At 31.8% G+C, this 121,896-nt stretch overlaps 10 protein-coding genes and 1 pseudogene across 21 annotated transcripts in view; 5 read left to right on the top strand and 6 right to left on the bottom strand.

The window, feature by feature from the left end:
* Positions 1-212: 212 nt before the first annotated feature.
* LOC113397998 (uncharacterized protein) lies at positions 213-20,545 on the bottom strand. Of its 2 annotated transcripts, XM_026636553.2 has the most exons (7): positions 20,373-20,545; positions 19,699-19,765; positions 9,251-9,447; positions 7,059-7,198; positions 5,622-5,684; positions 4,815-4,945; positions 213-1,163 (listed from the first exon to the last, which is right to left on the bottom strand). In XM_026636553.2, exons 2-7 carry the CDS (start codon positions 19,747-19,749, stop codon positions 1,128-1,130), a joined length of 618 nt encoding a protein of 205 aa, XP_026492338.1. In that variant the 5' UTR covers positions 19,750-19,765; positions 20,373-20,545; the 3' UTR covers positions 213-1,127. The 2 variants fall into 2 exon arrangements, with proteins under 2 accessions (XP_026492338.1, XP_064072668.1); XM_064216598.1 differs by lacking the exons at positions 19,699-19,765; positions 20,373-20,545 and adding an exon at positions 14,645-14,788.
* Positions 17,357-18,355, bottom strand: LOC113397997 (uncharacterized; annotated as a pseudogene).
* Positions 20,546-20,985: 440 nt separating the features above from the next.
* LOC113397900 (DNA repair protein RAD50) lies at positions 20,986-31,095 on the top strand. 2 transcript variants are annotated; one of them, XM_064216627.1, is made up of 22 exons: positions 20,989-21,427; positions 21,744-21,927; positions 22,016-22,201; positions 22,442-22,655; positions 22,777-22,868; positions 23,033-23,242; positions 23,987-24,153; positions 24,404-24,552; positions 24,736-24,850; positions 24,939-25,175; positions 25,562-25,720; positions 26,146-26,259; positions 26,346-26,543; positions 26,861-27,007; positions 27,987-28,202; positions 28,507-28,667; positions 28,911-29,145; positions 29,669-29,875; positions 30,030-30,226; positions 30,304-30,408; positions 30,479-30,595; positions 30,683-31,095. In XM_064216627.1, the coding sequence occupies exons 1-22, from the start codon at positions 21,173-21,175 to the stop codon at positions 30,927-30,929; spliced, it is 3,912 nt and encodes a 1,303-aa protein (XP_064072697.1). In that variant the 5' UTR covers positions 20,989-21,172; the 3' UTR covers positions 30,930-31,095. The 2 variants fall into 2 exon arrangements, with proteins under 2 accessions (XP_064072698.1, XP_064072697.1); XM_064216628.1 differs by lacking the exons at positions 30,304-30,408; positions 30,479-30,595; positions 30,683-31,095 and having other exon boundaries at positions 20,986-21,427; positions 29,669-29,855; positions 30,030-30,147.
* Positions 31,096-31,301: 206 nt separating this feature from the next.
* On the bottom strand, positions 31,302-35,049 carry Cog8 (Component of oligomeric golgi complex 8). The gene is made up of 7 exons (XM_064216631.1): positions 34,914-35,049; positions 34,454-34,760; positions 33,891-34,056; positions 33,709-33,804; positions 33,458-33,635; positions 32,969-33,132; positions 31,302-32,447 (listed from the first exon to the last, which is right to left on the bottom strand). Exons 1-7 carry the CDS (start codon positions 34,966-34,968, stop codon positions 31,758-31,760), a joined length of 1,656 nt encoding a protein of 551 aa, XP_064072701.1. The 5' UTR covers positions 34,969-35,049; the 3' UTR covers positions 31,302-31,757.
* Positions 35,050-35,755: 706 nt separating this feature from the next.
* LOC113397988 (zinc finger protein 628-like) lies at positions 35,756-47,292 on the top strand. Of its 7 annotated transcripts, none has more exons than XM_026636539.2 (18): positions 35,756-35,910; positions 36,345-36,420; positions 36,729-36,807; positions 38,030-38,101; positions 38,716-38,888; positions 39,228-39,327; positions 39,959-40,178; positions 40,306-40,385; positions 40,492-40,713; positions 40,964-41,120; positions 41,724-41,904; positions 42,522-42,656; positions 42,803-42,873; positions 42,964-43,101; positions 43,657-43,764; positions 44,647-44,762; positions 44,875-45,153; positions 45,345-47,292. In XM_026636539.2, the coding sequence occupies exons 3-18, from the start codon at positions 36,739-36,741 to the stop codon at positions 45,558-45,560; spliced, it is 2,337 nt and encodes a 778-aa protein (XP_026492324.1). In that variant the 5' UTR covers positions 35,756-35,910; positions 36,345-36,420; positions 36,729-36,738; the 3' UTR covers positions 45,561-47,292. The 7 variants fall into 7 exon arrangements, with proteins under 7 accessions (XP_026492324.1, XP_064072704.1, XP_026492328.1 ...); XM_064216634.1 differs by having other exon boundaries at positions 36,569-36,807; XM_026636537.2 differs by lacking the exon at positions 35,756-35,910 and adding an exon at positions 35,976-36,245 and having other exon boundaries at positions 36,569-36,807.
* A 2,557-nt stretch (positions 47,293-49,849) lies between these two features.
* Bet1 (Blocked early in transport 1) lies at positions 49,850-50,553 on the top strand. The gene has a single exon (XM_026636547.2). It carries the CDS (start codon positions 50,033-50,035, stop codon positions 50,369-50,371), a length of 339 nt encoding a protein of 112 aa, XP_026492332.1. The 5' UTR covers positions 49,850-50,032; the 3' UTR covers positions 50,372-50,553.
* Positions 50,554-56,270: 5,717 nt separating this feature from the next.
* On the bottom strand, positions 56,271-66,153 carry LOC113397987 (uncharacterized). 4 transcript variants are annotated; one of them, XM_026636533.2, is made up of 22 exons: positions 66,020-66,153; positions 65,535-65,637; positions 65,320-65,453; positions 64,622-64,816; positions 64,365-64,457; positions 63,989-64,099; positions 63,582-63,775; positions 63,334-63,472; positions 62,699-62,781; positions 62,249-62,388; positions 60,798-60,944; positions 60,537-60,655; positions 59,973-60,026; positions 59,697-59,852; positions 59,245-59,376; positions 58,812-59,033; positions 58,058-58,147; positions 57,825-57,965; positions 57,349-57,483; positions 57,140-57,247; positions 56,850-57,006; positions 56,271-56,606 (listed from the first exon to the last, which is right to left on the bottom strand). In XM_026636533.2, the coding sequence occupies exons 2-22, from the start codon at positions 65,623-65,625 to the stop codon at positions 56,497-56,499; spliced, it is 2,751 nt and encodes a 916-aa protein (XP_026492318.1). In that variant the 5' UTR covers positions 65,626-65,637; positions 66,020-66,153; the 3' UTR covers positions 56,271-56,496. The 4 variants fall into 4 exon arrangements, with proteins under 4 accessions (XP_026492318.1, XP_026492319.1, XP_064072700.1 ...); XM_026636534.2 differs by having other exon boundaries at positions 62,699-62,751; XM_064216630.1 differs by lacking the exon at positions 66,020-66,153 and adding an exon at positions 65,727-65,975.
* Positions 66,154-71,288: 5,135 nt separating this feature from the next.
* Positions 71,289-73,668, top strand: LOC113397991 (SUMO-conjugating enzyme UBC9-A). The gene is made up of 5 exons (XM_026636546.2): positions 71,289-71,384; positions 71,465-71,533; positions 71,606-71,689; positions 72,027-72,289; positions 73,028-73,668. Exons 2-5 carry the CDS (start codon positions 71,468-71,470, stop codon positions 73,092-73,094), a joined length of 480 nt encoding a protein of 159 aa, XP_026492331.1. The 5' UTR covers positions 71,289-71,384; positions 71,465-71,467; the 3' UTR covers positions 73,095-73,668.
* Positions 73,669-75,479: 1,811 nt separating this feature from the next.
* LOC113397989 (general transcription factor IIH subunit 2) lies at positions 75,480-80,582 on the top strand. Its single transcript, XM_026636545.2, has 9 exons — positions 75,480-75,650; positions 75,791-75,992; positions 76,165-76,304; positions 76,433-76,595; positions 76,906-77,004; positions 77,916-78,076; positions 78,918-79,055; positions 79,825-79,933; positions 80,378-80,582. The coding sequence occupies exons 1-9, from the start codon at positions 75,589-75,591 to the stop codon at positions 80,507-80,509; spliced, it is 1,206 nt and encodes a 401-aa protein (XP_026492330.1). The 5' UTR covers positions 75,480-75,588; the 3' UTR covers positions 80,510-80,582.
* A 3,531-nt stretch (positions 80,583-84,113) lies between these two features.
* LOC113397915 (facilitated trehalose transporter Tret1-like) lies at positions 84,114-107,936 on the bottom strand. The gene is made up of 7 exons (XM_026636447.2): positions 107,638-107,936; positions 92,984-93,167; positions 91,729-91,864; positions 88,158-88,366; positions 87,483-87,749; positions 85,887-86,108; positions 84,114-85,151 (listed from the first exon to the last, which is right to left on the bottom strand). Exons 1-7 carry the CDS (start codon positions 107,655-107,657, stop codon positions 84,618-84,620), a joined length of 1,572 nt encoding a protein of 523 aa, XP_026492232.1. The 5' UTR covers positions 107,658-107,936; the 3' UTR covers positions 84,114-84,617.
* A 12,649-nt stretch (positions 107,937-120,585) lies between these two features.
* Positions 120,586-121,896, bottom strand: part of LOC113397849 (mediator of RNA polymerase II transcription subunit 1) — a 10,510-nt gene continuing 9,199 nt past the window's right edge. The window contains exon 13 of the mRNA XM_026636366.2: positions 120,586-121,896. This exon is cut by the window's right edge and continues 1,653 nt beyond it. Coding sequence (XP_026492151.1) covers positions 120,954-121,896 — 943 coding nt within the window. The 3' untranslated portion in view covers positions 120,586-120,953.

Genomic DNA, 121,896 nt, shown 5'->3' with positions numbered 1-121,896 from the left:
ATAATTTATAACACTTTAATTAATATTATTTTATATGGCATAACATTTAATACTGGCATATAAAACTATTTCTTGTTTTAAAAAAGTTTGAGCTGTCACTAAAAACAATTGCATGATTGCTAGGGAAGTATAGATATTGGAGCATTATTATAAATCGTGATTTTATTTTGTCATCTTAAGTTACTGAAATTACAAGATAAATAAAACTACAATTGTACTATGTAGGTACTTTATTTAATAATCTCATTGATATGGTTTTTAACTTTGAAAAGGAAATACAATTTTTCATCTATAACAGTTGGACAATTACAAGAATTTTCCAGACATTTCGAAATACTATAAATACAAAACTAATGTCTATAGAGTAAAAGTAACAAAAAAAAATGACAAAATATACAAATTGTTACATGCCAGAAGATAATGGGCACTTAAAAACACTTCCTAACCATCTTAACTTCACTAAAATAATACGAAAGCCAAAGACGTAGCGAGGGGAAGCCTTGGTCGACACGACCATACCAAAATAATGTTAAACCTTATGGTTTATATTAAATTTATATTAATACGATTCATTAATTACTTTATTCTAAGTGCTAGTGAGATACTACGTGTCTTGGTCAAAGAAAGGTGGAATCGTTAAAAGACCAACAGCTATGAATAAAAAAAAAGAGATAATTCTTGATTCATTGAATTTGGCACAATTAAAATATAAACCCAACAATTATTACATGTTTAAATATCGCTCGGTCGACGGAAAAAAAAAATTTAAAAAGACATCTCCATTTAACTTCGTACTTTTTTGTATTACGAGTATGAATAAAACATTTTTTCTTACAATTATGAGTTCCTTTAGGCCAGCTAAATGAGGCTTCCACTCGCCAGACAAATACCGGCTACGCCAATGACAGGAAGTACTTTCAAATAATATAAAATTTACACTTATATTTACGATAATTTAATACATTATGATAAAGCTGTCCAACAAAAAATATACTAGTTGTAACATTGGCAGTGTGTATTCTATTAGAGATAACAATTATACAGTCATTAATACAAACACAATCGTGTTTATAATTTTACTTCGTATTGCATATACCAAGTAAAACGTACATACAACATAATACTTATTATTCAGGAGAAACTTTTACATAGGATCGGGAGAGCTGAAAAAAAGATACAGAATTTGAAAATTTTATGGTACTACTTATATTCTAAAAAAAAAAATTAGATCTATATCCATTTTACGACGATTTGTGTTTAAAGAGTTAGCGTTTAAGTATTTTCGTTAAAGCCAAATGACGTCTAAAAATACTTTAATACAAATGTAGTTTGAGTACTTAAATGCACATCATTGAAGACTAACGGCCTCATTTACAAACGTTGCTTGACGTATGTTTAGTAATACTGATTTCTCTCTTTCTATCACGATTGAAATTACATTCGAGGGAAGAAGACACAGCATTGTTTAAATAAACAACCGCTTTTATATTTTACGTTTATAAGTAAGACCGTTAGATAAAAATAATGATGGTGACCTGTATGAATAATAGAGACAAGGATTCTATAATGTATGTATTTAAATGGAACTGGAATGACAAGACAATCTAACAATGTTATGCGACACTTATTTGCTTAACTTACATATTCAATATTAAAAGACAAAAATACATTAACAATAGTAAAAATAATAAATATACGAAATCAGTAAATTTGTTGAATTAAAGCCATAACCAAGAATACACATACAAAGCTGAAATGGATATTACCTCCACTATCGCTTAATATACTCAGTTCTTCACTAGACGTCACTAAAAAAAAACTATTTAATGGAATTCATTTCTTAATCATTATATTATTTTATATAATAATACTATTTACTAATCATTTTCGAGTAATTACAGGTCTTCGTCTTATAAATCATTACATCAATAAGTGTTAAGAAAATATAGAGATTATCATGAAATTAATTTCAATTCCAAAACAGTCATTATCCGAATAAAAACAAACGGAACTGGTCATTATTAAAAATAATCACCGATAGATCGGTACACACGCATACCTACTCTATTAAAATACGACAAAAATATACGTCACACGGTTCAGTGCGCCGCGGTAATGGGTAACTTCTTAAGAGTACGATTAATTCCTTTAAATATCTCAGTAGTCATAGCCCGTAATAACTCATCAGCGGAGTCCATTCACACGTAACACTAATTGTGCAGTAACACTACTCGCAGGTCCAACGCCTGCCCGAGCGCCTCGCGCGCCTCGTCCGCCGCCACTACCGCCACACCACACCCACGCCGCACGCCACGCCCGCCTCACGGATAATGCATATCGACCGATCACTACTCCACTACATGTACACACTACGACGAATAACTTAAAGCGAATAAATAAAAGCGACGCTCTTTGGAACGGTTTACATTCGAGGTACGCGAGTACGGAATGACTTTGAATGCGTTCCGCCCGTCGCAGGAGCGCTCGCGAGCCAGCTCTAAACGAAACGACGACGCCCTAATTATTTTAATCTTAAAACTAAAAAGTTAACAAAATATGGCCGAGAGGCGATACTCGCCCATATACATATCGTTTACTTAAAATCGACGCCACTAAAATTGTGTTGAGATTCCGATTATTTTTGTTCAAATTCAAAACTACCCGTGATATTTTTATTTTATGGTTAGCTTAAATAAAATTAATTAATTAATTTATTTTTTTAATGTAATTAAACTGAAATTGAATTAAGCAAATTTTTGAGGCACATCATCTATATTACTTTTGTAAATTAAACTATGGCCATTATACGTTGACGTATTAAATAACACAAATCAGCTCACTAGGAGCAATAACTTCAGAAAACAAATATTCGAGTCGAACACTATCCGATTGGAATCACAGCAGACCTTGTAAATGTCCAGGTCTATCTTTGCGTTTTCAGCTTGCACCCCGACAGCCACACAGAAAGCCACACTCAATACAGTCTGGACAAGCTTATAAGCTAAAATCGACGATATAAGTTTCCATTCCACCAATATTGCACTTTCATTTCGAACCACACCGCAATTCAATTGTACTTTTTGTAAAAACAATAATAGTAAACAGTCGAGTAAATTTTAATAAAAGTTTAAATGATATGCCAAATTTCGAATAACGTCGCTTAGACGGTGAGTTTAAGTTACAGTAAAATATAAGAATAATCTTTTAAACGGGAACACGCAGCCCCGAACGAATGATTCGAAACGGAACGATTAACTTAGTAATTGATCGTCGTACAATCGTCGATGAGTGTTCAAAGTGTGTGGTTTGCGGGCGGAGTGTGGTGCGGAGTGAGGTGTGGTGCGTGTGTTCGCTAGCGCGCTCACGGCACGAGGTCGGGCAGGCGCCCGCGGCCCTAGGGGCGTCCGCCGCCCTCCCCGCTCACCACCTGCGCACGACACACCCGCTGACACATAGCTCGCAAGAACGACGAACCAATCATAAACCGTATCTCAAATATTAACAGACATGACGTCATTATCTTTGTTTTAATTATATATTTATACAATACAACTATATTAGTTACAAGGGTTAATTAAGATACGACCTATGACGTTAGTTAGCAATCGATGTACTTCTAGATTTTTCGATCAAACAGATATAAATCGTTCAACACATATAAACAATCTGATTGAAAAGCTTCATAACGACACAATTTTTTACACTTAGCGTTATGGTCAAAGAGGAATAATAGAAAGAAATTCAACAAGGTTAAGCTCCAAGTCGAGACGCATTGAGAACTATTATTTTTATTTATATAGTATATTAAAAGCAAGACTCAATATAACAGTGATAAAGTTCCAACTTTATAACGATCACATTAAAGGCAATTTGATAACTGAGGAGCATAACGCTAAGTAGTTGAATGACATTCAGTATAAGACGAGCACAGACATTGTAGGATTATATTTCTAACAACTGAGCTCAAATATTTTTGATAAAAAATATATCCATTACGCCAATTTTATGCTAATTTAATTAACTATAATTCAAAGTAAGCGAACAACTAAATATAATATCTTTACTCGTCTTGACATTTACCAACTGGCTCATACGGTCCGACTTTAGTTGACCAATGCATTAGTTGAATGTACTCGCTCTAGGGGATTAATAAAATTTGGTTTAGCACTGCCAACTAAGATGAAGGAGAGGAAAGAAACTATATAAGTATCAATCCAATTGATTGATTTTTCACTAACATTTTATGAACAAAACACATCTATTAACACGAAACCACTAACGTAAGTTTCGTTCACAAATTCGGCTGAAGTTAACAAAAAAATGGAACTTCAGAAAAGCCTTCATGAAATGAATGTGTGTTGCTCTGACGTAAGTGTCAAAATTAAATGACTTTCGAATTTGGTCAACTTTAATCGACTCGCGTGAACACATTGATAACTGAAACCATTTGAGGTGATATGTCGTTAACGTCACAAATGAAAAAGGGCCCTTTAAGCGGAAATTATTTGCTACAAATTTTGTATATTTCCACAATTAAAAACGAAACAAACCCTTAAAAACCTGTACCGCACTTGCCATGAGTTTGTTATATATAAGAAAATCGGGATGATTTTTCAAAGACTGCGACATTTTTAAATATTGTGATTTAATACTTTATGGGCTCAATAAAATCACTAGCGGAAGAAGAATAGAAGAATTACTTTATATTCATTGATGTTTAAAATTCAAATGTCAATAAACTGGTCGGTCTCAATTGAACCGGTAAAAACTAGTTTATTAACACTTGCGACGTACATATCCTTTTCTATACTCACTTTCCGTTCCTTGTAGTAGAGCTCTTCGCTCTCCTTGTCGCAAAGCAGCAACACGACGGCTCCGAACAGGAAGATGGCGGCGCCCCAGCCTACGCCATACGCCCATCCAAACTCCCACACCGACCTGTTACCTAATCACCGACAATATGTTATCGCTATCTGCATTAAAATATTGTAACAGAGAATTCGTTTAATTTTATTAAAATTAAATGTCGGAGAAACCAATCTGTGTTACAGTACCAAGTTTATAACTGAGATTTTTTTTAAAGCCTCGACGGGGATTCGACTCCCTTGAACCTCGGAATCGAGAGCCATATCTCATCATCAATCATAGATGAGTCAGTTTATAAAATTTAAACTTACATATGATATATACATATATGTACATAATTGTTAAATTTAGAGATAACTTAGTTTGCCCATTATCCCAAAAAAAACGTCCACTAATAGCACTAAATATAACGATAATAATAATAAGAGTATTTGAAAATAATACACAAGTTGTAAAAGAACTTCTGAATTATGTTCGTCCGAATTCATTGTTTGGAAGTTTGATCATTTATATATCAAGCTAATGTCACACTACAAAACGAATAAAACAAAGAAATCAAATCTTAGTGTGCGTGACCGCTACATTTGACACTCGCCAAACATCATAACTACTTTACTAGTGTGCGTGTATTAGTGGCCACTTTTTTTTTCGACGCGTTCTCATTTTCGACCGTCTATATAGACATATAAAGGTTTGGAGATTTACTTCTATAACATACATATAAGAAAAGGTTTACAATATTATCAAATACTTACCCAGATTCAATTCTGCGGCGAAGCATACTGGGTATATGACAAGCGCTATTAAGATGCACATCACTGTAAGAAAGAAAATATTTTAGCATTTTGGAAGAAACGTTTCAATAGACTCTGCGTCGCTTCTTGTGGTCCAATATGAGCTGAATGACATCAGATCGGGCGGGTAGTTCTGTCGTTCATTCAACTTTAAATCCTTGCTGTTTAGAAAATGCATATATACTCCCTAAATTTTTATCGATGTCAAGTTCGTTACAAAACAATAAGTATACTAATAATATCGGACCCAGATTTTAAATTTTATGAATGCAGAATCACTCGAAATATGCGGGATGTTAAGTTCTCATTTAGTGCAGCAAAATTAAATTTCACGCTCAAATTACTTGGTCAAAAATTAGAAATATGTTGGCTTTTAATTCAACTAGCAGTCTCCTGCATCCTAAAATGCTAGCTACTCACTGCGACTTAAATCGAAATGTATTGATAATATAGCTCATTTAGTGCTTTCTATTAATGAAAAAAAAAAAATTTTAAAAAAAAGCAGTTTTTTATTTTTAAACAACAAAACATGCTAATCTAACACTGCGCAGAGAACCTAGTCAAGGTTGATGTCTGTGTTACTTATCAGTTAATGATGATAATCATGTAGTACATAATTAGTGCTGCTCATTTATAAAGACAAATATAAAAAAGCATTAATAAGAATTATGATATATATATATATATATATATAATAATAGCCCAGTAGTTATATCACGTGAATCCTAACCAAAGATTGCAGCTTCAAACTCGCATGCAAAATGCATGTGCTTAATTTGTTTATGTTATTCATCTAATGCTCGCAGGGGAATGAAACATAATGTGTCTAACGCTATCGTGATGCGCGTATTCCAAAAGCATTATTTATGTCGCCTATCTCTTTCTAACTTTTCATACCAATTTTCGCCATCGAGTTTCGGGTTTGTTCATAGAGCTCTAGTCGTGTCATGTGACAGTACTGACATTAATATAAGTAACTAAACGCCACCGTGACGAGCACGCCGACCGATGTGCACGAGGCGGAACTAGTAACTTAACACCTTAACGAACAGCGAGACAATGATTCTTTTATACACATTTAGAACAAATAAATAAAACGCAAAACTTTTGTATTTAACATGAAATAAATTAATTATAAAGTATAAGTTGTTTACTAGTACATAGGGTTCATTCATAAGAATGTATCTTTTTAGATATCATAAATAATTTCGATTCCCAAAATGATCTACTATAAACATTAACATAAATATAGTTCAATCTATGGTTTTCAAATGTGAAACTATTGTCGAATCATCATTATTTCGCCGTCCATCCTACGAGCACTGCAAAGTTTATTATTGAAATATACAAAGATATGTGTTTCATGGTCAGTGTGAGCGAATGATGAATATAACATACGCGCAAGTGACATGGCGAGCACCGCGAACCGGTAGTAGCGGAACTTAGTGCGGTGGTCGGCCGAGCGCAGGCCGAGCCCCGTGAGCAGCGCGCCGCACACGTCCGTCGCTAGCGTCGCCACACACAGCCCCGCCGCAGCCCTGCACGAAGCGATCGCATTTGTTAGGCCAATGTTCATTACATTATTGTTATAGCACGTTCAACAATCGGTCATTAACCTAGTTATTACGATAAAGTATGTGTGTATCTATAAGTATCATGTATCTAAATTATGTAGTTATACTAGTAGATACCTATAGATACTATACACACATTATACCTACCCACACATGTTTAGTTGGGTTGTAATTTCTTGCCTTATATTATAAAGTTACATTAATGTTGTTATTTCTGGTTTTAACTGTACATTATCATAACCTTGTTGGGCGTCTTAAAAAATATTTCTTTATTAAAAAATCTATAACCCAACCTAACCATGCCACATATATAATAACAACCGTTTTTATTTATGGTATAAAATATAAAATGTCGAAATTAGAAAAAACAAGATATTTGTAACATAGAAGGTCAAGCATTCAGAATTTTGTTAAATTGCTTTTTAGCCATACAAAATCGATTTATCAACATCTTATTGTAAAAATTCCAAACAACAATAATGACCGACTTCGATTGACAATTAAATGAGAAATAATTTACCAACTGAATATGTAGAATAAAATACAAAAATATATTTCATATCTTAATCTTTAAAAAGACTGACGTTGATAAAACTTACGATAACCTGCAATTGTATGTCTTATCAACACCGGAATGCAATTCTATCAACATTTTAAACATGAACATTATAAATAATTATTAAGATACACTTGTGTATGAAACATAGGTTATTATTGAGACCAACTATTACATGGTTAAGCAATTATTAAATAATAATTATTTTACATTAAGGACTTAATAAGTATGTAGATGAAAATACTAAACTACTGTTGGTGCATTGCACACACAAGTAACTAGAGTGATGGCATTTTTTCGACGATACTATGTTCGAACGGTGCGCCATCAATTGAGGCAATAAAACGTGTTGTCCTTGCTAATATAATTTCGGCATATATCTATAAATAATCTAATTTGACGTATATAGTATGCATTTCTGCATATAATCTACTGTTAGAATAACTGTTATTGGACACATTTTTATTCTTTTGACGTATCATATTTTTCTATATCTCGCTGAGTGGAGATTAATATGAATACTCAAATAGTTATTATTATTGTTTGCTTTATAGTGTTTCTTTCTAAAAGCCCACGCTTCGGATCGCCACCGATTTTTTTTTTTATCAAATACACTTATACCACGGCCACTAGATCACGGTTGTCTCGATACTTGTAACAAAGACTTCCTGAGCTTCCTTAAAAAGCGACCTCTTAATGTGCTGACTTTTAAAATGGTTGATGGAGGTTGGAAAATAAGAGCCGATTCTTTGACTCAATGTCCTATAGAGGATGTTCATCTGTAGACGAACACAGGTTGATGAAAGCTACACATATTATTAGATTAATAATACGCAACTGTACACTTCATCGATAGTAGATCTTCATAAATTTGGACATGATTTATTATAATATTCAATTAGCACTAAAACCAATACAAGTCAAAATATACTTTCACAATCTCTTTAGATCGTCATTTTACAGAACTGTATATAAATGTAAAACTACCATCGCTTCGAACCGGTACCTAGGTTCTACTGAGAAGAACCTGGAAAGAATATCCGAAATTACTCTTATCTAATATTTTAAATTACAGTATCAATACCAAAATTGTATTAATACTTTAAGGTGAAATGGTAAAAAAGAAATAATTTTATAGCCCTTTATGCGCTTGTTAACCAATTCTAAATTAATAACTAATTATTAATAAATTATTTTTTGTCAAAATAAGGTCGTCTTAAAAGAGATCGGATACGCGTCATGTTATAAAATTTGACTGTTAGTAAATATTAATTAATATGTGAGTCATTCCACGTAAATGTGGTGAAAGTTAAATCTCAGGCGCATGACGCTGCAAAAAGAAGGATTTAGAACAAATTTTCCCTAAAAAAAACTTTAAAGTATAAGTTTCTTATAAAATTTTACGAATTGTTATTTGAATCGTATCACTTTCTTGTACAAGTATATGAATTAGAACTTACTTGATGTATGGCGCGGGTCTCGCAGCGTAGCAACCAGGTTGTGCTGTAATGTCGAAGGGAAGTGGTGTGGGAGCCTCTGGATCTATACAGTGCATGAACAGGCCTTGTCTCCAGCCAGCCGCCATTAACCAATCGGCTGACGCCAGGCCTAACACCATGAGTATCACCACAAGAAGGCCGCATATTAACGCTATCACCTGAAATAAAAAAATTAAAAAAAATTAAAACCACTTGTTTGATTGATGTCCTATTATAGTTGTCAGAGAGCATACTTATAATTTAATAAGACGTGTTTGTTTTATTAAATTCATTCATCCGAATGTTTTTTTCCTGACAGTAAATAATAATATTATTAGTTCTGCGTAACGTTTCATAAGATCGTAACATTATTTGGGACAAATGCCTATTAATGTGTAATCATCGATTGATTAGGTTACAATAGGTCAGATCGACTATAGCGTTTATTTACCGACAACTGCGTCGAGTGAATATCGGCGTACGTTTTGTAGAACACTATTCACATAAGCTGATAAATTACCAACGACACATTTACTATGATTTATAACACAGACTACGATTTGGTTTTGAAGACAACTCACAACTAATTTGTGAAGAACCTACATCGACAAGTTTCACGACATAAAGCCGACAGTCGACCAATGACAAAACTGTCGGCCTGACTTAATATAAACATATTTATTTATGGCTCTGAATTAAAGATGCAGATGTAAATAGCGGTTTTGGTAAGTTAAAAATTATAAATGGCACGTTTAATAACTAGTTCAGCGGTTAAAATAAGCAGTAAAGTAAACAAAAACGTGTAATAAAAAATAATGAAATTGATCAGTGAATATATAACAGAGCAGGAAAATAATTAAATGGGCGGTAAAAATTATTGAACGAGCGGTTACGTGTGGGCAGTAATAAATCGGAATTTGTCGGTAGGAAATCTAGAGTAAGCTAAGCAGTAAAGTAACCTAACCTAAAAGGCAAGGGCAACAGTGAGCCTGTGGATGTAGTACTATTTATAAAAAAAAAAAACCTAAACTGACCTCATCCCATCATTTTTACCGGTCATTCAGTTATTGGACTCCTAAATTATTTTTATAATTGACATTGTATGATAAAAGAACCGACTAATTGTTTTTTTATTACTGTCCGTGTTTTACTGTCACAATAATTAATCAACCGCGATGTTTTTCAACTGATCATAATAACGTCTCGAATATTTAAATAACAGCTCAAAAAATTTGTACCCTTTATTTATTTATTGAAAGAGTTACACCAGTTTGTTACTGTACACAAATGTTTATAACGTACACAATTAACTGAACAACAATTTAACTTAAACAAAGGTAAAAGGTAAACACCACTCAATGTACGAAATAAACATTTCATCAAACCACCAAACACAAAGATGGAGAAGCCAATTAAAATTACAAGTTTTTTTTATTGAATATGTCAATACCAGGAATATTTATTGTAACGTTGTTATATTACAATCATTTTCTCATTTCATATCATCATTACATGATTTCCCATATAATATATTTGCAGAACTATCGAATAATACATGAAACACAAATTGTATAGATATATTAAGTAACGAAGACTCGCCCCTCCGCTTTAAATCATCGGCGTACATTATTTGAGTGACGCTCGAGCTTACAAGATATCTTAGTGTGTGTGAAACGACTATGAGTCAAGACAGCAAAAAGAATACAAATCACATTATACTTGTTAAACTTATTTTATTCAAAAATCCACACGACTTGTATTTGCCCACATTGTGTTGTCTATTCCATATTAAAACACTCTTCAACTATCATATTGAAAAAGTTGAAAAATAATATTTGACATATTTCGCCACAGATTTCAGTTTGGTGATAAATTGACAGGATGTTTCAGAATCAACTGAATTGTGAGATTGTGATGCGACAGATGCCTCGTCGACGACTTATCATTAAAAAAAAAATTTTTTTTTTGTGTTGTTTAGCATTTTTTTCTACGATTATCACGACACCGATTGCGAAACTCATCCGTATAATAAATATACTGTTTAATTTATACATGTTTTTTACTGACTTTGAAAAAATAAATGGAATCGACTATTTCTCGAATACAATTTCTATTTAAATTCAATTCAACTTCTATATGATGTCAAAAAGAACATCAGTAGTACAGAATATAATAGAAGTAGATAAAACAAAGAATAAGAAGAATAGTAGCAAACAAAATTTGTTAATTATTATTTTTTTTAAATGTTCTTTTTACTGTAACAAAACTGACCTATTATACTTTCTGAGTGCTAAGAATCTAAGAAATGAAAATACAGCATATAAAGTAAAAACTTTTTCTAAAATGAACATGAAAGACAAAATGTTTCCCAGTCCGACGGGGCCGCATAGTTTGTCATCCATCAAGCACGCGTCTCGCTATAAGCAAAAGTTGAACTAGAAATTATAACGGATTGTACGATGAGACGATACAAAAGCGAGGGTAAGAAAAACGTGAAAGTGAGAGGCCGCATGGTGTCTCGAGGAGAAGCGGGGGCGTGCGATGTTCATCGATCGGGGGCCGGGACTGCGCGCTCGGACTTGACTGCCATCAGCTGTTTGTGGAGTCAAACGTCTCAAGCAAGTCCGACATAAACTGTTGTATTAGCGACGACTTACCGGGTGTTTTCATCTTTTGTTTATTATATATCATCTATATAAAAATAGGCAAAGACAAAACGGTTCCGTATGTATTTCTCCTCTGGTTTGTCAACTAATATTTTTTTTGGCTGCTGTTGACGAGCTAAAGCTATCCATAAAAGCCATTTTCTTAGAATAAAAAAAAATGTTTGTAACATGCAAATTCATACTAATGTTTATTTAAATTATAATGATATTGATGGACCACTGGGCAAAAACTAATTAAAATAAAAAATTTAAAACATATTTTTTTAGTTTTTGATTAAATGGAGCATTATTTTCTAGAAAAAAATGTCAAAGCCGATAACGATTCCATAGTTTTTGGAAAATAATAGATACTATTTATTTTAGGTCAAATTCCGTATGTTATAAAACAGTGACTGTACTTCTTAAACCCTTGTAATCTTTCAATCGAACAATGCACAGGATGCCAGTAAGAGGGATTTAATTCATTAAATAACAAAACGACTTTGATTTGGGGGGTTCTGGTTCGGACACGTGTAACAGGATCATGGGACACAAAACTTATACAATAAATGGGAGTGAATAATACAAATTTAACGTTTGACTTATTTCGATCACTCATACTCAATTCTATGAAATTTACACTTCATTCAACAGTTCTATGACTTTTAATACAATTGTTCCAATATCAATACGCCTTCATTCATGACGTCAAATAACTTGTGCATAACAAGGCTCAATTACCAATTAGTTGCTGCCAGTTTCTGATATTATGAATAAAATTAAAAAGTCCACATTAGTAATACATCGTTGTACTGCAAACGACCAGTGTCCATTCAGAGTAATATCGTAGTTAATAAGAATTGGATCAATGTTTCAGATCTTTTTATTTTATTTTAAGGTGGCAGGTGAGCCACTTGATGATAAGTGGTCACTACCCATAGACTTTGGCACTTATAAAAATTTTAACTATCAATCGCAAATGCACAAACACCTTGGAAGCTAATGTAATGTAAGGGTCTCTTGCGAATATAGTTACATTGGGTCACTTCTGTTCAAGTCGGAACACAACGTACGGGCTTGGACAAAGCCCTACCACATATTATCGGAACATTAAGGTTTGTGTCCGTTTCAGGATTATATATTATTATTGATCGTTCTTTTAAGAGTCCGAGACTATCTTGAATTGCTGCATGTACATTACGATGACTAATTAGCTCGTTATGCCAATCACTTATCGCAAGACTCAGCGCAGATATAAAAACAATCCTTAATATTTTCATAAGTCAAACAGTTGATCTACAAATGTCAACCGAATCCACAATTCCTCGTAATTTTATCACCGAAAAATACTAATGAGGAGATTAAGAGATTACCATGGTTCTTCAGAATTTTCTGTTCTTCAGCCTTCGTAAGCGATGATGAAAAATGTACCACTTAATAAGAGCTGTGAAGTCCAGTGGCCGAGGACAATGTACAAAAAGTTGAAAATTTTGCAGTATCCAACTGAAGTATTAAAGTATGGCAGATTTTAATTAAATTTTAATTAAATTAAAGAAAGAGAAATTAAAATTATACGACAATTGAAATATGTACAAAAATAGTACGCGCTGGGTACTGTGAAGCTCACACTGATTGACAAGCAACGACGACTCGGGAGCTGCAAGATTTTTTGAAGCTAGTCTTTATTATCTAGACTATTATTATCCCGAAATTTACGACCTTGCCACCGTAATTTGCATGGATTCTACAGAGTTTAAACAAAAGTCCGAAGAAATTCAAGGTGCAAAAGGGTCTAAGCTAAAGGTGACTATTTTTTGGGATGGCGACGGAAATTAATGAATAGTTTATCTGCCTAAGAAAATGAACATTGAACGGCCAATATTATGCTAAATTATTGACTAAGGCTCGTGAGGCTGTTGTGCAGTATCGACTTTGGAAGTTAGCACGTGGAATGCTCTCGCTGCAAGGCAACGCGCCCGTTCACGCCGCATGTGATGCGAGGCAGGCATTGCAATACATCAGAAATTAACCACACGACGCACAACTTACGGGCAGAATATTTTCGGATGACAACAAAAAGAAGTCACAGTCGTCGTCAATCAAATCATCACTTCGGAAAACGATGAATATTTTTAGTATCCTTTAACGGTATTATAAAATATAAGTTATAAAAAGTGTACTTCACTCGAAGGAAATTATATTGAAAAATTAAAAAATAATTACAGTTTTTTTTAACAAAAACTATGCATACTACATACTTCTGATACTAATACGGCAATTATATAGAAATTTTGTATTACCTAAATGTGCGTAAGTATCGTGAATTTTCTTACTAAGAAACAATTATTCAGCGTTGAATGCCTGGTATACTGTCTGTGAATACCGATTGTATGTTTTTAAATATCGTCTTCGATGTAATCGTTTTAATGAAAAAATACTTGATTTTAATATTTAATAAAAATTGGTTTGTTTTTAATGTTTTATTAATAAATATATCAAAATCTAAAGAATCTACAACCTACAAGACGATCGTCATGATGAATCTGTATAAGAAATTCTATGAATCTCGACTTCTCTTTGCAAAGCAGACTAGCACTTGGGGCACTTATTGCAGACATGATTTTATTAACAATATTATGATAATATTATGTATGCCTGCTGTACTCATATCAACTAAAAAGTATCTACTATTTTATATAGGTACATAATAATGTTGAACATTTTGTATAACCTGTGCAATTTGGTTGGCTGGCATCTCGTCTTGTTCAGAAGCAAATTGCGGCGGTGGCGGTAATACGGGCGGCAGGGCGCGCGGGTGCGAGCAAAGCCCGCCCGGGCCGGCGCCCGCGCGCCCCTGCATGCGCGCACGCTTTGACGGAACACGAAAACCACGCCAAGATGTGTACACTTAACACATTGCTTGGCACGTTACAAGTAATATAGAACTACACACACTTATGAAAATTAAGTTTTCAAGTTATAGACAGTATTTGAACGATTTTTTTTAAGTAGCTACACTTTTATAGGTAGTGTGGAGTAAAGTAAACAAAATGATTGTTATTATGCTGAAACAAAAAAGTAATTACGAGGCTGTCTTGAACTATTTAAAAATTCAAGTAATTATATATAATGAATAAATATGCCTAGAAATAACATCGAACTACGGTAGGTTATTTAATAAAAAGCAGGAAGTTAGAAACACTCGGAATCTTGAAATTAGGTCAGAGTGCGAATTAAATGTAGAGAGAGAATACCAGCGGGTTATGCGTTTCAGTAATTATGAAAAAAAAGTATTGAATGAGAGCAGCTGCATCGTACAACGCTAAATGAAAAATCTCATTCCTAGTTAATATTAATATACTAATAAGTATTTTGTGTTTTTAAAACACGATATTTAAACACATTTTCTTTAGATGAATTTAGTTAACCTAAAAATTAACTCCGATAGCCCAGTATTTAGAAAATATCATTCTTATAGTTCAAACCGGACAAGCACTACTGTATTTTCATAAGATTAATTTGTGATTATAGTTCATCTCCTGCTCGTCGGTGAAAGAAAACGTCGTGAGGAAACCTGTACGTGTCGGGTGATAATCTGCCAAAAGTATATTCACCAAAAAACCGCATTTCCAAGTCTCCAAATCTCCTGTGGCACAATTGCACATTGACAGGCTATTTCTTAACTTTTACTACTAACCCTAATAATAATTTAAATATATTCGTATATTAAATTTCAACTTGTACTGACCATCTGAAATGCTATAGATTTTATTTCCAGGTTACTTGAAAATATAACAAAAATTTAAAATAAAAAATTTAAAAAAAAAATGAATTAAAAACAGTAACAATGACTACTTAGCACGACCAAAAAAAATTAATTCATTTAAGCAATTTCAATTTTTATTATTATTTAAATATAATAATTACAAAAACAAGATTTTGTGTAATGTAAAATTAATTTCAATATTAAGAGTACTACGAAAGTATTAATGAAAATAAAAAATCATGACGGTAAACTGTGGTTTAAAACAAACAAAAGGATTCGTTCGTACTCATTTATTAAGTCTATTAACGGATGTAGAAGACTTGCAGAGCGCCAACGTTAAATCCAATAATAGAAAGCCTAACCTAACATTAACAAACAATAAACTGTAACTAGAATGTCCCGAGTGATCGAATGCATGGGAGTTTTTTTATTTCGTTGTCTTTGGCTGTCGCGAGCCTGGAGAATGTAAGGAAAATATTAAAATTAAAATTGTTCTTCATCTACATTTGATAATGTTCCTAATTTAAAAATAAGATTTTATTTAATCGATGTAAAAATTTAGTATACTAGGTTAGATATATTTGTCACTAGCACCAAAAATTTGTTTAAAATTGACTGTCTGAATGGGTTGAATTGAATGGAACTTATTTAAAATTATGTTGCAAGAGTTAAATAGAACCTTTTAACAACAGAAACACGCATTAGATGAAATTGTTTGTTGTTTTTTTTTGTCTGTTTGCACTCAATATTACCGTTTTCAAAATGTCCTGGGTTTAAAGACATTCAACTAAATTACTCGAATACGTACGACCTATATTTTTCTAAAAAAATCCAGAGAACAAGATAAGTTAAAGGATTTCCAAAAATCTAACCTATTACAATTAATTCTCAAAGTAACTTTAAAATATATAGCTTTAAGTGTGAATATGTCACAGATATTCTACGCATAAAAATTACCATCGCGGGAAACAATTATTATCTTAGAACAAAAATTTTAAACTATTTAAACTTCATTCCATTCAATCCAATTGAATTGAAACTTTAATTTGATATCAATATTTAACATAGTACATACTTTTTTATTTTTTAACGTTTGCAAATTTAATGTAAAATTATTAGCTATTTAGATATATAACCGGGGTGACGAGGATTGGAAAAAAATCTGTGTCATGAGAATTAGTACAAGAAATTAGGCCAAACTATGACGTCCTTGGTAACAAACAGTGTATTAATTCCTCAGGTATTTTCATTGTTTGTTAGGTTAGAGATGAAAATAAGCTCCACTCAAGAAATATCAAAATTTAAAAATACTTGCTATTAAATAAAAATTACATATCATATCATTTCACCAAATTTTTGGTTATGTTACGAGTTTTGCGCATTGAGACGCGCCGACTTCGTGATCCTACAAAAACCACCTTTGATTTATTTAAATAATAACTTCGTCGTATAATTGCACCACTTCAATTGTTAAGGAATGAAATAGAACACTGGAACAAAGAGAGACAAGTAGTGTTTGGGGAATAAATAGACAGCAGGGATACGTCCGAATAGCTAGTTCTCGGCATTTATTGGGCGGTGGAACCGGGCGGCGCGGCGCCTGACGCGAGACTGCCCGCCCGACGCCCTACACCTCACATCTGCCACCCTTTCGAGCGTCAACAAAACGCAGTTTACGAAGGAACGTTTATTAGCCAAAACGCTACTTAAACTTCGGTCACTCTACAAAAACCGTGAACAATGCTTAGCTTTTTACTATAACAAAGATAGCCTTTGGTGCATTATAAAGTAAACTATTAAAAATATAAACATATTAAAACAGCTTTCTTTAAATGATCCTCTTGAATTTCACACCTGAGTTATTTGTAAAGGCGGACGATGACACTGACGATGTGATGAATCCTGAGATCGTTGGCAACAAAATGTTTTAAATGTACGAAAACGACGAGAGCACTCTGATCTCGACGGTAGTCTAAACCATTTTCGAGAATTATTTGCACCAAATGTTGTAACCATTCGATCGCCTGGCTTTGAAGTATCATATACAATTTTGGGACTTGCAATGCCCTCAGAGTTCGGAGTTACGCGATATTTAGCCCCTGATATTGCTTTCTTAATGCCATTAACGGTACGATGACTTGGATTTTCTTTATTTTGTTCTATTTGTGTTTCCATTTTCATTACAGAAAGTTGTATTGACGATGGCAATGAAATCAAATCGTTATCTCTCCGGAGAAAATCTCTTATTCGACTCAAAACTGTGGGAGGAGGATCCGTGTTCGTGCCCACAGTACAAAGGCGCGGACTCGCATCGCATTCAATAGGCACGGTAGTAGGACCGTAGGGTTGAGAAGGACGAGTTAATGCGTGTCGCGGTGATATGTCTTCATTTTGCTGATAAGCCAGTTGTAGCGTGCTTATGCTTAAAATTGGTTCTGGTGGAGGCCATAATTCCCTTGTTGGTGGAACAGGAGAAGGCCTCTCTCCCAACATTCGTCTAGCGAGTTCGGACGGTTGCCATAAAGAACTAGCTGCTAAGTTTCCGTGCGTTTGCATCACGATTCAAGTGACCACTAACAGTGCAAAAGCATATGGGCTAATCCAATACTAGGTTTTTTGCACTTGAAAGTATTCACAGATAAAATGTACACCATCTACCATTTACCTTTTTATTGGATTAGAGATTAATGTTACTAAAGCTCAATGTTTGTCCCGTTCCTCTTACTTTATCAATTTTGATGTTATTCAATTTAATTCAATAATATAGTACATTTCAATTATTATTGAGCCGAGATGGCCCAGTGGTTAGAACGCGTGCATCTTAACCGATGATTTCGGGTTCAAACCCAGGCAAGCACCACTGAATTTTCATGTGCTTAATTTGTGTTTATAATTCATCTCGTGCTCGGCGGTGAAGGAAAACATCGTGAGGAAACCTGCATGTGTCTAATTTCAACGAAATTCTGCCACATGTGTATTCCACCAACCCGCATTGGAGCAGCGTGGTGGAATATGCTCCATACCTTGTCCTCAACGGGAGAGGAGGCCTTAGCCCAGCAGTGGGAAATTTACAGGCTGATTATGTTATGTTATGTTTATGTTTTTCAATTATAATATAATAGCTTATATCTAGGTATCCTTGCTGAAATATACATTCAAACAAAAACTATTGGATATAATCGAATTACTTATAACTTATATCATTAATCTATATACATATATAAGTTAAATATCACTGACTGACTCGTCACAAAAGCTTCAAAACGATATAACCGACTGCCTTCAAATTCAGCATAGTTACTCCTTTCGCGACGTAAATGTTCACTAAGAAAGATTTTTTTTAATTTCAAATTCAAAGGTAGGAAATGGAAAGTGTACATTGCATCATCATATGAAATAGGACAGAAAACTAATTAACATATATATTTACGACCAATCAGTAAATTTTGTAAGAAAAACCTATGTCCCTATTCAAAGAAACAATAAAGTACACCGACTCTATTATATTGTCATCTAGAAACATTCCCAATGCATGCATAAGTTAATTACTATACAATAGCAACTGTGTGACTAATACTCAGAGATAATGTTATATTTTTAGATATAACAAGAGAATTCAAAGGAACAAACAGATAAAAATTAAATGAATAATTACACATTTTTTTAAAAAGAAATAAACATATAAATGAATTTATAATGGAAAAATTGTTGAAAATTATTCATTTTAACAAAAAACAAAAAAAATGAAACATGTTGCATGTTAGATGAAATTTGTAGAATTTCAAAGAACTTGCTAAAATACTTAGCATGTCTTGCACATACCTAGAATATGAGATTAATCCAAGCAATAGACACATTGACACCTAAAATGTGGGTTTGGGTGGGAAATTTGCTAAATAGGATCTTAACGGCCCACATTGAATTAAACTATATTTAAAATCCTTTAAAATGAAACAACATATTATCAAAAATTCCTTGGCAACCAATAATTTTTCACATAAAAGAAGAAAGCCTCTTACCTTAAGTGGTCGAGTGATAGTCACTGTCTCTATCATCGTAGTTGATGCCATTTTGATATATTGTCACCTGTGAGTAAAGAGTGGAATGATCAAATAATTGTATAAAATTTATGTTTAATTAATATAACTGGGCTAAATATTAGATTACTTTTCTTGAAAACAGAACAATCTTAAGGATCAAATCTGAGCAAATACCATACATACAATCATACAACATATCCTAATTTGTACTTTAATTTAAATAAACAAGGAAGAACTGAATTGGTGAAGGCAATGAAAGAAATACTATGTGTTACTGATGATATTCTACAATATAACAAATTTCCACCAACACGTGAGATATACGCTAAGGCTTCATCCTTGGCAGGAGAGCAGGCCTTTGCCCAGCAGTAAAATATTGTGACGGGTTGTCACGTGATTTTTCCTTTTTTTATGTTAAATAATAAATTTGTGCACATACATAGAAAACGGTATTCGCTCTGCGACTTTATCGTGGAGGTCATATGAAAAATCCATAAAGCAAGGTTTTACCATAACCCAAATTATTGAAATATTTATAAAAAGCATCGTCTCTTTTTAACGATTCATAATTCAGCATTACTTTGAAAAATTGTTTACAAACGATTTAAGTATAAGAAAATACTACGAGCGTGTTAATAATAATGGTTACTTACATGAATTCAGATTTTACAAAAGCACCTTTCAATCTACTTTTAATACAACACGATTGACTAAAATATCCAATCAATACAATGACAAAATTACACAAAGGTACAATTTCATACAAAATTCTGACACAATAACATAACTCCCAAGTGCAAGTGTTCGAAAGACTACATTCTACAATCTATAATTGTCTATAATATCACATAACCATAGAGCCATATTAATATGGGCGCTACACGTACGAATTACGAATGCCCAGTATTTATTTATCACGTACTTAAATCTATTAGCAGTATTTTCTAAAAAATAAATATATACAATTTTAATCAAAGAATTTGACGTATAATTTATGAAGAAATTATAGTATTCGATTATCTTGTCAAATGTTTTGTCATATATATTGTCACTTTATTATATACAATTCTTAAAGTTAATTAAAGCCAAGTTCTCTTATGGTTTTGTCATTTATGTATCAGCATTATCCATTGAATCTTTCAAAAACCATGGTAACTCAGATTATTTTTAAATTCTTTATAGTCTATAGTGATATGCTGTGACCACAGAGTTTACGCTTTGGGATTGCGGTTTGTTATGTTTTCACTTTTCAGTTTTATTAAAGATCTGTTAGATCTGTGGTCTTATCGTGGATGTTCCTGTCTGTATCCAAAATTCTAAATATTAACATACCGGTGGTGCCTAAAACAGCGTTTATGCTAAATACATGATATATAGATGTATAGTTTTTAGATTCCTACATTAAAAAAGCACTAATCAGTAATCACCTTTGAACAGTGAATTGTGATTATAAATGGCGGGAATTAAATCCCTAGCGGTAAGAGGAATTCGTAGCTTTGGTCCAGAAGAATGTGATGAACAACGTATATCTTTTGAGAAGCCGCTAACTTTAATATTAGGACAGAATGGCTGTGGGAAAACTACAATAATCGAATGTTTGCGATATGCCATAACTGGGCAAATGCCGCCGGGTAGTCGAAATGAATGTTTTGTACATGATGCTAAAGTTAATAGGTCCACGGAAGTTTTAGCTCAAGTCAGGTTAAAGGTAAGGTTTATTTGAAAAAAAAAAACATATAAGAAGCGAAAAAATAATAATTTTATCTGAACACTATATAAGCTTAATTAATATTATTATTAAATACCAATAATTTATTAAAGATTTTAAAATATCGCACGTTTGGACAAATCTCTCTTCTTTTAGGGTCTGTCTCTTAAAGACAAATATATATGTGTGTAATATTATAAAGAGGATATTTTTTATACATTTAAACAATTTGTATACTTAGATTCTTTATAGACTGGTAAATGTACCGCTAACTTAGTTACTTCTCTAAATGGTGACACTGGTCTCATTTTTACAGATTATTAATGCTAAAGATAAGCAATTAGAAGTTTCAAGGTCTATGAAAGTAACCGCTTATCACAACAAGAAACCTAAGTTCCAAACATTAGATACATTTCTTTCAGTAGTGGATGACAATGGTAAAACAAAGGATTTATCATCAAGGTGTGCTGATTTGGACTTTATGATGCATGAAGAATTAGGTTTGTTACAGTAAAACCTTTAAAATGATTGATAAGATATATATATTTTTTTGTGTAGCTTATTGCCATATTAACACAATTTTAACAGGTGTGCCAAAAGCTATCTTAAACTCAGTGATATTCTGCCACCAAGAAGATGCCAGTTGGCCTTTAGATGAAGGAAAGAAAGTCAAAGAAAGATTTGATGAGATATTTGATGCTGATAAATACAGTGATTGCTTTGATCGTCTTAGAAAAATTAGAAAAGAATATGCAACTAATATTAAATTGTTGGGTATGTTAAAAAAATATAACTACTATTCAATATAATCTATAATAGTTAATATTTTGTGAAAGTATTATTCCTCTAGAACTGTAATTGTCTATAATACAAATAGTTTCATTACAAATAACAATTGTCTTTCACACAATAGCTTATTAATTAAATTGAATTATATAGAGGCATTAACTCTTGTTGCCAATAAAAAAAATCATAAAATTTTTGTTAATTAAATAACAATTTTTTTTACTTTAGAACAAGGTGTAGCTCATTTAACAGAAAAGAAACAAGATTTGGATAAGAAGAAACTAGACCTTGTGAACACTGAGACCCGCATATCCGAAGCTGAGCTTCGAATTGCAGAATATTCTCAGGAACTAAAACCTCTCACAGAAAAAATCAATGCTATTGAAACATTGCAGAAGAATTTATTGGCTTTCGAATCTAAAAGAGATAAAATTAAAACAAGGTTAAAAGTTTAGCACTTGAATAAAATAAATTCCTTTTTGATCACATTCATAACAACTTTAGGTGACTTAGTCCGGATTATAGATACAATAGAGATAATTTTATGGAGAATTTATTTGCAGATTGGAACAGAATAAAAATGCAGAACAAGATTTAAAAAAATCAATTCAAAGTACCTTTGAAGGTTCACTAGCAGAACTCCAGGAGAGTATAGGTAACCTACTCTGAACATGTTAGCTTTATTAAAAAATGTTTGTTTTAAATCAGATATCAGCCATCTATTCATAGTAATTATATTATTAAAAAATTAACCTGAAATAATTTTATTTATCTTTAAACTTTTTTTTAAAATAAAAGTTCATGTTTAATACCTTAAAGCTAACTATGGAGCAACTACAAAAACAAAACAAGCAGAGTTAGAAGACTCATACAAGAAAAACTTCTCATTTAATAAGGAAGAAGAGAGAATCGCCAATGAGAAGACATTAAATGAAGTAAAATTTAACAAATTAATCTTGTTGGAAAGCCAGAATCAAGATAAAATTGACAAGCGAAATGTTATGATTGTTGAAACCGCTACACTAGCCGGTAATTAATATTTGCAGTACTTTTAGTTGTAATTGTACCTATTCACATGACAAATTACAGAATATAAATAAGTTGTGTTTTTAAACATTTTAATAAACAGACAGTCAATCACCAGTCAATATTTTAATATAAATTTTATTAAATAATTTAATTATGTATAATAATTTTATAATAAGAATTAAAATTTGGCTTGTATGAAGAGTAAATCTTTAATTACTAAATAATTCTAAAAATAAATCACTAAAAAATGCTACTACCAGTGAGTGATACTGTGCAATTTTATTTGGAAATGAGTTTTTATTCCAAAATTGTTAAATTTGTAAAGTTGTCTCGATAATCATATAACCCAATAAGGTCACGTTGCCGTGGGCTGTAGTTCATTGTACATAAAAGTAATTTTAATGCTATGATAATATAAATAATTATATATTAATTTTATTATACATAGCCTTTCAATTGGAATGTTTATAGAAAAATATATACATATTGTACACAGGAAATATTAATTTAATATTTAGGCATACACATGTGACTTTTTGCAGCAATTCAGTCCCGATAAAGGAAAGATTCTCTCACTTGCCGCAACCTTTACATTTTTAATGTCGCGTGAGAGTAGCGTGCTTAATAAATCCGCGATGGTATTACAAAAAGTACCAGTGTGTAATTAGTCTTAAATATTTAGCAAAAGTTGTTATGATTTTTTTTAGCAAATCATCAATACTTATTTACAAATTTCCTTTCAAGAGTTACAATTAGAGAAAATAGAAACAAATGATCAAGCAGTAAATGGAATAAGTTCCATAAATGAGAAAATTGAAGAGTTGCAGAGTAAACTGAAGGAAGAGAAGGCGGCGTCTGATGTAGAGGAAAAAGAACTTCAAAAACATGTTGATAATAGTCGTGACACTCTGGTAAGTTCAGCAATTTTTATTTTAAAAAAAATCATATGCCAATAGACAATCTCTACCATTCAATCCTAAGAGTAAATGGAACAGAATAAAACAAAAAAATAAATAATAATAAACACAACACACAAACTTAAACATAATTATCATAAAATTGAACACTTTTTGACAACATGAAATAATAACACTAGCACACAAATATTTCGAATTTTCCTCTTATCAGACACTTTTTTTATATTATTATTTTTTATTTTAGTCACGTCACAAACAAAAAATATCCAATAAAGAATCAGAAATACAAACAACGAAAAAAGAAATTGCTAAAATACAGAAACAGATTAATGAAGCTACAAAGTCTAAACAGAAATTAGAAGTTTTAGAAGAAAAATTAAAAACAGCTGAAGAGTAAGTAACATTTTTTTTCTTTATTATTTAAAATTTACTTTTTGATATATTGAATTGAATTTAATGATAACTTTGTTATAATGAATTATTAATTTAAATTGAACTTAAGAAACTTAAGAAAGTTCAATTTAAATTATGCTTAAAATTGTAAGGAATATTAATTTTATACTATTTTAATTTAAGAGATTATGAGAAAGCAGTCAATGAACTAAATTCTGAAGAATGTCAAAAAGAAATAATCACAGATGAAAAACTTATGGAAGAACATGAGAATGAACTTGAAAAACTTAGTGAAAAGGTATTTTTAGTAGTTAGCTTATCTAAATGAGTTCTACTTACTAGGATTGAAATGAGCTAATTTAAACACTTTTTTTTTAATTTATTAGGTTACAGAATTACAAAAACAAAGTTCAAAATTGAAGGAAAAAGATATGATAGAAGAGTTGTTCAAACAAAAAGAAAAACAATTAAATGTGTTAAAAAATAAACATAAGTCAGCAATTACAGAATTGTTGGGAAGCATGCCTGAAAAAAACTTCGCAATAACAATCAACAAACTCGAATGTGAAATAAGGAATGAATTGGAATCAATGAAGAGTAAGATAACCGAGAAGCAAAATGAGGTAATAAACAAATTATTGACTATATTATTTTATTACACTCATCCATTATGACTCTGGTCAACTAATTAGCTTAATATTTTTTATTTTATGTTTAAAGGTCTACAAAACAAAATGACAATCAAAAAATACATATGATTACATTTCCCATGATGTAGACACGACATGCGTTTAATATTAAGTACCAATTAGTGTCGAGTCAATGACAGCAACAGAGACCAAGCAAAAAAATTTTTTTTTGTTTAATTTGTGTTATTTAATCTATTGAAATATTTATTAATATTATATATATTTTTAATATCATCTATATTAAGCTAAATTTCTCAATGAATAAAAAATCCTTTAGCGATTTGACTACAGTTCAGAATAAATAGTATAACCTTAAGTAGATAACGCGGTTGGAAGCGGATCGCAAGCACGCTCGCGAGCAGCTGGGCGAGCGCCGCGACGAGCTGACGCGCGCCGAGGACCGCGTGTACGCGGCGTGCGGCGCGCACTCCTACGACGTCGCGCTCGACAAGATCTCCGCCAGCGTCGACAAGCTGCAGGTACTTGTTGTTTTGGATTAAAAGTGTACCTTACAGACACGCAAGTTTTAATAATCGTCATCAGGAGTTCCAATTTCATTCTAAATTAAATTGTTCGTCTAGATGGTTTATTCTTTCCTTTATCTTAAGTAAGTTCGCCAGAAGAAATCGCTGTTTTAGCGATTGATAAGAGCGATGCATAAGAGGCCTTCTCTTATGCATATTTCTTGAATGTGACTTATGTACGTGTTTATTGGTTTACAATAAAGAGTAATTTGATTTGATTTTGTTTATTATGAATTACTATACAAAGACCATTTGAATAACGAAGTTATGTAATCAAGATATAAATGCAAGAGAGCGTACAAAATAGCATAAATTTTTCATATACGACGATAAGGAATTCTTAGTAGTCCTACAATTACAAATTTCATATTAAATTACAGGACGAACAAAATGTGCTGCAATCGTCCATGTTTATCATAACGAAATATAAAGGACAAATTAAAGATAACAAATGCTGTCCCTTGTGTAATCGTGGGTTCGATGCTGAAAACGAGGTATGGCCTTTCTTTCGTTTAGTGTATAAAAGAAACAATAGAATATTTAATTAATAGTCTTTTGTTATTTAATATATTTTTTTTAGGTTACAGATCTAATATCTCAGCTAACTACACAAGTTTTGAATGTGCCAGCTAAATTGGAAAAGGTCACTGAGGAGCTGCAGAGGGCTTCCGCTAAAAAAGATAACTTATTAAGCCTGAGGTCTCTAAACGACAAAATAGTTAGCCTTAAAGAGAAAGAAATACCTCAACTCGAAAAACGTTTGAGTGAAATCGAGAAGGTAGATATAGAAATATGAATCTATTAAGTTATAAATAATTATATAACATAACTTATAATTAAAAAAATATATATCAATATCAAATACGACTGAGTATACTTAATTAAAGCGGATTACATCGGAGCTCGATGGGGCCTAATTATTGTACTATCATTCAAATTATATATTATTTAAAAGTTTCAAATCGACACGAGGGATGAAAGTAAAGTAGATTTGTTTATGTCTTACATACTGACATCGTCTCGTGATACAAGTGATATATCAGCGAATTGATGAAAGTTGTATAAAACCACCGTTTTGAATGTTTTGTTCACCAGGAAATATCAAGTTTGTCGGAGGAAGTGGAGGAGTTGTCGCTGAGCGCGGCCGAGCCCGAGAGGCGCGCGGCGGGCGCGCGCGCGTTGCTGGGCGACATGCCGCTGCTCGACCGCAGCGCCGCCGAGCGCGCCGCCGCCGCGCAGCAGGCGAGTGCAGAGGCGATCGCCTCGGACTGTGTGTCCGAAGTCCAATTTATTTTCTGTCCCTTGAACATACGTATACATTGAATTCAATATTTAACTTTTAAAACATGTCCAAGGACATTTTTCGATAGAGTGGCAATTATATCTAAAGGAATAATTTTATTTCATCTTTATGTAATATTTACAATAAAAAGTATATAAATCAAATATAATGAATTATCGGTCCAAATTAATTGTAACTTAGCTACTGAACTGTTTATGTATCTAAATTTTATTTTAAATTTGTATTAAGGAAGTAAGTTAAGTAAATAAGTAAGTTTTTTTACATTGGTTATTATTTTAATCAATTTTGTGGGAATTTTAAAGAGCGACCTTTAGTACGAATTCCGTCATGTTCGAATACGAATTTCCACCAGCGTCCTTTCTGATCAGTTTATTTCGGTTGCTTTGAAATAAATTCCTAGTTTTTATACATTTTCGGCAAGCTAAGTAAACGATTATGTTTTTAAAATAATCTGCAGAACAAGTTTCATAATGTTTTTTTTTTTGTTGTTCAGACATATTTGAGGGAAAAAAATAAAAAATATATTGTAATAATATCGTTTTCTGTCTCGCATTTTTAAATTTGGACCGATAATTATTGTTTAAATATTGAAAAATATCCAGTGTTAAATCGTTTTTATAAATCAGAAAAAAAAATGATTTTAATTGATACTTTTTTTTTAATAAATTTTTGAAGTTGCAATTTTGACTTATTTTGAAAAAATCTAAAACACGTGATAACTCAAAAATGGTTTACTTTTGCATGATGCATATTGGGGTTAAAATTATCGCAAATAATCACCCCTGTCACCTCCTAACGGGAATACGTCGAATTACCAATAACCCTGTATAATTTAATAATAAGCACTTATTGATAAGATGTATTTATTATAAAATGTATATTTTAAATCTATAAATAGTGAGTAACATCCTTACGCAGCTGGAAGCCATAAAGACTACATGTGCTGACTTCGTTTCGGACATCTCCCTGGATGACGCCACAGCCAAGCAGAGCGAGCTCCGTCAGAAGATCAGTGCGCTACGGGCGAGCTCCCGAGCCGCGCAGTCGCGCCTTAACGCGTACAACAAGCGACTGCAGGCCGCCATCGACAAGAAGAATAAGTTGAAGGAGGAGTTGCTCAATATTCAGAAAAAGGTTGCTAAAAATGATTATTAGCTTACTTAGTTTTGGCTAAACCAAACCAATTTTATTTTTGAAAAATAAAAATTTTTGTAATTATCGTCGGAGTCAGATATTTGAAACACTTAAAATTACATTTTTAGGAAGTAATTTAAGTACTAAGTACATATTTTAATTAAAAGTATTTCAAATACAACTCAACCCTCTCCATACCACACTGATTGGTGAGTTAGTTACTTGCCAAAATACGCATGATTGAATAAAATAAAATAATCAATATTTACGTTATAACTAAAAAAAATAATTATATTTCAATTAGGTACAAGAACTGTGCAACTTGCAAGAAACACAAAAAGTAATGGAAACCAACATTGAAAAGTTTACGAATGAACTGAAAGAGTTCAGAGAAGGTATAGAACCTTTAGAAGCAGAACTCAAAGAAAAAGAAAAGACAAAGAATGAAGTAGTGAAAAAGAACAGGTAATTAGTTCTTACTTTGATTGTCTAATTAATTTTATACTAATTATTAAAAAAATATTTAAATAAATTATAAAAAGGGCCGTGAAATGTCTTTAATTCTTAACAAGTTTTATTAGTTCCTTTCTGGGTTGGTAAATTCCTACTCATTCAACAGTACATTCAATGCTGCACATTTAAAATATAAGCAGTATAATTAATTCGAAAAAAATAAATTCTAAGTGTCTAAATTTTTTTCCATCACAGATCTGAAATAGAAGCGAAAAACAGTTTCATAGTTAAAGTGATGAATGCATATGAAAAGTTGAGGGCAATTGATTTAGAAATAAGGCAACATAAAGAAAGAAATCTTCAGAGAGAAATGGACAAAATTAAAGAAGCCAATGAAAAGTTACTAGCCAGACAAAAGCAAATAATGATTGACAGAGACACACTTACAAAGAAGATTGACAGTTTAAAAGATGAACTAGCCAAGCAAGAGGTGTACATTTTTTTTTATAAGTAGCATTTTTTTTTGCTATCAATGCTGTTGTGATAATAATTTACTTATTAAAGTAAATTCTAAATGTCAGCAAAAGTCATCTATGATCTTTGGGGCATCACTGTGTGTACCCAATTATTATAGACACATCTCTGTACTACCAACTCTTAGCAAGATCATTGAAAAACGAATACTAAATCAAATACCAGTACATTTTGTCAGAGTATTAAAAACTTACTGTTAAACAGTATTAAATTCACTACTCCGAACGTAAGTTTGTCTAGTGAAGCCTATAATTGTTAAAATCCATCTGAGTTTTGTCGGTTATTCTTTGGTGAAGATTTTTGTAATCAATAAGAAGATTTATAACTTATATATGTCGCAGGCAACTACCTTAATTAGCTACTTTACTAAACGGCGCTGTTCAACCAGCGACCTGAATGACACCCCAGCCAATTCATCTTTCGTCATCCACTTCATAAAATAGGGAAACATGCTTTAGACTCGCCTTTTTTGTTTTTAGATTTACAAAAGAAACTTAGAAGACAATTTAAAGCTGCGTACAGCACAAAAAGAAATAGAGACTTGTGAGAAAGATTTGGCAGATATTAAAGAAAAACTCAGTGGAGTCAATGTGGATATGATTTCGGAAAAAGAACCTTTGATAATAAAACAAACTAAAATATTCAGAGAAAAAGCTCAGACAGAGGGTAAACTCGATGAACTCAAGGTTTTTTTATTTTTTTTTGTTTTCTTTATATATAAATAATAATATTTTGAATGATGGATTACAACATATGAATAAGCAAAAAGTTGCTTGATTACAAGTAAATTTTTAATTAAATTTATTTGGAAATTGAATAAAAAATGTATTATCTTTATAGGAAAGACTGAAACAAAATAAACTAGAACTAAAAAAAACACAGAACAAAGACATTGAAATTAAATATAGAGAAAAATATTATGAACTTCATGTTACTAAAGCAGTTGATAAGGATATTAGAGATTACTCTGTTGCTTTAGAAAAGTGTCTGATGGAATTTCATAGAGAAAAAATGGAAAATATTAATCTTATAATTAGGTAAATATATATAAAACTATTAATAGTATGGTGCGACTTTTGGTTTTATTGACTTACATTGACGTGTACATTTTTAGGGAGATGTGGAGAAAAATATACAGGGGTAATGATATAGATTACATTGAAATAAAGACTGAGGGTAGTATGTCAGCAGATTCCGAAAGACGTAAATATGACTACAGGTACGACAATTATTGTAAATTTAGAACATGAGAAAATATATTGTTGATTAATGTTCACATTTAATTTTAGAGTGATACAGTGTAAAAATGGTGTCGAGATTGATATGAGAGGACGTTGTAGTGCTGGCCAGAAGGTTTTAGCTTGTCTGATAATCAGACTAGCTTTAGCAGAAACATTCAGCTCCAGGTAAAATTAGCTATAAACAAGTCTATATTAAAAAAGAAACTTTTAAAAAACGAAAAATATATTACTTAAAAATATAAAAAATTTCAGATTCGGCATATTAGCTTTAGATGAACCAACTACTAATTTAGACCAAGAAAACATTAAAAGTCTGTGTTCAGCACTTGGTGAAATTGTTCAAGAAAGAATGACTCAAAAGAATTTCATGTTTGTTATCATTACACATGATAAAGAATTTATTGAATCATTAGGAAACATCGATAAAGTTACGCATTATTATGAAGTATCTAGAAATGAAGAAGGTAAATCTAGAGTAAAAAAAATAAGATTCTCCTAAATAAATCAAAAAATAGTTTTGGATATATTTAAATCAAACTATTCCTCCTGTTTTTTGTTTTTTTTTTTGTTATTATTCGTTTTTAAGTAGGCAAAGTGCCTTATATATTATGAGATATAAGAACAAGTTCGGTTATATAGAAATAAAAGCTTTTTTATATTATGCATATTTCTCTTTTATTATTTATTTAATAAAATCTGAGCAACAATACCCAATATTAAGGCTTTAAAATAATCTAATATGTAACAACGTTTTCACTGTAAAACTTAATTTAGATTTCCATTTCTAAACAAAGGTTTTTCATAGAAAGAATATTAAAAGAAAATGCATTTGAACAGCTACATGGACTGCTTACTGATTTACTTTTTGTAAGTGAGTCAATAATCGTTATTATATTTCTGTTGCAACTCCTGCATTAGTCTGACTGCATCTTTTCCTTCCTTTTCTTTTTTGTAACACAGACAATGCGCAGATTTAAATAAAAATCCTTTAATTTATATATATTTAAAATTATTGTATTATTTCTAGATCACTGTGGTTAAACATAGTTTCAAATGTGACTAATGAAATTCAGTCGCAGGTACATTGACTACCAGCAGTGGAATCCTAGCTTAAACTAAAATCACAATGGAACGGCGATGATGCCATCATTGCCAAGCCTTTTAGCATCGTCGATTTGTTATGTATTAAATAAATAAATTTTACCCTATTTATGTATATACAAATATAGTGTTAAAATATGAATACACTAGATTATGAAGGAATGGACCTTATTATGAATGGTGAAGTGTATTTGATATGGATCATATACAATAATAAATATCTTATTTACATAATAAGGCCTGTAATAGTATTTAATGGCTTACAAATTTCAGTTTGATCTAAATGTAATGCTTTGCTTTCTTGTAAAACAGTTAATGTAATTCCTAACAATTCAGCTATTTGATTTGAAGGAAATGATTGTGCCAAACACTTCGCTATATATGGTACTAAGTCTTCAGTGAAACAAACACAAAGAGATATATAATTTTGCTTCTCTATCTCAGTAAAAGCTTGTTGTTCTCTGTGGTAAAATGCCACTAAGATCTGTGCAGCTTTGTCAAAAGACTTTTTAAAACCTCTGTACACATCCTTCACGATATTTAATGGAGCTGTCAAACGAAGAGAATTTAAAACTGTTAACATGCCATTGCAATATTCTGCTAAAGGATAATAGTCTAATAAGTTCTCAGGTGGACCAGATGCCATATTTTCGTTTGGGGGTCTGGGTACATTCTTTATACTTGGTACTTTGTAAGTTTTCATTTGATATTCAAATTGAGTGTCAACTTTATCTATGCCAATATTGAATTGCATTAAAATATTATTGCGAAACAAAGGTGTTAATACACATCTTAAATCAGCACCAACTCTACCAAATGAAAGGCAAAGATACATGCATTGATTCAATAAAGATTCAAAGCTTGATTCATCTTCTCTCCAAAGATCTTGATTTAATATTTGACCCAAACTTTCCACCTATAAAGAAAACAAAAGAAATTGTTATATAATATGTAACTTTATTATAAGCTTGAGACATAGTTGAAACTCACAATCTGTCAAATCATGTATGTTGTTGCATTTTAATGTGCATTGCCCACTCACAATTTGTTTAATTACAATATTTTGTATGGTCATATTATATTACAGTTTAAAGAATGGTGTATTTGGTGGTTTTCACTTGCTAGTCTACCAGGTTCGCTGAGCAAATATAACTTCATTCCACCAATTTGCTCTAATCAACCAATTAAGATCTCATCATATACAACTATATATTATACAAAATATGAAGAATGATCATGTTTATTACGTCAGACTTAATAATAAATATCAGTGTTTTGTTTGTACTCACACATATACAAGTGGTCAGGTTAAATTTAATTTAGCATGGAGATAGATTGTGTCTTTTTATTTATAATATAAACATTGATCATTACTAAAATTTAAATGTACTCTCATCAAAGAGATATAAAAGTAATAAGTAATAGCATCATTTTTACCTTTTGTTTTAGCCAACATGATAAAGCACTGGTACCACTTAATTCATCATCTTTTACTTTAGACTCTTGAGTATCCGAAAGAAATATAGATTTGTGTTGAGTTATAACATTAAACAAATGAACTCTATGTAACTCTACTATTCTTCTCAAGACCTTCTCGGGTACTATAATAAATATTAAATAACATAAATTAATAATAATACTATTTATCAATCATTTTATCTTACATTGAAATTCTATTTTAGTTGTAACTGCACAGTGAGGTTGAAGGATTCAAATGAACAGTGTACACCTAACGATTAACGAAGTGTACAGCCATTATTAAAAAGTTTTTTCATTTTTAATCAAAATTCATTGAAAGTAATTTCAACTTTGTTACAAATACCATATCAATTTTGCAGTAAATTTTTTAATATAGTATATTTAAAATTTCTAAATTATTAAATAAAATTCTAAAAAAAGTTACATAATAATAAATAATGTACATACTTTCTGTATTTCTCGCATCTTCAAGTGCTTTATCAAACCAAGCATTTCTTGCTTTTAGGAAATGTAAATGTAATCCATCTGAATTGACATTAGTTGTTTTTCCAGTTGCTGATATTCTATTTTGGTCATCTTCAGTAGATTTAAACACAGTATTTGCTCTACGTAAGTAACCTAGAATCTATGAAAACAAAAGACAAAAATATTTGAACCTATAAATACTTTATTTAAAATTTGATAATTTCTTGACTTACCTGTAAGCACTGAGGTAGAGGTAAGTCATAATGAAGCTGATTAAATAAATGATAGAGTGTTTCAAACCATAAAGTCATGATTTCACTGGTGGTACTCTACAATCAAACACAAGAAATTTAGTAATTTTCAAAAAATATCTTCCATGTCTATTAAGTTAGTTTTTAGATTTTTAAAATTATACCTGCACTATTGGTATTTCAGAATACCTTTTTGATAGATTACGAATAAAAGCAAAAATATCCAGTGCACTTTCATAGTCTTCAGCATTGAGAGCTTCACGCATCAATGATGGTAGCTCTAACAGCTCCAATAACTTGTCACTTTGATTTCTAATGCTACTATATCTCCTGAAATTTTAAGTAATGTGTCTCAAATCAAATAATTCAGTTCCACGTAACCAATATTAACTGAAAAGATTTTGTGTCAACTTATAAGAACTATGTAACAACAATTTACTTTATAGTAGGTCTGTGTATAATGCCACACAACAATACTTGATGTTGTTACAAGTGAACCCCTGTAGCTACAGGCACAAGGGACATAACATTGCAGTTCCCATGGTTGGTGGCACATTGGTAATGAAGGAATGTCTATGGGTGATAATAGCTACTTACCTTCAGATGGCTCATTTACCCATCTGCCTATCTATTTTATAAAAGGGAAGGTAGTGGGGCAGAAGTTAGGTTGGGTTCAGGTATTTCCTGTTCCCCTGAAAATTGTGACTTATAGAAAGTTATATCTAACCTCTTTTCTTGAACAATATTTCCAGCTACTTGTGAAAAATTCTCACATTGCTGTACAAATTCTGGTGTTGAATCTAATAAATTTACGAGTGACTCCTTAGACTTCACCAAATCTTTCATAATAGTTCTGGAAATATCAGCAGTCTCCACAAAAGTTTTATAATTAGTAAATGCTAAATCCTGTGTTTGTTCAGTAAGATGTTTCATCTCTTCGCTTAATCTATCAGGCTCACTTCTTACTTGATCCCAATTTTGTGATCCCAATTTCTTTATATAGTCAGTTATATCACTAAAATATTCAGCATTTTCTGAAAAACAACAATATCATACAATATTTGTAAATATTGAGTTTTCTTTAAATATACTAATTGTACAAAAAAATAATAAGAATGTCTGTGTAATAAATATTTTGGTACGAAAAAGATTATCTAAAGATATTTTTAAAACCATCTACTATGTACCTGTAGTAGAGTCAGGAAACAACAGTTGACATAAATCCTTTAATTCTTGAGCCATCGTGAAAACTACCTAGCGACTGCCAGGTAACAATTGTTAGAAATTATTAATTAATAAAAATTTCCATTAGTAAATTACGATAGATAACCTACAGTAAAATTTAACGAGATAAACAGTCTTTTACCAATACGTATTACGTCAATGTCAATATAAGTGTCAAACGGCAACATTTTAACTCTTAAGTATGACTCCTAATAAAAACCTTGAAAAGACCAATAAATCAAGGTGTATATTACTTATAGTAATCTAAGTATCTGCAAATTATTTCTCAGCAGTAAACTACGGAGTGAATTGAGATTTATTATAAATTCATAATAATAAACAGCCATCGAAGAATTCTCGTAACTATAGCAAGATGCTTAACATGTTCAGCCCTCAATAAATTACAATATTTTTAATTTTTTAGTCTCGATTGAGCCTGCAGACATAAAACAAATTAAATACTTAAAACGTTCTCATAATAAATATTATTTCCGTAATAATACTTTATTGTACACCAAAATATAGAAAAATAATATTACGAAAATACGCAGTATCTAACAGCTGTACAAATAGGCGGTCTAAAGTCTAATTGCTAAAAAAAATATCTACCAGGTAGAGGACAAATAGCTAATTAATTTAAATAAAGATATTTATTATATGTAGTTGTAAATTTTCACTGATATTTTTTGATTAGTAAAGTGCCGCATATTATTATAAAAGTTATTATATTTAGAATGCATACATTGAGTCCACCGAATTTAATAATCTATTATAAAATTTTTAATTATCTTTTATAAAATTTAATCTGTGACAGACTGTAAAATTTTGGAAACCATTGGAAACGGAAGAAAACTGGAAAAGTTTGAGATAGCCATTTGCCATTAAATATCATAAATCTATCTTTTATAATCAATGTGGTATTTAAAGAATATTTTTTTTAGTTTTATGTATATAATCAAAGTAAGTAATATATATACTGTTAAAAATTTGGTTATGTCCTATGTTTTCATCTTTTCATCCATGTTGAACTATTGATAAGTTCTGTGATTGCGTCATGTAAATCTATAGATATATGAAGAATTACCAATTAGTGCATTGTTTAATATTTTTTTATTAAAGAATCCAGTTTTTATTTGCAATAGTTTTTGTGATAAATCAAAAATTAATAAAAGTTTAAAAAATCAGTTTAACCTTTTCGTTTGACAAATATAACCTATTCATATTTGTGTCTTGACACCATTTTTGTTCAGATTTCCGTTTATATGAATAGACTACGCTGTAGGTCTTCCCTAATGGTCGATATTTTCAATAAGATATTTTGATAAATCATAAAAATATAAATATATTATTGTTAATGTTTAGCTAGAAAGGTTATGTTGATGTTTTGATTTCAGATGATAGATGCATAGAAAATTTTGTTGACAGGAATTGTCCATTGATTCACGGCCGACGCACACTTCTATTACCAATGTAAGGAAATTACTTTAGATCTATTTTTATAAAATGAAATGTATATTATTTATTATAATTTTAAATAATTAAGTATAACTAGATTGATAACATGATTATGATATGAAATGTTTCGTCGTGATTTCAATTAATACCGATTTACTTTCAGTTATGTTTTTAAAGCCAGGAACAGCTTTTATTAAAAATATGGGATATTTACTAGCATAGAGATACATACAAATATGTAACTCACAATTGTGATATAAAAAAAACTTTTACCATCATAGTTGAATCTAATAACTCATTACAAAATGTTATGTAAAATATAGTTGGTGTTTAATGGACTTAAAAGACCAAATCAAAATGGAGGGGGAGGATTTTCATCTTCATTGGGAGGAGGATGTAAAGGTTTGTTGATTTTATTGATGTTTTAACTACATTCTCCAAACTTAATTTATAAACCAATATAATAATGTAAGTTATAAAAGATCACTACGGGATATAAATACATCTTTGCCCAGCACAACAGGTACAACATAATTATTCAGAACATGATGGTGTCAAGTCTTGTCATAATCTCGGTACTAAATTAGCATAGTATTATTAATAGAATATGTTTAATATGTTTGAGTAGCAATGAACTCCATACAATATATATTTGATAGTGTACATAAATTTGAATTATTAATTAACATTAAAAAACCAAATTGTATACTTAGGTTTGTGAAATTGATATATAGCTCAAAATATAAAGCATATCTAAAGTTATGTAACAGTCTAAATGACCATTTGAAGCTTAAAAAGTTACTGGACAGACATGTGGCAGATTTCCATTTGATAAGTACGGGTTTCCTTACTATGCTCTAACACCAATGAAATCTCTTTGGTTTTGGTTCGGGTATATATATCTTCAGCTAAAATTCGGGCATTCTAACCACTGAATTATCTCAGCTTAACATTTGTTGATAGATCAAGTAATAAATACTACCAGTTTGTTAAACTTGGGCAGATGTTTTGTGTTATATATGTATTTAATAAGTATTATCTCTTTTTCATAATATAAATCAATTATAATTATTATTATTCCATATATTTACTAAGTATTTAGCTGAAAGCCTTTATTCTGCTATACTTTGAAAAACCTAATTGCATTAACTACAGGTGCAAGCAATATAGTTAACTTTTTAATTATAAGCAACAAGTCTATTGAAAGATTCTGTGGTCAGTAGACAAATTATCCCTTTGCAAACCACAAATATTTTACTTTAGTAATGGTTATCAATTAATATCAATAAAAAAAATTTCTACCTATAAATTTGGTAATGATTGAATAAAAGGCTAAAAATAAATTTGTTTAACTAATTGGTTCATTAAATCCCTTTTTTATAAATTTATTATAAGATGTGTCTTTTTACTATTGCTTAATGATGGGTTTTTTACTTATAACATTCAATGAATGCATAAATAGTTTCATACAAGTGATAAATTGTGTAAAATGTTTTAGCTGATATTTGATTTATTATAACTCTGACAAATATTCAGTAAAATCCATATTTGGTCTACTGCTAGTTATTAATGCAATTGTGTTACTATAAGTGCATTGTGACTAAACAGTGTAATTTTATTTCAGCGTAATATAGTTGCAAGTGAAGAAGTTATATGTGGCCTTGATAATGTGCAAAATGAAACATACACTAACATGGTAAGTTTACAAACCTGATATATGTATTTAGTTCCATTTATTTATAATAATATATAAAAAATGGTACATAAAAAAAAACTCCCATATGTATCAAAAATTAATGTAAAAACCAAAAATTAAAAATGAAATTATTAAAATTATTGGTAAGAAACTGCAATTTCTTTTAATGAATCTTCACAAAATGAACTAAAACAATAAATTTTCCTATTTAACTGTATATCAATAGATGGTTTCAGATAAGAAACACCATATAACATATAATTATGGTCAATGAATTTAAAAGTCTAAAACCATTAAATTCTAAAGTGGGTATGAAACTAAGTATATTTCATTACCACCTATCATACCCTATATAAGAGTTTGCACCGAAAGTTAGGCAGACAGAGAGAATCAAGTGCTGTAATGGAAGATTGCTCAGCATTGTAGCCGATAACTGAATGTACCACATGTATTTAGTCACAGTATAGATATTTATAATATGTAATCTTCAATATTAATTTCACATTGTAGTATTTTATTCATGGTCTCCTGAGCTCAAACACTAAATGAAATAAATATCTACAAGTTACTTTTTTATTATTTTTAAACATTAAATATACATTTTGTTTTGACAGACTGAAGAAATTATTGAAGATACTGATCAAATGGCAGCCGAAAATCTTATGTATTTATCACAAGATGTAGTTACCTATACAGAAAGTGCTGAGCTTGCTCAAGACCCAAATGTTGAATGTGTTACCGAAGAGGTTGTTACTGATGATTGGGTCATATCTGGTGGACAAGAAAGGTGATTGGTTAATTGAATCAGAACTGACTAATATGTCTGTTTCTCCTAATATACCTTTGAGAGCATGTTTTAGCTTCATAATCATTATTATTGTTCACCAAATTAGGATTATTTATAGTCAGAAATTTTATATTAATAGCTTGTTGATTAATAGAGACTGCAAACACTTGTATTCAAATATAAAGTACATTATTGAATATAACATGCCTATAGTGAACTTCTTTAATTATTTGTTTATAATTGTTTAATAAATGTTTTGTATGTTTTACTCACTTAGTTGGTATTATTAAATGGTTTTGGAATATCTGAAAGGACAATAAATAACATGTATGATTTAAGCTTTCCTTTCAGAGTGGAGGTGCCTTTAGAACATTTAGCTAATCCTATTCAAGACATAAAAATAGAAAATGACATTGATGTTCCACTACCAACAGATCAAGTAAGATGCTCATGATCAATTCAATATAAATAATACTAACATTACTTTATGTATTTTTGTGTAATGTATGTAAGGTATGTTAAATGTTTTATGTGAGGTTTGATGAAATAAAAATGATTTAATGATAAAAACATATAATATTAATCTCAAATTGTCCAACACATTACACTATATGCATGATGCTAGTACTTTACTATGAAATAAAAATAAAGTGATTTGTGGTAGGCTTAAAATTTCAATATTGTAATACATTTCTTTGTATTAAATTTTATAAAAGGATGACTTAAATTTCCTATTATATCATATAAAGACTTTTTTTTTGGTTAATCTTTTCTTCTTATGTAATTTTTACTTCTTCAGTCATTTGTACCCTCTGTACCTAAAATATTCAATATTACATACCTGTATAAAATAAAGAAACATATACTATTTATAACTATTCTATCATGAAACTAAAATATAATCATCTATCGCTGGGATCTTAGATTGCCTTAACAGGCCTCAAGATGCTCTTTTCTACAATACTAATATAATTATATTTTTTTTATTAGTAGTGCATCTGAACCTGTTTTTATTTGTAATAGTAATAGTAAATATTTTATATTGTACTTAAAAGTTTTGCATCTTTCAGGATGAATACACAGCTATGCGTCCGTGGCCTTGTGATTTCTGTTCACGGCGGTTTCGCAAAAAAGCGGCGTTGATGAATCACATGGTGGCGCACCAAAACGACCGCCCCCACGCTTGTAACCTGTGCGGTGTCCGCTACGTGCGCAAGTGTGACCTCATGAACCATCTCAAGGTGCACGCCTTTGTGCCTGACAACCCGGAGCCCACGGACTACCAACATGGTGAGTGCCACTGATGAACTATATTGTTTGTGCCCTGGGAGTTTAATTAATCTTCAAAGTCGTTATATTGAGGCAAATAGAATGTATCTAAAGTATGTGAATTAGTCCCTCCAACCCTTCTTTTCAGATGAAATTATTGCTCATACACCATTATTAAAAACTAAGAAAAAGAGGGGACGCCGGAAAAAGACTGCTGAGCCCGTCGAGGTAATCGACAGCAGATGATTTATTAAAATTTAAAGCTTGTTATGGTAAGTGCACTTGTATGTACACTTACGTTTACGTATAGTAATCTCAATATCTACAATAATAGGAGCAGAACGGAGTGCGGGAGAACATGACCTCGGCCCGCACGCAGCAGTGGTCGCGACGCGCGCGCGCGCCGTCGGCGCCGCCGCCCGCGCCACCCTCGCCCTCGCCCTCCCCGCCGCCGCCGCCCACGCCGCCGCTGCCCGCGGATCCCTCCAGACCCTTCGTCTGTCGGCATTGTGGCGTCGGCTTTGCGAGGGAGAAGGCACTTCAGTCACATTCTAGAGTGAATATTTAATTTATAATTCGATACCATATACGAGATCAGTTAAATCGACAATTACATGTTTAACTTTACAACAATTAACCTATGAATTATTTTGTGAACGTTTTCGGAATTCGCATTGAAATTTAAATCTTACATCTTACATTATCATTTCTATATTTCAATTTTAATATAAAAACTGATTGATATCTGCGTGAATTGCGTTTTTAAATTTAAAAGTATCGTATTAACGATTAACGTTGTGCGGCAGGTGCACGGCGGCGACTCGCCCGTGGAGTGCGGCGAGTGCGGCGAGCTGTGCTGGTCGCGCGAGGCGCTGCGCTCGCACGCGGCGTCGCGACACCCGCACCTCGCGCACGCGCCCTCCGCGCCCAAGCGGGAACCCTCCTACGACGATTGCAACTCCGGTACGGGTATACGATCGTATATCGATGATATATGGATGATATTTTAATTGAGTAAATCTTAATGGTAAACTATAAGTTCAGTTCAGTATTGTTTAATTTATTATATTTATTATTATAATCCAAGAGATTATATACATCAGAATGGTCCACCATGATTAAAGTATTGTTATTATGTCGCTAGTGAAGTAAGAACGTAATATTATAACAGCGAAATAGACTTTGTTTATTTGTTACGCTTTCACATCTTGACTACTCAACCGATCATCACGAAATTTTGCATACATGCCGTGCCGACAGGTACAGAAATGGACATAAGACACTTGACCTCCTTCCTTTCACCAACTCACAGGCGGGCGAAGGCTCGATTGAAACTAGTCTATACCCTTATTATAAAGAGGTATAATTAGTTTGTTTGCCTGTAATCTCTGGAAGCAATAATACAATACGAAAATTGTTTTCACTGGTAGTAAACTACATTATTCCTGACTGTTATAGGCTGTAAATGATATTTATATAATTTCATTTTATTTTTTAATAAATTGCATCCGTGCGATGCCTTGACTTGCAAATCTGAAGCATATGTAAAGTTAGAAAATAAAACAGGTGACGATATGGAATTCCGCCTATCACCACTGGCACACAGCGGCAGCGAGCGCGGCGAGAGGGAGCGCGACCGCGAGCGCGGCACGCTGGACGTACGAGGGCCCGAGCTCTTCTGTGGCGACTGCGGCGTGGCCTTCCAGCGCGCCGACCTCCTGAGGCGACACGTCGCCGCTGCGCACAGGTACCATCACTTTAACATAACGAATATTCACTTATACAAGTTATGCACGAACTCATGAGATTGCGCGTTACTTTTGTATTTTAATTTAAAACACATTAGTATCTTAAATATAGACTTATATATAAACAGAACAATTACCTTAACAACATTTTTCTTCCCTTGGAGGTAATTGCCAAGATGGTAGATTTTTCAAGGTAGTTAACTTGATCAAAGACACTAAAAGTTGGATACACTATATAAACATGTAATAAATTTTGAAATATTGCTGTGAAGTTGTAACATTTATTCAATTTATTCCTAGTTATAGCATTAGCAGCCTGTAAATTTCCCACTGCTGGGCTAAAGGCCTCCTCTCCCTTTGAGGAGAAGGTTTGGAGCATATTCCACCACGCTGCTCCAATGCGGGTTGGCGGAATACACATGTGGAAGAATTTCGTTGAAATTAGACACATGCAGGTTTCCACACGATGTTTTCCTTCAGCGCCGAGCAGTAGATGAATTATAAACACAAATTAAGCACATGAAAATTCAGTGGTGCCTGCCTGGGTTTGAACCCGAAATCATCGGTTAAGATGCACGCGTTCTAACCACTGGGCCATCTCGGCTATTATTCCTAGTTATAAACGGCACGATAGCACGAGCAGCACATGGGAGCAGGAGCACACTTGCGACGTGTGCGGCGAGAGCTGCCCCGACGCGCTGCAACTGCTCGCGCACGCCGAGCGACATGCGGAGCGCCCACGTACCAACCGGTAATACAGTAGTTTACTTTTATAAGTTTGCGATTGAAGTATCTGAGTAACTGCAATTGGTATCCTTTTCAAGTGTATTTTTAATTTATATTTAATCGTATTGAATACAATATAGTAGGGTTATACTTATATATACATTTTTATAGAATGAAGAGACTGGCCCGTGGTCGAAACAATACTTCGAGTAATTCAAGGCAGTTCCCATGCAGAGAATGCGGTAAGACAAAGATTATCTTTGAATTAATAAATGCGATGGAAATATTATATGATTAAACAATACTCTTTATAACTAATCTTATTCATTTAGGCAAAGTATTCGGATCTCGCAGCTCACAGCAGATCCACATTCGCATACACACTGGTGAGCGGCCCTACGCGTGCCGTTTTTGTTGGAAGGCCTTCGCAGATGGTGGCACGTTGCGCAAGCACGAGAGAATACACACTGGTTATTATAACTTATTTTAAATACATTCAGTGGTACTTTAAAACTAAAATATAGGTTAATTTATTTCAACAAGTTGTCTCTATAGTTTGATTACATTATTTAAGTAGTCACCAAGTGTTACAGTTATATATATCGTATTCCAACCCTAAGAGGTGAAAAACCAAATAAAATGGTCGAGAGCTTGATTAATCTTTGATATTTACTATAGATTTGCGATTTCGATGAAACGGAATTTTGGAAATAAAATTAAAGTGGAAATAGTTAAGTGTTATAGTGTTGTATTATAAATAAAGATATATTAATCATAAACTCTAGTAGTGCACAATATAGCTGAGTTGAGTAAATCGCATACGTAAATCTAAGGTTTGTTTATTTTTATTACTACTTCCATTGGAATAGGCTATTTATATATTCGATATGTCAGGTATTGTCAGGTTTTATAAAGAAATCGTTGCAAGCAAACAGGTGTTTACAAATCACTAGCGAATTTATCAATAAATCAATATTATTAAAATAATATATATATATATATATAAATTCGAATATGATATTTAGGTGAAAAACCGTACGCATGTGCGGTGTGTCCGCGCGCGTTCAACCAGCGCGTGGTGTTGCGCGAGCACGTGCGCTCGCACCACTCCGCGCCCGACCGACGCGCTAATGGTAAGTCTATAATGCCTTAATATTATTTATAGTTCATTTTTTACACATTCGGCTCTTAAGGAAAGAATGAAAGAAAGTATTAAGGCTTACATAAACGAAAAGTGGCCTTATTTGAATTGTATTAAAACATAAAAAAAAGGCTAATCGACAACATTTATAGCATTTCCTCTTCGATTAATAGAAGCAAAGTAGCTTCTGGATACGTTATTATAGTTTTTTTTTATTGATCAGCATATTAATTAATACAATACAAAGGGTATTTTTTTAAAGCTTATTTTGCCAAATGTTTTTCAACATTTTTTTCTACGTATTCGATTCGCACACGTTGTGCTGCAAGGACATGTGACGCTCCGCAAATATAGGACACTGGGGGTGTGAGGTTTCTTTGCGGCATATTTATAGGTAACGCCCAATTGAGCAAGGTAAACGACAAATATCCACCTATTAATACGTTATTAAGAGTTATTGTAATAATTATAAATTGACATATTAATGTAACGAACATAAGTTTCGTATTCATTAATGACTGAATTTTTTTAATAAATGATGTCCACCAGACCAATCGTACACGGATTTTATTAGCGATTAAGCGAGACTACGCAGAACTTAGAATAGCACACAAACATGGTCGCACATATAAGTGTTCTCCACTTTTAGTGATACCATTCTCAGTGATACTGCGATGGGATGGTAAATACGACGCGACCGAAAGAGTACAGGCGCTGGGAATACCTCAAAATGTCAATCTGCAGTCTCATTAACTAACCACTACACTAACTAATTAACCCTAATATCCGAAAATTGTTTAAGTTTTACAGTATATTCTTGTAACAAATATGCTCTATTTATGGATTGAAAAAATTAAAATGATAATTATTTTAGGTGGATATCAATATTGCTGCGTAGTTTGTGGACGACCTTTACATTCAAGCGCTGAATTAGTCCAACATCTTATTCAGCACTGTGATGAAAATACAGCGCTGAAAAGGCAACCCCAGGTTGGTAAATACAGATATGTTATTTAAAAATCATTGCCATTGTAAAATTTATAAATGACATTATGATTTAATTGTAAAATACCTATACATAAATTTTACAAAATCCTTATAGAATGGACCCAGAAAATACAAACGACGGCGAAAAGCGAGAGTAGAGGAGTCACCTGTACACAATGACTGGGAGCGTGCTACTACACCTTCACCTGCGCGTTCAGCCTCACCCGCTGGCGCGCCGTCGCCCTCGCCCTCCCCGCCTCGCCCCGCGCGCGCCCCGCGTGCTACCCGCGCGCCGCGCGCCTACTCGCCGCCGCGCCGCCGCCGCCGCCGCGCCCCGCCCCCGCCGCGACCCAAGATGATTCACACGGAGGAGCCTCGGCCCAGGACGAAACAGGTACGGACACGCGTACCAGTGTGCGTCGGTAGCGAGTCTACATATCACTATAATATGGCATTGAACTGAAATTTTATGTCCCTTGTACCTGCAGTTACACTAGCTCATTCACTAGAACCGGAACACAACAATACAAAGTATTCCTTGGCGGTAGATATACAATACTTTAAAAAAAAATCGTTTTAAAACAGGTCCGGAGTCGCAGGCCTCCCAGACACCCAGCGGACGACTTGAGAGCAATCGGACCTCATTCCCCGTCACCGGCTCCGGCCTCACCCGTACCATCTCCGCCCTCTCCATCTCAGCTCACGACTACTACGGATGAAGGGCCATATAAATGTGAAATGTGCTCTTTGGAGTTTCCACGACGTGATGCCTTGCTTCTTCATGTTCCTGTTCACATATGACAAACGCGTAACCAAACTCGACGGAGGCTTCGTTCGCAACGCGCCGCTTAAAGCGGATAAAGTGTGACTCTCGTTGAACGACAGGTCGCACTACAAAAAGACTGAAATATCTCCTTAGTGGTATATGGATCCTAGATGACAATCGATATTTTAAAAGTTTCAATTTAAATCTTAATAAGGCCCTCCACCAGACATCAAGGTTCTGGTTTAGATCAAATAATTGTCATCAGAATCTCCATCAAGGGCAGTCTTACAATGTCTCGTAGCGTAACTTTATCACTAATGCTATCACGGCCCTGGCAGCCAAAGAATCAAGTCAAAGTATTTATTTAGCTACATATTTATGTAACTTGATATATTGTTGATGTTTAACATAAAATGTAATGTAAGAAATCACTAAATAAACAATGCAATTATAAAAAAAATTGTATGACAATACAATATAACAGTTTCAAAATCATTTGTTAAATAAGATATTTGTATCATAGATGTATTTGTTTTATGATGACTGTTCTAGAAACATTGTATGTCTATATTATCAGACTGTAATTACTTATAGATATTTTTTTAGATATGTCTGTACATACTTTTATTAAAATGTAGTTCATACAATAGTAATGCGATTTGATAAGGATCATTTCTACAAATGTTATATAGGAATTAAAATATACGTCATTACCACAATTTTGTTATAGTAAGACTCGTTAGCTTATGCAGTTTATGTGTCGCCTAGCTTCACGAACATTACAGGTCCTACCCCTGGGCCTCTTGCCGTATACATTCCTACAACATAGTATACGCTTAGTTCGAGAAAAATAAGAATATTTTTAGCGTTGACGAGAAATCTTTCCCAGTGTTTTTAATAAACTTATTGGACGTAACAGATTAATGGACAAAAGTTTCGTAAGACAACATATTAGTGTTACATTTTAGATCTATATTAAAACTTTCACCAGTCTTATCTTTGTTAAGTCCATAATATTAAGCGGTATTATTTAATGAAAAATGCGAATAATTTTATAAAACATTTAAATTTAATGTATAATTCAACATATGTAGAATAGCTCAAAAAATAATAAAACAATAAGTTAGGATTTGCAATTAAATACATGATGCGTGTACAATATTTTCAATAATATCAATGTCGTTTTATTCTTACAAAGGATAGATTATGATAAATGTAACAAGATATGATTTTTACGCAAAAAAAAAGTGACAGGGTCATATCTGCACATTTGTATTTTTTATAAGATCAATTGATTATTTTCTGTGCAATTGAAGTAAACATTACCTTGATCAAGATAATATTCATATTTGGTATGTATAATGTATCAATCGAAAACTTTTTAATTCGATATATGAAAACACAGTTGGCGGACTTATATCTTGGGTCAATATTCATGAATAATTTAAAATTCTAAAAACATTCACTCACATTTAAGGTTTCCAGGGGAGAGCTAATAAAAATGAATTAATAAAAAAATTATAAACATCGTGAACTCAATTCTTATTATAATAAATAAATTTGTATCCAGTTGAATAATTTTAGTTTGATAATATATTGATGTGCGATATAAAATATGTATGTATACAATTTAGCAACATTGTATAAATATGAAGTATTTGCACTGTTTTATTATTTGACTGATAATATGGATTGTTGAGAGCGATTCTGTATATAGTTTGTAAATATTGTATATATACTATAAATATTAAAGTAGTTTGTGACATCTGTTAAATTTATTTACAGTTGCATCTGCTTTGGCATACATTTAAATTAAAAATATATTTCATAATCTGTATATTAAATACCGCATTGACAGGTTTCATTTAAAAAAAATATCAATATTCCTTTTTTTAACTACATGAATATAAATAGAGTACATTGTGTCATACATTCATTTCATACAGAGAATGACATTCATATACATTCTCGGAAATCATAAGGGTTAATGGATTATAGATGCATTTAAAAAAATATATTCCTTGGCTCAAAACTTTTGAATAAAAATATGAAATTCACAACAATAACAAAATTTTACATATTGAATATTCAAATAAGATTAACTTACTTTTTTTTATATATGTTCTGTACATAGCTGCAACCAAGTATTCATTTTATATGACTATTAAATAAAATTAAAAATTATATTAAAAGTTGATTTTTTTTAACTGCTCTAGAAATCAATTAAGAATATTTTATTTTTACCTAGATATCTTATGTGAAACAAAAAATATTTCTAAGTTCGTTTTTTCAGCAGTTCATTTTTAAACAGCTCCCAAACAATATCATTAAGGTATTATATACAAATGTAGTACAACAACAATTATTATATTATTATTATTTTGATAAAATAGGCGGACGGATATGAAATTTTGACAATATCTTACATCGCCAATGCGTCGCTAATATTAGGAGCGAAGTTGGAGTTTAGTATGGTGTTGCTGCACTGCCTCACCTTACTCATTCTTCAAACTAAAATTTAGCGACATTATTAAGTTTTGCTGTTTGGCAGGAGAATATATGGTTTTGGGGTACTACTGAGACAGGCTGGCACGAAGCCCTACTAACAAGTACATATATGATGCCAATATTTATTTGTATTCATATTCGGTCCAGTTGAAGAAAGTAATGATGGTATTATTTTCATTTTGGCTATATATGACGATTATGTATGACGTCTGCTCTCCTGAAACCAACAAGTACTATCATTAATTTAGCTATAATTTATACATAATATATAGCCTATAACCATCTGGAATAATGTACTATTCAAATGGTAAATGAATTTTCAAATAGGTACTGGTGATCCGGAGTATACTTCCCGTATAGTAACAAACTCCTAAACTGATCGAAGACGCAGTGGCTCCATCACTGATCACGGAGAGGGAGATGGTGATGTCCCTCGGCCGCTTGAGACCCCAGTGGACACAGCGTAGCACACCCTGACTGATTGTGCTAAGTGGGGTTAGTTGATGTGGTTTTTAACCACTGAAACCTCTACGATGGTCGTCCTGTTTACGGGATCGTTTTGACAAAACGCATCCGAAGCTCCTCTTGTGGGGTTCTTCGCGCAAATTCAGAACCTTCATAAAGGGAGGGGGAGAGAAATCATCTTAATCCCGAACTCCCACGTTGCTTTGTCTCACTCAGGAAGAGGTAGAAAATTGTTTCGATTTCGACCTCCGTGACCTTGACACAGTTCCGTTCGCATTTGAGAGAGAGTGATCTCGATCACCTCAGGGGGAGAGAGTGATCTCGATAGCCTCAGGCGAGAGAGAGTGATCTGGATCTAAATAGCCTCAGGGGGCAGATAGTTCACTTGATCCTCTCGCACTAGATAGGGCAACGTGAGTTCATCCCAGCATCTGAGCCCCCTTTAGGCTGTGTAAAAGTAATGCCAGTACTGAGCCAAGATAATGCATCAACCAAGCGGGTTTGGCACTATGTCAATCCCATTCTATCGTCTCCTTCCAGACTATTCCCGCCTACTTTCTGTAGTTAACTGTGCCATAGGGTAGCTCGCTTTTATTGTCACCTAATAAAATTTTTGAAGATGCATATTTGTATAATAAACATTTCTCTATTATAGAAAAATAAAACTTAATTATAAAGGAAATAAGTAAAATGATATGGTTATTATAAGTAACCGTTTCTATCACATCTAAAAAAAGATATGAATATCGTTCTGGTACGTCAATGCATACAAAGTACGAAAACATTAAACGCATGAAATATTCCTTCTGTCTCTCTTTAATATAATGGTAACCCGTCTGTAAGAAAGAATGAAGAGAATGTGAAACCGATTTCGATATTATATTCGTTTCGTCTCTTTTTCACAAACTATGTAAAGTTAAACAAAGAAATCGGATGTCAATATCGATATTTAATCGAAAAATCGGTTTCACAACCGATGTCACAAAAATCGAATAACGCCCAAGCCTACAAATCCATGAACGACGTTTTATTTTTTTAAGCAAGTTTCTCACTACGTTGTTGACAGTGTCAAGTAGCGTTTCGTTAGATTATAAGTTCTAGTTGACTGTTGATATTCTTGTTGACCTCATATATAATTTAATAACTAATCGAATCTTATCGTTTATTAGAATCAAAATATTGAAATTTATTGTTAAAGTCATACTTAAAAACATGATTTTATATCAATAATTTAAAATTTAATGTGACATTTCAGTTTTTAACAAAACGCATTTGATGATTTGTCACTTCATTTACAAATTACAATTTTCGCTCTGGAGTTCCGTATCACTACTACTCTAAAGATTATCCCAGTACTTATTTTATATAACTAAAATATTAACTAAATCAAAGTATACAGAAAAGTAAAACAAATTACGTACACGTCACGTCTGGAAACCTTGCTGTAACTTTAAATAATAAAACATCATCTGTAATTAATTGAATTATTGTGAAACATAAGTAATCACTTATCATCACGGCGGGTCGAAGTAGTATGCGGCGGGCTCGGGATGGCTACCAGTATCAGCCCATACCAAGGGCTGCTACAGACGATGTGTTTGAACACGAAAATGAAAGAATGGCAGAAGAGCTGAGTGGAAAAATCACGACACTTAAACATATGTCAATAGAAATTGGAAACGAGGTGCGAATACAAGATAAAATATTACGAGGGATAGATGATGATGTTGATAGAAGTTCAGGATTTCTCGGTAAAACTATGGGTAGAGTTCTCAAATTGGGCAAAGGAAATCATAACTACTACATATTTTATTTATTCCTCTTTTCAATCTTTGTATTTTTCTTACTTTATATTATATTAAAGTTTAGGTGATATGCATTTTAAGGTTGATACTTTTATGTTATGTGATAATTTCTCAGCAAATTTTTTAAGGTTTTGTAAATAGTAATATTTATATAATTTGATGTTGGAACATAAAAAAAATTATAATAGTAAGTAACCATATGTTTTGTTTATATTTATTGTAACTATATTTAAACAAAATAAATAAAATCCATGAATGCAAAAGCATTAAAAAATTTCATTAGTAAGCCTTTCGAACTGAGTGAATTCTCTATGTCTTTTATCTATAATTTGAAGAGTAAGTTTCCACTTTGCAGACACTGGTGAAATATAATCTCTGGTGTAATATTATTCATAATTTCATCAAATGGCTGGCTCTATGGAGATATTTATACAACTTGTAATCTTAATATTGAGGGAAGCTGATCATTTATGTCACCGGGCTCAATGTTATGTTAGTCTGTTTTATTCAAAAAGTTTATTAATACACAGAACTTAAATATACATTTATTCAACATTCTGCTCACTCTACATAAACTGATTTTTATAAGAGGAAATTATTTTTATTAGAAATTCTTGATATACAACTCTTTAAGCAAGTTTAAATTTTCTTCACTAAATTTATTTTTCTGAGCTGAGAGATAAAATCTGCAAGTAGTATTTAATACTTTTGCACAACTATTTGCTGTGTCAATGAAAAGAGCAATAATACAACAAACGGTTTGAAAATTATCTTTTGTGCAGTATTCACTCAAATCATCTAAAATAATTGTGGATGGAATATTTTGCCAATTTGGTAGAGTGACTACACTTTCAATGAGTGACTGTAGACTTGATGTGTAAAGAAAACTAATCATTTTCATATAATGTCTATTAATTTGATTCACATCCTGTGATAACTCAGGCAACTCATTTAACTCTTCCGACAATATATACAAAACTTTGCCATTTTTTGCACAAGATAATGCCTTACTGAAAAGGTTTTTTCTGTTTTGTACAGAATCTTCAAAGTAAAAATCACATATTACATTAACTTCAGTCATTTTTAGCTCCAAAAACGCTTGTGTAATCTCAATGCTCTAAATTTTTAGTTCAAGTTAACTAACATTAATTAACATAATGAAAATATAACAGAAAAAATCAGAAAGTAGAAGAATTATATTTACAAATAACATTTAAATAGTTTGGCTTTAAAGTTAAAAGTTTGCGATTTAAATTGTTTACGTATAATTTAGCCACAATCCACTGTCCACAGATTAATAATGATATAACAATTTACATCAAACTTAAAAATGTTTTCCCGCTAGCATTAGCCTCCCTTTTTTTACTTTTTGTTAATATGCGTCTTCCTCTTCACTGTTCACTTTTGAATTGATTTGGTTCACTAATCACTTTCACATTAATAAATTATGACAAACAGAGTATATTGTGAGCTGTCAAATTTGACATAAGGCTTTAGCTTTAGTCTCGAAGCTTTGTACCAGCGTTGCAGAACTATCGATAGTTTGACTATCGATAGTTGACCTCGAAAACTATTCAGGATATCAATAGTATCGTATTGATCAATACTATCGATACTATCGATAGCTCTCCGTGAGCAATACTATCGATAGTGATAAACTAATACTATAAAAAAATCGCTGGCTATCGATAGTCTAAAACTATCGATACTATCGATAGTAGCAATAGTATTGTTCTTGGGAAGCTATCGATAGTATTGACACGTGACAAAACGATCGATAGTATCGCTTACACCTTAACTATCGATAGTCTATCGATAGTGGACTATCGATATGCAACACTACTTTGTACGTTATTAGTATAAAAGAGGTCTTTAATAACATTGTAGTTTAGTTGATGTCTATATTATTTACAAATGTAAAATTAAATTTCAGCTTTACAAGCCCAATTATAATCATGTTATATGTAATAATTAAATAAATAAATGTTATAAGTAAATATTTATAACCAATTCTAATTAAAGAAAGAGTAAAGATAAACAAACCCTATATATATACACATTAAATTTTCCATGGGATTTGTTAAAAGCTCCGCTGTAATATACACTAAACTACTGATAATACCACTTTATTTTTATTTCTAAAGTTCTGATGTTAACATTGTCAAGTGTTATTCAAGAATTACACCATTGCGTCAATTCAATTCTAAAGTAGTTTATTTGTCTTTATTCCTCTTGTGGTTCGAATAATAGTACACTTTTTTCGTGGGTCTAAAAGTTTCATATTAACTTTCTGTATTTCATCTTTAAACTGTATTTTTACTATCCTTTCCAACTACGTCCAATATTTACGACTTGACCATAATTAGGACTGAGTAAACAAACTAAACAGATGAAAAAATGTTTTACAATGTTACTCCGCATTTTGCTTATGTTGCGACGGAGGTTAAATCGAATTGAAATGTTTTAAAACTTATAATTCTTAAAGTTGCCTGGAATAATTATTAGTCGTATATATTTTAAAATCACCTTAATATATACATCCTGGAGTCTAGGCCGTCTAAAATCATACGTCTGATGACAATTAATATAATTATGTTGTTCTCGATGATGTTAGCGCGTTTTTTAATATTATGTTTAAGTAAAGTTAATTAAGAGATACACAAACACTAAACTCTTTCAATTTTAACATTCCAATTAACTTAACTTAAAATATATTTCTAAAACATTGTTACCAGTTTTCCAAATATTAGCTGGAATTATAGCGGAATTGGTTACTGTAAAGAGGCTGCAGGTGAGGTTGGAGTCAGGGCCAGCATTAACCTAGATAGTTACCTAGCGATTCGGACTGAACAAACAGTCGGCGCTGTTTTCCAGTGCAATTTGATCGAGTACATACTCTAATGATATGCGTGGGGCACAGTATTGAGGGTATCCAACACTTGAGACTGACACTCAAGATTTTATTTGTTTATCTTTGTTTAATGATTATTTTGTTATTATTGTTCAGTTCAACGAAGTATCTTATCGTTACGGTTTATTACAAAAAAAGTTATTGCAAATAAAATGAGGAGGAAGTTTTATACAACGTTGAATTTACTAACTATATGAAGAAAAACGTTTTTTTTAAATTATGTTCTTTATGACACCAGTTATTAGTTTCAATACATCGTCGCTTACTTTATTCATAATATCCATTTATTTTTATAAAATAATTTCCAGTAATTGAGTCTCTTTTTCAGAAACTTAAATATCATATCCATTCTTATATCTTTATCTTAACTAAAATGTCTTATTAATGTGCCTTTTTCGTGCAAACCTATTGTTTCTTCTTTGTAATCCCTTACTATTCCTTAAAAGTTTATACAAATATTTCAAAAATAGCTAAAAATTAATGCTATACAATCAAATTGGCTTTATTAACCCACCTATTTGTTTCTGTTATCATCATATAAACTTATAATATATTAAACGTTAAGGCACTGAAATTTAGAATGAATTCTATGCCTTTTATTAAATTAAAATCTTTTTTATTTTTTATCTCTATATTGTAACTAACTTTAGGCTGTTCCATGTTCCTATTTACGTAATGTAATTGTATACATTCAATTAATTGTAGGTACCTGGACATGTAGGCCACCAGTAGGTTCTGAGCCCCGGCGCATTGGTTGACATTCGTCTGAAGGAAGCCGAATTATACGCTCATATCAAAAATGCAGCTTCCACCTCGGCCTGGAGCCGTACAATGTTCTGGTGGTCTGGATGCTTAAGACCCTACGAGATGGGAGGGTTGCACTCTCTCGACCCCATCGATTGCCTGAACGGCTTGGTGGCGTCTACCCCACACCGCTCAGCTTCCCGGTTCATTCCGATTATTTGTCTATCGGCGCCACACCGGAAACAAAGGCCTCGTTCTGCACTGAATGGGCAAACATTTGCAACCCCTGTTTTCAAGTATAATCACGAGTATGGTTAGATGTATCTTGCACTGAGAAGGCCTATATATTTCGTATAATTCACTAAAAATACGTATCTACTGCCATAAAAGTTCTTTAGTAATCGAAAATATATTAAAAGTTGGCTGTTAAAGGGTTTCACATAGTTTCACTTTAATTTAACATAAAAGATAAACAGTTTCAAAAGTTGTAACTTCAAATATTATTTAAATAATATATATTTATTAAAACAATGAATGTGGCGAGACGCCACAACTTGATTCAATAAAACAATTCAATTGTAAATTAAATTTATTAAAAATCATTCCTATAAAATAGTTTTAAATATAAATTAGGCATGTTCTAGTGAAAGTATTTTAACATGTTTAAGTTTAGAAAAAAAAACATCATTTTTTTCTCTTAATATAATACAATACAATAAAATAACTCCAATTTAATGGTATGCTATGAGAATATTTTATAATATTTACATTATTAAAACAAGTTTAATGGTACTGGTTCTAAAATTTTCGTTTCAATGTGTGTGTTATTGGACATGAAGAAAGTAAATTTTTTTATATGCATTAAAATTTTAATTTGATCTATTGGTTATCAAGCTGCCTTGATTTATCAACGATTGCAATTTTTCAGCCACTTAATTTTTACATTTACTCATATAATTTTGATGTTTAAGTAGTAACACTAAATCATTTTAGTAAATGAAAAAGCTGTCGGTTGAAAAATTAATAAAGTATACACCGAAATAAGAGATGCGACAAAGCAGACTTATTATTTACGTTTTTCTGATGTTATCGGCTACTAACCAGGACAGCGAAGTTAATTGTAATTAAATAAACATATTTACTTCTCAAAAAAAGCACAAGTTATTTGATTTATGAGATTTTAACTCAGAGCAAAGATATTCATTTTCATTATTTTTTTAGCAGTATATGCGCACATCCAGTTAAAGGATATTTCTCTAGCACTTAGCACCTCTTTTGTTAAGCATCGATTACTAATGTGTAAAAATCTTTAAAAATATGTTTGTTAAAAAAGATTTTATATTTTAAATTATATTCCTGTTCAAACGATATGGTGACGTTTGCTATATTCGATAGCTCTGATGAAATTTATAAAATTGTTTGACAACTAATTTTGTATCTTTCTAGCATAAAAAATAAATACCTATTCTTTTGTAATTGTCATTAAAACAGATTGGTTTCTCGCCATGAATTATGTCGATAAGATCGCTACCAACATCTTGAGCAATTTAAACTTCCAAGCATTATTATACTCTCAAATATTTTCTTCTATTTAAACTAAAAATGCGTGATCAAATTTTAAACCACAACAGATACAGGTTAAAAGCAGAAAAAGCATTATTCGCCATTACATTTTTCTTCGGCCATTATCTGTCATGGTTCAAAACTTTTCACTGTAATTTTAATATCAATTCATTATACTTCAGATATTTTTGAATAATAATATTTCCTTTTATATTTATTGGTTAATTTTTAAAAGAAATTGCCCAGAAAGGATTTGATAGTCATTTAATACTTAAATAATGTGAAGTTGTAGCACTTGTTTGAAATAGTTGAAATGAAATAAGTTTAGACTTACATTAGTTGAAAAAATATTAAGTTTTTACATCTAAAACATATTTATATTTTGGCGGATATAATATTGAAAAGATTGAAATTGCAAAGTCTGGATGAAGGTCCGCATGCTCTAAGCCACTAAACCATCACAGTTCTTTAACTCTATATATATGTATTTATTATTATTCTAGTCTAGAAATATACCATTAAAGTCCACAATTATACTTAATATTTTACATAGCTTCTATATTTAAATTATCTGTGTATATTGACAATCGTGAATTCGTGATACAATTAACCACTTACGTTACATGCTTATGACAGAGGGTTATTGTTAGCTCTGTGATATTATAATTTCATTAGTGCCTATACAGTTGCACGAAATTTTGTCAATTGTCTCGGTTCTGTGTCAAGTGCCAGTTAAAATGTAATTCATCTTATCACAATGAGTGACATATCATCCCGATATCGCGCCTTTAACAATAACCCTGAGGCACATACATATTGTACATTAATAAAGAAGATATTTCCAGATATTTTTAAGAATTTTTTCCTTAAATAACTTAGCAAATAGTTTATTTGTGTATTGGTTCTACATTCTTTCCTTTCAAAGTGTCCTTCAGAAATATAACAAATCAGTCACATTTACAATTCATGTAATTCTCATTCCTGTTGTTTACTTGCTTCTGTTATTGATTCATATTGTTCTTTGTCCAGTTCCGTCATGGTGAAACTACCATCTGGTAATAAAAGTACTACACGTCTCGTACCGCCTGAAAATTGGCAGCAAATTTGTTAATGCTAAGTAGTACATTACCTTTCCAATATATGTATTAATTCATTTTATAAAAATATAAGTAGCAATACTTTTATACATTTAAATAGTAAACATTGTGAGAATTTTTATACAGAATATAATCCTATTATACAGAAGAATAGAAGACTACTTATCAACAGGAAAATCGTATCATATACAAAGTTGAATATTATGAATTATATCGTATATGGTTGCTCACCGGGTGAGGGCAGGTCCGCCTGCACGAGCTGCGCGATGACCTGCGTGGCATCCTCTCCGGGCTCGCCCTCCACCTGCACGGCCACCTGCTGCAGCGCGCCCGCCTCGCCGCCCGGCATTAATTGCGCGAGCTGCGTCGGGTCGATCGCCAAGACGTCCTGTTGTACGTAATCATTGTATTTAGCTCTTTTTTTTTTTTTCAAAGTCAAAATAAACCTTTGGTTGTTAGTTCCAACTATTAATTACAGATATATGTCATAAGACACTAAAACGACATTTCGAAATAATTACCTGTCCATCTTCCCTCGTAACATAAGTTACGCCTTCACCTTCCCCTTCTACTGCATCCTCTACTCCTTGCACAGAACCTTCTACTCCTTGAGCAGCTACTAATAAGGTCTGTAATCAAAAAAATCAAAAAAATTGCGTTATAATTATTTTCGATAAAATCAAAATTTAACTTTATTCTTGAAGAATTTAGAAAAACCTATTAAATTTACCTGTCCATCTTCTCTCGTGACATACATCACACCCTCTCCTTCGCCTTCGACGGTGCCTTCAACACCCTCTACGGAACCTTCTACGCCTTCCGCTGCCACTAACAGTGTCTGACCAGCTTCATTTTCCCCTGCCACCTGTTTTACCATATTTTGTTACTTATTTTCAAACATAATATATGCCACAAAATATACCTCCCCTTGCACATAATCTGAATCTTTACTTATGTTAATTTATACTTAGATTATTATATGTTTTCAACATATGTGATCAATTTGAATTTTTCATGTCCTTCAAGCAATTTGCATAATGCAATTATGGATGTGAAAACTATCATAACTTTTGAGGCTTGCTTACTTTCAAACCATTTCATATTACGTTTTAACTCCTTGTTTTATTACTGTAGTCTAAAACTGTATTTATGCAAGTCCTTTAAAGATAAAAGAAGAAAAAGTATATAATTATTTTTATTACTAACTTGATACAACACGCCGTCTTCTCCTCTTATCATGATGGGTGGATGTCCTGCGTGTAGCAAGCCCACCTCTTCGCCATCGTCCACTCCGACACCTTCTTCTAACAATTGCTTAACTGCACTGGCTTCCACCTTTACCTCCGTCTGTCATTGAGATTTATTTTAGTATTTGATACAAGTTATGGTTTATGTTTAAAGCATTATAATAACAATATGCTCTGCATAATTATACTTACACCATCTTCATCAGTTAAAACTGGTAAAGATGGTTGTGCTCCATCACCCTGTACTAACATTCCTGTTGTGCCTCCTGGTGACATTTCAACCTGTTGAACATAATTTACTCTTTAGGAATAAAACATTTAAATAGTGACTAAAGTGCTCACGATTTTTATTTACATACTATTATCAGAACTGTAAAATGTCCAAATATTTGTACATAAAAAACAATAGGCTATTTGACAATGCGAAAAATAAAGTGTCAATTATTGTAATCAGAATAAATTATGAGTTTAAAAATGGTTATTTATCAACAAAAGTTGAAAATAATAATTAATTTATTCAAAAATCCATAACAAAAAATGCATTTTTTTAAACGTTTGTCATGTGACACAAAATGCTCCCGATTGGTCGGGCTTATGATTACGTCACTTGCTTATTAACCTCGTTTGTCTACTGTATGTGGATTATATCTGCCACAGATTATAATACAGGCAAGTGATGTCACCGACCCCATTGCAGCGCCATATTGTCAAAGTAGCGTTTTCGCGCACTATTTAAATATGGAATTTTTATTTTGTTATTTTTCAGCAAATATCATTTGTTCCTTAACCTCTACTAAATAATATAAAATGCACTTTAAAAACCAGTCAAATAGCCTATTATGTGAGGATGCTAAATGATATATTGAATTAATAAAAATTAGGCTATGCATCATATTAAAAAGAGTATGTCGCCATCAAGGTCTACAAACTACATTAATGTCTATACCTTCATGAGCATGGTAGCGTGGTGTGTCTCCGGAGGCGGAGTGGCCGGCGGCTGTGGTGGCGGCGTGGGCGGCGGTGTGGGCTCTCCCTCGGCGCGCGCTAGTCTCCGACCGGTCACCGGGCACAAGGACAACTCCCTTTCCGGACTGGGCGAGGGAAGAGGGCCGAGATCGCGCGGGAAGGGATCCTCTATGCCGTCGGAAGACTCTGAAGAAGCTTCCCACTGGAGCATAAAATATGACTGTTTAACTGCTATAACAATGATATTTCCAAATCTGTACATTATAACCTCTAACTGCTCCTAATATATTTTATATTTCACTGATTAGCATGTATGAACTACATATTGAATGGGTTTGCTGCAATATCATTCCACCAACAAATTATAAATCCTTACTAACTTCGATCACTTACATCCTAGTTATCTGGTTTACCTTATCAAACTCAATGGTGATGGGTTTTTCCCGTATGCGCACGATGTTCCCGGCGGCCGTGGACACCGAGTACCCGCGCCCGCGGCCGCGGCCTCGCGTCGAGCCGCCGGAGCCGCGCAGTAGACTGTCACCCTGAAATAAAATTAACATTTCACCGACTATAATATGAACTATTAATTTATTTAAAAATTGTCTCACACTCTTTAGTAAGAATAACGGTCTAATGTTGAGTAAAGTCCTGCTAAACTGATAAGATTCGGAGATAATTCTAACACAAATTCTAGTGTTTCAACTCTTATAGTTTCTACTATAACATCTAGTAAATACATCTATGAGAAAAATGAATTCCGTCTATTACTTTATAAGCTTATCATAATAAAGCTAAATTCTCTAGCTAGATTTTTATTATTTATATAGTATATTCCAATTAAAACTAATAAAGAAAATGTCACCTGTGCAAGCTTCTTATTAAGGATTGTGACCGGCGACTTTCCCTCTGATGCGCCGTATGGTCGCTGTATTGTACGTTGGATAATCTTCTGTCCCGAAGGAGTTATAATAGTCTTTTCTGTCACCTGTTGTCCTCCAGCACTATATGTCTTTTTTATCTGTTTTTAATCGTGTGAAAATATTTAACACTTTTTGAGTGAAAATAAGTATGATAGAAGTATGGTCAGTTATGTTACTTTTAAGGGGTTGTTAAGGATTTAAAGTTATAAAATAGATACCTGTGATGATACAGGTGTGTTTGCTGGTGAAGACTTCTTCTCCTCCATTTTTTTCTACAAAAAAAAAAATGACACATGTAACTGTGTTTAAGTGACATATTCGATATTAAGCCCTGTATATTTTATAAATCAAATGAAAAGGATTAAACAAATAAACTGTAGATTTACGAACACGTTTCATGTGATTTGATCTTGATTAAAATATCTTAATTTATAAGGTACAACTGTATACCACTTAACTACTTATATACATTATAATTAATTCATATATGCATAACAATTTCACTGACTTTAAAATCATAATTTTTTCTCGAATTCACAATATATTATTTAGATAATTGACCAATGATGTCATATAGAGTTAAGGTAGGTAGTTATTAATTGATTAAATTTTTACGCTTCCAATGTTCAGCCATTGGAATCTATTTTAAACAACAGTATATGATTCACATGCTAAGAATGGCATGGCAATGCAGCCATTCAGTTACAAATTCTATGGATGTAGTGGTAGCCCAAATTTTAAGCGAATTATTTAAGAATATTACTAGATTTACGTTTCACTACCTGTTTGGCAGCCATGATCTGTTTTCTGATCACCTCTTGATCTATATTCAAACCAGGTCCTAACTTGCCAGGAGAATTAATTTTCATTATACCGGAACTCTTGGACATTATGTACACACCTTAAATATAAAAAAATATATATGTATAAAATACTGTAGTTAGGTAATGCAAAAAAATTATCATCAATTTGTGTAACATTATATAAAAGTAAACAAGGGAAGAGCTGTTACTGTGGTCTTTGACAATTTAGCTATTACTTACCAGTACTAAGGTTTGGCATGTGTTTAGGGTCAACTTTAATGACACCTTTGATGTTAGGCATACCCTTGCCTCCGAGACCTAAAGATTTCACTAGTTCGGGGTCTATATTTGATTTTGGGGAAGACTGCCCATTTAATATTTTCTTTTCTGTTAACAAAAGAAAAAAGAAAATAGTGTTTGTATAATCTCTAATTTTCTAATCTCTACTATCTCTAAATCATTGTCTATATTCTTGATTGTATATATCGTCCACATACCTTCAGATATTACATCAGTTTTGATAGCTGCTAACAAATATCTATTCTTATTATGTATACAAAATAAAAAATTACCTTTTGCATATTTTGACCAACACTCAAAACTTGAATATTATTATATAAGTTTAAGTATGTGTATGTGTTATTTGAAGTTTTATTTTAAAATAACTAAACCGAAATAATAGTTGGATATAATAAAACTGTAGTTCTTTTTTGTCCATCATTAACAATCTTATGGAGGTATATAATTTATCTTTTTTCATTTCTTATATTGAAATAATTAAATTAGTTTTGGATTGTACTCCTATTTTCCGAACTTGTTTATATCAATAGAAGCACATAAATGGACGAGAGCAATTAGTCCATTGAAATGTTACAATTTTAGGGCCAAACTGAACATTTACTAGAGGACGCGATTTTATTTATGGGACATGTAGGGGGGGTCAATACAACCTTAACTGTTGGCGCCCTTGTCCCCCGCCCGCCATCTTGAAAAAAGGGGTGGACACATATTTTTAACTATATCTCCGAAACTATTAATTTTATGGAAAATTTGTGAATACATAATTTGTAGCAAATCGTTGTGGCTACAATTATGTTTATATGACTTTTTACCATAAACTTAAAAAGTTATAAGCAAAAAAGCGAGAAAATTTGCTCAAAAATTTTCTATTTTGCTTAATAACTTTTTCTTTTTAATTTGGGACAAAATTAGATCAGAACGAATTTATAGAGCATGTCTTTCTGAAAAATTTGCTTTAAAAATCTTTTCATTTTGGTCAATTTTAAACGATGTTACAGCACTCCAAAGTCGACCAGGTTCATCAATGCTCGTGATAGCTCAGCCAAAACATCTTGTTTACCTTACTTTTATGATCTCTAGTTTTCTAGTAACATATTTTCTAAAAAAATTTTTACAATTCCTACAATTTCGGAGATATAGTTAAAAATATGTGTCCACGCCTTTTTTTCAAGATGGCGGGCGGGGGACAAGGGCGCCAACCCCACAAACTAAGGGTTAAGGTTGTATTGACGCCCCCTACATGTCCCACAAATAAAATCGCGTCCTCTAGGAAATGTTCAGTCAATGTAACATTTTAATGGACTATATGTGATTTGTTACAATTAATTATAGTTTCAAATTCACGAAAATATTCGCTTAAAGAATTTAGTAAAAGAAGTGGAAGCGCATACCTCTGACGGAATCGCTGTCGGAGTAATCGTCGTCGCTGGACATCTCGCGCTTGATGCGTTTGCTGGCGGGCTCGTCGTCGGCGCCGCACCACGCCTTCACCTGGTCCAGTGCGCGCGCCTTGCTCGAGCGCTGCAGGCGTCTGCGAGCCAACGCGGACACTCGTTATAATTGGACACGTGGTCGGGAGGCCAAGTGATATTGCGATAGTTACTGCACCATCTGCATACAGTTTTCCAGCACAGTCCCATTTGACTAGCATTATAGATTATTTATGTAACTGTTGCATACACATATTGAGTTCATAAAAAATAACAAAGTGGGTTTCCTTGATAAATAATATTAGTTCGCCATATTACCCTTTCCTCAATAAAAGGGCTGTCCAATACAAAAACCTGTTTTTTTCTTTTGGATTAATTTAAAAGAAGTTACTATTTAATTTTTCTGCTTACCCAGTTGGTGTCAACACTGGACTGTCTGATTTCTTCACCATCTGCTTGACAACCTGTGGTATTGGAGTGCTTAACTGCTTAACCTAATAAACAATCGACCTAGTAACTACTCATAGAAACAGCAATTTTTAAGATTCATGTACTAAACAACTAATTAGTTAAACTTTAGATATTAGATAAAAGTAAAGAATAACAAACTAGTTTCTAAATAAAAATATTGGAAGTTTTTTACTACAATGCACCATACCTCAAAGAAATATATGAATATTATATTTTAAAACAAAAAAAGGCCAATTGAATAAGCTATTGCTGTTTCTGAAGTATCTAACATACATTATACATTCATTTGATCTCCCATTTTTTTTAATGTTAATGATGGAAGTCAGTTCTTTAGTAAACAAGACATGGACTAATTTCTTTCACAAACACTTACTAGAAATGGAAATTTTCGACAGTTGTGTTTATAATTGGAGTAGATTTTTGGTTGACCTTGAACTCGACATAATTAGTTTTATAATAGGGATAGGTGTTACAATCTTGTGCTTTTTTGCAAAAAGATAAGTTCTGTAAATCTGCTGGTTGGTTTAATACTCAAAAGTTTAGTATTATAAAACAAATTAATTGAAGTAGTTTACCTGTACTGGATGTTGTTGCTGTTGCTGCTGAGCTCGTAATGCTTTCAATTCTTTTTGACGTGCTAGTTGTTTTTCAAATGCTTCCAGAAGATGCTTGCAGGTTTCCATATTTTCTACTGGCTCCCATGTGTTCTGTTCACTAAGAATAAAAGTAATTTTGAGTTTCATCATCATTAAAAAAAAATACTATGGTCTTTGTTAGAGTCTATTAAAATAATAAAAATGATCACTATTCATATTTCACTCACTGAGGGTATCCCTCCCACTTGAGCAGGTACTCGTAGTGCTTGCGGCGCGGGTTGAAGCGTTTGGCGAGTATCTTCTCGACGACGTACTCGCCCGCCTCCGCGCCCGCACCGCCCTCGCGCTCCGAGCGCCGCGCGATGCGCTCCTCCGCCGGCACGCGCTCCTGCGCGTTTCGCACCGAGTCTGACGACAATTCCTAACGAGAAGAATAATTATCCAATATAATATATTGGCTTTTGTACAATTTTAGCAAAACAACATTGCTGTGCTAGTTGGCTATTGATAATTTTGTTACCTTTACAGATCTCATTCATACATACAATTTGTTTTGTACTAGTTATATTATAATTGTTAATTTAGTTTTAAACAAATTTAAGAACTTAAAAATGTATTAATTAAATAAACATACTCTTGATCTATTAGCATTAGATATTGACATCTTATTGAGGAGAGCTTTCTGGGCTGGAGTTGCTTTAACATCATCACTCTCTTCCCCAGATGGTTGAGCCTCGGTATCCTCCTGAAAGTTTTATGACATATCAAATAGACACAGCTTGAATATATAATTGTTATAAAACAAATAGTTATTCAAATGTCCATACCAATATTGAGAAATAAAATAAATTCAACTTATCCATTAATAGAGTTATATTCAAAATAGTTTTAATATATTATCATATAACTAAAAATGTTTCTTGTGCTATACTTTACAGTTTACAATTACAGTTCTTGTACCATATCTCTTGTTTCTCTTCATTAATTATATTTTTAAAATAAATACAAACCACTTTGACGATTTTCCTGGGTCTACCACGTTTTTTCACTTCAGGAGCTGCTGTTTGCACAGGAACTAACTGATCTTCAGCCTTCAATTCCATCTATGAGAATAAATTAACTATTCATATTTTATTGTGATCATATAGTGTAGAAAAAGTTGTAATGATGCATAAAATGTCTTTTCTGTTAATTAATATTAAATTTATTTATATGGCATCAATTATACAAACAGTATTAATAATTTATTTTAAATTGCTATACTTACAACTTTAGCATGCGCAAATTTCGACAGAGATTGTACATTTGATCCAGCTGTTATCCATGCCGTTCTTTGAGCTTCTGGCATCCTGCACCATTGTTGATACAACTTCCAGCTGTTGTCAGCATTTGAAGTAGACCCATCTCGAACTGATGAGCACTTCCATAGCAGAAAAGCCCATACTTGTGATTTACTTTCATTCTACAAGTAAAAATTTAATATATGAATATCTCTTTAAAATTATGATTAAAAATATAAAGGAGCCAGGTGACAATACAATACATATGAGCATAGACACATTTCTACTTAATTTACAAGGAAATTATTTTAATATTTTGAAATTACAATAGCTTACACAATATTTATATTGCAGCTATGTATACATATTAATAACATTTTAAGATAATCAATATAAATAGTTTAATAATTTTAACAACTGATAAGATTTTTCAGTAGTGTTTAGTGTTATGTTATGCAGGCTACCCGCTAATTTCCGGCAAGTGCTAATGTAAGAGTAGCTTGGAAAATATGTTAAAATTCTGAAATTATCAAATTATTGTTTTAATTAAAATATACACATAAAAATGTTTATACTGATATGCTGTTCACTTTTCCACATTAGTAATACAAGTTTGATAATGAACTACTAACATTAGTTAATCTAATCATTCTGAATTGAAAGAAAACAATAAAATTTCACTTACACTGTCCCGTACTGGCGATTTACCAGTGCAATTATTAGTATTTTTGTGATCTTTAAACTCTTCAATAAAATGGAATGCTGAATGGCATTGTCCACATACCAAAACATCAAGGGTAGCCATTTGTTCATGTGCCTCTAAGTAATAGAACAGAAAATTAAATAATCATAAGAAAAATTGATGTATATTCAAAAATAATTTGATTAATAACTATATACCTTTTAGAGCTGTAGGATTTTTTGTTAAATCGTCCGGATTTCCCGACGGTATTTCTTCCGTAGTAGATTCTCCTTCTTCCATAGTCGTCATTGTAAAAGAAATCTAGGAGTGATACAATTATCATTTTAATTAAACTATCTATTATTTATAACCTAAATTAAACGCAGATTCCCGCCAAATGCTATATTCACTTTTTAGGCACATCCAACACAAATTAAATACTTTTCACGTAATAATTCAATCTTTAAATAAGTTAGTCATTAACTTCTTCATAAACATTATTGCTTATTTTTTTATTAATAACGCTTATAATATTAAGAATTTAAAACACAAGCTTCAGTGACACATAACACAAATCGACGCTTATTGACTTTCATCGTTCTCATTATGCTGCGATTGCAATGAATTACGATGATTATTTTAAAAAAAATATAACTTTAATATATTTATTTTATTCACTTGTAATAACCACTTTTTCACTTACCTACCAAAACAATGTCAAAATAATATTTTTTTTATTCTATAAATTACCCTCGTAGAACGAACGCAAAACGGAACAACTAAAGCAAGCATCAAATGCTATATGGTGAAAAAAAAGGAATGCCGACAATACCACACTAGCCTCTAGTAATGGCCGACATTCCTTGTTCTTGATTTCAAAATTTTCAAATACAACCAATAGGAGATGAGCAAGATGTGATTACAGACCAATAGAAAAAAAGAACTTGTCTGGCATAACGTAACAGACTTACTGTCACGATATTGACGACAAAATATGCCGAAGGTATAATTATGCCGACATATTTTACCGAAATTATCCGTATTTAAGTTTTAATAGGTATTAATAATGTTTTATGTGATTGATTAATCATTTTTGAAAAGTAACTGGTAAAAGCATTGTAGACATGATGAAATTGATATAAAAGGTATCAATTCAGTTCCATTAAAGTTATGAAACAGTTTTTGTATAATAAAATAATAATAATTATTATTCTATTGTTTTGGTAGTAATATTGTAAGGATACAAGTTTTCATAATACAAGATATGTATTTTTTTAAATATTTATATTTATAAAATGAAAACATTTATTTTTTAAACCCTAAGAAGACCTTTTTTAATATATATATTATCAAATACGTAAGTGGGGGATGATTGCTACCCACTAAAAACCTACTCTTTCCGATAAAGTGTAGGTACGCCACGGGATCGTTTATCGTGACATAAACTGTGGCGTACCCGTATATGAATTAGGGTACCATATCATAATTTATATAGTAATTTTTCCTTTATTTTATTTTATTTTAGAACGATGAAAGTATGTAATTGTGAAATTCGATACGATTTTCAGAATTTCTTTCTACGCAAATAAGTGAAACCATTATCATTATTACTTTCAATAATTGTGAAAAAAAGGTTTTATAATTTATTTTACAATAATATGTACTTGGTAGCTAAAACGACCAGTTATCTTTGATGCGCGTCAGATAATCATTATCATTCAACTTAATCTATAGTAATTATTTGTACAACAAACATATATTTATTCCTGAGTAAGTTGGGACCATAGATAATACATATATACTGGTTGGGACTATATGAGATGGATCCTTTTATATTAAAATAAAACTCGCCGCCAAGGCCCCTTCTTTCTAAGAAAAACACAACCAAATAAAATTCCTTCTTAGCTTTCTTAAATTATACGAATAGCCTAAAAACAATATCGTGGTATTTGGTGAGTTTATATTAATAATATTATATTTCATACAATTCAAAATCGTATTTTTTTAGAATTACGCGAATGGGTTAAAAAATGGTTTAGAAAATACAGAGTAGAATTTTTTGAATCCGTTTTGAGCACGAAACAGAAAAGACAGTATTATTATTTAAACAAAAAATAACTACAAATTTAAACAACTTGCTTTAAATTTTCTGTTCAGTGTATATATATTCACTAAATTTTGCTGCTTTTATTCTGCTAATCGTAATCGTATACAACCGGATTAATATCGTATAACATTACGTATTTCTAATCCTTATTTTTAAGTAATAAATAAAATACTTACTTGATTATAAAACTTAACGATTTTTATAGATGGAAACGCTGTAGGTTTTGTGTATCTATATCCTTTATTAGATATGAGAAAATCGTCTTCTAAAAAATGTTCAGAACAAATAGTGTTTAATTTAGATGGCATCCAGTTAATACTACCCGTTGCATCAACCCATATTTCTTTGACGCTAGGATCATTATGAAACCTAAAAAAAGGCATGTGGTATGATAATCACATTGTCATCACTTATTCTTGTTTTTTTTTTTGAAATATTTTATTTCATACTTCTTTACGAACTTTACAGTCAAATTCATATTTTAATGAGGTGGTAATTACTAGTAATACTGGCATACAAAAGAAAATAATCCTAATAAAGCAATTACAATAATTACGTTATTATGTAAATTGTAAAAGATTGATTATATTTTTGCTATAAAGTATAGTATGTAATACCCTTCCTGCTACACCTCTTAACCCTACATTACATAATGTACCATATCTGGTATAATCAAAATAATTAAGTCTACTGTTCGTTTTAAGACGCCTAGCGTAATATGTCAACCGGCAAAATAATCTTTAAAAACTTAGCAACGCTTTAGTAATGGCAAGTGTCACCAAATGGTATTAGCTATCGATTGATATTGTGATTCGTACAAAATTTGAAGGACGACACGAATTCGCGGTTTACGTAAAAAAAATATTTAAAAAATAAATAGTTTTTTGAATATATAGAAGCAGAAAAAAAATTACATTGGAAATAGTGTATATGAAACGAAGGTATTTTTTTAAAATATTACTGTTTTATGTTCTAAAATATCAACTTATTTAAATGTTCCAGATATGGTACACCATGCATTAGTTCACTTCTAACATTTTGTTTCGGTTGGATTTTATTGCAGATTATGGGCACGTAAGGTATTGTCTATCGTGTTGATTGTGCGTTATTTAGATATATCGTCAGAGAGTGAAGACGGTCAAGACTTTTCGAGTGCGGAAAGTGATGATGACGTGGGGAGAATCAGAGAAAGCTTGAACCAAATGAATAAAGATAGTGACTCAAAAATGATATTGCGTCTACCAGATATGCACAATTTTCTTCTACTAATTGTGGTACTACCCTCGTCGACAATGTGAATGAAGAATTAACAAATCCTCAAACCAGCATTTCAGGGCCAAGGACGTCATCACGCCAAAGTAGAAGTTCTTTCACTATGCCAGTTATAAGAAATCGAATTTCGAATAATGTAACTACTGATAAAAGAAAAAAATTAATTTGGAAAAAGAAATCTTTACAGCAGCCACCAGGTCAGACAACATCCCCAATTTTCTTTAAATACAAATTAAGAGCCACCAATCACAAATTTGAATACTCCATTGTAATGGCCTACTAAATCACATAGTTGAAGAAATTCATAAATTCAGCATTCAAAAAGACCCATCTAAACGGTTCTATATCACCACATACGAATTAAAAAGCTTTTAGGTATATGTTTGCGCATGAGCATTGTTCCATTATCTAAAATACGGATGTACTTACTGGGAATCTGAGTTACGTATAGTAAGAGAGACTATGACCGTGAATCATTTTGAGAAGATAAGACGATTCTTCCACTTTAACGACAACTTCTTGCAAGTACTATCAGGTCAACCAGGACATGATCGTCTCCACAAAATAAGACCAATAATCAAAACTTTAAAAAAATGCCAGAATATACTGGAGAGGGAGATATTATAACTGGACGAAGTGTTGTACATAACGAAAACTGCAAATTTCCTACGTCTATATCTTCTCAATAAACCGCACAAATGGGGATATAAGCTCCTCGTGCTATGTGACGATAGAGGCATGGCATACGACTTCGAGATATACTCTGAAATGGAAGGTAATTCTGACTTGAGACATACTAATGAGCCTGACTTGGGCTCAAGTGGAAATATAGTAGTTCGCCTAGCATGTATAACTATTCTGAGATACCAAGCGTATAAATTATTTTGCAAGACAACAATACAAAGACATAAATTGTTTTAATAAATTTCATTCACAAGTAGAGCTATTCTTATTGTAAAACTAAATAAATGATTATGTTCATTGTCCCTAATTAAGAGCCAAATATGAGTGTTAATGCATACTGTACCACATATGGAACAGAATTGAAAAAATAAATATCTACAAAATCAATGAATTTTAATTGTTATTATTATTATTATTTATCATGTCTAGACATTATATAGAAACAAATATATTTCTTTGACACGATTAAAAAAAATCATGCATTGTAGGGTTAAAATAAATTTCGTGGATGAATATTAAGATACCTATTTGTATCGTAATATATGTAAATCATAATAATTACAAATTATCAACCGTAATTTATATTTATTGAAAATTCTGTACCTGCATTATCCGTGTTGATCAAAATATAATATCTACAATATTACTTGTAAAATTACAATCGATTACTTTTAACTAACTATGTAAAGACATATACACTGTTTTCAAATTACGAATCTCGGATATAAATATTTGATATGTATTGTTGTGTTTAAAATTAATGATGTTGGAAATTTAATTCTTAAACAACATTATATAATTTCCATGAATATAAATAGATTAAGTGATTTTTTCTAGAGATACCTACACGATTATTAACCCATATTTACTGAAATTTATATCACATACTATTACATATTCTGCTCTCACATAAATATATTTATATAAAATAGAAATGAAACGTCCCTATAAATTAATCGAATGTTAACTTTTTATATCCTATTGAAGTAGAAATTTACCACCAATCCAAGTATAGTCCAATTAAGTCATATGGCTTAAATACGTTTGAAAAGCAAGGACCAGTAGCGGTTATTTAATTTGTGAAAAAATATAATATAAAATTGAGTATTCTTTAAATAAAGTGAGTACATAAGTATCCTTTACAATTAATATATTTCTTTCAAATTAGCATTGCTAATTATATTTTTGGATTGCATAATTAGAAATGAAATGGTCTGTTTATCGCTATTTAAAAAATGTTCTATATAATTTATAATAATAAACAAAAATTAAAGTGTCTATGAGGCGTTTCTAAATAATATTTAAAGTTAACACGACTATTTGCATTTTCTTAAACCAAAACAATAATTACTTTTGTTACTGTCAGTCTGTCTTGTCATAATGTACAAGTATATGTACAACATATTATACATATATGTTAAGTTGCGTAGACTAGATGCGAAGACTATAAATATGACATATATTTTTAAACAAAATGCCACGAATTTGTAATATCAGCAATCTTTCCTGGATTTCTTTTTTGCATTTTTATATAAATTGACTTTAAGCATCGTAAATACTTTTATAGGCGAAGTGGTTCAGTGAAGAAGCAAAAGGGATCTTGCCCAGCGTGTAGCCACGTGGAGGATTAAACAGCAATCTATTTTTTTTAGAATAAAGCAGGTATTTCTTTGATTGATTTTTACCAAGTAGAATTTTCGCTTAAAATAGTGCTTAATTAGTTTATACATTATTTTACATTTAAAAGTAGATTCAATTTCAAAATAAGGTGTTGAAGGTCAATTTATTCGATATATATATATATATATATGTTACTATTGTATATTTAGTTCTTGTTATTTTAATTTTTATTTTAAATAAAATTGATTCATTGTCACTGATTCTGATGTTAGCTTTTTCTTTTGCTAAATAAATATTTTTTATCTGTGGAGTAGTACTTGACGCATCGTGGGACGCTTTTATTCGCGCTGTATAATTTATTTTTCATATTTGTTTCCTAGAATTTGTACGTGTATAATATGAAATTGTTATATCGTAAAATATATTTTGTATAAAATTTTATTCTATAATATATCGTTTTTACAGATAATGTCGGGCATAGCCAGCGCACGTTTAGCCGAAGAGAGAAAAGCTTGGCGCAAGGACCATCCCTTTGTAAGTCATGTCCTTTGCTGAATATTACTTACGTTTGACTTCTCATTTTTAATAGATTTGTTGTTGTTTTAGGGCTTCGTTGCGAGACCGATGAAAAATCCTGATGGATCTTTAAATCTTATGACTTGGGAATGTGCAATTCCTGGTAAAAAAGGGGTTAGTATGTTAAAGATTTCTGGACAATGTTTTTTTTAATTTAATTTATTTATCTTTGAGCTTTAAGAAGTGCCTTTTTTAAGGTTTCTAGATAAGTTTATTCTTATACAAAGTTATCTCTATTAGATATAGTATAATTTAGATATAGAGCAACAAATTTCTATGTAATGTTATTCAATTTATTTATTTCCAAATAAAATTACTAATATTGTTTACTGATTATTGTTTATGTGTTTTTACTGTGTACAGTTTAACATGTAGTAATAATTGTGTATAATGTTACTTTTAATATGAATATGTTTCATAATATAATTTATTCATTACTTTTGCTTTGCAGACACCATGGGAAGGTGGATTGTATAAATTGCGTATGATTTTTAAAGATGATTATCCATCCAGTCCACCAAAATGCAAATTTGAACCACCACTGTTTCATCCCAATGTGTACCCTTCAGGCACAGTTTGTTTGTCACTTCTTGATGAAGAAAAGGATTGGCGTCCAGCAATAACAATAAAACAAATCCTTCTTGGAATTCAAGATCTGCTTAATGAACCCAATGTGAAAGACCCCGCTCAGGCAGAAGCTTATACAATCTATTGGTTTGTATTTATAAATATTTTATAATTTAGAAAAACTTAATATATATGTCCTGTATAAAAATTAATCCATCAATTGGAATCAATTCAGTTTATTTTTTGTTTATACCAAGCTAGAAATATTATATTTAAAAAATAAGCAAAGATTTTTTTAGGTAAAATTTTATAAAAAAAAAAATTTATACACTACACCTAATCCTAAACTTCTGCTACATATTTAGCTCAGTGTTTGCAGATTTGTAAATTTTACTATATTATGTCTTGTGACTTGAGCAACTCCAAATAAAGCAAACAAAACTATACTACTAATATCAACTGTGATATCACTTCCAAAGTTCTGATTACAGCTTTGTTTTGAGGAAATTAGTTACAAGTAGTGTTAAAGTAATTACTGTTATATTAAAGTATTCAGTAAATATTTTAACAATATGTAATAAATATATAAAATAAATATAAACACTTTTTTTTTAAATTTATTATTCATTATTATACATATATTTATTATTATATCACAGATTATCAAGATCTTTACTGATTATATAGAGTAAATTAGATCAAAGTCATAATAATTGTCTCTGTTGCAGTAGACTACCTTGTATTTTTTAATTTATAATAATTGTGTTTAGAAAACATGAGTTATATAGACATAAGTTTTTTTGAAGTTTATTGTAGTGATATAAACTTTGGTTTATTGAAAACAATTTTTTAAAATAAAATAATCAAAATTTTCTTTATTTATAGTCAAAATCGACTAGAGTATGACAAGAGAGTTAGAGCACAGGCCCGCGCTATGGCTGCTACGGAGTGAAGAAAACACATTCCTTACAGCAGTGGTTTGGAGAGACCATCTAGGTAGCAGGAACCTAGTAACATTCCTGTATATCATAGAAATGCAGTCTCATTGGCAAGTTTAATTATATACAAGAATAAAAAATTCAATTGTCTGCTACAAAGCTGGTTTTTGGAGGAAATTAGTTATAAGTAGTGTTAAAGTAATTACTGTTATATCAAAGTATTCAGTAAATATTTTAACAATATGTAATAAATATATAAAATAAATATAAACATTTGTGTAAATGTTTTGAAAACCATTTGTAAGTACTGCTCGCTGAAAACAATCTAGCATTATTAGTAATTTTTAAGTGTTTTAATTTATTCAGGGAAATATCATTTGAACTCTGACATACTATGAACATTATTCAATAAGTAAATTGTAAGCATGTATGCCGGTATTAACATTGCTGTAAATCATTAAAATTCTTATGAAGTTTGCTTTGTAAACTTGTAATATGTATGTATCATCTCTTGCAAAAGAATCTACATTTAATTTTAAACTATTTTTGTATCTTTACGTTAGATTTAATAAACAATGAATAAATTGATTAAGACTTTTATTGATATCTATATTCATATTCGTAGATTAATAACTTTACTGTGCTATATGTTTTGTTATACAATTTATATTTATCCTAGTGTATTTGATGAAACCAGCACTTGTTTGTCAGTTGTTTTATAATACGTAAAATATATAAATATATATAAATATTTTTTTGCATTCGCATGACATTTGAAGACTCAGGTTCAGTAGAACGTAATGAGTAAATACTCTTGGCACTGAGGATAAAATAATAGGCATGAGTTTGACGTATCGAAACACATCTAAAATCTGATGAGATCGGAATATCAGATTATTTGATATCGATTTGATGTTGATGGGTAACCGTTTTCACCACATCTAAAACAAATATGTTTATTGTTCTGGTTCTACATACGATCTTTTATGTGTTTCGATTCATCGAACACATACTATAAAATTAAAATAGTACTTTGTACTTATAGGCTGTAGCCTGCAGATAAGTGTTGCATATCGATCGACAGTCTATCGATAGTTAAAGTTTTAGCGATAGTATCGATAGCTGCCTATGAGCAATACTATTGATACTATCGATAGTATTGCAAAAACCGTTACTTTTAACCTTAACTATCGATATCCAATAATTTTTCGAAAGTAATACTTTCTCAAGATAAATTATTTAGTAGGCCAGCTAACGATATTATATTTTAATAATTTTAATTAAATTTGCGCCAGTAAAGAGAATTAATAAATTTAGAACTCTTTCTTGGATTTATGAAAAAAATATTAATGTAGGGTACACATTAATGTTTTTTGCATAAATCTCTAGTTTAAAAATAGTGTGTTTTCTTGTAGAAGTGTAAAATTTACATAATTACATACGACCATCGATGTCCAAAGACGCACTTCAAAGAAATAACAATATTCAATGATAAATCAGGTCCTCGATTCAAAAAACATTAAGGAAAGCTTTGACTTCGTCATTATCCTTTTCTCAAAATTCATTCAAAGACTATCGATAGTCCAAAACTATCGATACTATCAATGGTAATTAATAGTATTGCTCACGGAGAGCTATCAATAGTACTATCGATATCCTGAATAGTTTTTGAGGTCAACTATTGTAAAAGAAAGTTATTTGTTAATTAATTTCTGATTGTTATTTGTACAGCGTATTTATATGAGTTGTAGGTATCACTCTCCAAATTAATTAATAACGTTTTTCTTTATTGGTTAAGTTCAGCAGTGAATGTAAAACAATACTGTAATGTAAGATAATGTTTTAACAATGTTTCCGGTTCCAGTGTATCCAGAATTGAGCTTAACTTTCCCGCAAATGTTTTCTTTTTTTAATGTTGCCCGCTTCAAAAATCATAGCAACAACATTATCGATAGTCAAACTATCGATAGTTCTGCAACACAGCTGTAGCATAAGTACAACCCTTAAAATATAAAAAATCTTAATGAAACTCCGTTTCCTCTCTCTACATTTTAGTTTTCTATCATTTATTATATGTTCATTGAAGTGAAAAACTACTATTACTTACTTATGCAGGCAGCGACAACAAAACTGCTTGAGATCAGAGTTAACGCCTTTATTTTATCGGCTGACGACAATCAGAAATGTGTTACGGGCAACATTATATTGACATTTTGTAATTTCTAACAAATTTGACAAAAAGATAAATTGTTTTTTCTTGTCTCTTGTCAATGTCAAAAACAATTACTATTTATAGTTAGTAATAGTAATAATTTTCGTTTTATCACAAAATGTTTTTTATGTTTGTGTGTCTAATATAAATTGCCAAAAAATTTAAATTAAATTTAATATCAATCTATTAAAAACTCTGCTGCTTATATATTACAACTCATAACCAGTTAATCAATACCCGGTGTTTTCATTAAGGCTTATTCTTTTTAAATATCTTATTTGAATAAAATAAATACCATGGCAGATGATGAACAAGACCCAAAAGAATATCGATGGGAAACGGGCTATGAAAAAACTTGGTAAGATTTAACATTCGTTCTCATTGAATGGAGAACTATTTTTAATATTGTTGTTTTATTTATATTTAGCTGATAACTCGACCAAACATATTAAAGGCCTAAAAATAGTTCATTTTTAAGTATGTTCTTTTTAAATTTAGGGAGGCTATTAAAGAAGATGAAGACGGTTTGGTCGAGGGTTTGGTGGCGGAGTTTGCACAAAAAGCGGCTCGAAAAGCAGCGACTCCACGTCGCGGTCCTGTTAGACTTGGCATGATGCGCCATTTACTTGTAGCAATTGATTGTTCAGAGGCAATGAATTCACAGGATCTAAAACCCACTAGGTTTTTGTGTACTCTTAAAGTAAGTTAATTTTCTATAGTCTAAAAATAATAATTGTTTTATACATAACTTGTATAATATGTAAGAGATTTAATTAAATTTAAAGGTTGAAAAATCTATACATACTTTATTATGTTAAACTACAATTGTACCCATCTAAACTTGTATATACGACATTTATATAATATTTCAGTTGTTAGAAAATTTTGTAGAAGAATTCTTTGATCAGAATCCATTAAGTCAACTTGGTATTATAGCATTGAAAAACAAAAGGGCTGAAAAAATTACAGAATTATCAGGAAATGTTAGAAAACACATTAAAGCTGTTCAAGGGTATGTATGAACACAGTTTGTACTATAATACAAAATCTTAAATCATTTAAAAATAAATCTCGCATTGATATATACTGAGTTTTTTTTGTTATAATAATGGATTATTCATTCTTTAAATCAACTTGCAGGTTATCTAATTTAGCTTTAACAGGTGAGCCATCATTACAAAATACTCTGGAAGTTGCTGGTAGGACATTAAGACCTCTTCCCGGCCATGCATCTAGAGAACTTCTCGTGTTATTTGGTTCTTTGACAACATGTGATCCCGGTGACATAAGTGGTACCATACAGGTATAAATATATGTAGAACACTTTACACTTTTATACAAATGTTGTGCCTGAATTATAAAAAAGTGTATTGTATTTTCGAATTATTGTTTTTAATTCCTTTAAAGCTTAGTACAATTATATAATATTTGTATACAATTTCAACAAAATTATTGTATTTCTTAATTAACATAAGACATAAGCAATCTTGATCCATGCAGTCATTCATCTCATGCTTGGTGGTGAAGGAAAACATAGTGAGGAAACCTGCATAGGATAATAAAGTGACAAAAGAACTATTGATTTTACTAATATTGGTAAGTTATGTTTTTAGACTCTCAAAACTGATGGAATACGGTGTTCTGTCATTGGGTTGGCAGCAGAAATAAGAATTTGTAAAAAATTATGTCAAGATACTGGTGGAGAATATGGGGTATGTAAACTTTGCATACTATAAAACAAAGTCGCTTACCGCTGTCTGCCCCTGTGTATGCTTAGATCGCTAAAATTAAACAACGGATTTTGATGCAGTTTTTTTAATAGATAGATTGATTCAAGAGGAAGGTTTATATGTATAATACATGTACAATATAGTAGAGACATACTGATAATTTTACAGGTTTCTAAAGTAATGTAAATAAACACTTTTGCGCTTACATAGCAAACGCTGGCTAACTCTACGAGGAAGATTAAAATAATGTACTACAGTATTCTAGTACACCTTAAAAAGGTCTTCAAAAAAGTCCGCGATGGTTTATGTCTATCTTTATCTCTTAGGGATAACCCACAATAACCATTTTTTATCCTTTACTTTTTACGAGAAATAGTGGCCTATTTTCGAAGCGATTTTAAGCAATACAGCATTAATCCTTATCCAATTAAGTACCTTAAATATATTGTGCATTTAATATAGATCAATATGGCCCTCTACAGCGTGTAATTTAAATGAATATTTTCGAATATATTACAGATTTAAAACGCAGGGACATCGCGATTTGTATTGTCTAATGACTGAAAAACTGTAAGGCGGTGTAAGACATTCTGTAGTATATTTAGTATCAGCATTGCACCCGCGCGAAGCCGGGTCGAGTCACTAGTATTTATTATAATATATTTCCTCTATTATTAAGGAGAGGGCTTGTAGCAACTCGACTCTGGATATTGAAATATTCATGGCTAATTCGATCTTCCTTAAAAGGTCGGCTTTAACCCTCCAATCCTCTATCAAGATCTAAATGTAATAGTTACTAAGCAATCTCGGCTCTAAAGAACTAGTCAACGTTAATTTATAATTTCTATATGAAAAAAATCTATATGATTTATACAGTAAGCAATGTTGTGCAGGTGGTGTTAGATGACGTGCACTACAGGTCTCTCTTGCTAGAACAGACTTCACCTCCCGCAAGAGCTCGGGCCTTAGATGCTGGACTTGTAAAGATGGGTTTCCCGTACACACCACCAGTAGCTCAGCCTGATGCTGATCCTCCAATTACTGTATGCATGTGGTAAGTTGTTTGACTCGATGAAACATTTTATAGTACATAATTCAAATTACAAAATTACATGTACAGTGTACACGTCATAATCTATACTTATAAAAATAACCTGCCCTGATTGACTGATTCATTATCGCCAAACGTAAACTATTAAAGTTAGGGCAATGAAAATTTGGTGAGTAGGATCGTTTTATTGGGTAGACAGCCACTAAGGAAGGGATTTTGGAAATTCTACACCTAAGGGGGTGAAATAGGGATTGAAAGTTTGTATGGAAGTCCGTCATTTTTTGAAACATGAACCTTTATTTTTGGGATCCTGTTTACAAATGAAAAGATACGTATTTAAGCGTTTCTGGATATTGATATTGACTGATATTGTTATGAAATACACACCAATGTGGTATACAAAGAGGTCATCGTAATATCATCGTAGTATTTTAGGTTTATCTGTAAGTATATTCAACTTCCACGCGAGCAAAACCGCTGTCAACATCTAGTCCGTAATAAAATGAAGAAGCAGACACTTACGTTTCGAACTTCCAACACTATTAATGTCCGTTCCACTCAACGAGCTCTCAAAGGAAATTGCCCCTGTGCGCACCTTAGTTCATGCACGTGACCTTCTTTAGCCAAATAAATTCTTAGGATTGTCTTACATGCCGGATCCGGCTCGCTCCCTAGCCGCGTGCATCACCAATGAAATGAAATGGGCGACAGATCGATTGTCTCAATCATCCGTCACTATAAACTATACCATACAACATTGCATTCCACAGTTTTTGTCTCATTAACGCGACAATAAGAAGCGATAGGCTGTTTATGTATAATGAGAAATCGTGTGCTACGCCAGCCACCTGGAGGAGGGCGACGGCGAGGGCGAGGGCGGCGAGGGTCACGTGTGTCCGCAGTGCCGCAGCAAGTACTGCGCGCTGCCGGCGCAGTGTCGCACGTGCGGCCTCACGCTCGCCTCCGCGCCGCATCTCGCCAGGTGATCCGCACTCCGACCGCACAGCCAACTCACCGACGTGTTCACAGGCTGACTGTCGACCCTCTTTTCTCGATTCGTATTCCTCGCAACGAAAGACGCGGTGACTAAGAGTTATTTGAAATTTAACGTAACGTTGGTCCGTTACAGATTTAACATATTTTGTTCTTTCCGAAGGGTTTAAGGCAATCAGACCCATACGGTCGCGCGGTATCCTTCGCTTAGACACTTTTCCGCAATAGGCTATTTGACAATGCGAAAAATAAAGTGTCAATTATTGTAATCAGTATATATTAAGAGTTTAAAAATGGTTATTTATTAACGAAAGTTGAAAATAATAATTCACTTATTCAAAAATCCATAAATAAAAATGCATTTTTTTAAACGCTTGTCACGTGACACAAAACGCTCCTGATTGGCCGGATGATGACGTCACTTGCTTGTTTCGTTTGCCTACTGTTTGTGGATTATATGTGGCACAGATTACAATACAGGCAAGTGACGTTACCGACACCGTTGCAGCGCCATATTGTCTAAGTAGCGTTTTCGCGCGCTATTTTTTGACATTTTTAATTTTATATTTTTTAGTAAATATGTACAAGAATTAAAATAAAAACTTTTACTGGGTTCCTTAACCTCTATTAAATAATATAAAATGGATATTAAAAACCAGTCAAATAGCCTATTGGCTGTTGAGCTTAATCCTAAAAATTTCGTGTATCTAAGATTTAGGAGCAAAAATATATCGAATAACTATTTATTGTATTTACAGATCGTACCATCACCTTTTTCCTGTAGAGCCGTATGAAGAGATAAAAAACGAAGGACAAGCACAGTTCTGTTTCTCATGCTTAAGATCTTTTACAGATCTCGACAAACAGGTTAGTAAATAAAACTGTACAATATTTAGACATAAATTATCTCGTTAGTCTCTAGCTGTTTCTGCTGAAGGTTATGGGGTTTTAAATTATACGTATCTCTATTATTATCACAATAAGTTCTATATATTACAAACATAGCTTTCTTGCATACTTTCAAATATTATATACACTAATCGATCGTGACTAAACTAATCAAAGACATTTAGATTTCCCCCTTAATAAATACTTACTACTTTTTAACTAGTTAGATATATTCCTAAAAATATAATTAATCTTATTATGTTCTGCCGCTTTGAGAATGCGTTCCTGACAGATCCGATACAGATAATAATTACCGTTTATATGCCGGCGGATTAAAACTACATAGTGTCAATATATAGTTACTACTGTTATAATCTAGCGCTTAATTGAATTCTGATCGAATCGGAATCTAAACTGTCGCAGCTGTTCCGCTGCGCGCGCTGCCTCGAGCACTACTGCTGGGAGTGCGAGCACGTGGTGTCCAGCTCGCTGCACGTGTGCGCGGGCTGCGCGTCCCGCCCGCACCTCTACCAGCGGCTGCCCAGCGCCGACTGACCGCAGGCTAACTTCAAATTCGTCTGAATGAGGCTCAATGTCGATGATGAACTCCTAAAGTACACCCTGTTCGGCAGGAAATCTCAAATATAAGTGATTTGAAATTAATGTCATCAAGCTATTTTGGGTTTTTTTTTCCGATAGCATTACATGGTATGAAACAAATTCGCTTAACGCTGTCTGTCTGTTCCTGTGTATGCTTTGATCTTTTAAATTACGCAACGTATTTTGATGCGGTTGATGATAGATTGAATTGAAACGCTGGCTGAACCCTACGAGATAGATCAAAATAATGTACTACAGCATAGTACACCTTAAAAAAGTCTTCAAAAAACTCCGCGATGGTATATATATAGTATAGGTACAGGAATAACCCACAATAACCATTTTTTTTCATTTACTTTTTACGAGAAATATATATATATAGGCTTATTTTCGAAGCGATTTTAAGCAATCCAGCATAATCCTTATCCAATTAAGTACATTGTGCATTTAATATAGATCAATATGGCCCATTATAGCATGTAACTTAAATGAATATTTTCGAAGATATTACAGTTTCAAAATGCAGGGACATAGCGGTTAGTATTGTCGAATGACGGGGAAACTGTGAACGTTGTGTATACTATACATACTGTAGTATATTTAGTATCAGCATTACACCCGTGCGATGCCGGGGCGGGTCGCTTTTATTTGGTAAAAAAATATCTATTCTGTCAATTGTCGGAAGGTTTAGTCCGCTCCGTCGTCAGGGAGCACTGCGCGTTTGTTAGTGACCGAACGGTCTATTGGGTCTAGTCTAATACTTCTCAATGCATGTTTATATCTGACACGTTTCTAGCACAGTTTATTTTTTATCTTTTCCTCTATTGGTTTACATGTTTGAATATATTGGATAATCTTTGTCGGCATATCGGTTGTACTGCTTATTCTTAGGTAAATCTAGTAAAGAGTAAGCGAAATAGCATACAATCAATATATCTGTAATGCATGTAATTTTCGTGAAATAATATGTTTACAAGAAAATACGAATTAAATCATTTGCCAAACACAAATAATTATTAAATCATGTAAACAGAGTACGTATTTAAATAACAATGCCTTTTTATGACTCACCTAAACCAAAAATGACAGAATTTATTAGGAATGTTTAGCTGCTTTCAACAACTGTCGGTTCCTCTCGGTCGCTCGCATTGGACTACATGAGTTGTGGTCAATTGAGCGTAACTTAGTGCGTAAAATCTCTGTACTGGACAGCACGTCTAGTAGTATACATATAAGTCACTACACAGTACTGTGAAAAACACAGATGAACTATTATTAATTGGAGAACGGGAACCACACGATTATTAAAACTGTTATGCACGGGGTGATACGCTGTTGATACGTACTAGTGAGGATTATCACATAATAGACCTTATTGTGGTCAGACTCCTCTATAGTTGAGGATAAAAAATAGGATCGGTGGCTGATTGCGCCTGTAATATTAGTAAATTGGTTAGAACTTATAGTTATTTCGCTGATCACGAATATAAATTGCAAAAAAATACTTCTGCAAAGGTTATTTTTTGAGACGAGAACAATGCACGTTTCCAAAATATGATGGTTTCGACAAACGTGTGAAAAAACCTTTATAAAATACTTATGTAATTTTGTACAAAATCAGCCAATTAACGCGTGAGTAGGCGAGATCGCATCGATTCAAACTATACTTGTAGTTTTTCTTCAATTCTTTTATGAGCAGGTGGTTTTATGAACGTTTTGACATATCAGAATTAATTCCAAGTGTTGCAAATATTTAATGAAAAATGCCATTGTACAAGTCTTAATCCATACTTCCATACTAATATTATAAATGCGAAAGTAACTCTGTCTGTCTGTCTCGCTTTCACACCAAAACGACTGGACCGATTTAAATGAAATTCGGTACACAAATATTCTAGAGCCTGAGAAAGGACATAGGCTACTTTTTAATTGGAAAAAGTGCTGTAAAGTTTTGAAAGGGGGTGAAAGGTTGTAAGTTGTTGAAAATATTGTAATTTTTAGAACTAAAAGCATAAAACTTATATTTTAGGCTATATATAACATATCATGACACCCACTAAGAAGGGAATTTTGGAAATTCTACCCCTAAAGGGGTGAAATAAGGGTTGAAAGTTTTTATGGGAGTCCGTCATTTTTTAAGGTAGAAGCTAGAAATTTTATTTTTGGGATACCGATTAAAAATGAGTTGATACGTATTTTAACGTTGCTGGATATTTTACGCCTAAGGAGAGAAATTGGGTTGACATTTCGTATAGAGCATACTCTGGAAGACCGTCATTTTTGAAGTTAGCAGCATGAAACTTTATTTTTGGGCTACCGATTTAAATATGACTTGATATGTATTTAAACCTTCCTGGATATTTTACGCCTAAGGAGGGAAATAGGGTTTGACATTTTGTATATAGGATAGTCTGGAAGATCGTCATTTTTGAAGTTAGAAGCAGGAAACTTTATTTTTGGGCTACTGATTAAAAATGATTTGATCCGTATTTAAGTGTTTCTGAATATTGTACCCTGAGGGCTGAAATACACACAATGTGATATACAAAGAGGTCTTACATTAACGTAATTTTTTAAGGTAATTTGTAAATATATTCATATTAACCGCGGGTAAAGCCGCGGGTAACAGCTAGTAATTTATAAATTTAAAATAACAATTGATAAAATCAATAGCAATTATGAGGATGTTCTGGAAATTAATTTTATAATTGCCTTGATATTGGTTTAACTATAAATTATAGAAACTAAGGATGGATTGATACTTTGTTGTTACTACACATTAGGCTTTGTTTTGATCCTACGATTAGTTTGTATGATCGACCGTTTCTGTAAATATATCATATTAGGAGTAATAAAATAAAAAATATATTTATATTATAATTCGAGTTTTATTTATTTGTATCACATTAAACTTCCTAGGCATATAAAATAACTACTTACATAAATACATCGTTTAAAAAGCACCTAGGTTGTGTTTATTATGGACACTGTATAAATCACAGATAAAAATCTCATATCACATACGATGCGGTATCTACTCGTTACATTACACTGATTATGTTAACATGAGAAATTAAATTACTAATAATGTTGTGAAATCTTAATAAATATATGTATGTATTTATATTTTTATAAATAATTAAATACATTTCTCTTCTATGAACTAAACATATTACAAACATTATTTAAAAGAGGACATACAATTATACGTAATTATATGTATTGTCAATTATACGTAATGAGTTTCGATATATGTATATATCATTTATTATTTTTTGTGCGAGCATAAAATGTTTGGAAGAATTAATTTGCAACACTATTCTAATTTCAAATCAAAATATTGAATAGTTTTTATCATAAGCATTGGAAAGGTTTTTAAAAAAATTAAATTTTGCCAAATCTCAATTTTAGTTTATGTAGGTACACTTTGTCATCCACATGTAACCACACATTTTATTTTAAATGGCTTCATAAAATAGATTAAAAGAATAGATTTCAAAATCGTAAACTTGTACAATAAAATAAATATTTTAAAAATTTATCACTGTTAAAATGCATTATAAAAATATTTTTATTATTATATACACTTCTAAACCAGGCAAGATGGTAAATTTAAAACATCAAGCTTATATTAACATTTACACATTACTTATACAATTAAATAAAAGACTCAAGTTGATATTTATTTATAACTAAATTTTAACATTTTTTAAATAATCCTTTGGATTCAGTAAGGCTAATATTCTTAGCTTTGGAATATAATATAATTAAACATATCCATTTGTGTTATGTCTCAGCTATTTTAAGATCGTTTCATTCAGTAAATCTTTAATTACGATGTCGTAAACGTTTAGACGTTCCATTTTAAGCATCATATTCTCAAGTTAATACAGGCTCACTGAATGTGCCACGTTAATATTAGGAACATGCTAATACTTGGTGCAAGCCTAGTGCTGCCGATTACCGATAATGTTGCGCAATAGGGCAAATCGTTGGCGCTCAAGTTTCATTATCATAAGTGTCTATTATTATTTAAGTAATATCATAATACTTTTCCAGCATTTCAAACGTTCTGAGTGTCTGCCGTTCTTTTACGTGTTACCCAAAGTATATTAGGCTTTTGGTAATACTGTTCTATTTGGATGAGAGATTTGCCTTTAGTTTCCGGAAGTAACAGGAATAGGACGATGGTAGCGAGCGATGCTGCAGCGCCGAAAAGTCCAAAAACTCCAGCCATGCCGATACTATTTTTCATGATAGGGTATAGTTTTGTAAATCCGAAGAGAACAGCGTTAAAGAGACAGAAAATGTAACCTCCACAAAGACCGCGTACTTTTGTAGGGAGAAGTTCGCCAATCATGAGGCCCGGTAGAAGGAAAAAGCCAAGGGTGTTAAAGGCGACGTAACCAAGGATAAGGGCCGGTGGAGTCACGCCTGTTCCGGGTCCTTGGCTCAGGAGGAAGGCGAGAGCCAAAGTGCAGACCGCCGTGCCGATACCTGAGAGGAGCACGAGGAATCGTCGGGTTACTCTTAGCAGGAGTACACAAGCGATAACTGTGACGGCAAGCCTAACACAGGCGCTCGCGTTCGCTGCCATCTGGAATTATTTACATGTTTTATAATATGTTTTATTATATATTATTATTTACTTTAAATAATTTTGAATAATTTAAAGTAACATGATTAATAGGTCTAGATCTTCGGAATTAATGTTAAACTAGAGTCACCGTCATGCTTTAGTTTTAATCAAATCCTAGATTGAACTATTAAAGAAACTCATGCTTGTTTTGATTGACCTTTGCCATTAGGGTTATCAAAAATAGCGATAGATATCACAGAGACATAACGTATCATTAAGATTATTTCCATAAATGTCAAGGATGAATTTGGATAAAAATGTATCTTATATTGAGTAATTACATTTTTATATAATACGTGCAATTGTAATAGTTTAATGTAAAAACATAAATGAAGAAAGGTTTGGTTACAGAAGCTCAGTAGTCCAATGGCATTACAAGATGAGGTAACGATACCAAGATAAATATATATATATTTTTTTTTTTTAAATATTTGACAACATCACATACATTACTCTGATCCCAATGTAAGTAGCTAAAGCACTTGTGTTATGGAAAATCAGAAGTAACGACGGTACCACAAACACCCAGACCCAAGACAACATAGAAAACTTGTAAACTTTTTCTACATCGACTCGGCCGGGAATCGAACCCGGGACCTCGGAGTGGCGTACCCATGAAAACCGGTGTACACACTACTCGACCACGGCGATCGTCATATTTCCTTTGAGTGCATTATTTTTTACCGTACTTACGTGAGGACTAAGAGAACCTCCAGCATCCTTAACAATGTCAACAGCGTAGAATATGACGACATAACTTCCGGATAAGATTTGTAGCATGTTGAACGCATTGATCAACAAAAGCGGTTTCAGTACAGGCGGCCGTAGAACCGTAGCGAGAAAACGGACGCTCTCTTCGCCTCGCGCCTTTTCCTTTTCGCGAGCCGATATTAATTCGTGAAGTTCCCGTTGCGCCTGTTTTCATAAAATTCAAATAACTTAGAACATAATATTATTATTTATTTCGTATTATATATTCAATACATATAACAGTAGCGCTAATAGTCTTTAGTCTTTTTTTACCTCTTAAATTATATACCTATTAATTACTAACCAAAGACACTATGACGATGCCTTAAGAAGATAATTAATAGTATATATATTATTTGTAGTTTAGTAATTGTAAGAAAATTATAATATATTTTATATCAATGTGCTCATGCAAGTAGCGTTTTTAGATCATATATGTATAAACGAAATAACACTGATATCGTGAGATAAGCGAAAGCATAGGTCCGATCGACTTGTGCAGCTACCTACTCCTTTCGCGACGTAGAAATAATTTGTGGAAATTTCAACTTGAAGGTCGAAGAAATGGGAGATGTATGTATGGTTTTTTGTGTCTATTTTCCTCGATGCTAACTTTACATTGAGTTTTGTAAAAGATACCCTTATGATATGAATTAAGTTTAATTACCAGTGCTATGTCATTTGTTTTAAATATAATACTCGATATCTTCAGCTATTGTTAATCGGTATTTATAACTAGTAAATATATTTCTAACTAGTCGAATATATTGGATAAAACCATGATGAAATAAGAGTGGAGTATAAAAACCTAAATAATGTTCATCAATAAAAGTGAAAAAATAAATGAAATAAAATCGACTTAAAATGCCTATAATTGTTAAACAAATATATATTGTACGATACTAACCCTTGGCTTTATAGCCTTTAATTTTATGTTTCATCTAATATCAATTTATTTATTAAATATACGGATAAAGTTATAAATATTATTTCGAAACATTTTCAATTCTAATAATAAGTGTATTCGTATCCAGTGTCCTTTTAAATAGTTAACCGAGCCAATTTGCTAGTCACGCAAAATGCCTTCGTGACTTTAACTAATTAGTTAAATTATATCCACTCAGTCCAATGAATGAACAAAAAGTTCCATTAAAATCAACATAACTAAAACTTAGCGCAATTGCAAAGAGGATAACACCTATTGACTTTGTTAGTGTTATGAATATATTCGAGAAACATCATATCAATTGTTCAGTACGATCTTATTGAGCTCATTAACGGCGATTGGTGGAATAAACACGAATGTTCCAGCAGTTTAATAAAAACAAAATACTTTGGATCTGTTACGTGGTATTGTTTCAATGGAACGTGCTGAACTTTCATAATACAATCATGTATATTGCGTAGCATTAGAGTTTTGTCTTTTGTCTAAATAAGTATTGTCTCAAATTATAATTTAGGTTATTAAAAAAATATACTTAGCTCTAGTGATTTATTATGTACTTATATAACATAAAATTAAATTAATGCTGAACTTACTGTATCTGAATCTCCTCGTAATCTCGACATAGCTGCCATGGCGTCATGGAAACGTCCTTGCCGTGCAAGCCATGTTGGGCTTTCTGGTGAGAAGCATAACGCAGCAAATGCTAGCGCAGGTAGAACTATTGATAAATGAGCCACCGAACGCCATGTCAGAGCCCCTCCCAGAGCGTATACATAGAGTACACCTAGCGAGTATGCTACAAAAGGCGTCCCTATGAGCAAGCCCCTTAACCGAGGTTCTGAGATCTCTCCTAAGTACACCTGGAAAATATGCGTTTTTTAAAGCCATTAAGTTTCTCCTAAACGTATCTGGGGGATTCTGTCGCTCTGTTTTATATGTTTAATTAATAGTAATTTAAAAAAAATGCTTAATTGGCATAAATGACATTACTTTTACAAAACAATACAATATCAAATTGCATATTTTATAGTCAACCGAATTATGTGATCAGTTGCTATTAAGCATTTGTTCTGAAGATGGTAAGATATTGAATACGTTTCTAGAACGATTTAATAATTAATCAGTCAACTGGGCACTTATTCTCTATGACACAATCAGGGCCTACATAGTTGATAGTTCCACTTAATATGTTCTATTAGTTATGGTTGCATAAAAGTTTGAACGATTATATATCACAGAGGATAGTAAAAGAAGTATCATATACGTACTTGTGAGGGTGCCGCAAGAATACCAACTGCGAAACCGCATACAATTCTTCCCAAAAGTAAAAGAGCATGGTGGGACGCTGTTCCTATGAGTATCCATCCTACAATCAGCGGCAGAGTAGACGCTTGTAGCGTTTTCCGTCGCCCTATAGCTTCCATTATAGGACCGGACAACATCGACCCTAATGGTGTTGCTGCTGAATGGATGCTTGCTGTCGACATTAACAATTGATTAAATACATACTGTAGTGTTAACATAATAGATAACCTTAAACATATTCACGATACTTTATTAACTATTGTATTTAATATAATGTTCGATATTAAAGTTAAGGTGATATAGAGTAACATAATAAATATAAGGAAGACATAATCTACCGATTAAAGTAGCAGCCGGTAAATATCCCAGTGCTCATCTCTCCGTTTGAGGAAAAGGTTGGGAGCTTATCCATCACGGTGCTCCAACGAGGATTGCTGGGTATGTGTTTGACAGATTTTCATCCAACAAATGGTCACGATGATTTCCTTCACCGCCGGGCATGAGGCGAATTATAACCCGTATTATAGTTTGAACCCGGAATCTTTGGTTAAGATGCGAGTGTCCATTTTAATATGAATACATTTAAGCCGAAGGTGCACTGCCAACACTAATCAAATACACAACAATAAAGCAGACAAAATATTTCTAGCCAGTATTTATTATTATAAATTGCCAACACAATAATTTTCCAACATGTGACAGAGGTTAATTTTGTAAAATTAAAGTTTGTTTTTGTTCATTCGATACTTCCTGTATATCTTAATTTATTCTTCATCAATTCAAATATATCTATTTTAATCATTCACATGTTCACGAGTTGCGAGACATCTAATTTATTTTACATTAAATGAATCTTACATACGTAAGCATTTATGTATGACTTTAATATTATTCATAAAATTTCTATGTCAAACTGTTTCCTGTTTTTAATTTTAATTTTATTTTTTTACATAATATATTAACTACTATACTATAGTTAACTGTACCAATACTATTTATTATAAGAATTGATAAGATTAAGTACTTAAATATAATTAAAAATATTAATTAAAAATAGTTACTGTATAAATCTTGACCGCGTTTAATGGTGGCAAGAATGCTAGCAGCATTTCCCCGTTGAATCGCAATTCCGATCCTTTGGGCTAAAAACGAACCAGCCCTCCTGTCACCAGTGGAGGGAATAAGGCGAGGTGTTATACTTTGATGAAGCTTTTTGCACCATTACTCCAAGAGCCAAGTGTTTCGACAGCAAATGGGACAAAAAAGTAATTTGACATAAGACACGAATATTTAGATTTTTTTTTTTGCTTCAGCTTTTTTCGCAGCGGCACCGGCTCTTAACATTGTTTCTCGGATATGAGACGGGGCCAACGTGTCAACGCATGTAGCTTCCCACACAAGGGCCCGTCCTCGTTCTCAGGGAACCAATGTTAATCCATCAGGTCTCTCGGCTCTGTAAGAGCAGGAACGTCGATGGCAAGAGTCCTTTTTATTGTATCATTAAGAGAACCGTGGCGGAAAAGCCTGCCTGAACTCCTAGGGCAAATATATCCGTTGCCGAACTAATATATTTGGGACTTAAATTGTCCGTAAAAAAAAAAACACATTTTGAAAAATTCAATTTAAGACCGACTTTATCAAATTGTTATTTAATTTTAATTAAATCTTCAATAACATCATCTACTTTACCTCCTATAGTTCCATCATCTAGGTACCAAATATTTAATTTAGATTTTAAATTTGAAATGCAGTTATGGATACCTAAGCTAAAAAGAACAGAACCCAATGGATCTCCTTGCTGAACGCCTACATTAGAATGAATTATATTTTTGCCAAAAAATAATTTCGTAGGTGAACTATAACATTGCCAAACGTAAGGCTAAATTTCAGGTAAATTAGAGAAGACTTCGTTAAGCAAGGCTGCCCTATCTAAGGAGTTAAAAGCATTCATTACATCAACTTTCAGAAGCATCTCGGCCTCGTTTCCTTTTATAAAGGTACGGGTAGAGTGTACTGCTGCTTCACAACCACCTCTGCTTCCAAAACCGAGTTGAAATTTGGTTTTTAGGGTGGAAACTATGTGCCTACATGCTAATTTAGATGCCAAACGGCGAAAAGTGGTCCCGATTGCTATTGGACGGATACTCCCGTCTTTTTTATTAAAGGCACAGAGTCTTGTACCATAAAGATGTGGTAAAAAGGATGAAATCACCTTACCAGATAGCATAAAATTGCAAAGATTAGTTATATCACTCAATAGGGCTCTGCCAGCGTCACCGGCCGAGGCACTCACAAGATCTTTAAGATGTTGTGGAGTGATACCATCAATACCACCAGCAGACCCGATAGAGAATGACATAATGGCGGCAAAAAAGTATATTCGTCTATTTGGATCGATAAGTAGGGTATTACCCGGAAGCGCGATGGAGTTTTGACACAGTCATATAATTTATGTAATCGTAATATACTTATTTATAGTCATTGATAAGCTCTTATCACATTTTTTTTAATCTCAGTTCGTACCTAGTCAAAAAATACTTACTAAATTTCAGTATGTTAAAACAAAATTTGGTTGTTGATTTTTTTGTCTCTACACGCATGCCAGACTTTCTCAGTTTATTTTTTTCTATCGTATCTTTAATTTTTCATAGCTCTGTTATAATTGCATTCTAATTTAATGTGTTCATTATGTAGACGTCTTCATGCAAAATAATTTAACAAAATATGAACAGCCTTAATTTCATAATAATATCCACTTGTTTCCATTTACTTCTTTCTGGTATGGAGCAGTTATATAAACTTCCTTGGCCTTGTATTCTGTACCTACAATGGCTACGCTAATTGATAACGAATTAATAGACACAACCCTCGTTTTTAGACACCGCCTCGTTTTTTTGTATTTTTATTAATTTTTGGTTTATTGACATTTATTTACGAATATTTCCACAAATATTACGTAACTTTCAATAAGCTAGCGTGTTATTGTATTAGGAAATTAAACTGTATTCAATCATTTTTGCTCCTTTCATAGTTTATTGCATAATAGTTCTTCATTAAAATCATTGTCTAGACGAATCATCGTGTCTACTAGCTTTGAAAATTAAGAAAATCTATTTATTTATCATCAAATATTTTTTGTATCGAAGTCGAATAGTACGTAATAGTAGTAATGTTCAACATTAAAAAAAGCATATTCAATATATCACTGATAGTATTGTACCATGTAACCATAAAAGCTGACAAATTGAAGTACGACAAGGTTACAGTACCTATGATCTAATTTTCAATGACCTAAATTACTTGACTTTATGATTATTATAAAAATAAAATACAATAATATAGGTACAGTACTATTTAAAAAAAGCAGGGTTCGCAACCTTCTTTTTGAGAGCATATTCGCGTATAATAATAAAATATATAGTAGATATAGTGTTCAATAAAATATTTACTTCGCACCTTTTCAATAAAAACCAAAATAACATATTTTTAGATTAGATTAATTTTGGACCCTTTTTAAATTACTTATTTACTTACCTATCCACGATCCCATCTCATCGTCAATTCTCATTGAGGAATTTTCCGTGCGAAGTTGTGGCAGAGCGACTGCTGAAAATCCAATAGGGTGTCCTGCGCCCGCCGCCAAGATGAGTACTGCGCAGGTTATTAAACACTAAAAAATAATAAATAGAATAAGCTTCTTAAACTTCTTATACATTTCATGTGAACTGATTAAAAAATCACCAATGAATTTATAATACAATAAATCGAGAATGATTTTTGATTTTCAGATGATTTAATATGAAACATCACGGTTCAAACCCGGATAAACAACATTATTTTTTAACGAAACCATCACGAGGAAACCCACCTCTTCGTCGGAGGATAATCCACCACATGTTTATCGACGAATCATTACTGAAATATATTTCAGAAACATTCTAACAATAGAACATTTTATTTTAGACATCAATAAATAATTCAAAAATGACTGTAGTATTTTGTTTGCCATGACAAAGTAATAATACAAGTTGTCATGACTAGATAAATACGTAATCGTAGCATAATCATATACCATGGCATCTTATATCAATTGCTTTGTATAGAAAATTATTGACATTATCTCTTACGTCATGAACTTGACATTAGGTCGTAAGTACCTCGATTTATCTTTACATGTGATATCGGAAAATACCGTCATATTAAATTAATCGTTACCTCTTATCTGGTAATTTGAGCTAGCAATATACTTAATTGGGATCAAATGGTGTTTGCGCCCTTACTGTAACCGCCTTACATCAACAACAATTTAATAAAGACCGAAGACCGTGGATCACACGTTTCTTCTCTTAATAGTAACAAGTCAGTAAATGTTACACGCGCAAAGTAAGGCTGTCTATAGTATTAAGTAATTGTATTTCACAAACTGCAATCATAGATTTTACCACGCGTTTTATGTTTAAAGTAATACGACATATTTGTCATACATATACACCTGTAAACACACACATAAAAAATTCAGAAGTGCTTGTATAATGCAAACAACAATACAAGTTTATAAAACAATGCTTAATGTTAACGATAACGCTTAATGTTTATTTCTTGCAGACAAGTTTAGGATTAAAGATTTGCGAATAAATATTTAGTAAGCAGATCATTGAATTGTCCAAACTTTAAAAAAAAATACTGTATCTTTCCTTGTTAACCCAATGATAAATACAACCGATTTCGATTAAGTTGGCAAATCGCAACCGAGACTAACTAGCTGCGTTAGCATTCATCAGATTAATACCTGATTAAAAACACCTCGAACTGATGAATAGGTTTCTCCTTTCACGTAAGGAGGTAGAGTTGCCGTTGAACTGATGCTGCGGAGAAAACTTTGAAGAGCTTCATATTCTTCCGCACTTTGGGCTTCTTTGTTGGCAACTTGCGGCTTTTTGCCCTTGGCCAACATGACTTCATGTGCGCCATCACTAAAAACGTTTTTCATATAATTTTAATTGAAACTCATTTTAATTTTTTTTCTAGTCTACATTTATTTTATTTTACAATATATATTTTTTTCAATCAAGAAATTACTTATTATTATCGGTTGTAACACTAGGTTGTATGAAATTTTAACCACTCCTTGTTAATCGTTGTTGTCACATGTTATATTCGTATATACAAACATTAATATTTCAATGGTATTTATTACAGGCGTAAATAGCATTGGAATATTAATGTTTGGTGTTTTAAAAAACCTTTTAAGGCCTTTTAAGACGGCGAAACTAATATTAAATATTATTATTATTTTAAATGATTTCATCATATTTTTCAATGCTTGATTCTCAAATGATTATGAAGTACTTAGATAAAGGCTGATATTTAAATAAAGTGAATAGTTATCTACAATATAGGCGAGTGGAATTATATTAACAATATAAAAGTTTTCATTAAACACGTAGGTAAGAGTTAGAATATTGATTCCAATCTACGAAAGTGGGTTCGAACGAAAGTGTGTTACAATCAAAATATATGTACCTCATGTTCTGATGGCAAACTGCCTCTTCCTCTGAATTATAAAAAAAATATTTAAAATAATTTAGATCTTTGCGTCTATAGGTGTTGCCATCGGTAAAGACATAATTCAAACATTGGATTATAAATAACGTCTTTTTCTTGTCTTATTCTATTATTACATAATCTTTTAAATTAGAGAATAAAACTGGTGTTGAAACAAGATTGGATTAAGTAAAAGATGACATAAACAGTAATTATTAATTTTGTCATCGGTGTTATAAGAAAAACCAAGTCTCGTATTACATACTAATATTACAACAGCACGCCTAAATAAACCAATACACAGTGAGTATTGATTTATTTAAGGACATGAAGGCATATAGCCTTTATAACTGCCTATTAATATTCAAATAAGTTATAGTTTTGAAAGTATTTTATATTATGGTTGAAACAATTTTTAATACTTTAAACACACTAGATATATACTAAATCACCAATAAATAATTTGCATGTTAAGGTTAATGTCCGCAATTAGCCTAGTAAATATTTTTTACATAAATGTTTTTGTGGAGCATTAGACGTTTATCTATTACTGGATATTTCACGCTTGTGTTTGACGTTGAAAAAAACTATGTATCGACAAAAATTGATAAAAAACAATAAAGGCTGACATCGGACGCTCGCTAACGTGTCAAATCATTTAATAAGTACTTTCAACATTGTCTCTAAACATAAAACTACAGAGTAAGTAGGTCGTGAAATGTGAATTTTATCGTGAGCGACGTGAAATACACCATAAATATAGTTTCGAAGCTTATCTGCACAATATGCTATGACGCGAAGAAATAACTTTTTTGTCTACTATAACAAATAGTTTTACATCATATTGTTAAGGTTTTGTTTACTATAACTGAACAATGAAGTAATCTCTTTTACCTCTAATAGAGATATATCTAATTATATAATATTAAGATTTGTGTATGTAAACTAAATATATATAAATTTTTATAAATGGGAGAAGTGATATAAATTTCTTAAGTGAATATTTCTAGTCATTAGTGATTTCATATCAGTTTCTTGATCTAAATAAGGAAGTAATGTTATGAAAAAAACTAAATATAATTAAAAAGCAATTTCATGAAATACCCGCGTCCATAGTTGCATAGGTATTGCAAATATTTAAACAGCAACATTTAATTGTATAATTTTCTTTATAAAATATATAATTTCATAATTTTAAAAACACAGTGTAGGATGAACATGCAGGATGTTCGCCTGGTATCCAATTAAAAAACAAACATTGAAATTTGTTTAGAGCCGTCGAAGATATTGCGTAATATGATACAAAATCATGCTAAATAAGGACCTCCTTCTTTTTTTTTGAATCAATTAAAAGTACCACTACCAAATATGAACCAAATACGTGTATTTCGCTGAGGAAATGAATATTTTAATTTAAATTCATCAAAGCCTAGTAATAACCTAACTAAGTAATAACCTAGCTAAAACAAAATATAAATAATTATTACGTGTAAGCCACATTGGTATATCCAAACCAAACTGCAGTGTTAACTATACTAGAACTCCGGAAACCTACTTATCATATTAGAAATATTAACCGATGTTTGATATATATATATATATAAAGGCAGCATTTTTACCGATGAACCAATCAATTCAACAAATGTGACTTTCTCAGTGTTAGATTAGGTTAGTTATTATAAAAGTAATTTTGATTCAAGATCTCTACAAAGTATACAACCAAGTCGCTTCCCACTGTCTGTACACTTAGATTTTTAAAATATGCAACGCATTTTAGTGCGGTTTTCATCAATAAGTAGACTAATTCAATAGGAAGGTTTATATGTATAATACATGCATATTATAGCAGAACCTACGGAAATGTAAACTTTCCTAATCTAAGAAGTATAAGATTTTTTTAAATGTTTGTTCTTCAATTTAAAAGTTGTATTTAGACCCTTATTGTACCCGTGTCAAATCAGTACGGGTCAGCTAGTATAATATTAAAACATGCTTACTGTGATATTAAGACTTTTTGATAGTTTTGGTTTTTAAAGTCGTCAACCAAATAGTTTTCATTTTTTACGCTTCTGGTATTATTTACTTTTATTACAATGTACTAATTGATACTAGTTTAAATATAATCATTATTCGTTTTTAGAATTAAGCTCTGGTATACTACAACGCATAAAGTCAACGAACCCTGATATCTCTACCTTGTTTTTTATAAAATATAAAATAAAATTAATATTTAATTATTATATTTCAATATATTATTTATAATATTAAAATTAATTGTATTTAAATTCGTTTTATATGTTTTCTTACAATTGGAAGCAAAACATCATTATAAATTATATTTAAAATAATGTACAGTCAATTCGTCATATGTGTGAAAAGCTTGTATTGATTCCTTTTGAGGTTAATATTAGAACAAAAGATATCGTAGAGTAAAAGCAAGAATATGTTTATGGCTCATGTAAAAATAAACAGTTTTAAAGTTGTTTAATAATCTATTTACACTTGACGTAAGCATCATTAAAATAAATAAATGTTTATTGATGCGAATTCTAGAAATTAATTCAATCAAGGCATAAAGCAAAGGTTCAATAAAGACAGCTTTGATACGGTCATGTGTACATCATCTGCGATTCATTAAAGAACAAGGTACAGATTGTAACAAACTGATTAACTTGAAAATCTGTTATATACATATATCGATATTAAAGAGTTTTCTTACCTTTGAATTTTTATAATACGCAATCTTCGTCTATAATATAAAGCGTATCCAAATAATAAAAGCACCATTTTACTTTTGTTATTCAAGGATGTAACTGAGGCCTACGTCCTGTTCCTGGGCTCAAGTAATGAGACTGATACTTAGTAATGATCAACTTAACCTTTAACTTTTCTGTGATACGACCATGTATTCATTATTGATAAGTATACAAATATAATAAACATATATGCCCACTTCTGCTGGACAGGTGTTTTAGATCATTGAAATTAAAAAGGGGATGTTGCGTAAATGATGTTAAATTTTATTTGTATGTAAAAAAATGACCTTTTGTTATTTTTAAAAATAATAAAGTGGTTTAAGGCAATCACCTACATACATATTTGGTGATCTTTATATATTAATTCTTCTTTCAACTATCATATACAATTATATAGGATTTATTTTTGCTTTATTAAATTTTGGCTCTAAATTTTCTTCTTTTAAAAACCCGACGGGAGTTCAATTCCAAGACAAATATATTTTTAAAAAATAAATTTTAATTCAATTTTATTCATTACGTTTAAAAGGAACCGACATTATAAATATCCGTTTAATGTAATGTAATGTATAAACTATGTAATATTATCTTATGTAAATATTTAATCAGTAATGCGTCTGAAAGTCCCGGCAGATAAATAAAAAGAGTTTATTTTGATTTGAGTTTATTAAGCGAATAAAATAAAATGACATGCCGTGTGAATATTTTTCAAAACGAAAATAATCATTAGAATGTACTCTTGCTATAAACGTTTTACTACATAGATATTATGTGCAATATGAATGACTTTTCTATGACTTTGTAAGAAGCCGGGACGTGCAGCAAGTAATCATATTTTTAATAAGTGTGTTATTAAGGCTGTTAATTCTGCTGATACGTTGTTTAAATGTTAATATTGCTAATCACTGGCACGTTGAGGAAGGTATTCTTTGTATATACATTGATATCACTACTCATTAAACGCCCATCAGTCTCGTTCACGTTTGTTTAATATCTTGTATAAACATGTGTGTCATGAGGGTGTAATTCAAGTGTGTTGTTGATATAAAAATAGCTTAAAAATGTTTAAGCAATTTCTGTGACTTTATTTCTTTTGATTAATAAGTAGTTATTTACTTGGTGGTAGGGCTTTATGCAAGTCTGTCTAGGTAGGTACCACCCACAATCATATATTCTTCTGACAAACTGCAATACTCGTACGTTACGTTACGTTACGGTAGTATTAACGTTATTTACGTATTATTGTGCTCCGATTTTTGAGCAAGGGTGTGTGAGCCAATGTAACTAGTACTTTACCAATTATTTCCATAGTTTGGTGGCACAATATGAGAAACTATTTATATTTCTTACAGTACTAATGTATATGGGCAGTTAAAATATATAATTAAAACACATATAAGTAAATATGGAGTAAAATAATTAATGACATAGTTTCGTTTTTAAGCAAAACATATTTATGGTACGTGCGCTCCGTGTGATTTTGATTCTACAGATACTCACGGCATAGAGACAATATGTCTATTGTGATTACATATTTTTTTATTTCAATTGTTTAGTAGGACTTGCAATGTGCCATCTGATGGACATGCTTATCGCCCATAGACATTGGCACTGTAAGAAATATTAAGCTAATCTTTTTTCAAATTTAAAAAGGTTGCTAGCTCTTATCTAGTCTTTATACTTTATTCTCTGTGGTTTAATCGATTTTATTAGAATAATGTTACTAAATTTATGGATACTAGTGGTCGCCCATTGGTCGAAATTCGATCGTAATTGATTGTTAATAAAATATTAGATGCGTTGATTCGAAAGATATGTCGGAAAAATGAGGCTCAACTGAATGATATCTTGTCACTACTGATACATATATGACAAAACTATAAGAGAACTTGGCTTTAGTTAACTTTAAGAATTGTACATCATAAAGTGACAATACATATAACATTTGACAAGATAATAGAATACTATAATAATTTCTTCATAAATTATACGTCAACTACTACAATAAAAAAATTCAAATATAAATGTTATTGATTTACATTTTTGAAATGACTTGTCATTACCAGAATATACGTAAACTATGAATGTTTCATATTAAATATTATGTGAATAAACGTGTATGTATGTGTTGACGTATCGTAGTGTGTGTATTTTTTTTATTGTATTTCTAATACATATTTTATAAAAATATTAGTCGTCGGCACTCCTTCTCCACACAAACTTTAGTGCCAAATTTCAAACAACACATCTTTTTGGTAAAAAAGGAGTACAAAATTATTGCTTCACGTATTAATATATAGATTCTTTACTTTTCAAATTCCATCTTAAAATCCAACACACGAAAGCGTTGCGATCGCCTACATGTCTACATCGTTTGACCGTGGACGTTTCGCCTTTGTCAAATAATTTGCATGCCTTTAACTAGGTGCGGTTTGAATACGATATCGATGTTTAGTTTAAAATGACAATGGTTCGTAATAATAAATAATTATTATTGACGTTTTGTAATACATTCCAGAAATAGCGAAGAATTATTTAAAAACGTTTTTCTCTATGTTTCGTTATATCATTGTCGATTGGAAATAAATTTTAGTAATATATTTTTTACTGAATAAGTTATATCTCGTGGTTGGCTGCAAATTGAAACAGAAAAACAACTCATCAGATATTCTACCGCCAAATAGCAGTAATTACTCAATATTGTTTCGTTTCGGTTTGAAGGGTGAGTGAGCCAGTGTAACTATAGGCATAAGGGATATAACGACTTAGTTCCCAAGGTTGGTGGCGTATTGGCGATGTAAGGAATGGTTAATATTTCACACAGCGCCATTGTCTATGGGCGATGGTGACCACTTACCGTCAGGTGGCCCATTTGCTCGTCTGCCGACCTATATCATAAAAAAGTATTTGCCACCTTAATGTACATATTTACTGGATATCTCCTTTGGTTTGGACCGAAAATTATATTTTGATTGACAAGTTTCAACAAACTACGAAAACATAAAAAAATATTAAAAAATATTAAGAACATTTTTCAAACCAGCCCTAATGTATTCTATTTAAAATAAAAACTCAAATATCGTATTTTTAATTATTATGACGAAGAAAAGTTTATGAGTTAAATATAAAATTATTTTTATAAATATCTGACATTTTTTATATCGTTTTTAAATATAATTTAGTTTTGGTTACATAAAATATGCAGGCTTATGTCTAAAATGGTCAGAGTCCAAGATTTTTAAAACAGTATGCATTTATACTAAATCTTTATACATAAAGAACAAAATCTTGAATATCGATGATAGAATAAACACATGGGATGTTATTGGTAGTGTTTGTGGAAAACCTAAAATGGATATGGTACCAATCAAATTGAACACAGGTAGTAGATATACAAATTCTGAATTAGAAGTTGCAAATAAAATAACATTTCATTTAAAACCATCTACATTAGATACAGCTAGATTATTAAATAATAATGTTTCTAAATGCGTTATTGATTTTTCATTTGAAAAAGTCTCTGCAATAGATATCATAAAAGTATTTAAAACTCTCAATATTAAAAAAACTAACGACATATGGGGCGGTAAAATTTATTAATAACATCATATACGATATTGCTATATAGCAGTAATTCTTAACAAGAGTTTGGACTCGGGTTCATTTCCTAACTTGTTAAAATGTAGTAAAGTATTATCACTTTTTAAGACTGGAAACAGAAGCGATCCCAGTAATTACAGGCCTATTTCAATACTCCCATCTTTAAGTAAATAATTTAATTCGAAAAAAAATTCTTATTTCAACTTTCGGTACAAATACTATTTTTCATAGCAAGAGCAATTCGGTTTTACAAGAGGTTACATACTTAAGTCAGAGTCCAATAAGTTTAATTAATGGAATAAAGTCTTCTGGATCTACGTTAAAAATGGGTGTTCCACCCAAAAATGTGTGATCAAATAAGTATTCAAGTACTTAACGGTGTTATTGTCGTAAACGTTATGTATTATGTACACTATATTTCAATGGTCATAAATACTATTTTAATACTTAAATGTCATTTTTTTTTTAAATAAATACATTGTGTTTTTATTATTTATATCATCATCTTATTCAGATAGGTCACATTTAAATGTATTGACATGTCACTATACAAGAATGCTTGAACTTTTATTCCTTAAATGGATTTCAAAAAATCGCAAGGTTAAAAACAATTTTGTTTGACATATTTCGCAATTCCTTTGGATATATATTTTGTTTGACTCAACATTTAATGGAAACGGGTCAACGATCCATTATATTATGCCGATTTGGCACGAATGAAATGAATACGAATATATACATATGTACATACGTTCGTGTTTAGTATTAACCATCTAAATTTCATAATTATATACCAAACAGTTTTACTTGGTGGTAGGCTTTGTGCAAGACCCTCTTAGTCATCAGATATTCTACCGCCAAACACCAAAATTTAGTATTGATGTGTTCCTATTTTAATGGTGAGTGAGCCAGGTTAACTACAGGCATAAGAGACATAGCTCCAAGGCTGGAGGCGCATTCGTGTGATGTAAGGAATGGCTATAATTTCTTACAGCGCCAATATATTTGCGCGGTGGTGACCACTTACCATCAGACGGCACATTTGCCCATCAGCTTACTTATTAGATTAAAAAAAAGATATATGAAAAACATTTTTTTTTTCATTTGACAATTTGTTTTCTCCATTCGAATTCCATCAAATAAACTTAAACCGTCGGCTAACAATGCGTACTCACTGTTACTATTATTCATGTCAGTCAAGCGTACTTCAGAAATGCAAGTAGGTGTATAAGAAAAACTATTCTTTTTATAATAAAAATATTAAAACATCCATATATATTATGTATACTTTTAAGTATAAACGTAGAATATTTTTTTTATATTACTACGTATCTAATTATATTTTCCTTATTTATATTATTCACCGTAATGTTGTTTGGAAGAGGCAACCGATAACGCCTTTTTTGTGGGTAGTATCTCTGTTGGACATCTGTGTGTTCGTGGCGTAAAACTGTCTTAAATATTTTGATATTTATTTATTTATTTGTATAACAAATATGTATTTGTATACTATATTACATTAGCTGCCTGTAAATTTCTCACTTCTGGGCTAAGGCCTCCTTTCCCTTGTAGGAGAAGGTTTGGAACATATTCCACCACGCTGCTCCAATGCGGGTTTGGTGGAATATACATGTGGCAGAATTTCGTTAAAATTAGACACATGCAGGTTTCCTCACGATGTTTTCCTACACCGCCGAGCACGAGATGAATTATAAACACAAATTAAGCACATGAAAATTCAGTGGTGCTTGCCTGGGTTTGAACCCGAAATCATCGGTTAAGATGCATGCGTTCTAACCACTGGGCCATCTCGGTTCTCTATACTATATATATATTAATTAAAAATTTAATGCGTTTGAAAATCACAAACGAAATAACGACAAAAATTTAAACGCTGTTTGAAATTGTGATTTGCATGATTAATGTTTAAAGACTATACAAGTACACTCTATTGTGTGCAATGTAGGTATTTGTAGATCGAATACCAAGACGACTGCAAAATTTTTATGAACTATTGTGATATGATATTTACGAGTCGAAATTTGAAACGCACGTTGTTACGCAAGCGAAACATTTCTGTAATATTAGAATATGAATCGAATTCTGTGACATAATTTGCTATAAGGTAAATTTTATCATAACAGGATAAATTGTACAAATTATCTTACGTAATGTTCAATAAATAGCAATCAGATGTGAGTTGACCTTCAATGTAGAGTGTCATTATGATCATCGATGATGATTGTAGTGATACATTAATATTATGTCTAAAAAGTATCGAGGTAGAAGTTTTTTCAATCTACATAGTATTTTACTCGTTATATTTGAAACCACTTTTAAGAAGGAAAAGTCTTAACCGGTTTATAATGTCCACACCTATAATCCTTATGAACTTCTCTAAGAATAATATCAGATTAATAACATAAATTCGTACATACCTACATAATACGTTTAAAATGTCATGATTTGTTTATTAGTTTATTACACAATATAATATATGATATTTGTATTTAATGTAGGCTTACTAAGCATTTTGCACCATGCATTATGGTACGATAAAAAATTGAGTAACGAAAACAAAGGATTGCAATAATGTATCAAAATATGTCTGGTTTTAAGTATAATTATATTTGCTATACAATTACACTAATATAACGTATTTTAAAAACTGACAAAAAAGGAATGGAAAATGTATTAATTTTTGACAGTCCAACCATAGCAAATAATTAAAAAATATACCTATTTTTTTACAAGCGAATATATCGCAATATTTCTGTGTATATAACGCGCACACTACTATTGATACGTGACGATCAGTATCATGATGTTATCAGTGCATACGACGCTAAGTAAGTTGAAGTAGCATCCGCGCGTGCTTAACTAGCCATAGCATAAATATCGAAAAGTAAGTAATAAGTCGATATAAACACAAATGGCTTCATTTGGTCGAGGAAAACAATGAAATATGTGAATTAATCTATTTATATAAAATATATAGCTAAGTTGGAGGTATATACTTAGTATTATATGATTGAAAAACACGATTCCTTAATTTTCTCAATGAATACTTTAAATAAACCATAAAACGATATATTTGAATAAAATATTATGTACATTTTTTATAATACATTTATTTTTGTTGTAAAGTTTTAAATATGAAAAAAAAAAAATTGATTGCAAAGTTTCTACTGTGTTGCTTATCTTATAATTATAAGTAAGAAAATAAAATGTTCAGATGCCGCGAATATTTGGTTATTAGGGCGATACTCGAAGGCTGTACTTAAATAATAAGTCAACATTGGACGCAGGAAATACCAAGTACTATTATGTTCACAGTTCTCTCTAAGAACTTCTCGCGGCACAAGCGAAAATTGGCGTTGAAAAATTATTGACGACATTAAAACATTATAATTCATTATTACCAGACGTCGCCTGTTTAAAATGAAATATTTAATTTTTAATAAATTCTTTAATCAGCCAAAAAAATGATACAAATCTTATATATGTTGTTCTTAATATGTTGTTATTGTTAATATATATTATGCAGATACAAAATAAAATTTATATATATTATACGTTTTATTATATTGGTAAGGTAGTGTTGTGCCAAAACTCTTTTCTGGAACACGATAAATACAATGGCACAAATATCATGTCTACATATTCAACGGTTTTTACGTCATGCGCGTTAAAAAATAGCGATATTTTTGTTTTATTCATGTTAGTAGAAGATAAATATTATGTACACTAACTTTAAGCTCTAACAATAAATTAATGTATTGTGAATTGTTAAATATTGATATTGAAAATTATGAGGAAATATTCGATTTAATTTCATAAAGCACATGTATAAATTATCAAAACGTAAAACGTATTATCAAATTCACAATCGATTTGTAGATTTAACAAGTGACAGATAAAAAATACTAGATTTCTATTGAATCATTGAAAATCTACCGATAATGAAATTTTTATTTAGTGCTCATGAAATCAGTGTTGATATGATAGTTACATTTTATCAATTTTGTTAAGTAAATGGGATTTTGATAGCTAAATTCGAATTCAAGAAGAGTCTTATCAAGGTATATCATTACGTGTCTTTTATGTGGTATCAGTATTATCTAAATAATAATAATTAGTACAGAAATGGATGCTTTACAATAAAAAAAAAAACACGATTTGCCTGTCTGCTATAGATTAAAATTCATAATTAAATATATGTTTTTCCAAGCATGCCATGTCACAGTCGACAATTCTATAATAATAATATACAAGTTGAGATTTCGGAGAGTAATTCTTTAAAGGTTCAATCATTCACGTAACACTAAATTGCTGTTAGGAAATTAAAAATAAACAATAAGTCTAGGTGCTTATAATCGTCATATGACAAAATTGAATTGATTTATTGTAAAGCTAGCACGGAAAGTAAATAGGAATGTAGATTGTATAAAAGAACAGGCAAACAGGCAAATTCAGTAGTAATTCTTTTTCCTCAAATATTATAATGATGTTCTATTGAACGATTTTGGCTACGACGGCCGTTATGAAGACCGCAGAGACACAGACCCAGTATCATGCTTACTTTACGGCACAGGAGTGTAAACAATGTTAACTTCTGAACACCGTGTTTCTACTGAGAATTACTTGGTAGAGAACCTCGATATGCTTTATATTCGGGTATGGACCTTGGCGTCTGCAACCTAATAAACTAGCTAGTAAATCAACGAGGCAGTCAAGTAGTAGGTATTTGAACTAGTCGTTAATTAATATTTATATATTTTTTTTGTATACCTACCTACCTATATATACATATACCTACCGAGGTACTTATATATCATATACATAGGTAGTAACTACAAAAAAGAGTTAAAATACAGAATCTAATCAGAAGGCCGTTAGTTATTATTTTACTAAAGTAATAAAATACTTTCTATCGACTAATTCATTTGATGTTTCTTTCACGACTTCAGAAACATGACGCGATTCTAGAATGAAATGTTTACATATAAAAAAAAAAAAATAATAACATCGCACGTATGTTCATTGATTTTAATAACTGTCAGATTTTTATTGTTTTTAATTCCGAAGCCAAGGATAGATCTGTTCACTCAATAAGGCACGCCCCTCCTGCGTTCAACTACTGTCTATTTTGTATTTACTCTTTTCCTGTCTTTATTCTTACTTTAGGCACCTCACGCATGAACTAAGATGCCATATGTCGATAATTTAGAGTGGAGTGGCCTTGATTGAACAGATATTGACTGAACAGATCTATCCTAGATCTATACGAGATGATTCGAAAAAAAATAACAAAATATATTGTAATTATAAAATATCTATCTATGTAAAATCTAAACATGAATATAATTTAAATGGCTATTTGTGATTTCAAAATAACCATAATAATTATTTTCAATTTGTAAATAATGGATAGGGTTTTTGAATTCTTAGGTACCTATCGTTTTAATCTTTCTCTGATCAAAATCGGTTGAGTCTATTCAAATTTTTAATAACGTAAAATTTATCCGTAAAAAGGAAAAGAAGCACTGTTTTACATACGTGCTCTACGACGTGTTTAGAATTTTTTATCTATTTAACGCGTGTAAAACTGCGGGATATATATATACTTATAATTAAAGAGTAAATAATGTAATCTAGAGATGATTTGATCTAAGATACAAACAAAATATAGACATTTTTTTGTAAACAATATAAAGGCAAGGTTTTACTATTATAACCTAATAACATCAAGGTATATTTGTTTTTTCCGGATGTATCTTTTTTATTCCGTGTTTGTTCTGTGTTTAGGATTTTAATAAATGATACATTCATAAAGTAAAGCTTCCGACATTTGAAAAAGATTAAGTACGCCCGCCTGCTACTTTTGTTATAATGTTAGGATACCAGGAGAAACACATGGATTTTTTACACAACGATTTAAGATTAATCTCACGGCTTAAGTGTAGTCGGGCCTTTATTAAGGTTAATATTTTTACACTCAGCTGATTGTTACTGACATACAGACAGTAAACCCGTATTTTTGACGTATTAATTTCATGTCGTAATAACTCCGGTTTATTCAAGATATTTAAAAGATATAAGTTACGGTCACTCGCCGAGCTAGACCAACTTGTGAGTTTTTTCACACTAAGTTGACTTAATGGCTAATTAATAAGGTGTTTATTAGAGTTAGGTTGAATGTAAGTTAACGCATGTTACAGTTACATGCAACCCTTGCAGATTGAACGAGTCGGCGCAGATTTTATTAAAATTAACTATATCCAGGTTTAAGATTTTTTAAAAGGAAACTAATTACTGGTTTTAATGATTAGTTATGTCCGGCTGTAGAGTTTGGCTAATGTATTTTTGGTCAAGGCAACCCTTTATTATAGATTTATAGATGTATCAATCTACATTGTACAAATTTGTTTTCATCTACTTTCGATGAATGTTCCAATTATATGGTAACTAGCTACTATTATTCTATAAATTGAAATGGTTATTATTCAAATTAAATAAGATTGCTATTAAACAAGTACGGAAGTCGCTTTTAATCGTTTTGAAATAATCTAGTGTAAATTAGAATAAACCTTTTATGTATGTGTTTGAGAAATTTGACGCAATGTGGCCTCGATATTGAATGGCCTTCGCCAAGTCAGACTGCCCATATCTTAGCGTATCAAGTTTTACAAAAAGGACAATAGAAATAAAATATAAAAAAATTGAGTCTCATTTGGGCTCCTTTAAAATTATACTAAATGTTCCTATCGCAATGAAATTGTTTATAACAATTTGGTATTATTATTAATTTATCAAACGTAAAGCGTACCATGTGTTAATATATTGAAGACATTAAAAATATAGAGTAATAAGTCATAGAAAGTCATTTACTTTTAGTTTGATTTTATAATAACATATCAAGTCGATTGAAAACTTTTTTTTATAATAAATTAACCAATGAATAAACCAACAATCTACATATTACCTTTAATATTTTTTTTTTGTTTGAAGGTCTGTATGGTATTGTTTAAGCTAATAAAGAGTAAAAATTAACAATCCTATAAGTGTTTGAGTCTTTCAATAAGACTTTTGCTGAGATCATCGAACAATTTAAATTAAAAAAATATAAATGTAATAATTATTTGTTTTTGTATATGTGAGAAATTCTATCATGTAAATAGTAGGAAACTAATTAAAAACAAAAAAAACTTTAAGTAGGACTTTTACGAAATTTAATTAAAAATAAACTGTAACGTAAGCAGCAATTAATTTTAATGTTAAAAATTAAAATTGGTTAACATTCAAATAAAATTTTAAATTATTTTTACTATTCAACATGATTATACATTTAAAAAAAATATTGTTGTATTACACTTTATTATTACACTTAAAGTATATGTAATTAAAAAGGAACTACTTCGTGACGAGTAGGTTTGTACCTACGACAATTAGTTTTAAGTAAAAATGAACAAAGAATTTATGAATTATAAGAATTCAAAATGAATTTTAATTTTGCTTAATAAATTCGTGCAATAAAACTTACCGTTTCTTCGTGTCTCTCATCTTTAGTTGCCGCTTTACCTATTAAAAGGATTTAAGTTCTATATAAGCAGTGCTAATTTGAAATTGATCTAACTTAAAATTAGCTCGTACACCGGTAACACTTCCAAGTACTAATGTGGTGGTGCGTAGTACTATTTTATTTATTATTCACTCCGGAATGTCAAAACATTGTGAATGAAAGCGATCAATAGAGAAGCGTTCCGGTGACGACGGCGACTGGTGGCGGTCGAAGCGCCGAGCGACTGCGGACGAGAGAAATCGTTTTAGGACTGTCTCAGCTATGGCCAGCAGCTATCACGAGCGCTCAGCGCGGTCCGATCGCGTTTGTGTGACGTCACCATACATCATACATGAAAAATTAAATGTCGCGTGCGTGAGTTTGCACATTTGGACAAAGTCAAGCCGATACGTGACCATGACGTCACTTCACTTACAACAATACATAACTATTTTATTTTACGATTTACGTGATTTAAAAACATAGATCCTATACCTTTATGGTCTGTTTTAATTGAGTTTAAAATACGAAAATAAAATGTTTGTTTTAAAAACTAGGCAAGGCAGACTTGTTTCGTGTATTAGAGCGAGTGAGATGAACCCTTAAAACTAGTATTTTAGTTAACATTAAAATAACTTTGCGCAGTATTTTTAAGGTTTGTATCAATCGATATCTGATGGAGATCTACATCGAAACTTTGCTTGTCCGTATATTATAAAGGATTTTTTTTATCAATTTGCATACTTCAACTAATTAAACAATATACGACATTAGGCATTTTCAGATAACTTGTGAGCTATAAAGTGTGTCAGTGGGTTACGAGATTATTCTATAATTTTCAGAAAAAATAAGCAAAAACTGAAATTAAAAATACATGGATATTATTTTTATTTTACGATTAAATTAACTAGGTAGTTGGTAGGAAAATACATACATACATTTATCTTAAATACCATTAAAATGTTGATATATCTGCGATTTATTAAATTTTGGAATTTATATTCTACCAAGAAAAATCGGTAAATATTAAATAATTATTCACCTGGTGGTAATGTTTTGTGTAAGAGGTAGATGCCACTCTCTTATTATATATTCTACCAACTAAATTCTACAATATTTAGAATTTTGTTGCCGTTTGAAAGGTGAGAGAGCTAAAGTTTATGGCAGCCCCTTTATGCAGTTTATGACAACAAGTGCCCGGGGGCTAACAATGTTCTGGCGATCATTCATTCCTATAGAAATGGTTTTTAAGATGATGATGGTCCAAGATTTTACCATATCGGCGAGGCGCCCTCCAACGCTCGGCGCCCGGTATAACCTGCCTCAAGAAGGACTTTTGACCTTACTTAGTTGTAAACTTGGTATAAAAATATTTATCTTTATTTCTCGTGTTTATTCAATGTTTGACATTGTTTCTATGATAATAATCATTGTTTTGTGTGTTCGGCTCATTTACATTTGGCTGAACAATTTAATATGCGTGAGCCTGACCCGTGCTCGGTCACATGGAAAAATTATAAATTAATCTTAAATAATATGGTTTTGGTATAGTCGATAATTTCATATACAAGGTAAATTTACAATATTATTATAATTATTATTTTATTTCTCATTACACCTACATATTTAAAAATTTAATTACCAGATTTATTAACATTAATAATGCCTTACCTAAAAATAAATAAAAAAAAAGAGAAACAAAAACAGCAAGAACTAATAAACTAAAATATTTCCCATGAGTCCAGATTTTTATCGATGCGACTCTAGCTAGAGTTAGTGAAAGAATCGAATTGAGGTGGCCATAACAAACCGAAGAAGCTGCGGCCTACTACGGGAAACTAGCATTGAATACATTATATTCATCGATTTTATTAAAAGGTTAGGTTATAATTGACCTCTATTTTATACGTTCAGACCAACAAACGAAAACTTTAATGACTCAATGGTATTTTCTGACTAGTGGTAAAAAAGTTGCAAAATCGATCCTGACTTTCTGAGGTATCATTATCCACCCATAGTTCGAAATTTTGATGTAGAGAAAAAAGGTAAAGGCAAAGATCCTTGAAAACTATATAGTAGTTTATCCAGTAGACACTTTGCATTTGCCAAATGCACTGATTCTTCCCGGCAGAATTTATATTTTTAATCGGTGTTTTAGATTTAATTTAATCTGTAAAAAATATAATTAATTATTTTATATTTGTTGCCAATATTCGAATGTCAGCAGAATAATGTTATGTTAGTAAAAAAAGTAAATGTTTTACAAATCTCGATCACAAGTAAAGTTGGTTTTGCATTAAGAGACTAATTTCAGAAATATATTTTTAAGAAACAAATACTGATCTGAACTTGGAAAGGTTCGCAACTTATTCTAATCGATGTCAATTTAATTGTATTCATATTTTATACATTGTTATTGTTAACTTTATCCGTTTTTCTCATTTGTTTACTTATATGATATTTGTTGAAACAACACGCCTGTTTTGTTTACAGGTAAGTTTTAATAAACAGTTCAATATGTACATAGCTATGAATAATTAATTTTAATAATTCATAGTACATACATCGAAAACAAACATTTGACAAATATATAAATGTAGGGCTAAATTTTGCTTCTTATCTATTAAACACAACAATCACATAAGTTGAACAAATGTTTGGATTAAAATATAGCCTTGTGATTAAGAAGTACTTACCTATTACATGTTGAAAAAATAAAAAATGATTTCTGTTCGTTGGGGTACAAATGTATATACATCTATTTATATAGGCCAATGTCATTATATTTTTATTGATGCAATATTGAAGCATGTATGTACATATAAATACATGATTCCACTCAGGTATTATAACTTGAAGTTTTAATTTTGAGATCTTTGGTCTCGAACATAGATATAGTACGATTTCGACTACGGTGCGAATTTGCAGGAGATTTTAAATTGCAAGTGAACCGAGGAGAGGAGAGGACTCATTTTTAGATATTGTGTAGAGGAATTTTAGAACTTTCTTGAAATATACAGATAAACTCAACTTTCCGTCCTGATGCGAAAATTGAGATCTAGTAGAGCGTATATTAATGCGACGTATTTTTTTAGTTTGGTTTACGATAGTTTGCCAGTTTTTCGTTGTAATTGAATAATGCAGTTGATTTCTCATTTGTCATCCCTTGCTCGGAGATTTAGCTCCGTAACTTACAGTTCTCAAACAGTTAGACAACAAACTGATATTAATACTGATCAATAAGTATACATAGGATATTTTCACAATAGTATGTTCTATGTATATGTCATACGTATTAAGTAGCTGACATAGAAACTATATTCATATAGAGTGCTTTACAATTGCAGGGATTGTGACTCTCAGCGGGATGTTTTTAATTAACTCGGTATGATTACGGTGTTATAACAGTATATTTAAAATAATATTATATCTATAATATTATTAATTATTTTCAATGGAACAGTGACAAACATTGTATAAACACGAGAAGTAAAGAAAAACTTGTTTCCGTCTCAGCAAGGTCAAACCATCATTCCTTGAGCAATGGTCGCTTTTATAATAAATTCCTAAAATACTGAACACTCAATAATGTTTACATTAATAAGACGTATTACTTGATTAAGGATTACATGGAAAAAAGTTTAGTACTCGTTGATTCCCATCAAGGGTGCTCGCAAGAGTCTGTTTGAATAAAGTATATTTTAATTAGATTACAGTTAGATTTTCTATTTTCTACTCTCCATATCCGATAGAACGGCATTACGACACAACTGGAGACAGTTAAGGTGCTGGATCAACCTTTACGTGCACTCCGAAGTATAAGAGAGTTTGTGTCTCTGCCAACTTTAAAATGGCGGGTTGCTGGTAAAAATTCCTTGATAGAAAATCCTCATTTCAATTCAAAATCCAAATTTCTCATAATATACATTTAATAAATCCAAGGTCTGAAGTTCCTTACAAGTTAGCCACCATACCAAAGAGACACTTACTTAAAAAGTACTTCGGTAATATTCATTCATTCAATAGTCTCAATTAAATATACAACCATTACATGAAAACACAACAATATAACGTAATTTTATCTCATATTTTTTAGGAATATATCAAATGAGTAAAATTGTCTATGTCTATAAATCTTACCTATATTTGATAGGCTATGTCTTTGGGTTTATGCCGGAGGACTCTTTAATAAAATTAATAAATAGTGTAGATAATCTGTAAATAATAGTTAATAAGACAATAACTTAAAAGTGACAACAGGTTTTTGTGAAAGAAATTTACCGTTTTATATTATTAGCATGATTTACTTTCTTTTGCATACTCGTGAAAGCGTGATAATTTTAAACTGCAAATGCATAGAAAATTACATTACATTTTACATTACATTAGCAGTCTGTAAATTTCCCACTGCTGGGTTCAGGCCCTTTGAGAAGAAGGTTTGAGCATATTTCACCACGCTGCTCCAATGCGGGTTGGTGGAATACACATGTTGCAGAATTTTGTTGAAATTAGACACATGCAGGTTTACTCACGATGTTTTCCTTCACCGCTGAGCACGATATGGGTTTGAACGCGAAATTATCGGTTTAGATGCACGCGTTCTAACCACTGGGCCATCTCGGCTCGAAGAAATTATTATAATAGAAAATTACGATCCTATGATAATATGAGTTTTATAAAAATAATACTTTGATGTTCATAACATTAATTATATACAAAATTTATTTGTTTACATCTATTTGAAAAATATTACATGACGATATTGGAAAACTATTAACTTGTTGTGTAAGTTCATATAATGTTAAGTTTATAAAATAAAATTGTCGTCTAGAATTTCGGTCACGGAAACTTAAGGACCAATTTACGCATTACGGTGCTTGGAAATGCTTATCCAATCTTTATTCCCTCACGCTAATAATCTTATGGAACGACAGTCCAACGGAAGAGAATTCAGACATTAGGATCAGGAATACCAGATTTACGTGCCTTTCGTGATCCAGGCCAGATGTAAACACGAGCCATGATCTCAACCACCGACTGGACTTAAGATTTTGTTGAATAGGAAATCGAATAACTTTTACTAACTGGAATCAGATTTGAACTTCACATACGTATTATTATTGAGGTAGCTCAATAATAATACGAATATGTCATATAAATTCATATAATCTAATCATAGAGATAGGGTAGGGCGTTTAAGTTAATAATTAAGTTCAAGTATTTCGCATGGTCGATTTTTATGTATTTATTAACGTAACTTTATTATTATAGTCAAAGTTCTATAGAGAAATAAATATAAAGCACGGTGAAAGATTGCAGTAAAAAGTAATGCCTTTCTGTCCTATGATTGAAAATTCCTATTGATTAATAATTATTGGTATTAATACTAGTGGTAGTGCCACACTGCATACCTTCGCAAAGGAAAAAGCTGATCTTTTAGGCTCTCTCTTCGCGGCGAACTCGACTCTGGATGACCGAGGAAAGTCACCACCAACAATCCCGCGGTGTGATACCACGATGCCGGAGGTTAAATTCCGGCAAAGTGCAGTTCGTAAAGCACTTCTTTCCTTGGATATTCATATATTCATAAGTCGAATGGACCCGATGGCATCCCTCCAATCGTGCTAGGGACTTGTGCTCCCGAGTTGGCGCCGGTTTTAACGCGTCTTTTCCGGCAATCCTATGCATTCGACGTCGTCCCAAACTTGCGTTAAACAAAGTCTCGAATTGGGGTCGGCTAAACCTAGTCCATTTCAACCCAAAAAGACGCAAGTTTGCGTGTTAACTGCTAAAAAAACACCATTTGTCGTATCTCCACGATTCGAGAACATTCCGTTAGCCGCCACAGCTAGTATCGGAATACTTGGCGTCGATGTTTCGAGCCTCGTTCAGTTCCGCGGTCAATTGGAAGGCAAAGCAAAATTGGCATCAAAAAAGCTCGGTGTGCTCAGCAAGGCAAGACAGTATTTCACGTCGGCCCATCGTCTAAGACTATACAAGGCGCAAATTCGGCCTCACATGGAATACTGCTCTCACCCCTGGGCGGGTGCTCCCCAGTACCAGCTCCTTCCATTTGACCGTATCCAACGTAGAGCGGCTCGAATTATTGACGATCAAGCCCTTTCTGATTTGCCTGATCCTTTGGCTTTGCTTAAAGATGTTGGATCGCTCTGCATCTTCTACAGAATTTTTTACGGAGAATGTTCCGAGGAATTGTTCGGATTAATCTCGGCTGCTGAATTTCACCTTCGGACATCTCGTCAAAATTCCAAATATCACCCGCACCACCTAGATGTCCTAAAATCCACATCAGCGCGATTTTTAAGACATTTTCTGCCTCGCACAACCACTCTGTGGAACCAGCTTTCGCCGGCGGTTTTTCCAAACTTTCAAGAAAAGAGCGTACCCCTTCCTGAAAGGCCGGCAACGCACCTGCAAGCCTCCCGGTGTTGCAGACGTCCGTGGGCGGTGGTAGTCACTTTCCATCAGGTGAGCCTCCTGCTCCTTTGCCACCACTAACATAAGAAAAAAAATTATAATGGCTTCAGAACCTTTAAATGATTTTTTACAAGTAAGTTTGCAAATGATGTACCTTGTGCACTATTGGTAAGCGTTCATTAAAAAAACAATTAGATTGATTTTTAAAACTGTTCATCCATACATTACAAGCATTATAATATTTAAAAAAAAATACCCCATTACTCGTAATTTAGTAAAAAATGTTAAAGAAAAAAACCACAAAACAATTAAACGTGGAAGATTTAATGTCGAACAATGTTGCTAAAATCGTACAAGGAATTAGTTAAACATTTATATTACTGGTTTTCTACAACTTTTACACTGCATCTTAAGTATATAAATATATATTTTATTTAACTGCCTTCTAGTTATACCTTATAGTATATCCTTTGTAGAGGTCATGGGTTCAAAATTCCGACTTATAATTATTTATTGGGTTCATGTCAATAAATTGTCAGTAGCGGCCCGGTTTTGGAAGATAAAAACTGGTTGATCGATTTGCTCCTGACTCTTGCGCCTGATCTCTCCTCGATCGTGATCTCAACCTCTCATCTAAGTACTGGAATAGAAAGTGCTTTCCTGTATGAGTCTCTGTTGAAAACTGCCGTAATCGGACAAGAGGACACCAGTGATATTTGCCTATACTATAAAGTGTCGCTACGACCTTTAAATTTAGCTTTTTCTACTTAATTAAAAAACAAGGTTGTTTTCAATGTCAGAACTAAATTTTGTAATAAAAATATTCAAGAAATTTATTTATTTTAGAAATAGAATAGCTAGCAGGTCTTCAAACACAACATTTTTGTTCTGTATTAAATATATTTTTTGCCCTGATTGCACGATAAAATCACGTCAATGTTTTTATTTTTAGAAAAAAGAAAAACGTTCAGCTGTTAAGCGCGATTGAGCAAAAAGTAAACAAACACACAAACATTTTTATAATTTGAATTATGTTATTGTACCTAATGACCCTGCATCTTATTGCCAGGCAGCCGCACAAACACAATTTTTGGATTGCAAATTGTTGACGATAAATTTATATTGAACATACGAAGACTTCTTCATTGACTCGGAGTTTGTCTTTGTTGATTAGTCCTCTTGGGCTTCTGGCTTCCTCAGCTGGTCTGGATGGCATTTGGTAGTTTGTAACTTATTATAAATTCAAATAAAACTATGCATAGTATTTATTTAGGTAAGTACATTAAATAACGTAATATGGTCAATGTAGATTAAAGAGAATTAAGCTATTTTCAAAGAAATATGGATTGTTTATGCTATTCTTGGCACATTACTGATTTATCGCTGTTTATTCATGACTCATTATTATTTAACAGTTACAGATGTGTGTGAACTTCGGCCGAATTCATAGTTAAGAACTCATTTTATTATTTATTGTAGTAATTCCGAATAAGGATTTGGATGGTATTTTTTTGTTTATAATTTTGTTGCAACAGTAGGGAATAAACTCGTTACTAAAGGTTTATTGGTGTTTAAATTATAATCAAAATACTGTTTATAGGATAAAAGTATTTGCAAAACATATAAACAAATTAGTAGGTATTTAATTATGTAAATGTTCTTGCTTGACTTGACTTTGCTGTTTGCACATTATGTTGGTTAATTTTAAATATAAGCAGGTAATTTATATATTGTTTGCTATATTCTTACCTTAGCAATTTTACCCGGTAATGTATGTCTACGTATTTTAAAGAAGACACTGCAAATTTTTACTTTTCAAATTACAATGCATTTTTTTTTACTTCAAAAAAGGGAAAGGTCTATAACGTTGAACGAGGGCGCGATAATTGGAAGCGGCTTCATGATCCGTTATATTTCCTAAAACACATTTATATTGTAAACAAATGCATTTTATGTGTGTCAGCAGGGCTATATCATTCTATATAACCAGACACTAACAACAAACGGATTATATAGGGATTAGACATCACAGTATCCAGTTCTCTTAAATAGTTTTTAGAATGGTTTCATATTTTAATTTTATTAATGTAATTACTTTTATTTTACTTATTTGCCTCGTGCAGTGCCGAGCAAAGCCAACTGAAGATGAAAATTCGGTATCAAAATCCACCGAATACGAAATGATGGAAACAGCTGAATCGCAAAATCCTTTTCTTCCTCGTTTTGCAATGAAAGCTTTAAGGGAAAGAAGGGAAAGGGCTAGGGCCCAGAGAAGAAATTTTCAAGCTCAAAGAAGATATCAAGCAGATCGAAATCAAGTCAGGTGTTAGTTTAATGTAAGTAGTTGTACAGAAACTTTGCAATAATGGTTTAATCCGACTATAAACGGACTAGGTTTTTTTTTAAATTTATCAAATAGTGGTAAGATCAACAGAGCGGATTTTTGACATGTTATTGCAGAAAATAATATTGTTCACACGTAGTACTAAATTATTTTTTTACTAAACGTATACATTAAACGATGGAGTATCACTAAAAAAGAAGTCCCACAGCTAGGCCTCACGATACAAGCAGATTGCCTTATAAATCCGTCCACCGCGATAGGATTTTTTAAATTTAAAAACACATACAGGCATCGCGACTTCGATCACCATTTCTAGCCACTACACCATCTCGACTAAAATAATATAATTTGTATTAGTTAAAAAGTTCTTAGTAAAACGAATTTTATAAGTAAAATTACTTATTGTGTTTACTTTTGTGATTAGTATGTAAATATGAACTTTAATATTTATGCCAAGACCAATATGTCACCTTTCTTTGACCTAGAAATTTCACAATATAAGGCCTTATTTTTAGAAAAAGATTACTACTTCAACCCTAACGCTCACTCTTGTCTGTTTTCAGATAAAATGAAGTATCACATAGTTCTGTTGTTAGTGATGGGATTAAGCATTGCTGATGCAATCTCTCTATTAAAAGGAACAGTAACCGAAAAAACGTTAAAAGCAGAAATTAATGAATCGATAACTAGTGCCGAAAATTCATTCAACAGCAGTGAAAATGAACAAAAGGGCAATGAATTCAATGGATTTACTGACTCAAATAAAAGCCAAACGAATTACGAAGAACCATTAGATATATTTATGGAAAATATTGAAAATCCAACTAATGAAGTCGTTTTAGAAGAATCAGTAAGTTTTAATGAATTAAATTTACAAGATCCAAGTGATTTTAATTTGGATGAAATGGTTCCAGTGGCAGACAGCGATTTTAAATACAGTGATATTATTAATAGAGACTCGGATGAAATTATGGATACAGCGGCTGGTTTTGTGCCTATTCCTATATTTAAAAGAAGACAAAAGCCGCGTAAGCAAGTTGCTGCTAGAAGACGTTTCAGACCCTATCCTTACCGTCAACGATATTATTATTATCCTTATTATAGTTATTACCGCCCAAGCTCTCTAAGGTTTTATTATTAACGGTAATAATGTGAATGTAGTTTAGACTTAAATTTAAGGGTATTTAATAAATATAATATAAAAATAAAAGGTGTTTTTTTTCCTCCACATTTAATGCTTTCCTCTTAACTATTAGCATGTAAATGCTTTATCGGTTTATTGATTTTGAAATTGTTACTAGAAATATAATTTATTTACAAGCTTATAAAATAATTTTAACAGTATTTTGCTTGATATTTATTTTAAATTACAAGAACACAAAACGTATTTAACAACTATTGATATAATTTATATTTAATACATGGCAATTGGTCATCTAGACACGCGGTAGCGTGTCAGCCAAGTTCAAGTAACAGAACTGGCGAGCAGCACCGTGTGTAATATTACAAGAAACAATTTGGAGCCACTTTTGACCTCCTCATAACTCAAAAACATTTTGACATAAACGTGTCAAATATGGCTCATATATTGAGACTCGCGAGATACATATGTGTTCCAAATTTCATAAACGCATCTCAAACGGTTATTTAGATATTAACGTCGAAAAATCGTCATTTTTATCACTGACTGAATTATAGATCAAAACTATAACCTACTTCCAGGTAACCTAGAAAGTTCAAATTTGGCATACAGGTAGATAACCTGAAACTGGTAATTTTTTATCATTTTATTATTATTTTTCATTTTATTGGGTCTATTAGGAACACTTATATACTTAGTTCCTGTTATAACTATATATATAAAAAAAAATATGTAAGAACCAACAATAAAAACTTATGACAGCCGGTCTTAATGTGGATTTTAAGGTCTTCACGTAAATTTACAACGAGTTGAATACCACCCTTAATTTATTTAAATCCAAATATTTCCGTTTTAGTACTTATGAGTATAGTCGACTTTCGTATTTATTACGTTATTAACTGGCATTTAGCGCACATACATGGTGCAAAATCATTATACTTTAAAAAATAATAATAATAGGCATTTCGGTACACGGCGCGGCACGCTACGCCGGTGCAGCGGGATAGGAGCGTAGCGATAAAACCTTGACGCGGACGTGTCCGAGCGAGTGGCAACCGCGCTCATAAAAATTATTCCAATACTTTCCGATGGAAGCTGCTTAGTCTATTCGATTGCATATTCTTTGTTTGAGTATACTAGTATACAACAAAAAAATAGGTTTCGTGGGACTGTAGTAGAGTATGTATATCGTAACTGGGATGATTTAAGTATGTACTCTATAAACGGGGATCCCTATTGCTTGGAAGAACAGTATCGAGCAAGCATGCTGATGTCTGCAAAGGACTGGTGAATGGGTTCAATGAAAAAATAGAGAAGGTACATTGGGACGTCGACAATAGCAATAGCGCATGTAAAATAACAATTCAATTTAAATATAATTTAATTGGCGAACTGAAGTCAAAACTAAGTTTCAAATGTTAAGTAATGTATATGTTCAAAGGAAACAATTCTCTATTTGCATAGCATATTCTACTACTATCCACAAATTACAAGGTCTTCGCCTTGACAGTGCTCTTCTCGACATAGGCTCCTCTATATTTAGTAAAGATTTCAGGCTTATGTTGGCCTCTCCAGAGTTAAATCCTTAGATGGAGTACATCTTATCAATTTAGGTCCAAGTCTAATCAAGGCACAAGAGAGCTCTATTGTAGAGTACAACCGTCTGCGCACGTTATACCGCCCCGACTTGGCCAAATTATGTATAAACAGAAAACGCGTAAAAAAATCCGGATATTGAATGGGCAATTCACTCGAACATTTCAGAGTTACAAGAAAATATAGAACGTATAACAAAAAAGACAATTATACCCCGTAAACGTAGGAAAATAGAATAGTTTAACAAAAACCATTTAGTATTAATGTTGTTATTAATAAGTACCTATTAATAATGTATATACAAAAAGTAGTGATATCTCATCAAAAACTTAAATGTAAAAATGAGAGCCAAGTCCAATATTATGATATATACCTTGGTTGTTGACTTCAACGACAAAAGAAGTGAGATCTAAATGGGTGCCAAGTTCAATGGTCCTTCCTGAAATTTATTTATAACTACATAAAATATCATTTCTTCTTATAACTTAGGATAATATATTGTTGCCTAGCCAAGTCAGACCGACTTGGCTAGTTCTTATATGTTCATAAACACAAATTGTAGTTTGTATTTATAATAACAAATTATAACTCAGAACATCTAAGAACAATGGAGGACAGCTCAGTATTGCTTAGTTAGAATTAACGTACATTAAAGTTATATCATAATATTGGACTTGGCTCTCATTTTTACATTTATGTTTTTGATGGGATATTTTTCTCTTAAAAGTATGACACCTATATTATTATAGAGGTCTTATCTTCTAGTAAAATAATATGTTTAATGAATAGTTTAAAAAATATATAATAATTTAGTTCTTGATAGACAACAACCTAATATACATATAAACTTACGAAAATTAAATATTACTCATGAATGTTTTTCTAAGAATAATAATAAACGTTGATGTTATTTATAACTATTAACTCATTAATATTCATGTTAACTGAACGTTCAATACGTCTGGCATTATTATATTATACAATATAAAATAGTGTTTAGAAGAACATGGTATGTACTGCTATCTCAACTTTACAAAAAGAGATGCATATGACGTAAACATTTTAATCAAAATTTGTGAAAAATACGTCATTTAATTTTCAGCTCATTAATTAATGTCTATAATCCAAGTTGCGTGCGATCAACGATTACAACTTATTTAATGTTATAGTGAATTATACTTAATTAACAACACTGAAATTCTAAATGAAGTAGTAGAAATGGTAAAGTACATTATTTGAACAAATAAAAATTAATAATAGAGTTAGTCATAAAAAATAAAAAAATAAATCGTTTAAGCTACTTACAGTTATAAAATAAATTAAAACAGTGAGATATATTTATAATTAGAATGAGAAAATAATACATCTAATTCACATCCAATTCAAAATGATTCACATTTTTTTGGTTAACTCGATAAATTCAAAACCACCTTATTAGTCCAATAAATATTTAATCAAAATGTTGTTACTGGTAACATAGACATTAGATATATCTCTATCGTACCTACGTTACTCATTACCTTGACAAAATAATAAGCAGACCCTGATACAATTTGGTTTTTCATAGTTATTTTCATCATTTATAGAGACCAAGCAATTAACTTTATTTATTACCTTCGTTCATTTTCGTCAATAAAGTAAATGTATAGAATAAAGAGATTCACTTGTTATTAATGCTTATGCATAAATTAGAATCCTTTATTAGGGTAATATACAAGTAACTAAGATAACAATAATTGGCTTCTTATTAATTCATCGAGTCTTGAATAAGATGTCTTTTCATTTACCAGGACCTACGAGCGCTTCGTCCATTAATTCATCGTCCGTAATACATGGTGAATTAGAATGAGGAGAGGGCGCTACTAAAGGAGATGGTGCAGGGCTCTTGGCCAACTGCAAAAGGGCTGGAGATGCAGGATATACAGGTCTAACAGCAACCATTCCCGAAACTTTACTTCCAGAAGAAGAGGAAAAATCTAACAACATTTCAGCTGCTTCTTGAGGAGTTGTAGCTCCACTCCGCGCAACAGATCCGCTCGCGGGAGGTTTCATGCAAGAATCAGCACCTTTTCTATCTTCGGAACTTCCCTTTGGTGCTGGGAACCCCTTGGCCATATCGGTTTTAAAATCTAGAGGCATCAGCGGATACGACGCCGAGTAACCTTCTTTCGAGTCGTCTTTACTTCGTTGCGGGCTTCCTCCTTTTGAAATGCTATCTGAAACCGCTTTAGAATATTCCGATTGGTCACTTTTGCCAGGTGGAATAGTTTTTGGACTTAATCCACCTAAATTCAGTAGAGGTTTTGGTACATTTAAGGGATATACCGACTTCTGTATAGAGTCTACGCCTCTACTAGAATTGTCAAAATGAGAAAATGAATATTTACCTTGGTCCATAGATCGGGCAAAGTCATTAACCATAGAACGACTATCATATTGGGAGACTGGACTGCTTTTATCGGGAGTATTTTGGTTTTTTAATTTCGGTATTTGAAATTTACTTGTATCTAGTGGCTTGATTAGACCTTCAACCAAAAAGTTTGCATCTTTAGACGAATTTTTAAATCGATCACCATCTACGTCATCCCTAGAGCTACTGGGACTTGAATGACGCTCAGATTTTGAGGAGAAAATAGATTTTTCTGAGTTACTCATAAGCTTAGTTCTAGCTTTTTCTCTTTCTCTATCTCTTATAATTTTTGCAAGATCTGCACTACTACTT

The sequence above is a fragment of the Vanessa tameamea genome, chromosome 13 (assembly GCF_037043105.1).
Source record: "Vanessa tameamea isolate UH-Manoa-2023 chromosome 13, ilVanTame1 primary haplotype, whole genome shotgun sequence".
Classification (NCBI taxonomy): domain Eukaryota; kingdom Metazoa; phylum Arthropoda; class Insecta; order Lepidoptera; family Nymphalidae; genus Vanessa; species Vanessa tameamea.
The sequence above is the reverse complement of the archived record's forward strand: the minus strand, read 5'-3'. Positions and strand labels throughout refer to the sequence as shown.

Excerpts from the sequence above, each read along its gene's own strand:
- LOC113397998 (XM_064216598.1), bottom strand. The coding sequence starts at position 14,773 with ATGCAGGGGCGCGCGGGCGCCGGCCCGGGCGGGCTTTGCTCGCACCCG. Across the intron at positions 9,448-14,644 it reads CAGCCAACCAAATTGCACAG|GTGATAGCGTTAATATGCGG; the intron begins GTTATACAAAAT and ends TTTTTATTTCAG. Across the intron at positions 5,685-7,058 it reads GCTCGCCATGTCACTTGCGC|TGATGTGCATCTTAATAGCG; the intron begins GTATGTTATATT and ends TCTTTCTTACAG.
- LOC113397989 (XM_026636545.2), top strand. The coding sequence starts at position 75,589 with ATGGCAGATGATGAACAAGACCCAAAAGAATATCGATGGGAAACGGGC. Across the intron at positions 76,596-76,905 it reads ACATAAGTGGTACCATACAG|ACTCTCAAAACTGATGGAAT; the intron begins GTATAAATATAT and ends TTATGTTTTTAG. Across the intron at positions 77,005-77,915 it reads ATACTGGTGGAGAATATGGG|GTGGTGTTAGATGACGTGCA; the intron begins GTATGTAAACTT and ends AATGTTGTGCAG.
- LOC113397915 (XM_026636447.2), bottom strand. The coding sequence starts at position 107,657 with ATGAGAGACACGAAGAAACG. Across the intron at positions 88,367-91,728 it reads TGAGATGGGATCGTGGATAG|CAAGCATCCATTCAGCAGCA; the intron begins GTAAGTAAATAA and ends TAATGTCGACAG. Across the intron at positions 87,750-88,157 it reads TTCTTGCGGCACCCTCACAA|GTGTACTTAGGAGAGATCTC; the intron begins GTACGTATATGA and ends CATATTTTCCAG.
- Bet1 (XM_026636547.2), top strand. The coding sequence starts at position 50,033 with ATGCGGCGGGCTCGGGATGGCTACCAGTATCAGCCCATACCAAGGGCT.
- LOC113397991 (XM_026636546.2), top strand. The coding sequence starts at position 71,468 with ATGTCGGGCATAGCCAGCGCACGTTTAGCCGAAGAGAGAAAAGCTTGG. Across the intron at positions 71,534-71,605 it reads GGCGCAAGGACCATCCCTTT|GGCTTCGTTGCGAGACCGAT; the intron begins GTAAGTCATGTC and ends TTGTTGTTTTAG. Across the intron at positions 72,290-73,027 it reads GAAGCTTATACAATCTATTG|TCAAAATCGACTAGAGTATG; the intron begins GTTTGTATTTAT and ends CTTTATTTATAG.
- LOC113397988 (XM_026636539.2), top strand. The coding sequence starts at position 36,739 with ATGGACTTAAAAGACCAAATCAAAATGGAGGGGGAGGATTTTCATCTT. Across the intron at positions 40,386-40,491 it reads AGACTGCTGAGCCCGTCGAG|GAGCAGAACGGAGTGCGGGA; the intron begins GTAATCGACAGC and ends CTACAATAATAG. Across the intron at positions 43,765-44,646 it reads GCCCGACCGACGCGCTAATG|GTGGATATCAATATTGCTGC; the intron begins GTAAGTCTATAA and ends TAATTATTTTAG.
- LOC113397900 (XM_064216627.1), top strand. The coding sequence starts at position 21,173 with ATGGCGGGAATTAAATCCCTAGCGGTAAGAGGAATTCGTAGCTTTGGT. Across the intron at positions 21,928-22,015 it reads TATGATGCATGAAGAATTAG|GTGTGCCAAAAGCTATCTTA; the intron begins GTTTGTTACAGT and ends CAATTTTAACAG. Across the intron at positions 25,721-26,145 it reads CCAGCGTCGACAAGCTGCAG|GACGAACAAAATGTGCTGCA; the intron begins GTACTTGTTGTT and ends ATTAAATTACAG.
- Cog8 (XM_064216631.1), bottom strand. The coding sequence starts at position 34,968 with ATGGCTCAAGAATTAAAGGATTTATGTCAACTGTTGTTTCCTGACTCT. Across the intron at positions 33,805-33,890 it reads CTGAAATACCAATAGTGCAG|AGTACCACCAGTGAAATCAT; the intron begins GTATAATTTTAA and ends GTTTGATTGTAG. Across the intron at positions 33,636-33,708 it reads CTCTACCTCAGTGCTTACAG|ATTCTAGGTTACTTACGTAG; the intron begins GTAAGTCAAGAA and ends TTGTTTTCATAG.
- LOC113397987 (XM_026636533.2), bottom strand. The coding sequence starts at position 65,625 with ATGACGACTATGGAAGAAGGAGAATCTACTACGGAAGAAATACCGTCG. Across the intron at positions 62,782-63,333 it reads AGCAACAACATCCAGTACAG|GTTAAGCAGTTAAGCACTCC; the intron begins GTAAACTACTTC and ends ATTGTTTATTAG. Across the intron at positions 60,656-60,797 it reads CATGCCAAACCTTAGTACTG|GTGTGTACATAATGTCCAAG; the intron begins GTAAGTAATAGC and ends TTTATATTTAAG.